Here is a 144,179-nt window from a genome sequence, read left to right as displayed (position 1 = left end):
CTTTGTTCACAAGCAGAGAAATAATTTGCAGTTTTAAAATTTAAAAAAGTCATGCAATTATAAAAGATGTTGAAACTGATTTAATTTCAGAAACATAGAAGTTTTAATTTTTAGATGAAGAATTTGAATTTTTGTACCGAATATTTCAGAGAATTAACTTGATAAACTTTTTCATCGAACTACTCACTTGTACGGCTCTCATGGTTGAGGTTAGGAAAACTTAAGCTCTTTACTAGTGACTGTAAGACCTGACGATCCCGTATGAAGCCATGTTGTCTCCCTGCTGTATATATACACTTGATCTCATATAGGTCATTGTAGAATATTTTTTGAGGAAGTGTCCACGGTAGAAAAAAAAAAGTAACACCATCCTTAAAGGGGTTTTCTGACGCAGCATAAAAATAACACAGCAAAAAAGAAGCTGGTTTGAAAGAAAAACCAGACCTACATTGACGTTGATAGCAGATCTAGATCGTCGTAGACTTGGGGAGGGGACGCTCGAGGGCAAAGAAGTTCTCCTAAAAGAATCACGCACGAAACAGGTGTGCGCAGACAATCTGACAATAAATATAAAAAAAGGGTTTTTCGGTTTCTCTCCAAACGATTCCTCCGGCTCATAAATCTCGTTTAATTTTTATTTTGAGGTTGTAGCGATTTCTGCTGGTGAAATTGAAATGAGAGAATTTCCCTTTCAAATGATAAATCGGAGCTTAGGTACTTGTTCTGAGAGGGGATTGGTATCCATCAAAGGGTTGACTGTCGTCCGGTTTTTCTCAGAAGAGAACAAATTGGCTGGAGAAAGGGATTTGCATACATTTAGTGCACAGAAGGAAATTGAAGATAGGAAAATATGCCGGTAATCGTCTGAACTGTATGATGGATGAGGACAGCATTTGTTTGTTGATTTTTGAAGATGAGATTGGTATTTGTTGAACTCAAAAACACGAATCTGTGTATATGTTGGTTTCAAGTGGTGTTTTAGAGTTTCCGGCTCAGTTAATTTCCCGGCGTATGGCGTAATTAAACGTGAGAGAACCTTAGTAGATTTTTCAATACAAGAACAAATTATATATATATATATATATATATATATATATATATATATATATATATATATATATATATATATATATATATATATATATTCTAAACCACTATAAAAAGTACATAATGTTTTATTATGCATTTGTTAAAACTTATTGCAGTTTAATAAATTAATGAATTTTTTAGCTTGACATGAAAAAGCCTTTTTTTTTAATGTTTCATTACTATAAAACATATACAGTGCACGTGTTATATATTTATTTTATATCCTATATAATTCTGCGTATGAGCTTTATGCAACTCATGTAGTCACTAATTTTGAATTGTTTGGAATAATGAAAAAAAAGAAAATAAAAAAAGCTTTTTAAATAATGGTATCAAAAACTCCTTATTTGTACATTTTCTCTTCAGGACAGCCCGAAGTTATTTTTTGGGAGGGCGGGCGGAAACTCTCAATTTTCCGAATGGAAATCCAAATTTTCCCGAATGATAATAATTTTTGCCGAATCGTCAGACAAATTTTGCCGATTGCCGAATCGTCAGACAAAATTTGCCGAATGGTAATAATTTTTTTCGAATCGTCAGACAAATTTTGCCGAATGATAATAATTTTTGCCGAATCGTCAGACAAATGTTGCTGAATGATAATAATTTTTGCCGAATCGTCAGACAAATTTGCCGAATGAAGAAATTTTTTGCCGCATGGAACTACAAATTTGTCCGAATGATGAAAATTTGTGCCTAATTGTCAGACATTTTTGCCGGATAAGGAACTTTTTGAGATGTCACAGTGGTTCTGTTTTAAGAGCCTTGTAAACTAAAGTTTGTTAGAAGCTGACCTTTGCACTTAAGAGGTTTTCCATATCCAGCTCAGTCACTTTCCTATGCCGGGCTGATGAGTGGTAATAAGCACGAAATAGCAGTCCTCGGCTGGAAATGACTGAGCTGGCGGTGTATTTCGCGTATTTCTGCTTTAGCCCTGGCTAATGGGCGGTAATTTACTGAAGATTTATATTGCTTTAAAACTTTTCTGTAGATGCCATTTCTAAGTTTTCAACTGTTCAAAACTGCTGAATTTCAAACAAGAATGTTGCGTGAGCCTTCAGAACTTATTTTATATATGATCAGAACCGTGGTTTACAATCGAACGAAAAAAATGTCAAACTAAAAAATGATAAACGGGGATGCACCGTTCTTGCTGAGGTCTTTTAAGCAAAAAATATTTTACTTAAATCGGACTGACCCCTCAAAAGCTATTGGGGGGGGGGGGGGATAGATCCGAACATTTCTCGGATGACTTTTCATCCTAAAGCCCATACTTCAGTGCATTGGAAAAAAAAGTTCATTGAAACCCCAAAACACTGCAAATTTGTGTATTAAAATGTTGTTGTATCTTGGTTTACTTTTCAAGCATTAAGATATTTGTGCAATTCTTAGTATTATGTTATTCAATTTTGACGCTATTTATCAAATTCAAACGATGTGTGGAACTTTCAAGTATAGTTTATTATTAAAATGATTGTATGCTGTGAATAATCTAGCCAAAAAGCCTTCTCTTACGGGATATTGCATCAATTTTTTTGTTGTAATATCCCTTTGATTTTTGATGAAATCGTTATAAATTATTCTAGTTTTAATGCAATGATGGCCAACTTCAAGGCTAGAGTGGACTCTCAAGATATTTTTTCTCTCGAAATCTTTATGTAACCAAACATCTCTTCAAAAGGCAACTTTTCCTGCACGATTACTTAGCGTTTATCAGAACCCTAGTATAGAAATGCCTTGATTTTTTTTGCGGGGCCAGGAGGAGGAGAGAGGGGCGTAAAAATGATCTGAAATATTTTTTTCGCTTTTTTGGACTTCCAAGATTTTTTGTCCAATATTTGTGGAATAACTTCAGTTATGGCTTGCTGCAGAGGTACCGTTACTTGTATAAAAAACATTTTTAAGAGCACAACACATTTTTAAGTTTTAGATATACTACCCTCAAAAATTTGTTAAATCTGCGAAATGGATCCCATAAATGCAGAACACATTCTTAAGTGCCCGGGATTAGAACCAGAGCCTCAGAGACTTAGTGAAATACCCAAGTTCTATTCGACTGCAAGATCTCTAATGTTCATTTATTGAACTCGACCCTTTTTTCTTTTCTTGTTTGTTGGTCTATGTGTTATGTTTTTTTTTTTTTTTTTTTGTTTAAGTATTGAGTTGCCAGATCTCCATGGATTGATTTCCGGTTGGTCATATGTAACAACAACAAGTGCAAAGCAAATGCCTCCAAATCTGAAATCGATTGAAATTTTTTTTCAAAATATACTATTCTGTCTTGTTTACATCAATTACTTTTGGTTCTAGTCTTTTTCACGAGTAAAGTTGATTTTAGTATTTTTTATCATAACCAACAGCCGAGAAATATTTTGCTAACAATGCAACTTTTTGTTTTGTAAGATTTTGCGATAAGTTAAAAGCATCGTGAATATTTTTTGTAATTTCATTTCATTCATTTTATCATTTCCTTTTCAAGCGCAGCATACCATGAGAAATGGATCTAGTTATCTGTAGTTTTTTCAAATTAAAGATAAATAAGAAAAATACCGATTTTTAGAAAAAAACTTCTAATTATGCATATTTACAAACACTGAGCAGACAGTGTATTCAACGGTTTCCCAATCGCAATGAAATTTCGAGTGTTTTCTTTACTAATAATAAAGCTGAAAGTCTCTCTGTCCGGAGGATGTCTGGATGTCTGTAGGATGTTTGTGACGCGCATAGCGCCTAAACCGTTCGGCCGATTTTCATGAAATTTGGCACAAAGTTAGTTTGTGGCATGGGGGTGTGCACCTCGAAGCGATTTTTCGAAAATTCAGTGTAGTTCTTTTTCTATTCCAATTTTAATAAAAAAACTATCATAAATTACGAAATTATCATAACGTGAAACTGTAACATGGGCACAAGCCAATTGGCGAGAAACGAAATTATCATAACGTGGAAACGTAACGTGGGTACAAGCCAATTGGAGAGAAAATTCACCATACTATATTTGTAAATATACAGGCGAACCAAAAGACCTTTTAATTTTTCTATTACGGGCAAAGCCGTGCGGGTGCCACTAGTTTATTATAAAGGTAAAGTGTTTTACTCTTCTACATTAACATTATTTCTTTATTTAATCAACTATTATTAGGCATTTATTGTTCGGCATTAATATGGAAAATTACTTTACTGTTTGACCACGGATTGTATGGAATTGGCAAACATCCAGTTAAGGCGACTCCATCTGATTGAGGGGAAAAGTAAAAATTTCATGCGCGTACTCCGCTCATTTGAATGAGACTCTGCTTAATTTAGAGGCTAACATACATCTGCAAAATCTGACATCCCCCAATACTAATAGATGCTTCCATTTCCGCGTGTAAACCGGAGGTTTGCTTTTCCATACAATCCGTGGTTAGACAGTAATGTTGTACATTGACTAGGCAATGGGTCGATTTGGATTAGTATGGAAAATGGTTTTATTTTACAACGATTAGGAATTCATTGTTTGGTATTGATATTGAGAACAGTTTAAATAAGCAGTGAGACAGTCGCTAGGGGTTGTATTGAGAAATTATTTTAATTTACATTTGCGAAAAATGGTTTTAGTTTACAACATTTGTGATTGTTTATTTGGTACAGTGTAGGTACATGTGTATATGTTTTTAGTATATATGTAAGTTGATCACTTGCAGAGTGGTCAACTTAGACAGGTGGTCAACTTACAGGGGTTGATTTGTATTGTATAGGACTAATTCTGTACCGAGCAAAAGCAGTCAACTTACAAGGGACTTCAGTCCCTTGTAAGTTCCCCAGCAAGTTCCTTGTAAACTCCCCATTTTTACAAGGGATTTCAGAGGGGGCAAGCAGTCAACAACTTTAGAGATTAGACTGTACTAGCCGCCTTCGCCGACTTGGTGGTTCGTCTCGTTGCACAATTTGCTTTCTTGTGCCATTCATCTATTACTGCACGAATGCCGCCTTCGGTGGATGCTTTAATAAATTTGGTTTGCAGTAAAATGTTTCTTCAATCAATATCTATATCTCTGTACATCTATCTATCTATATAAATATATGAAATTTACCTATCTCTGTATTGTGAACAATGATTCTTATTCTTTTTTTCTTTATTTATTATTTTTAAGGGAAAAAAACTTGCATTTGCGGATCGTTCAAAAATATGTCATTTTTTTAAAACCAGGCCGGTGAGGTCTTTACCCCATTCTGTCTTTGATTGTGCTTTTCTTTTTTGCAAAAAAAAAAACTTTCGACTGAGGAATCGTAAAATTAACTTGGTGCTAAAGAACCTCTACGAAAAATATTTAAATCACAAATAAGGTAAAAAATTGCAGTAATTATTATACATACACTGCTGAAAACTTATAGAAAACCAAGAAAAACAATAACGAAGTTGACGTAAAGAAGTATAAGATATTATTATCAGGAGTTCTCTTTTTTGGTTGGAAAAAATTTCAACGTAAAGAAGCAAACATTTCTGAGAAGGGATAAAAAAATTTCTGCGGAGCGGTGCCGGACCGCCGGTTAAGAATCGCTGGCGTAAACTATTAGCTCAAGCCAAATATTTTAACCATTTCCTTTTTAAGTAGTGGAAGACTCTTCATCGTTGTTATTACACAAAAAATAAATAAATAAAAAAAAATAAGTAAATGAAGAGTGTGAGAGAGATAGAGAGCTATAAGAAGAAAAAAGGATGAATGAAAAATTCTCACAAGCATTTGACCTTAAAATTATCTTTCCTTCTGCGATAAAAATCAAGCAAAGGATCTAGAAAGTGTAACATATGTGAAAAAAAAAAGAATATATACTCATCTTAATAAGGGTCAATATGCATGCTGTCTGTTTTGACTCAATGACCTGTTGATGACGCTATAATTCTTTCAAATTCTAATGTGAAAAGATCGTAAAACGTGAGCGCTTCTGTCTTCTATGGCAGCATAATTCATGCAGCGTGTTGTTTATCGCTCCTACTGCAAGCTCCCCTGCTAGCTTCTTTACACAAACAGACGCCAACTGATTACTAATTTAGTTAATAAATTCAGCGAAGCTAGAGAAATGAGCTTGGTTCATAAACGAAAGGAAGATGAGATTCTACTGGGTAACGGTTGAGCGAAAAAACATATTGGCACGGCCAGATCATACGTTCTGTACAGTGCCTAGAGCCAGATCATGCGTTCTGTACTGTACCTAGGGCCAGATTATGCGTTCTTTACTGTGCCTAGGGCCAGATCATGCGTTCTGTACTGTGCCTAGGGCCAGATCAGGGGTGCCCACAGGGGGGGATTATGACGCAAGTTGCGCCATCAAAATTTTTTTGGGGGGGGGGATTTTTTTTCCGGAGAGTTTTTTGTTTTAAACATGAAATTTTTAAATTTTGGACAGAAAAATTATTTGAACTAATTCAACAAGAAATAGATGCATTAATAGTGCTTTTTTCACGTACTCTTGAGGGCAGTCTCCGTACCCCCTCCCCCCCCCGCAGTTTTTCAGAAGTGAGGCCGCCAATTTCATTTTAGCGATGCAACTAACGAAGAAAAAGGGAAACTTCGTTGTTTTAAAAAAATAAAATAGTAACTTTAAATGAACAATTGAAATAATAGTGCCAAAAAGTCTTTTTTTTTTGTGAAATTTGAATAGAAAATGTAATCTTAAAATACAATTTAGGAACATCCATGATTCACTTTCATTAAGAATATCTAAGCAAGGGCCGCGGAAATGTACGCTTCAAACATTTTTATCAACGAAAAAAGAAGTATTCAGTATAATACACTTTTCACTAGGCCGCAGAGTGGGTATGTCTGCCTAGTCGAAAACAATGGGCTCGGCTCAAATTAAAGTATTGTGCATAGAGTAAAATTAGCATAAAGGAAGAGAGGACCGGCAACAAAACTAACATGGTGCACGCCTTGTCTCTCGGCGGCTCTGGTTATACAAAACCATGTTTCATGGTTCTTCAGTTAAAAGAAAAAAAAAACATAAATAAATAGGACAGCTTCATTGGGATATCCCATATGATAGGGGTAGCCGAAACATTCTTTTTTTTTAATGAAAAATGTTGTCCTGAAAATCTTTACTAAGTGGAGAAAAATGTATGGGTCGCCGAAATAAGTTTGAAATAGAGGGAGAGAGAAAAAAAACAGTCAAATGCAAAGAGAGATTCAAAGTATTGTAATGAATACTCACAACAAAAGTTCTAAATGTTTGAATGTAAAAATCGTAAGTAAATCAAAGTTTGATGAAGAGATGCAGGTGGCATATTTAAAATAAAATGAAGTGGAATAGAAATCTAAGGTATCGCAGAAAATTACCACATCCGTTCACAATGTTAAAAGTGCTTTTTCTAATGCCGCAAACGCTTGTATCGCAAGAAAACAAAAATATTAGGCGGAAAATTGAAAACGTTATTATGGAAAATCCAAGCAAATAATCGTGTTTGGCAAATGAAATTTGGAAAGAAATATTACCGCAATATGTTTATCAACTATTGAAATTTACAATGAAGATAGGAGAAATGTAGCCAAACTGAAAGGAAGAGTAAGGGAACTCCAAAACCCGTTTTTTACGTCCCCAAAGTTGATCTGGAAGAGAATTTTTAAAACTTAAGTTTTGAAAAAATCCCGGGAAAATGTTCTCGAACCCCATCCTTTACCCTAACGCCATTAAAGATGGCCTAGGATTTAGTCCTAAGTATTTAGGACTGCAATTTCGAAAAGCCGTGAGAGTGCTCCCAACGTAACCTCCGAGAAACACCCTCTCAATTAATCATTCATCATCATTCTAGGTCGAATCAATTTCGTCTTTTGGACTTTAATTTTAAAAAACTTCCTGAGGTGTCTCGAAACTGTCGTTCTCCAAATATTACCGAATATCTTTAAAAATTTCATTGTAAAAGACTTCCATTCATAAAATGTTTCAAGGGAGATCTTCAAAACCTTCTACCCCTCTAACATTATTTAAAATCGTCTACGATTGCGTTGACTGAATTTCAATTTTAAAAATATGCCAGGGGAGGACTTCCAATCTCCCCACCCATTAACATTACCAAAAATCTTCTAAAACTGCGGTTTCAACAGATCGAAATTTTTTCGAGAGAATGCTTCCCCCCTCCTCTTTCTTCTCTCTCTCTCCAACATCATCGAAAAATGTCTTAAATCTAGCTTTTAGTGCTTCAATTACGAAACGTTTCTGGTCTCGAGCTCCTTCAAAACTCCCCCCTCCCCCTTTTCATCAAAAGTTCGATTAAATTACGTTTTCGGAGCTTTAATTTCAAGAAACTGGCGGTATACTAAATTTTCAACAAAAAAAATCTACAATCGCGTTTTTAAGGCTTCAAAACTTCAAAAAAGTTCGGGGGTGGGGGCGCATCTCTTTTCCTTAATAAAACCATAGATGGTCTAAAACTGCATTTTTCGAACTACAATTTTCAAATTTTTCCCGGGGGAGAACCCCCGGACCCCTCCCCCTTTATACATGTCACAATAAGAAATAATTCACAATTGGGAATGCGTGCTTGGAGTTAGCATTTTGAAAAATTATAGAACGATGACCCCGAGTCTCTTCCTCCCTTAACATCACCACAGATCGTCTAAAACTATGTTTTTCAAATAACAATCTTGAAAATTTTCGGGGGAGATGCCCCAGATCCCCTTTTTTGAACATAATTAAATATAACGTACGATTGTGTTTTAAACTTAAATTTGGGGAAAATATCGGAAGATGCTATCCTGGACCTCATCTCCCCTTCCTCCCAAACTTAAAATATAGTCTAAAACTGTGTTTTTATGTCTTCAATTTCGAAATAATGCAGGAAAGTAGCCCCCCGACACCCCCTAATTCTGACTGAATATTATCATTACGATTAAACTTATATTACTAGTACTAAGGTCCAGTAATATGAATATCCCTGCCTGCTAAACCAGAAGCCAAATCTTCTCTCTCTCTGCACATTAAAACATGGATGCGTTTGAAACAATTAAGTGCCCACCAAATCGTACCCCCCCCCCCCTCCTCAGAAGTTTTTTCACCTAGCGACGGCCCTGGTACCCTTTCCAAACTTTAATGACCGTGTCTCTTTTTCAATGAAGGGAACACATCACAGACGACATGGAGTTGGTGCCCGTTTCAAAGCTGGATCCGACGATTTGACTTTTCAATTTTTTATGCATTTTCTGGAAGTAGCACAATTCTGCATGAATACGTGTGACAGTGATGAGAGTCATCTAAAATTGCGTTTCTAGTACTGCAATTTTGAAAAATTTATAGGAGAGAGCCCCTGATTCCCCCCTCTTTCTTTCACACGATCAAAGACAAGCCTAGAATTGCGTTTTTGCAGTATAAATTTGAAAAAACTGCTGGGTTAATGGCACCAAAATTCACCTTCCACTAACAATATAAAGATCTATCAAAACTGCGTTTTTAAAGCTAAAAGTTTGAAAATTTAAGTGGAACGACCCCCGCCCCTCTCGTCAACATTATTAAAAAATCGTCTTACATTTGGTTTTCAGATCTTCAATTTCGAGAAAATTTCAGGAGAGCTGCCGAAAACTCTTTTTCTTAACGTCACAAAGATCGACTGCAGTTGCGATTTTAGAGCTTCAATTTCAGAAAACTGCTTTTTCCCCCATCCAAATATAGCGTTTTTAAGACTTTAATTTTGAAAATTTTCCTGGTGCGAGCCCTAGGATCTCTTCTTTCTCTAACATTACCACAGATAGTCTAAGACTGCGTTTTTAGAACTACAATTTTGAAAACAAAGGAGAGCCCTCCTTAACACAACGTTAGAGTATCTACAATTGCGCTTTTAAAGTTTCAATATTGAAAAATTACCGGGAAGGGGCCCTCAAACCTTTTATCCCCCTAACAGTAAGATCCTCTAAAACAGGTTTTTAAACTACAATTTCGAAAATTTTCCAGGGGAGAAACCCACCGAACCCGCTATCTAAGTGACGATAAATTTCCTTTTCAAGATTCATATTGCATACATCTAGTAATGACTCCATTCTAAGCCAGAAAGTTGAATCCACTCTCCCTGTAATTATTCATACGCTCGAAAAAAAAAAGGTGTAGCAAAATTCAGGGGTACTCGAAACTTGTTTACTCAAGGTCCACGCTGTAAAATTTGGGAAGACAAGTCGGATCAACAATCCAACAATATTTCAGTTCAAATGGTATTTGTTAGCGCTCCCCCTCCTCTCCCGTAAATTTGATTGCAAATTTCACACTCTAAAAACTATTATGTTTAACCCGATTCGAAAGCGAGAAAATTTTTGGGAGGGGGGGGGGGAATTTGCGCCATTGAGCTTGGGGGGGATGGGCACCCCTGGGCCAGATCATGCATTCTGTACTTTGCCTAGGGCCAGATCATGCGTTCTGTACTGTGTCTAGGGTCAGATTAAGGCACGGGCACATGGGGCACAGGGCAGGGCACCAAGTTTGGAGGGCATCAAATCTGCACGACACTGCAACAAAATGTAAATATCAAATGTAAAAATCATCTCCTTAAATTATAAACTTTTATTGCAATATCCAAAACCCAAATATTTTATCTCTACACTATATGGTATAAGCATGAGCGGGTGCACCAAGTAACGTTAGTGTAATATGTCCACAAAAGTAATAGTCAGATTCAGACTGTGCCCCATGTAAACTGTCCCATGAGGCAAAGGCACAGGACATCAAATATTGAGGAACACCAAATCGTAGCTAAAGTTTAAAAAATATCGAGAAATTTCATATCGCACTAGCAAGATGTATATTTTGAAACTATGAAGAAAAAAAAAAGGCATCATTTTAAAGATTTTTTTCACCGCTCTAGGCAAAAAATGTAGAGACAATAGGGTCTGGTGAGGGAAAGTGGTCAATGGGTTAAAGTGGTCATAATTCAAATAAATGCCTATAGCTTGGAAATTAATGTTCAAATGAATGTGAAAGTTTTATTTTAGGGTAGTGCATTTAGGAACTATATTTTGAATACAAAATTTTACAACTGGCAAAATTTTATTTGGTAAAAAAAAATATTTTGTGTGAATATGAAAATTCTTAAAATCTAAACACCTTTTTTAACTTCTTTGGAAAATTTTGTTTGTTAGAATTATGAACAGATTGACTGCACAGGAAGCTTCCTACATGTCTCAAGAACTCTTACTCATTGGCAGTTAGCTGAATCTATTTTGGTTAATTTTTTAGAACAGTTTAAGTAAGATGGGGTAAAGTGGTCAAAATATTAGGCTTAACGAATATTGTCCTTCTAACGTCACTCAATCTTTAAGTATGAGGCAAACATAAATGAAATATTAATTTCACTTAATATGTATTGTTTTTACAATACACAGGGTTAAATATACGAGTATATGCGTGTGCATACGCATATACTCGTGTGGGCACGTATATATATTCACATAAATGCACCAATAAACACGTATTTGGGTATCTGCAAGTATTTTTTATCTATACAGATATACATTCGACTATACACGTATATTCCCGCTCATGCTCGTATATATACGAACAATTATATACTCAGGGAGACACGTATATACTCGTACGTACTCGAGTAGACATTTGCATACAAGCATATGATATACATGTATACAGGGTGAGTCTAAACTCTTGGGCAAATTATTAAAAGGTGTTTGATGGGAGGATAAGAAGTAAGAATCATAAGAAACATATGGAATCAAACTTAAGGCTGACGCACTACATGCACGCAAAGCCAGAAACTAATGGATGCAAAACAGGTCACAAATTTATTACACAAAGACAATTTTACGCAACATTTTAGGTTTTAAGAAAATTTTAATGTTATTGATGAAGTTTGCGGCCAGCAGCTGTAATACATGCATCGCAATCACTCTGTTGCAATTGCGAGACTTTCGAAAAACTTTCATTAGTATCTGCTCCTTTGTTGCGATGCGCTTATTAGAGCTACTACAGGCCGTAACTTTTAACAACTGCTCTAAATATTTCTTACAAACTAAAATGTCGGGTAAAATCATCTTTGTGAGACAAATTTGTGACCTGTTTTGCTAACGTCAGTTTCTGACCTTTTTTGCATGTAGCGCGTCAGCGACCATAAGTTCCTTATGATTCTTTGCTTTTTATCATCCCCTTTCACACCACTTAGATTTTGCAAAAGATCTTGGATTCATTCTGTAAGCATACATGCATATTAGCGGATATACTCGTGGATATACGTGGATACATGTACTGGTGTATACACGTAAATGCACGTATATACGTCTGACGGTTATATAATCGTGTTTACACGTAAACATAGATATATACTCGTGCTTCCATATATATTTACGTGAGTAGACACGTACCAAACACGCACTGGATATATCCACGAATTAACTCGTGTATACCCGTATAAGTATGTATGTACACTTATATGTGCGTATATACGTCGACTGTACACGTATATACTCAGGTATGTACGCATATACTCGAGATACAAGTGCAAAACATGCATATGATGTTCGTTTATACTCGTTTATGCACGCATATACTCGAGATACAAGTGCAAAATACGCATATGATGCTCGTTTATACGCGTATATACTCGAATATACACGTGATACGTATATACTTGTGTAGACACGTATGCACTCTAGGACTCGACCGATGCATCGGCGCCGATGGTTCAACAATTTAGCCATCGGCATCGGCATCGGCGGCCGATGCTAACTTGGGGGAAACATCGGCCCATCGGCCTTAAAAAACATCGAAAAGCCGATGGAATCGGCCGATGTTTTTGAAAAAAAAAAAATGACCTTAGCTGTTTTACTTTTTAATACAAAGTAAATGGAGTTGTTGTTTTTATATAAAATTATTTACTTAAATTTCAGTATGAATTTCTATTTTTAGTCATCCCTAGAAGAGTTTTTAAAACTACATTCAGGTACCAAACAAGTTAATTATTGCGTTGTTTCTTGCAGCAGGATATACGTATGTATCTGTCATAAGTCATAACTCAACTAGTATGTTGTGGCCATCACGAAACTTTCTTCTATATTTTTCCTTTTCTGATCCCTCCCCATGCTTGACGAGGAAGCAATATTCCTAACAAAAACAAAATTACACATGCAAAAATTTGACGACCATCCCACTGTCTGAATTTTGTAAAAGCAAAGCAAAGAGCGAAAATTGAAAGATATTTTAAAAGCCTTGCTTGAAATAATTACAAATATTTTATTTATTAACAAACATAAGATGGCAACAGTTAAAAATTTTAAATCATTGAGATAATATTTCCGATCATTTCCATACAATTAAAATCACGAGAAATACGCAGACGACAATCTATTACGATTTATCTTTCTTATTGTTGCATTAATAAAGCTATTTTTATTCGAAAAAAAAAATAAATAAATAAATAAAAAAATCAACACTTCTTGGAGCGATTGGCATCACAATTGAACCAAAGCCTGTATGGATTCACATATATTCCAAATTTCAACCAGAACATAGCATTACTTCTTGAGATAGGGCACTCACAATGGAAAAAAAGAACGGGCGATTGCGCTACCCCCTTTTCAGCTGTTGACACCAAAATAAAATCAGCTCTTATACCCACTAAGGGCTACTTATCAAAAAATTTTTGTTTGATTTCGTTCGTTATTTCTTGAGATACAGCAGTCACAATTGACGACAAAAAACGTTCTATAATTCAACCCCCGTTTGAGCTATTGACACCAAAATTGAATCAGTATCTGTTCCTGTTAGGGGCAACATGTGGACCACATTTTGTTTGATTCCGCCAGTTACTTCCTGAGGAATAGCAAGCACGCGTAACTCAAAAAACGTCCCATTGCTCCACCCCCCTTGGAGGAATTCGCGCCAAAAACCAATGGGCACAAGTTCACATAGGGGCACATATGTGTACCAAATTTCGTTCAATTTCATGCGGTAGTTTTTGCTGTAGAGCAGCCACAAAAAATTGGTCACACACAGACGTGACACACACACATACACATACACACACACATACACACAGACAGACAGACATTTTCCAAAAATAGTCGAAATGGACTCAGCACACCTCAAAACGTTCGAATCCGTCAAAATTCGAAATTCGAAAATTTGCACGAATCCAATACTTTCTTCTATATATTAGATATAGAAGAAAGTAAAAATGATAATCTGTAGAAGGTTAAAGTTTCGTATGTGGGGTCTGCGGACGTTCCAGTTGTGCACTTCCCTTTTTGTTTTCGATCGGGTGTTCTGAAAAGCCTGTTTACTCATTTTTTGTGGCTATTAATTACTTATTTCAATGAAAAACTAATATAGCGTCTCAGACTAACGATCATTTGGTGGTATATTGCCGAATTTGAGACTATGGAAACAAATATGAGATGGCGAAATCGATTTTTGTGTCATTTAATTAGATTCCCGTTGAACCGACGGTAATTTTTAATTTTTCGATATTTGTAATATGAATCACAGTAATGTAGTCTTTTCTGTATTGCTTCGGCGGAGTTACAAGCTTGGGGCCCGTCGAAATACATTTTGGGGATCACAGAAGTTGTAAAACATTTATCATTCGCATTTTTGTAACTCCTTCGGTGGCCCTATGGTTATGGGGACTCTCGCGCAATTGCAACATTTGCTATATTTTAAATCCGCCATTGCACCAAAACAAACTCGGGTGCAAGTTTTGAAAGGGTTTTCTGCTCAATGTTTATGATTATTTTGAACTCTATTTTTACGACTATTTTTTTCAATTTCCGAGAACTCTTGCGTGCCCCTCTTCCCACTCCCTCAATTTCTGAAATTAAACTCTAGTTGTACTTCGGAGTTGTTTAAAACTCACACTCCATTCATAAAATTGGAGATTTTTTTTTTCAAACTTTATCTATTGTTTAGAAAGAATTTAGGGTATTAATGTAAGAAATTGGTTAAAGACGTTTTGAATGGTGACATAATTCGGAAATCAAAGGGACTTTTGATTTTTTTTTTTTTTTTTCGGAATTGCTGAAGTAAATTCAGAAACTCTTCCGAGGCGTTGATGGTAGCTGTTCTGTACTAAAAAAATGAGGCAGAGGTTGGGGCCGAAGTGTGATTTACTCTAAAATCAGAGGGTGACCCCCCCCCCCTAACCCTACCTCGTCGTTTCAAGCATTTCTTAAATACTTAGCGATTATTTATTTTGGTCAAGAAATGTCATTTTGCGTACTTCTCATACTTGTTTCACCTATATTTCGTAAATTGCCATCTTTTTTGCATCATTAATAGCGATTGATTTTTTTTTCTGTTGTAAGTAACTATTTTTATGTATTTATATAAAATCAATGAATAAGTTATTTTCGTTTTTTATAGAAAAGTTTCAAGGATTTTCTATTATTCAATTTTTCAAATTTCAGAAAATTATTGTTAAATTGAAATATTTAATTTGAACTTGTTTGTAAAGCTTCATAAAAGATTAAACAATCAAATTGTTCAATACTATGTGTGCAAACATCAGATCAAGTAGTATATGTATTCAGTTATTAACTTGGTGTAAATATTGAGTTTGTTTATTGTACCCGCGTTTTGAGAACCTTGCTCTTTTCATGGCTATTTTTTTCAGAAAAATGTATGTCACTGTTATAGCTTTTATGAAAAATGCAAACTTTTCTGTTCATAAATTTTAAATAAGTATAAAAATATTGCTATTTTGATTTAATATTGTAATTTATCTGTTACCTTTTTTGTTTAATTTGATGACTAAAAAATGTCTACGCGCAATCTTTCCACTTTAATTGCGTAATTTGTTGACGGTTTCATAGTTCTATTCTTAATTTTTTTTTGAATGATTAAACAACGTAATTTAATTTTTTTTAACTATGTTTAGTGTACCTAAATCTATACATTATTACAACATTACTGAAATCTTAGCTATATGCTCAATTAAAAAAAAAAGAACAAATCAATTGGTTATTAAAGTCTCTTCGTTTTTCTTCCTTCTTTTTTTGGCTATTGTTCTTTCTCTTTCATCATACAGCAGTCAAAAAAGGAGAAGCATAACTACACCCTATACAGATTGTACGTAGTACGATGCAAAAGATCGGGGACAAGCTGTATAAAATCTTACCCAGAATAGTTCACATTACCGAAGCACATCCACCTTCAAAAGATCGCCTTAAGGGACTATGTACTTCTGCCAGTGTTCATATAACTTTTGGAAACACTCCTGGAAGCCATTTTTCGCTACCTTCTATGATGCAGCTTTATCTTCTCCTGACGGAAAAAAGCGGCGTCTATGAAATGTTTTTTTGCTGGGAACAGGTAAAAGTCACACGGAGATAAATCCGACGAAACGTTATGTTATTTGTTTGCCATATCAGAGTATTGACCAATCGAACCGTGCATCTTCAACATGAAAGTCGCCTTCTTCCCCACGATGAAGTTTAAGCAGCAGCGCAAGAGGCCTTACAGGAATTTGCAAAAAATGTCTTCCAGGAGTGCTTCTGAAAGCTATACGAACGTTGGCAGAAGTGCATAATCATTCAAGGTGACTATTTTGTAGATGGATATATGCTTCGGTAATGTGAACTATTCAGGGTAAGGTTTTATACAACTTGACCTCGAACTTTTAGATCATACTACGTACGTATGAGTTTTCAATTTACTATTTCATAACGTTTTTGAGTGACGCAAGTTTACGCGCATGAAGACATCACAAGAGAATTTGCGATAATTAACTGAGGAGGCGTTCATAATGGATATTTGGTTATCTATATGTTCTTAGGTACATATGTATGTACAGATGTGCCGAAAAAACTTGTGAAGTATAAATTTGGTGATAGTAAAATAGAAATTTAGGTCGAAATCTGATTTTTTTTTTTTTTTTTGTGATTACAATTCTTTATTCATAGAAAGGAAGTAAAGTGAAATGAATCAATGATCCTTTAAATTCCTGACAATCTTATCAATTTATTTCTGTTTGATTTTTTTTTTTTTTTTGCCATCGGCCATCGGCCATCGGCCATCGGCAATTGGCCATTCGGAGGAAAACAATCGGCCATCGGCCATCGGCCATCTTTGAACAATCGGCCAACAATCGGCATCGGCCCATCGGCCAAAAAATGCCATCGGTCGAGCCCTAATACACTCCTGTGGTAATCACGTATACATGCTTATATACTCGTGTATACATGTATATACTAGAGTAGGCACGTGCATGCATCTGATGTATACATGTATCTATTCATATATGAACATGTTTACTCATGTCTACACGAATGTATAGTATACTCGTGTATACCCGTATATACTCGTACATATACTTGTAACTATAAAAATAACCGAAATATACAAAAATTAGGGTTGTTTGTAACGGTTTTGCAGTTTTTTTTAAACTATGACCACTTTCCCCCATCTCATGGGGGAAAGTGGTCATAAATACAAAGGGAAATGAAAGTGTTATAAAACTACTTAAAGCAGTATTTTTTTTCCTGAAATGCAATGTACCGTGTTCTTTAGTAATGCAGTGTAAAATAACAACAAAAAAAGTTGAAGTGTTTAAAGAATTTATTGTATTTATTATCCACCTAAGTTGAAAACCTACGATTTTAAGACCACTTTACCCCACCAGACCCTACACATTTTGGTTGTTTCATCGGCAAAACAGATTCATTCTTTTTTTTTTTTTTATCATGCATTGCTTCAATGCACAGCGTCACAAAATTGAGCCTCATTGGTTCAATCAGTTAGTGCGTCGTGCTTATGAGGCGAAAATTGTCGATATTCAATCCAAATTTCCACGAATATACAATCTAAACTCAGAGCAGAATTTTGAGCAACACTTCTGTTGTGGTTGAAACCAAGAAAAAAGTCATTAATTTTAACATTGTGTAAATCGCACTATACTTTAAAAAAATATTTTAACTAAAAAAAGGCATCGATTTCAATTTATTTTGTTGCTTTATTACGCATTGCTCTAGTGCAGCGATTCGCAACCGGCGGTCTGGCAAACCAAAAAACAAACACCTTATAATAATAGGTATCTTGTACGACACCTTTTACCTGAACTTCGTGGCTGATTTTCGTAGTTTCTTATAAATTTTCAGCAATCCTAAGTACTTATGAATAATTATTACTGTAATTACTTACCTTATTCTTAACATTTGAATATTTTTTGCAGCAGTTCTTTAATTCCAAATAAAGTTGTGTTAAAATAATTTATTAATTCCTCTATTATTATTATTTGCGTAAAAGGAAAAAAAAAGGAAACCCTCAGCCGTTCGCAAAATTTTTTCACAAGTGCGTAACGGTCCTCGAGTTGAAAGTTTTTTTTTTTTTTTTGCAAAAAAGGAAAGGAACAAGAAAAGAAAGAAAAGCAAAAACACATTACAGGTCTGTTAAAAAAAAAAAAAAAAAAAAAAAAAAAAAAAAAAAAAAAAAACAGTCCGAAAACGCAAGGCCTTTTTTTTTTTCAAAAAGAAAAGAAAGAAAGAGTGAATGAATGAAAGAAAAGCAAAAAAGAAAAGAAAGGAAAAGGAAAGACGAAAAACCACTAGCCCGCAACTTTTTTTTCAAAAGCTCCTGCCCATCCGCGGTTCAAAAAAGTTGAGAAACGCTGCTTTAGTGTATAGTAGTCCGAGATGGAGACCCATTAGTTCAGTTGGGAAGAGCGTCCTACTAATAACACGAAGACCATGGGATCGATCTCTCATAGGCCAGAAAATATAGTTTGAATGATTAATTTTCCTGAAGTGAATAATGTTCGAAATTTCCACGAATATATTACCTTAACTCATAGGAGGTAGAATTCTAAAACACATTTGTGTCGCATTGAAATCAAGGGGAAAAAGTTAATTTTAACATGGTAAATCAAAGTGTCATCATTGTACATTAATACGCAAAAGAAAAACTTAGAAAACTTTTTTCTTCTCTGTTTGTCAACCGATTCACTTCATTGTTTGTTTGGTAAATATTGGCGAATTTTAGTGCTATCAAGAAATTTTTTTGAAAATATGAGTTTATTAACAATGGTGTTTAAACCTAGTTTTATCTACCTTCTAAACAGTATTTTCTACCTTAAAATTATTCCTATCTTTTCGAGTGTAGTGCGGTTGATGGAAAGCTGGTAAAAAGTGTTCCAAGCGAAGATTTTCACATAGTATCGAAACAATCCGATCGCCAAAATAAACTAGAAAAAATTATTAGCATTTTTAAGTTTTATGAAACTCATGATTTGAAATTTGATTGTTTTTCATTGTTTACACTAGCTATAAGGAGCGTGAAACATTCAGTTTTTATTGATTTTCTTTTGAAACCATAAATCACTCTTTTTACACGAAAAAGTAATTATGGTATTTCGAGTTTGGTATGGTTTGAAAGCCCATTAAAATTGTCCCCTAATACATTTTGATTATTTTTTTGCGACTTTAAATTTGATGCATTTGTTAACGCTCACAGCTGACGTAAAATAACAAAAGTTCAGAAGAACTGTAATTAGCAATGATTATAGAGGTACTCTTTCTCAAAAGAACCTCAGTACCGTTAAAACTTAATGTATTTAATAAAGTTTCGCTTGAATTTTAGCCGCTGCGCGATCACTAGTAAATATTCTTTATCAGAGGTACTTTTTTTTTGGAGGGGGGGGGGGGGTGCGCCATATTTTTCTCAATATTTCTTCGAACCTCAAAAGTAAGACATTATTTTAAAGATTTTTCGCACCGCTGTCAGCAAAAAATAAACAAACAAAACAAGCCTCATTGTGCTATTATTCGAAAAGGGGGGGGGGGGGAACTGGTTTTTTAATTCATTCTGTCGGGCGCAAATGCTTTGCACGGTAAACTAGTAATATTTTTTATTGTGATGTAAGACATCGGTACCATTAGTCTGATTGAGGTAATACGTAACATATTTTCTTTTACTTCACTATGTAGTGTGAGACGAGTGGAGGACTATGTTCCCGTGTCCTCAAAAGTCATAGTCGGGCCTTCCCTGCATGTTGGTAGTTTTCGGTTGAAGTCATCCAATGTGACAGTACCTGCTAATATGGAGTACCTGTGTTTTTATAATGCATCTGAAAATTGTGTAGAATGTTGGAATTAGTCGTCTAGAAGTCAATGCTTTGTGTTGTGACCGGAAACAGTGAACTTAGCTGCAGTTGTAGGTTTTAGAGGTTATATAAGCAACATTCAATCCGCATTGTTTTAAAACTTTTTTCGTGAAAATATCTTCAAGTTCTTGCAAATAAGTTATCATTGGAGCAAGGTAGACATGCATTTTATTTAGATTCGTTCCAAATAGAATCCTCGAATAAACTCCGCTCCGCTGCAAACTGTAACAGTATAATGACAGGATCATTTATAGTAACAAATAAATTCCATATTTGAATTCAGGTGGTGATCTTAAAATTTATAACTTTAAATCTCTCCACAAAAACTTCCCGTGTTGTGAACGGCTTCATCAGCTGCAGGCAACGTGCCCCAACTCAAAACTCTTGGACATGTTCTTTGCAACAGCTAATGCTAAACTTGAATATAAAATCGTGGAAAAAATCCCCTCTTGTCACTTTTCTAGAAGCACAAGCCACATCATAAGTAGTCCAGTCGCATAAAGATCGATGTGTTGTAGGTCACTGACATTTGAGTGGTTTGAAATCCTTAAGGCGCTTAAAAACCGCAAGGATTCCTTCAAATGGTTTCTCTTGAGCCGCACCTGCATCGCCTCAACTCTCGTCTTTTTAACTCGCGTGGGAAGTGAAATGAAGTATGTTATTAATGACTAAACGGTAATTACGGGATTATAGCGTGCGCTTTACTCAAGAAAGAAATTAAGTAAAAACCTTTTGGATAGGTAAGAAGTCTGAGTTGCTGACTGATGACAATTAGGGGAAAATCTTTTCATTACGGATAATGAAAAGCATCAGTTAAAGGTGAGGTCATTTAATTTATTTTAGTGACAAAAGCATGGGCGTTAGCCAGAGGGGGACATATAGAACAGAGTCTCTTGTCCCCATGCGTCTTATTTCCCACTTTAATATCACACAATATAATTCAAAAAGACATTTTTGCGACTTCAATTTCAAAAACATTCTGGCAGTGGAGAGCTGCATAACTGCTTTTCCCCCTCATCTGACCACAAGTAGCAAAAAAAAATTTATTCATTAATTTATTTATCTATTTTTTTTTTGGGGGGGGGGGACTTTAATTTCAAGCCATTTCCGCGATCCGGTAGTGGACGGGGAGGGGCACAACTAAAACCACTGTCTTCGTGTGTGCTTTGCTTCTCCCTAACGGGAATCCTGGCTACGCCGATGCACAGAAGCTCTGTTGTATACAAATGGAATTTGATTGCTGCTATCTCCATGAAAAAATTGATTTAAAAATATATCCTGTAATCAGAGGCGCCCCAATGGAAGGTCACTGTGACCTCCCAGAAATTTCATTGTTCGGTAAATTTTGTCTGACAAGTTGGCCAAATTATCATTCGGCGAAATCTGCAGTTAGATACAGCAAAATTATCTTATCATTTGGTAAAATTTGCAGTTCAATTCGGCAAATTTATCATCATTTGGTGAAATTTGGAGTTTTAGTCATCAAAATTATCATCGTTCGGCAAAATTTGGAGTTCCATTAGGCAAAAGTTGAAGTTCCAAACGGTAAATTTAACATCATACGGCGAAATTTGGAGTTCTATTCGGCAAATTGAGATTTTCGTTCCTCCCAAAATATTAAGTTTGGAACTCCCTTACCTGTGATCCATATGGCTGAAAAACCAGAAGTTTGCTGAAACAGAAGGTGATCACTGTTTAATTTCCGTTCAATGTTAAAAAGAGATTATTAACATAAAATCCTCTCGTAACGCTTTTAGCAATTTATCATGCCCTTTTTGCTAATGATCAAATACAGTCGAGTCCTGACTTATGCATTCCAAGACTTCTCGCGTAAGTCGAAATTTCGCGTTGTGGAAAAATATATGTGTACAATTTTTTTAGAAGCATACCAAATTCTTTTAAACACCCCTCAAATGGAAGTAAAGCCGGAACATTTTAATGAGTGTCTTATTTTTGTCTCTCACTTTATTAGTAAATAATTTACAACATATCTCCTAGTTTATGTATTGTTTTTCTATTTTCTTACAATTTCAAGCAAAAGACCTGCTATTTTAAAGTTGTTTAACCAAGTACAACGACAGTTCGTTTGCTTGTTATGCTCGGCAAACAGTATTTGATGCGGTATGCCGCTTCTTGGAAATGATAGTCGATGTCCGGAAAGTGTACAAAAATGAACAGCGAACATTTCAGTTAATCGTCAGGTCATCCAAAATTGAGTTCCATGAAATCCTTGGGTTTTCAGGAGAAAAGTCGTTCGTAAGATGGAAATTTGTGACCGATAAGTGCGACTAAGAACAAAAACAGCTCTAACAGAAGTTTTACGAGTTTCAAAACGTTCAGTCATTCGTATGACTCCAAGGATGCCGGAACGTTTGAGACGGGTCCCAAGTCGAGACCCACGCCCAAGTCCACGCTGGAAGAGATACCTTTCACTGCTTTACCGTTCAACCAGCCCATAAAACGCAGAACAATAGGATTTGGTCTGTAAACACTCTAAGCACCTTAGAAATGTTAAACATTGCCAAAATCCGAAGTCAGACATTGTCTGTGATGGAATCAGCACAAGCGACAAAAAAAAATCTTTTTTTTTTTTTTTGTTTTTGTGGATGAGGGCCATAAAATGAGTCAAAGTGCACCTACCAGAAGGACAGTTTAGAAGCTGTTGTATTTCTGTGGACCTAAGAGCACTTCAGCACAGCAATGTAGACCGGACATTTCAATTTGACTCTACACCAGCTCATACGGCCAAAAAGACATGAGTGGTGCAAGGCAATTGTTTTTGACATGATATCATCTTTAGAGTGGACGCTTTACTCGCTAGACTTCAATACTATTTATTGTATGGCCTGTTTTAGAGTCAAAAGTCTACCCTAAACTGCACATAAATTTGGACTCTCTAAACCAATTGCTTTATAGAGAATAGGATTGATTAAAGGACTTGCGGCCCGTGAATGAAAATTTCAATTAGCAGTTGCACCTCGGCCAGTTTGAAATCAATTAGTTTATTGATTACTAAAGGTCTTCTCATATTATTATTTTTTGTATTTTGTTAATTTATATATTTTTAACAAGGTTACATGGAAAATTGCTTGCCCGTGTTTTATTTGTCGCACCCAGGGCATTTGGTTCGCACAGTCAGCAGAAGCATAGTTCTGTGATTAAAGTTATGCATGTTTGTCTTATGAAGAAGGAAAATAAAATTCTCCACAAATAATATTGATTTATTCATTTTTTTTTTGTAAAAAGTATTAAATGCTTTTTGATCTATATGCAAATTATATTATCATACAACAACTTAACTACCAAAGTTAGACAGTATTTTAAGATGCAAAAAGAGAGTGGGGGGAGGAAATTGCTTAAGAATTTAAGTATGAAAAATTTCTAATCACTTTTTGCTGAAAATGTCAATTAAAACTTCTTAAAAAGTTGATAAAATTCATTTTTTCAATTTTTCCGGAGTAAAAATAAACCCCCTCGGAAAACAACTTTTTTTCCGAAATTTTCCGTTTTTTTTCCGATTGTTTTCATCTCTAGTTTCAGCAAACACAATAGTCAAAATATATCCCCTTCTCCATTAAATGATAGACATTATGAAAATCGAAGTTGAGATTATTATATGTTCTTTATAGCTTAGAAAAAGAAAAACCAAAGTTTTCCCAAAACATTTTGAGCGAGCAATCTCCTATCGCGGACCTTTTCAAAATTAATGCAAGGAAAAGGTGCCTAACTAAGGTTTTGTAATTTAAATTCTATATAAGTTAAGTTTTCAAAATTTTTGTACGTATTTATCTTAAATATTTTACTTCTGTATACTTTTGTTATTTATTGACATTATTCTAACTTATTACTACTAAAATTCGTTAATTCATTTAAATAGCTACTGATTTAGTATTAAGATTTTAGAAAAGTTTAATGTTTGGTAAGGTAAAGAATATTTCTCTCTATAAGGAAATACCCCTCTTTATCGAATATATGACAGTTTTATCAGTTTCATGTTTCTGTTACGGAAGGTTTTGTTATGGTAGGGCAGTTATACTTTAAATCTGATTTGAAAAATGTTTCATTTGAATTTGTATAAGTTGGGGAATTGGAAACTCATTTTTCTCAATCCTTCTCTGTAGGCTTTTTGAATGAAGACGAAATTTACATTCACTGCGCACTATAGGGAACCGGAAGTTGATTTCACTTTAGAAATGATATAATGTTGCTGAGAAAAAATTCAGCGGAGGTTGTAGCTTGACACGTTTTTCTTTATCAGGAAGACAATAACGGAAAAAAAGATTCATCATCGGGTACTAACGGAAAACTAGAGCAGTTTCTTCTGATGTCCTGTTTTATATTCACTGCTTGATGCTTAGGGTGTGGTACGCTCAATTATTTGTTTAAAATGTATCGGTCAAGATTAAAAACTTTTCAGTCAAATAACTTTTTGAAACCTTTTTATGACAAGTAGTTAGAGGAAAGTGGCTTAAAGTGAACCTGACGGGCAAAACGATCCATACATTGTTACCGTAAACTCAAATTTTTGGGAGGGAATTTTTAATTTGCCGAATGGAAATCCAAACTTTGCCGAATGATGATAATTTTCCTGAATCTAACTCCATATTTCGCCGAATGATGATAGTACTCACAGGTAATAATAATATTTCCAAAATTTAAATCAGGACTGCGAAGTCGCAGAAGAAATGGCCGACTCCGACTCCTCAAACACTAACATAGTTGTGGACTTACAGGGAAGATGACTGACTCTGATTGTTGGAACTTTAAACCTTTACGTATCCCGACTCCGGAACCCTGGTTTAAATGTCATCAAATGTGAACAATAAACAACTACTAGAAATAAATATGTAAGCCAATGGCGTCACTACGGGGGAGTGGGAAGGACCGCGCAGAGTGTCACCCTTGAGGAAGGTGACACCTGAGGTAGAATTGCAAGTTTGTGAAAAAATATGGAACTAAAATGCAATTTAAGACTACAAATTTGATCATTTTCCGGCTGAACCAAACACAATATAAAGTAAATACTATACTCAGAATTAGGTTTATATTGTCAATACTTAGACCTAGTAGTGACTTCTCTTATATCAAAAAAAAAAAAAAAACTGAACTCCCATTATCTTTCCCGGTGTTTGAGATACATTTGAAATAACTAAAAGGCCATCTATTTCATAAAATCCTTACTTTTTGACCTCTCGACGACCTGCACACATGCGTCTAGGGCAAGTTAAATGAAAACCATTCATTGTTTTTATTTGTATTTTGTACAAATTAGAGCCCACTTCTGACTGAATTCTGTTTCTGACATGGCGGGATGGAGAGATGAGATTGAGATGGTCTTGGCCTGCCCTAGGCTGTAGTGCCGAAAAAAGAAGAAGAGCCCACTTAAAATTTCGTTGTAATACAAATATGAAAATTGTATAAATTTCGTGTTTTTGTGTTAATTTTTTTTTAATGTTTGTGTGGTGGGGGCGGGGGTGACACCATACATTACCATTCCGGGTGTTACCCATGCTAGGTGTGCCACTACTTAAACGAATAAGTTATCGTTATATTTTGGCATAAATTACAACTGGATGTGTCTTAGCGAAAATGCGAAGCATGTCTATATATTACGTAGAAAATTACTGTATTTTCAGATTATAAAACTTCATGACAAACTAGACTCAGTGGCTCATGAGGCCGAGGTCTACTGTGCCCATCCCAGTTTTCGTATCCAAGGGATCTGGGGTGCGAATGAAAATTATTAAGGTTAAATGGTCAGCTGAACGCGGAACCCTAGGTGTTTAGTTCCCAATCTAGCTTAGTGTCCCCATTTTATCCACCCATTGAAGGAATAAAATGCTGAACTAATGAGTCATCACGTACTGATGGGTTGGAAAAATGAATTTCTTTTACAGCAAAATTTGATTACGAAAAAGGTTTCTTAAAAAAATCATTACTTTTGAGAAACACCACTTTAACTACGGTCTTCTCTTTGATCTTATTGTTTATTTTCATTTAAATATTATTTTAAATGTAAGCACAACAAAACATTACTTATCTCGAGCTAGAACGTCTTCAACTTAACTACTTTCTTGTTTTCAAAATAAGAAAGTTGGTCGCCAGGAATAAAAATATCTCCAAAAATACAAACAAATTTTGTTTTGACTAAAGATCTCTTTCTTGTTTGCTATTAATCTCTTGACGGTGGTTACAGCATCATGACCTTCAGAGTTCAAGAAATTCCTGTTCAAGTTCAACTGCGATCTCACCCCAGAAACTACGTGCAGCAAATTGGATGTTTAACATGATAGCTATCTAGTTCATGCTCTAATTTTTTTTAGTTAGGTTTTCTCACTCTCTTCAACTTTTTAATCGTGAGTCACGAAAGAAACTATTGTTGCATTTGTGTGGCGTATTTGTATGGAACTGCTTATGAGAACGGCTTAATTTTCTGCACATCAACCTGTAAGAATGGCAAAAAAAAAAAGAGCAGCTTTTTGAGTCAACGACAGAATTTTTCATTTTTTTTGAAAGACACCTATGGATGGATGAACTATTTTTTCCAGCATTTTCAATGGCATGGATTAATTTCGTTTTCCACAATCTTATTTACTTATTTTTTTTATTACTATCATTTTGGAAGACTTTCATGCAGACGAGCATTTGTTTTCAGGCTCGTCCTTTGCTGTCGGATCTTAGTTTCTAATCTGGCTTGAAATATTTTTGTTCAGATAACAGCTTTTTTTTCTCTCTTTTTCTTTTCTATCCATTCATCCAATTTTTTTTTTTTTTTTAATTTTCAAGAAATTCATACCTTGCTTCTCTGATCTGCTTTTCTTTTTCAATCGCACGCTTTAATTATGCTTGAAATCTCATTAATACTAAAAACACTTGAAAACCAAATCCAAATCCTGGCACGACAGCCCGTGAGGGCCAAGGCCTACTGTGCACTTCTCAGTTTTATTGAACAAAAACTCTAGGGTGCTAGGCAGATGTTCCAGTAAGATGGTTAGCCAATCGCGGGACCTCCAAGGTTTAGTTCCCAAGCACGCTCGGTACTCATTTTATCGACCCGCTGAAGGGATGAATAGCTGAGTCGACCATGTCCAACACGGGAATCGAACCCGGTACTGTGGTGTGGGAACACGATGCGCTACCACCGAGCCACTGGGCTTCACGTGGTTTATTCTAGTGATGTTCCGGATATCCGTATCCGTATCCGCTGATAGCCGAAAGAAAATAAGATCTGTATCCGTATCCGTTACTTTATTGGTGGATCTTAAACGGATCTTTTCTATTTTTAAAAATTCTTAAATATTTGAATTAAAAACTCTTAAATTTTGTTTTGATTAGGTTTTATTCCTTGTCTAAATTATAAGTTATAATTTCCGAAGTCAATTAACCCGCGCCGCGGTCTCAAAAAGGAAGGGATAATAAGTTTTAAAAGTATGCATCTGTGTGTCTATTTGTAACATCGTAGCTCCTAAGCAGATGAACCGATTTCGATAGTTATTTTTTTTCGTTCAAAGGTAACTTGATCAAAAGTGTTCTTATCTTGGCCTCGTTTTTGTAGAACTTTAGCTACCGGAGATATTAATTAAAAACTGACTTAATGTTTTTTATAATTATGGTAGTAAAAACTTACTCGTAGGTTAAAAATATTGGCCCTAACTGAAAAAACGAAGTTTTCTGTGTTTGATATTTATTTGGAACTTTTATATACAGGAGGAGCTATAATCTTGTTTAGCAAATTTTAATGATATTCTAAGGTTAAGCCTTTATACGCGTGATTAGTAGCGATTCCATAGTCGGAAGATAAAGAGAAAAAGCTTGACGATTTAAAATTTCTATCTCCTGTCGGTTCACCTTTGTTAACAATATGTATTCTGACCCGCGAAATTCATCTTAATATAAGGTCGGCTCTCTGGGGATTTTTTTTTTTTTTTTTTTTTTTAAATTTTTAATTTAATATTGGCTTTTGTTGGACCTGGGGTTTGTGTAATTTTTCATTTTGGTTTTTCTCGGCATCCTTCAAAAAAAGTGAGACCAAATATCTATTTACTAGTTGTAAAGGTGTTCCCGGCTCTGTTATTTCATCGGTCGGGGTAAGTTGGGTGGAATGGGCCAGCGCTGCATTTACATTGAAATAAAATGCGAAAAATTATTTCTTAGCCTTTCCAGAAACAGCTTTACACTCTTGCTCCTGTATCCTACATTTACCAGTCTATCTAGAAATAATTTTTCATATTCTATCTAAGCATTAATGTAGCGCTGACCCATTATTTCCAATTCCACTTCAATTTTAACGGACATTTAAAGAGTAAATAATTGAGTCTTGTTTTTTTTTTTCGCCGTAGATGACATTTTTTGAAGAAACAGCGCCATTACCCGAACGGGAAAACTTTCCGTAGCAAATTTTACACTTGGGTAGTTAATTTGGGTAAAAAAAAATTTGAGATCCGTATTCGTACCCGTATACGCGGATCTTGACACTAATGATCCGGGTCCGGATCCGTATCCGCGGATCTACTTTTTTAACGATCCGGCACATCATTAGTTTATTCACTTGCCAATAAAAGATTCTTTCCTCATTTCTCAAAATGCTTAAGCAGGACACTTATCCTGCTTGTGCTTCATTCACTTTCTAAGAAAGGTCAAGTACTTAGGATAATAGCTAAAAAAATTTGAAAGAACCAAACTTTTTGGGAGAAAAAAACTCTCGATTTACCGAATGAAAATCAGAATTTTACCGAATGATACAATATGGGTATGCACAGGGCACATTTATCAAACATTCATAACATCTAATGAGAAGGAGCATTAGGCCTCCTTGAAAAATAATTTTAAAATAAGTTGAAAGCACTCTATTTTCAACAAGTAGTAAACGAATTAAAACTATTTTTAACAAAATGTTTGAAAAAACTTGAAATTTTGAGAGAGAGAAAAGAAAGAGAGGAAAAAAAACTGTGACCCACTTTCCCCCAATCAACTCTTCTTTGATTTCTGGAACTTTGAATTCAAATTGTGTTTTCGCAATCACGAGTTGCGACAAGACCCTACTCATTGGAGTTATTGTTTCAAGAAACCGCTCCCCCCCTAAGAATATCCCTCCTCCTGGGTGGTTACGTGTGTATAGTTGTGTGTGTGTGTGTGTGTAGGCTTATTTATGTGCACGTAGGCGTGTGTATGTGTGATAAGGCGTGCGTGTGTGAGTGTGTGTGTGTGTGTGTGTAGGCTTACGTGTGTGCAAGTAGGCGTGTGTATGTGTGATAAGGCGTGCGTGTGTGAGTGTGTATGAGAATGCGTGTTGGGTATGGAAGCCGCCGCCCAGCAGAAGGGGATTATGCGGGACAGTGCTCAGGACCAGAGGAGCCGCGCCGATGGGCGGTGGTGCTGCAGAGGCCCCTGGTCCAAGCTGAAAAAGGAACCACAACATCAAGGACGGTCAAATGAGAACAATAAGCAATCGTGATTGCTCAAAAATAAGCAAATTGTCTACAAATTTGCCGAAAGGTCAGCAAAATGTGCTAAATGCGGGACATTTTCGGGAGGTCACAGCAATCTCTCAAGACCTCTCATCGCGAAGCCTCTGCTCTTTGACTGTCAGACCAACTCGACTGACCTCGCAGTCATGCCAGATTGTGGACTAGGAGGGAAATAACCGAGTCCGACTGTTGGAATTTTAAAGTTTTCGAACCTGACTCCGGTCATCAACTCCGTTTCCCGAAAACCAATTCATCTCCGACACCATAGCTCCGACTCCGCAGTCCTGTTAAAAAAGCCCAAAAATCGTGTTAAACTTACTTTTCCTAACACGTCGATTTCCCCCAACTTATTCGTAGCTCTAAAACGTGTTTCACATCATTAAAAAATGATACAGTGTAACTTTCTGCATCAGTGAAAACCAAGGCTTTCATTGGCTGTTCACAGTACCTCATTCCACGCACGACCATCATATCCATAAATCCTAATCTCAAGGTGCAATAAAAACGTCAGAAGCATAATCATGCGCTGTAGGTGAGTGAAGAAACTCATTTGGTCCGTTAATTTATCACCTACAGAGATGAAGAAGCCATTTAGATTGAACTTACAGCGTTACCAATGGAGTATAGTGTACAATGGCAAAAGCGGAGGTAAAGCCGCTTGAAGAAATGGTTTGTTTTTCGGTGCGTTCGGAATGGTAAGGGGCTTGTTCAGATAAGAAAAATGAGAAAATCAGAAGGCGAAACTTGAGAAAAATGAGCTATTAATGATCTTACTTTGATTGAGGAATATTTTATAAGGTCATTTCATTTGAAGGTACTTTATCTTATATCATACACTTTGACCACTGATAATATAGAACAGGCGGAGCAGTCCGATTTACAGGCGGAAATGGTCGCATCTATTAGTTTTCAGGGATGCAAGCTTTTGCAGATGTGATGTGTTAGCTTCTAAGTTAAGCAGATTCACATTGAAATTAAATGAACATGCGCATCCAATTTTTGCTTCCCCCTTATTCAGATAGACTCGTCTTAACTGGACGTTTGCCAATTCCATATCATTCGTCTGCAGACAGTACTTTAAAGAATGAAAGAAATAATTATATTTATAGTTGTGCCTCTTGTTTATCTATCTACATACACACACACACATGTGCAGAGACCGGTAAAAACTAAATTCTTAGGAAACTGCAATTTTTGGTGTTGTAATTAAGAAATCATATTACTTATTTTTTTTCATACTTTTTAGAGTGAACTAAGCTTCTAGAAAAATGTTTTAGATTTAAAAAGATTTTTTTCAATTAATTCTTACCTTTTGAATTAAAAATGGCGTAAGTAAATCAAACTGGGTTTTTTGACTAAACAAAAATTCGTCAAACATAGTATGTGCCCAAGAAAAAGTTGCACCCTTTCATTTCTTCTCAACTACAGCACTGATCCTAAGTATTATATTATTGAAAAACATATTAAAATCAAATGCAACTGAATTTTATTAGTATCCAAGATAAAATACTTGTACTCACACTCGTTATTGCAAAGTTTTCCGGGGAAAGGGGACAAAGTGTACGGACAGAAATTTGTTTATAGTTAACAGTAAACAAAATGTATACAAAAATGTATTTATTTGCAAAAAATATATGCAAAATTTTTGGATTATGCTTCCGAAATCCTGGAGCCGAGTCCCGACCCTGCGCCCGGTTCCCAAAATACCTGCCGTGCTTGTACTTAAACTAATCGGGACGCCACGCTAGAAAAGAAAAGTTTTGAATAATGTTTAGATGAAGTGAAAACAAATGGTTGACACTGTAGTAAAAAAGATCGTTGTGAATATTTTATTAATTTAAAAATTAAAATTTATCTATGCATAAAAAATCTAGTTCAACTTTTTGTAATTTGTATTTGTAGCTTCAGCTGGTTATTTGAACAACGACAACGCTTAAAAGAGAGCTTAATTCTTTGTTTTAACTCATTCTGCAGTGTAAAAATATATATAAAGCAACGTAACAACGGATAAATTTGCAAGAATTTGTCGGGTGTCTTTTCATCCAAAAACTCTTTTTTTTTTGCGTTGAAAAAGGGTTTCACTGTAACCCAGAAACACGTGTATGCAGTTTTCCTGCAAATTTTAGCACATCGTTTTATACTTATTCCTTTTTCAAGCACCAAAGCATTAATTAAATTCTTATTCATGAATTGTTTATGACAGGAAAAAATTCGATCATTCGTCACATTAAACTCGATATCAACGCCACCGCTTTTGAGTGAATTTCCGGGCATCAATTAACTTGATATGTGTGTCCTACAAACTCTTAAGTACCCCAGAATGATTTTAAATTAATTTTCAGTTCTTCCTTTCAATTTTTTTTCATCACGCTAATAAATACAGTCAAACAAATAGAGTGCAAAATACAGATATAAATACTCTCTTTCGTTAACCCGCTTTCACTTAGAAAAACACTCCCACTTTCTCTTAATTAAAATCACACAATATCTACGAAAATGCTTTCGTTTTAAAAGGCTAAACACATTGTAAACTTCATTATCTAGCGCAAAAGAATAATTAATTTAACTCTGAAAAAAAAAAATGTTTCGGAGAAACACTCTGCATATAATAGTTTTTAGAACACGTATTCCCCTCACTAATTCTTCTGTAGGTGTGAGATTTTGAAACTCATTAGGATGCTAACTTCCTTGGTAAATCGATGTTCAGTCAAAAGGTCGACACATTCTATATTAATACACGATTTTAACGAGGTAAATAATTAGCCTTAGTATAGTGCAACCAGCGTTAAGTGACAGTAAATTGCTTTACGTAGTAGAGAGTAATTTCCTAACGACTTGGCCTTATTTGACGAGGGAATTATGTGAATTTAAAATTAAAAGCGGCTGAAAAATTGGAGGGGGGGGGGTGTCTTTTGTTTGCAATAAATTTGTTGATTTATTTGGGGACTGTACCTAAACGATGTCTCATTTTTTACTTCCTTTTACAAAAAAGGAAATATTGTAGGCACGAAAAAATTTTCACTCAAAAATCGACCTTCATTTCCATTTTTCTCACCCCCGAATAAATGTTGAGCTTTTTTTTCGACCCGATCATACGTGGATATATGCCTAGGAACGTACAGACACCCGAAATATCCAGTTTGACGACCACCGAGTTAATTACAACGAATTTTCTCGTGACGTCCGTATGTACGTATGTACGTGCGTAGTGCGTATGTGTGTATCAGGGTTGCAAGACGTCCCGGATTGCAAGGGACATTCCCTTATTTTGAAAAATGTCCCGTGTCCCGGGGAACTTCCATACGGGACGGCTTAGGTCCCGTATTTTAGGTAATAAAAATATTTTATAATACGAGACAGTATTTTAAGGTAAAAAAATAAAGTAAAACGAAAAATGTGATTAAACTAATTAGCACCTGTTCCTATCAACGTCGATCTGTATGCTGAACTTCGTTCTATTGCTTGCTTTATTCTTTGAGTTAGAGTTTCTCCAAAAGTGTATTCACAAATAAACATACTGAGAGGAATCTTTCGAAAGCTATTGAAACATGATTGTTTAGCACCCCTTAAAAATACACCATAACCAGTAATTGCCCTCAACCACAAAAATATCCCCCCCCTTTTCACTCTTAAAAGCCTGTCCCGTATTTACTGTTCTTAAATCTGGCAACCCTGGTGTGTATGTGTGTATGTATCTCGCATAACTCAAAAACGGTATGTCCCAGAAATTTTAAATTTTGTAAGTAAACTCTTAGTGGTGTCTAGTTGTGCACCTCTCTTTTTGGTTGCATTCGAGTGTTTCTAAAGGGATCTTTTGTCCCTTTTTGGGGGGAAATCATTATTAATTTCGATGTAAACTCAAGTTGTGTTATAATTTGTCGGACACTTGGCGATATATCGCCAGTCTTTTGGTCGCAAAGTTTTGTCGCCAACTTCGCGACAAATTTGGCGATTTTTTTGTTTCTTTTTAAATCTAGTTTCAATTTGGCCTTTATTGGTGATACTTAGAGAGTAAACTATTGAATCACATTAAAATTGCCAATAATGGAGAAATGACATTAAATTGGAGCAAAAAGAAGTTATGTGATGCACACATCAGCTCGTTTTCATCATATTTGGCCCCCTATCGCATGTGGTTAATCGAACCACACCTAAACGGTACTCAAGCTCATACATATCATGTCCACAAACGATACACATTAAACTCTGGCAATGAAAGGCATTACTTTATGTTTCATGAAATGACTAGCTGCGTTGCACGGGCTACCTAAAAATGAAAGGTCTGTCCAGTTGATGTCTATATAGTACTCTAACACCAGTTTCTAACGCGTTAAGGAATAAATAAATGCGCGTAATTCAAGGTTCGCAAAATATCAGTAAAACATATTTTTTTGCAAAAATCTTATTAGTTACTAGTGGTACCCGCACGGCTTTACCCGTAGTAGAAAATTAAAAGGTCTTTGGGTTCGCCTGTACATTTACAAAAAAAAAAAAAAAATGGTGAATTTCTCGCCAATTGACTTGCCTTTGTTACGGTTCCACGTTATGATAACTTGGTAATTTACTCGTTCATCTTATGATAATTTTGCTCGGGAAAATTTTCTTAAAATTGGAATAGAAAAAGAACGAAATCGAATTTTCGAAAAATCGCTTCGAGGTGCACACCCCCATGCTACAAACTAACTTTGTGCCAAATTTCATGAAAATCGACCGAACGGTCTAGGCGCTATGCGCGTCACAGAGATCCGGACATCCTCCAGACAGAGAAACTTTCAGCTTTATTATTAGTAAAGATTAAACACCTCAAATGACGGTTTGTTTTCTGACTGTGACAATAAAGCGATTACCTAAAATTTCACTTTTTTTCTTCTTTTTTTCCCTTTTTTCCTTTTTTTGTACTATGTCATGAAAAATTCTTCAACCTGTGAAGTATTACGGCGCAAACCGCGTATTCATACGACAATTTGTTGTCATTCTATGAATTTCTAAAATGTGTCAATGACTTTTCGTACATTCTGTATTAGAAACACGACGGCATAGGGTTGTCTTAGCAAAATGGGCCCAATTATAGGGTTGTCGCAATTTGAAATTTCAATAATTGAGTCATTCTGCAGATTCTCTGCAACTGCTCGTAAAATTTTGTAGTAATCAGCTAATTTTCTGCGGATTTTCTAAATCAGAAGTAGATTTAAATTTCTCACAAATAAATCTTATTCGGCTAAAAACGTTTGACATTTTTGCCGGAAAGTGATTATGTGATGCCTTTACAAAATTCTGAAAAATATCGGCAGATATTTTGCAGGTTTCTTTAAAATGTCTTCTTTTATTTGAATATACCTGCAGAAAATCCGCCTCAATCGTTGAAATTTTAAATATCGAGATCTCTATAATTGGTTGAATCACTTTTAAAAAGATAATCCCACACCGTCATTTGAATCGATTATTTAGAAAGGGCCAAGTCCAGTGGATTCCCGTAGGACTTCCTTTCTGAAATAGTCGATTGATTTTTTTCGATCTAACTTATTAGGAAACTCGATGAGGGTAGTTAAACCTAAGTCAGATTTTATACTGTGTGCATAAAAGTGATTTAAGATCCCTTTATCGCACTTGCACTTGATTTCATTTGCATCTTGCACATTTCGTTTAACTTTGTGCCCCTTCATTTTTAAAAAAAAAATTTTTTTGAATTCAAAAGAAACTGTAGAAAGCACATTGGAAATCTCGAAATGCTACGAAATAATTGTGAATTTTTTAACATTTAGATTTTCTTTCTGGTTCGAAGTTGTGCTACTTTCAATGAAGTAATTCATTTTACGTCACATTTCTTACATGATCCACTGATAAATTTGAACCGTAATACATTTTAAATTTCTTTTATAGTTAATATTTCTTTTGATTTTCTCATAACTACAGAAAACTTTAGAAGCTTTTAATGTGCTACGAACAAAGTGCTAAAGATACAATAACACTGTTAAAATGTGAGTTAGGAAGTTAAAAATAGAGAAACAGTGGATTAAAGTTACCCTAAAGAGCTGTGCTAAATATGATAGAAAAATCAGCTAAATGCAACAAGTTGTCCCTTTGCGGTAGAAATTAATTCAAGCAAGAATGTAACAGTAGCGTTAATTTAAAAACAAAGGTAAAATTAGTTCTTCTAGATAAAGATGGAGTTGAAAGAATTCTACATGCTACATTACATCGCAGATATGCATACCTAAAAGAAATAGTTAAAATTTCATAAACAGTTAAGTGTTCATAAAGGAATAGGTAAGATGTAAAATTTAAAAAAAGAAAAAATGAAAGGAAAGTTTCGTTTACTAATTTTACAGGGACCAATTAAGATATGGGTTGGTCTTAGGCCAAACACTTTTTTGGGGACCATCCAGTTAAACATTACAATTTTAGTCATTGGCAAAAGCAATATCAACCATTTGGGGGCTGCCAAAAAAACGGGGTCACTTGTTCATGGCCTAGTTGGTCTATTCAGTGATCAGGCACTGCCAATTGAGGAACATTTAGAAACCTTTTCACGAATGTGAAAAAGTTACAAATAAGGTTTCGACTAGATCAAACATATTTAATATGTTTTCGGATTTTTTTAAAAATATTTAATCTGTCCCAAATTAGTTGTTACATTTGAATACTTTTGTACTGGCTATTATTGATGATGTTATGAGTTTGTTTGAAATTTTTTTAATGATTACAGGCTTTTAATACCATCGATAACCAACATTTACTTTGAAAGTATTTCTTCCTCCTTTACCAAATCAATTTCGAAAATTCGAGTTCTTAAATCAAGCCCCATTTTGTAAGAATTTTACCAATAGCTTAATTTTTCTTTCTAATGTGGCTGCGTTAGAGGCACAACTTTTTGCTGACCTAGTGCGATTCATCGATATGGCATCCATTCTTTCACGTGGCATCACTATCGGCGGATGCTTTTACCTCTAGAATTTTTGACGCTCTGTTTCCCCATCAGATGGATGCACCTGGGCTCTATTCAATGCGAAACTACACAAGGAATTTCAATTTTGCCACCAGAACTCCAAACCAAAAGAGTACTCTAGGGATATTTTACATGACGTATAATTATAGACTTGGACGTTGTCAATTTTCTGCATCTTGAAAATCCAGCGACTGGAGTCAGGTTCAAACCTGCGCCTTTGGGCGTAAGAGACCAGCGTCTAACCTCTATATCACTCTGTCGGTGCCACTAGCGTGTTAAAAAAATCAGTTTGCTCTCTTACGAACTCATGATCCATTAGCTAGAAGATAGCTTTATGCAATTACTAGCGGAAGAGTCCTCACAAAATGCGGCGTGGCTTAGAGTGAACAAACTATGAATTTTTGTAACTAATTTGGTACTGATTTAAGAAGGGCAGGAAATGTTGTTTATTAGCGCTCTGAAATCTCTGAAAATTTTCTGAATAAAACCATAAAATCATCGGTTTCAATATTTAGTACAAAAGTCTTTAAATGTAGCAACAAATTCCAGATAAAACATTCGGCCAAAACGCAACGATTAACTTGAGACCTTAGAGCAGAAATTAAAATGGAGGGAGCCAATCTTTGGCTTAGAAAAAGCTGACCCAAATATCCCAAGTCACGTGACTCAACAATGACGAATGATTAGCACGTTTTGCGTGAAACAAGCGAAAGAAACCGAATTTCTTCCACTGCTTTGCTTTAAAATCGATAACGTGTCTTGGTTCCATGAATGAAAGTCTTCACTCCCTCCATTTTATCTCTTCTCAATGCTTGAAACGGAGGGAATACACAATTTCAATGGCAACTAAAGTTTTTGTATATTACGTTTTTGAAATGGCAGAAGCTGTGACAGCAAAAGTAGCAAATGAAATCAAAACAAGGGCCGTGGTAGCCCGATCGGTAGAGTGTCGGATTTGGGGCCGGAGGGTCCTGAGTTCGAACCTCGATGGTCGAAGATCCACCGTCGTCATTAAAGGGGACTGGGCGATGTTAAATATGCTCGTGGTCTCAATGTCCTCCAAGTGAAACGATACCTCTGGGGGTGCTAGCACCAGGTAGCTATTAACTCCTGGTCTAGTTCTAAATTCTCATTAACTGTTCGATCCGGTGATGGTGCTGCCATCTATCGGTATAAAAAATAATGGAGGCAAGGCACGTAGTATGCAGTCCTCGACATAAATACAGTTGTAGTCAGTTGTGACTCGGAATCGAAATCGAAATCGAAATCAAAACAATACGTCCCACAATATCTGGACTAAATATGCGTATTGGAGAGTAGGGACTCTGTCACCCAGGCTCTCATCTGATGAGTATTGCGCCTGGGCGTCGAAAGAAAAATCAAAACAAACGTGTGTTAAGTTACAGAAAAATAGTTATGCACGTTTCTTTCAAATGTTCCAATCTTCTTTTCTTGCATAGATATGCCCACTTATTTGAAAATTCAGTTCTGAAAAGAAGTGTCATTAATAAGTGTCAGTTCTAAATAGAAGCGTGTGTGGACTGTTTAAAACAATATTCAAAATGCCGTTGATCATCTTCAGATTTGTAAGTACATTTGCGTTTAGTTAAAAATGTTGTGATAGTTGAAAATATATTTTAGGATACTACATGTGTGTATTATGCAACTCAGTTTCCAGTGAATAATTTTGTTTCTGAAAGCACTGTTGAAAAGTTAATGTGTAATATTTTTTTTTCTTTAGCGTTAATGTATTTTAACTAAATTGACTCAAAAGTATCAATTTACTTTTCCTACACTTTGAAACTCACTATTAGCATTACATTGCTAAATTTCTATCATTTATCAAAATATTTTGGAGATTTTTAATTTGGAACATTTTTTAGTTTTTCCGGATGCCACTACGAACATTAGCCAGAGTATTGTTTTACGTGGCACAAAATCGATAACCAAATGTGTTAAGAGCAATATTTAGACTGTGACCACTACTGACTGTGTTTAGTACTATATTAACCAGTGGCGTCAATGCGGAGGAGGGCGAGAGGGGGGGGGGCTGTCCCGGGTATCGCGCGTTTGGGGGTGACACCCATTATAGAATTGCAAGTTTTTGAAAAATATGAAGCTAAAATCGATTTTTAAGACTAGAAGTTTGAAATTTTTTTTTGGGGGGGGGGACTCCCAAACCCTCCTTCCCCCCCACATCATGAAGCGAATTTTATACTCAGGATAAGGTGCATTTTGTCAAAACTTAGTCCTATTAGTGACTTCCTCTTAAACAAAAAACTGAAACCCGTAATTTTCCCCTAAGTTTGAGATAGGTTTGAAATAATTAAGGGCCTATCAATTTCATACACCCCTTTACTTTTTAGGGTACAGATGTGATATACCCCCCCATTTGGCGACTTTCGATTTTTTTGCACAAAATTAAAATATTTTTCTCGCCAATGAGGCGATAATTTTTTATGCATGGCATCCCTGGCCAAACTAACCTGTGTTTAGCAACCCGAAGGCAATCTTACAGATCTGTTCAAACTTGTTTACTTGGGTTGTTTGTGTTTCACGCAGGAGAGATACGTGGTGTTGTTTCGTGCAATATACCTTACAGGAAAGCTTATTTTGTGTTAGTTTAAATTCAGTAGTTTTGTATTGAAGTAAAAACATTAGAAAATGCCAGTTTCTTCAAACTTGAAGGTCAATTAAAAGTTAACTCCAACGTGGTGTGTATCTGTAACGTGCCATTGTCATATGATGTATTGTTTTAGACTGAGTGTGAATATTTATACCATATAAAAAGGTAAGTTCTTTATTTTAGAATTCAAAAAAAACCTCTCACTTCCAAAATTCTTTGTTTTTACAAATCCTTGAGGGGTTCTTGTAGTTTTTAACTTTATTTTTACTGTATGTAAATTAATTTTATAGAAATAGTACGGTTATTTTGTTCTGAAAGTTAATTCTTATCGATGCCACGAATTATTTAGACATTAACGTGCCTCCTTTAGGTACTGAATTTTATGTTAACAATTGAAAGTTCTTTCGGTTGTACTCTTAAAAATGCTGAATTTTATTAATAAATCTGCACAATAATGGTGCATATTTCACACTTAAAACTGTGTCATTATTGTACACTGAACGGAAGGAGCCACCCTTGGGTGTACATACACATGAATATGCATAATATACATAAATATACATAATTGTGACCATACTCCGACTGTAATGTATATTAACAGTCGGAGGGATAACGGACCGAGCGGAGCGAGGTCCTGGCGAGCCAGAGGTCTCATAGTACTTTCGTAATGAGACCGAGGCAGGGCCGGCGATCCGAGGTCTCATTACGAAAGTACTATGAGACCGAGGGCTCGTATCCCGGGGAAATGATGAAAAAAAAATTAATGCATTAATTTCGACTTGTAATTAATACAATAATTATTTCATTGTATTTTAATATGTTTACAAAAAACCCCGGCCCTGTACATTTTTGAAGCATATATTCGTGATGTTTTTTTGTTGTGCTTTTATGTTGTTTTTATATATATTGTGTTCTGAAGTGCTTTGATCATGTTTTTTTATCTGATTTTTTCCTGTTGGCGCTAAAAAAGCATCGCTAAGAACGATGTATGACATACGTCGTCATACATCGTTTTCTTGGCGACGCTTTCTTGGCGCCAACAGGAAAAAGTCGCCAAGGGTAGGGTATATCACATCAGTTCCCTTTTTAGTCCTTGCAAGCTTGCACCGGCTGTACGAATATGCATCTAGGGAAAGTTATATAAAAATCGTTTATAGTTTTCATTTGTCTTTTGCACATTAACATACTTAAAATTTCGTAACAACACAAATGAAGTTGTTGCTGAAAACTATATGAGTTTCATGTTTTCACGGATTTTTCCTTTTTTTAAGCGTTTGTAAAGGGGGGGGGGGGCGGGAGTGACACCACAAATTAACGCGCCGGGTGTCACCCATCCTAGGTATGCCACTTTATAAACCATACATTTTGTTATGAAGAAGACTAGTCTCTTGCGGTAGGTATAGCAATTATTGTGTAACGTTTCATTGTGTACATAATTTGATTGTGGCATAAAATTACTTTTGAAGTTTTTTGCTCGTGAAATTTAAACCTTCGCTACCGCAGGTTACCAAGAGTGCGATGACGAACCTTTCATTAGTATTTCGTGATATCGAATCGATTAGTTATACAGTAAACTCCTGATTATCGGCGGTCGGATTATCCGCGATTCGGATTATCCGCGGGGCTTTTAACAATTTTTTTTTCTTCAACGGTGGTGACTTACGATTATGTTATTGCATGTTAGTATATATTTTTATAATCAATGTTATTGTTTTTCCTATAACTTTTCTGTATGTGTGAGTTTTATTCCTATTTTTTAGCTATAGTATACATCAGTATTGTTTTTTACCTATAATTCGGATTATCCACGGTTTCGCTTATCCGCGGTTACATTGTCATCCTAATCCACGGATAATCGGGAGTTTACTGTACATGACGTCTGTTCCTTTCGAATATTAGGGAGCTGTTCAGGCTGTTGTTATTGCCTTTACTGCCCATTTACTCAATCAGGGAGCTTCAAATATACAGGGCAAAATATATTTGATGTGGCTGTAACTTATTTTCTTGTTTTCTGTTTTATTCTATGTGAAATGAATTTCTGTTAAATAACTGTCACTGAAATGAATTGAATTAATAGTTAAAAATTCAACGGACCTTGCAAAGTACAACTCTACTTCCAACTCTGTTACAAAAAAAAATCGAGTGTTGAATTACCTTATTGTTGACCATTTTGAGGTAGTCAGACCAGTGAATGAAAACTTAAAGAAAACTTTTTCAGAAATTCATAACGTCTTTGAAAATTCTTGAAAGAATTTCAGGGGAGGGGGAGGGGCGTCAATGTATAAAAAAATAGAATAAAACTAAAATGAACTATAATTTAATCAATTTTTGCTCTCACATATACATGATTTTAACGTCTTAAAAAAGATTAAAATGAAAATAAAAACGTTTTTGGTGCGATTTTTATTCGCATATCTCTACGAATCCGGATTTTCAGCATTAGCGTACATAAAATCAAAATATTTAGTGAAGTTAGACTTGGAAAGTGAGCTAAGATGTGCTTTGTAACAGTTACGGACTAATACTGTAAAAGCACTTATTTTCGCCAGACGTAATTTTCGCGAAAATGAAGATATCGGCGATTTCACGAGCTGAAAATTTTGCTAATTTTATATGAAAGTTGAAAAGAATATTTCGTGGGGTATGACAAAGTCATACATTTTTGTAAAGCAAGGTTTTGACAAATTAAAAAAAAAAAATAAATGCTAATTTTTATATACGGTGGAAAAAAAATGCTAGTGGGAAGAGGGAAAGATCCAAACAGCCCTTACTTGCATATCTATAGTTCATCGGCGAGAATAGTGACAGATCTCAAAAAAAAAAAAAAAAAAGTACTGGAGAAAATTAAAGTTTAACTAAAGCATTCAACTTATTTTTTTTTAAACACAAGAGCAGGGGTTCTCAAACTTTTTCGACTCGCGGCACCCTTTCAAGAATTAGAATTTTCTCACGGCACCCTAGTCCATCTCTATTATAAAGATGTTTTTATCTAACAACGAATAAGTCGTTATTTCCAGAGTCTTTTTTCTCACACCTGTGCACAGTTCGTGCACATATGTGCAGCATATGACGCACAAGATCATATCCTCTTCCCAAATACTCTGGAGTTATATAATAAGGACAATGAGGCGAACCATGTTCCTGTCGTATTGCAATCTACTTTTCTAGGTTATCAAACCTTGGGAAAAAATGACGGCACGCATTGACATTTTTCTTTTTGAGTTAGTTCTTCAACCACGAAATTTAGTTTTCAAGAACAGTATGCCATTTTTTTTTTTCATTCTAGTTAAACTTCAGGGAACTAATTTGAAAAATAATTACCGTAGAATAAGATCACTTGGTCTTGACATCACGCTTCTGCAACAACTTTTGCTACACTGTTGCACTGTTGCCCGGTAGCTAAAAATGGCTTGTTGATAACGCTTTATCATCAGTTAGGCTTTTTGATGACGATGAAAGAGGATACAGTCCTACTGTATCAAAAAATGGAGGTTTTCCTTCCTGGCCTACCAGGCATTATTTGGCGCACTCACCTTACATATACAGGGTGTTCCGTTTTAACCTGCAACATCTTTATTTTTGCAACCGTTAGTCCTAGATGTATACTTCCAGTTGCAAAAATGCTCAAAGTCAGATATGGAGTAAAGATATTGAAAATTTGAAGTGAAAATAAAAATAAGTCAAAAAATACAAAATGTAATTTTTTATACGAGCCCCCTAAGTTGTATTTAAGGAAATATTCTCCATAAAAAAATATTACTGACGCAAAAAAAACTTGACATTTGTGCGACCAAAATTCAAGGTGATATTCCATTTTAAAGTTTCAAGGGACCATACAGAAGATGAAATAGGAACTTATCGCCCTTTCAGAGGAATGACAGGTCGTCAAAAAAAAAAAAAAAATTTAAATTTTTGCTATTAAAAAATAAATGCCAATGTTATGCCGTGATCCGTAAAAACACGCCACTACGCCTCGAACAATTTGAAAAATCACAATCTATGCACACATATAATTTTAAACACTTGTTAACCGCTATATTTCCCAACAAAAGGTGTTATTGACGGCGAGTGTAAAGTGGTGTAAGTCACAAAACGCTGCGTTTCATATCTCGGAGAATATTGGTCGTACTAATTTCAAGCTTTTTGTGTTGGATTTATTTTTCAATGGAAAATATTTCTCTAAATATAACGTAGGGGACCTGGGGTCCGTATAAAAAGTTAAGTTTTGTACTTTTTGACTCATTTTTATTTTTGCTTCAAACTTTCAATACCTTAACCCTGCATCTGATTTTGAACATTTTTGCAATTGGAAGTAAGCATCTAGGACTAACGGTTGAGAAAATAAAGGTCTTGCAGGTTAAAACGGAACACCTTGTATATTGATACCATGAACGCATCGCGGCACCCCTCACCTCTTACGTCACCCCAGGGTGACGCGGCACCCAGTTTGAGAACCACTGCACTACAGTATTCGCAAAAGATCCATGGTCTATTGTCTGCTGGTTTACTTCTGTAGTTTAAATTAAATTATAGTTTAAGTAATGAAAACTAGCTTTGTGGCAGTACTGTAGTAGGAAAAAGTGCTAACTACAGATTTTAAATTCATAATTAGTAACAGGTTTTGTTTTTAATTCAAATCTTTAAGATATGTTACTATTGTTGCTGGTGAGTGATGTATAAACACATTAAGATTGGAAATTTGTGTTATAAGCTAAGACTTTTTAACGTTAACCCTCAACCCCCCTGGATGTGTCCCTGTTTGCATAAACTGGTATTAGGGTCTACATTGTGATTCACATTTTAACTTTAATTAATCTTGTTAACATAATTCAACAAATTTTTCCTTTGTTGCAACTGACAAAAAAAAAAGACTGTTTTTTTCGACAAAAATAGAAACATCTTTTCAAGATGAAAAAGACAAAGTGAAATGCATCATGGTATGTATTGAATATTCTATCATTTTTTTAGGACATTTTGAAATAATGTAACTAGAAAAACAGTGCGACATGTGACTCGAATTCATGAATAAAATTTCCATTCTTTTTATTTCCTTGTAGAAATATTTGTTTTTATGGTTTACGTGCTCTCAGTTCTTGGTGTGTTTTTGTTTTCCAAGTGATCTCATTTTAGAGGTTCATCTTTTATTTAAAATTTATGTACACCCTAGTTTTATAAAGGAAAGTTTCAAAAAGGAGCTACGCAATTATCTAAAAAGATATGCATATATTAAAATATATATATATATTATTTTCACATTTTGCAGCACCAACTGAAAACATAGCGGGTATCGAAGAAAATTATAATTTTAGTTTTATGTTTCCTGATTTGACCATTTTCGAGGTCTAGATTATGAAATTTGACAAAAATCATTAAATATGTAAATGACGGGGGGGGGGGGGGGGAGAGGTACTAATGGGGTCATTTATTTTTGAACAATTCTTCCATTAAAATGCATCTTAAACTTTTTAAAGCAATATGAAGATGACTTCCATATGCATACTAGATGGTGAAAAATAACATTAAAAAAAAAAAAAAAACTTTGCTTATCAGGGTCTGTCATTTAGGGAGACAGAAAGAGGACAGATGCTCCCCTGGCTTTGAGTAATTAATGTATTTATACATTTACAGTCATGGATTTTAATATTTTTTGATATAATAGAGATTGAGAGATGACATTGAGAATGTGCGTGCAGTTTTATAATACCGTATTTAAATTCATACAATTATGTAACCTAGCCAAACACGTATCCAGAAAAATTACAAATCTAAAGATACCCGGTTTGATAGTCAGTCAACTGTCGTTCATGAGGAGTATCGATGACATAGATACATACATACATAGATGTAAACATAGATACCATGACTTTTAATAATATTAGACTTGATGAAAAGAGAACACTTCCACATGCTGTCATGTTTATCCACCTGTTTGAAGATTCGAGACCGACGCTAATCAGTAAAACTAGTCGACCCGTGCGGAACTCCGCACTGTGCTTCGAATCGTTTCATAAGGCATTTCACTCTTTAAAAATTTCAAAGAAAGAACATTGTGAAGAAGAACCGAAAAAAGTAAACGGAAAGAAGTAAGCGCACAAGAGAAGGGACGTAATTTGAAGACATCAGTAACAAAACCTCGCTAAATACAACGTTGTGATAGTTTGATCATCGCTCACCATTTAGTTGTACGTATTTTCAATGCAAATATAAATATCATTAAAAGTGTGGCTGAGTGACTCGAGAAAAAGCAGTAATTTTGCATGTGAAAAAACAGGTTGTGGCTAATACAGTCCTGTCCATGTGAGCATCTGACGGAAAAAAAAGAAACATTAAAGAGATGTTTATTGGCACGAATTCGAACTGGCGCCATTCTGATTAATAGCACGACACTCCAACAAACCTAGCAATTGCGCCTTCCTTTTCGAATGCTATTCATTGAAGGAATGCGTAATAAAAAACAGCAGAAAAGCTTTTTGCGGGAAAAAAAATCATGCGTCTATGTTTTGTCATTAGCCAGCATGATACGATTTAAAATTATTCGTAAAACATGGAATTTGATTACAGATTGAGGAAGATCTCACGTAGCGATTAAAACAAACATTCTAGAGAAGTAATAAATTCGATTGAAAAAGAGTGTTTTTATTTTTGAATATTGAACAATTTCACAGAGTAGGCTGCTTTAACCGTTACGGCTTAAATGCCTGCACATGTTTTTCTTTTAATCGAACACTTAAAATTCAATACCAAAATCAGTTGAACTGAGTCCGTTTTTTAAGTGTAATTTTTCGAACGTAGACAAAATGTATTTTTTTTCAGCCGAAAGCAAAGGAGTAGAAAATGATTTCTTACTAATGAAGTTGATTATAATTTTAATGTTTTATATCGTATTCGCGCGCGAATAAATAACTAAAGGTTTACTGGGTCAAACCGTTACCGTCGCAACAGAAAGCCCAAGAACTGAATTGGTTGCTAAGGGGTACGTCATCAAGTTTTGGCAACTTGATTTTCACTAACATGCATATTCCAGCTTATTTCATGATGAAGTTCGATAGCATATGCCGAAGAAAGTTATTTCCGAATGATTTGGAGTATATTTAAAACATTAAAGGTAAGTTGTGATATTTTTTGTCATATAACATTCTGTCATAATAATGAAAGTAACTTTTCTTAAGCACTAACTGAGAATCCAGGTAGTTGCCGGTTTAGTTGACTATGAAACATAGCGGTATAATGCTTTGACAGCACAACAAGTTGAAATTTACTGGATAGTACAATTCAGATTTTCTTAGCGAAATTAAAATATTCGCCGACAATTAATCTCGCCAAAAAACTTGCAACGGGCGATTTAGGAAAATCCGCTTGTAGACTTATTTTCTTTCCTTTTCTCTCTCTGTGTGTATATGTGTTTTTCTTCAAAAGTTACACTTTTATTTTATCCAAGCCTTTTTGCAAACAAAATATTTTGCCGTGATTTCAAATTTGCTGAACTTGCTCTAGTAATTTAAAGCACAATTTTCGACATGATTTTAAATGCCGAAAAACAATGTTAAAACATTTATTTATGTAAAATAATCTGTCAACTAAATAAATGCAGCCTTACATAAATTTTAAATGTGCATAATTCAGCGTGTTTTGGTATAATTTTAAAACCCACCAAATTTGCGATACTCATTTTGGAAAACTTTGAGATAAAGATTTTTGGCGCAATTTAATGATCGCGAACATTTTCTCGGCTTTCGACGACAATTTTGGTTTTGATGAAATTTTAACTGCGCCTTGACATTTTTTTGACTCTTAAAGGCTTTTGAAGGTATGATTTGTAAAAAAGAAAAAATTCACATTTCAACAATTTCCAAGAAACTTGGTAAAGTTTTAAACTGCGCCAACAATCAATGTTATCGGAAATCTGCCATTTTTACTGTAATGGTTGGTTGGTAATTGAGTTGTCTTAATAGGCTATGCTGCGCTAAACAATTGTTAATTAGTTGAAAGTTGTGTAAGCAAGGACTTGGGTTATTGAGAATGGCAACGATGGGGATTGGAATTACGATTTTTGTAAGACGTTGGATGTTTTTCGGAATTATCGGGTTTGAGAAAGAGATTTACGTTTGATGATTAAGTGATGTAACGTTTTTGATGTTTACGTTGTTATTGAATAAAAGCTCTTAAGTTTTACCCTTTTTTACTGGACATTTTGGAGTAGATAAAGTTGTCTCTTTAATATCTCAACGGTTTTGGTTTCCCCGGATGATCAGCTACATTAGACAACATATACGACAATGCGTAACATGTGCCTTTGCGAAAATTCTATCAGGAAAAGTTCAAGAAAAACTAAACCCTATCCCACCAGGAAAACGACCATTTGACATAATTCATTTAGTTTTTCTGGGTCCTTTTGTTCTAAGTTCAAATCGCAATAACGAACTCTTGGTATTTGTTGATAACTTGACAAAATTTGTACGTTTACTTCCTTGTTCCAGCTGCTCATCTAAATGTGTTTTAAAACACTTTGAAGAATTTATAAATGATTTTGGAAGTCCTAATCGTGTGGTAACAGATCGTGCACAATGTTTCAAGTCAGATAGTTTTGAAGAGTTTTGTTCAAAGTATGGTATAAAACATACATTGAATTGCAGTCAAAGACCACAAGCAAACGGTCAAGTCGAGAGAATAAATCGTGTTCTTATCCCAATGATATCGTCAGCTGTTCGAAAGGATTCTCACAAAGATTGGGATAAAACGCTATCTGATGTTCAACGGTGTATAAATTGGACCCCAAGCAAATCGACAGGTAAACCACCCTTTGAACTGTTATACGGTTTTAAACCAGCGAAGCTTGGAGATTTTCCAAAAGATTTGTTGCCTGATTCCGATGAATACTCATGACCTGAATCACTCCGAGAAGAAGCCCGGGAAAACATTTTGAAAGCTCAGAAGAAAATGAAACATGGTTTTGACAAACGTCATTGCGAAGCCTATAAGTATTCAGTTGGCGATGTGGTTGAGATAAAACGAGCGCCAGAATGTACTGGAAGTAGCACTAAAACTCAAGTCAAGTACCGAGGTCCTTTTGCAATAATTAAAGTCCTACCATCAGATGTGTATCAAGTTGCGGACTTCCGAACACAAGGGCAAGGGCGCAAAAGGCGGCCACATACGACTACTGCACACGCTTCACAAATCAAACTATTTCACATTGTGAACGAAGAAGATAGCACACTAGACAATGTGACGTGCAGCTATTCAGATGATGAATTACAAGCTAGCGAACCGTTTCCGTCGAGCGAACTCATCTCCCCGTTTCCCGAGACTGATGAGACTACACAGCATATGAACGACGAAGTATATACATTCCGTAAGCAAAGAGCCAAGAAGTTGCCTATTCACTTGCAAGACTATATACTCTAGGTCGTGGACGACTAGACTGTAGGATGGCCGATTGTAAGCAAGAACTTGGGTTATTGAGAATGGCAACGATGGGGATTGGAATTACGATTTTTGTAAGACGTTGGATGTTTTTCGGAATTATCGGGTTTGAGAAAGAGATTTACGTTTGATGATTAAGTGATGTAACGTTTTTGATGTTTACGTTGTTATTGAATAAAAGCTCTTAAGTTTTACAGTTGTGCATTGTACCATTAGGTTTTCATACCTTGCGAACGCGAGTAAAGCACATGTCAGTACTCTCACCAAATAGAGAGAGCGCGCTCATCTCGTGGAGATCAATGAAATGCGACTCCCAACTCTACGGACATCAGATATCTAGCTTCTCGTTACGTTGACGGGTCCCGTACAATACGGCTAGCTGTCATGGCAATGCCGACCAAAACCTGGTTTTAGGCAGAAAAAAGCGGAGCTCACGTGCCGTACGGACGACGTGTGAATGTCGCTTAACATAGCTTCTGAGAGATTCTTGTTCCGAAAGAAGTAGTCACTAAGGGGTTTTTTAGCCCCCAGGCGACCTGGTGCCCGGGACTTGACATACCCAAAATGTAACATTATAAACCTTATCTTTTCTTTCTTCTTTTTTACTTCCTTTTACGAAGTATAGGAAGTATTGCGAAACAATTTTGACCCAAAAATTGGCCTTAATTTCCATTTTGCTCGTCCCCGAATGAAAGTTGAGTTTTTTTTCCAACCTGACCACACGTGGATATATGCCTAAGAATGTACATATACCCGAAATATCCATTTTGACGATCCCCGAATTAGTTAAACGAGTTTTCTCGTGACGTATGTATGTGCGTATGTATCTCCCATAACTAAAAAACGGTATGGTCTAGAAAGCTGAAATTTGGTGCGTATACTCCTAGTGGGGTCTAGTTGTGCACCTCTCCTTTGGTTGTAATCGGATGTTCTAAAGAATGTCTTTTACACCTTTTTGAGGGAAAATCGTTGTTAATATCAATGCAAGCTCAAGTGGTGTTATAATTTGGTAAACACTTGGCGAGATATCGCCAAGCTTTTAGTCGGCAAGTTTTTTCGCCATCTTGGCGATTTTTTTTTAATTTGGCTACTTATGGCGATATTTAGAGAGTTAACCATTGAATCACATTAAAATGTCCAATATTGGGAAAATTAATCTGTATAAAACGTTTTTTTGCTTTAGTTCACAACAAACTTGGGGCAAAAATATTTAAAGTGTTTCTTTGCTTACTCGAAGGCAATACTATTATCATTAAATTGGCATAAAAGGAAGTCATTGGATACGCACATCAGCTCGTTTTTTTTTTTTTTTTTTTTTTTTTTTTTGTATACCTTGTAGTACTGAGGATTGAATCCATTAAAAGTAGTTTTACTCGAAATTTTGATCTTCTCCCTCTATCTCTCTCTGTTTTTGTTAATACCATTCTTTTATTAACTTGGCTTGGTTCTTGTCTGTTCGGGTGGAATCCTGAAACTCAATGTTCACCTGCTTCCTTTGATCGGATTCTTTTGAAATTTTTTATGCGACTCCAGATCCAATGACAATGCAGTATTCTATATTCAAATAATTAACCATTAATTATAAGTTTATTCCGACTTTAATCAACATTTTTGCGTAATCCCATTAATGTGAGGACGAAAAATGCTCGCACTAATTAAAATTAAATGTTCATTGAAACTCCTGATTTTTCAGCATCGGATAAATTATTTTTTCTAATATTCCAAAGTAATAAGAACGTAAATTATAATTTTTTAAAAATGATTTCATGCTGTAATGTACGTAAGCCTTCAATTGAAAATTCATTTCTGGTCATAATCATTGTCAAACTGTACTTTAATTAAAATGTGCCTAATTTTTTTTAAAGCGATACACATAATGGGATTGTTTCCTTCAGTCAAAAGTACTACTTTTAGTCACTGAAATTGATAGAATAAGCAAAAATAATAATATGGAACCAGAAAATACTTTCATTTTCCCAATAGTTATTTTTTAATAAATTGTTTTAAATGTCCGATTTTTCAAACAAGGCGTGGTCTTAATGACGTCACAAATGATGAACTTTGGCGCATCTTTCTACCGCGTTTCCATGTTATGATAATCAAGAAGCGAATTAAATATTGCGCTCTACGCTTGCTATCAACCGTATCGTTGCCAATACACGTGAGTCAAGATGCGAATTAAATATTTTGCTCTGTGAATGGCAACAGTGAATGTCATTTCATTATTTGTGATGTCATCGGCAGAAGCGCAAACAATGAAAGCGCACCGATTAAAGTAATTTTTAAAAATATTCAACTTGGTCAAATTATTTAGAAAAAGGTCAGATCCTATGTTTTAAAGCATGCCCTTTCAGAAAAAAATACTTTTAAAATTTTGGAAACGACCCCAGTGTAGCAATTAGAACTTTCAATGCAAATGCAGAAAAAAATCCCGTTCATTCGCAGAGAAATAATACGCTTTAGTTCATTTTAACAATATGGTACATTAAAATTTTTTTACTTCATTAATTATTTTCTTTTTGAGACATGGCACTATTGTTGCTGGTGAGCAGTATAGAGCTTTTACTAACTTAATACTTTGGGATGAATGCTGTAATAGGTAACTACAATTCAGCAGTTTCGAAGAAAACTCAACAAATTCATGCTTTTTCACGTTTTTTGGAGAATACATGAAGACTTGATTAAATATTATTTTTTCTACATTTTTTAAATTTTATTTCATTTGAAGTACTTAGCCTTTTTCTAAAAAAAAATTGTTTCCAACAAAACTGAAAAACCCACCAGAAATTTGTGGTTATCAAGTTGTAGTTCTCGCCCCGAGATATTACAACAAGGAAACAGTTTATTGACAAATTGATGCGACAAGTATAATCAAGTTCGCTTCATTGATCCTTCAGGGACATCCGAGTAGAGTAGGGGGCATTCCTCTACGTGTTAATCCAAAGACGATACTTTTCAGAAGGGGGTTTTTGACGCGACAGCAGTCCCCGGCAAAATCGTCAGAGATTCCGTCGATGAGAGCTAGTCCGCCGTATCCTTTCTTGTCCGCAAAACTTGCTAATTTCATAGCAAAAGCTGGATCCGTATAACCAATCCAGACATAATGTTTGTGCATGTAAGGCCCAATGTCTGGTTCCCGATTCACTTTCCAATCTTGATGTTTATTGAGAAGTTTGCAAATCTGTAAAGAGCAAAAATTTTAAGTAAAAAATGTCTGTATTTTTGTTTTGTTCCCAAGTGTACAACTTTAGAATATGACAGCTTAACATATTTCTAAATGTAAAAAAAGAAAACGGACAAAGTTCGCTATTTATTACCGATTTGGTTGGTGTAGTGTTCAGTACATGGGAACAAAACTTGCTTTTAACGAGCAAAAACCCGCTTAAAGTGAGCAATATTTTTGTGATTACAGATTACAGTATTTTTTTCAATGAACTGAAAAAAACCACCTAATAAGTAAATTTCTACTTATTGCTATTATGTATTTTTTTTATTTTAAAATTACATATTTATATTCTTAGAAACAAAAGAACAAATTAAGCTGCATACAGAAATATGCAAAAGGACTTAAATACGGACTGGGGCGTCCCGAATTCAAATTTTTGAGAGGGCGGAAATTCTCATTTTGCCGAATAGAACTTCAAACTTTGCAGAATGATGATAATTTTGCCTAATAGAAATCCAAATTTCAGAGAATGGAACTCGAAATTTTGCCAAATAAGACTCCAAGTTTTGCCGAACAATAATTGTGCCAAATGGAGCTCCAAATATTGCCGAATTATGATAATCTTGCCGAATCATCAGACAAAATTGCCGAATCAGGAAATTTTTTAGAAGGTCTTTGTATACGGACACATTGTTCTCTGCAAACACTCACACATACACAACAGTTCACAGGAGTTCTTTAGAAAATTATACTTGTTTATACCTCATGATATTGGAGATCTACTGGTGCTGGGTCGGTTTCGATTTCAGCATAAATATGTGCTTTTTCTTCGTTCTTCAACTGATAGCTTCTACCGTCTGCCCGAATGCCTAAAACAAGCTTATTTTCAGGGGCCACCCGCTTCCAAAATTCCATCATAGACAGCTGCAAGATAAAAATATTTAGAAAAAGTAGTCAGTGCGACTCATTTTCTTGCTTTTTTGAACAATTAATTTAATGTTCGTATTTTGTAATTAGGTTTTGTACTATTTAATGTAATATTCATTATTTTGTTACATATTTTTTTCTTTTTATTGCTCAAAATTAAACTTTTATTATGAAATTAAAGTTATTCTCTACTGCTAACAAGGAAGTAAAATTAAAAAAAAAAAAAAAAAAAACCGACTGAGTCTCAAATGTAGAAATAAGATGGAAAATTGAAAATACTTTCAAAAGCCTTATACAGTGACTCCCAAAAGTGTTCGTACACCTACGACTTTCAATGAAATAGGCCCCTACGCATTGGTTAGAATTAATATTTCGGAATTGGTACTTAATTATAAGATTTTTGATCTATTTTTAACAAAACTACACGAAAATTTTTAATAAAACATTAAAACTTATTTTTTTAAAAACCAAAATGTGCCGGAAATTTTATCTCACAAAAGTCTTCGTACACTTTGAAAAAATGTCCAAACATTAGTAAATAATCTAATTTTTACTAAGTTGTTATTTAGTAGAATATCATGCAGTAACAACAACAGCTTTTAAACGTCTGGGAATAGATTTCATTGTTTTTTCTTTCTTTTTTTTATGCAATTTCTGAGTAAGTGTTCAGCCGCACTTCCAGTCTTACTGTTTCTAGTTTGCTTTTCGTTTCAATGGTGCATTTTCGTAATCTAGCCTCCAGATATCTCCAAATATGTTCCATTAAGTTTAAATCTGGCGATTGAGGAGATATTTCTCAGTTTAAGGACAATTTTTGAGGCACCAAACGCAAACGTGTACTTCTTATCGTTATCTTGATAAAAAACAAAGTTGTTTCCGTTTGCCAAATTTTGGGCTAATAGTTTAAAATTGTTTTTTGAAATATTTAAGTGAACAGCATGATTCATTATTTCATCAAAAAATTCTAAATTTCCAAGACCTGGTGCTGTTATGCACCCTCACACAAAAACAACTTCACCGTCCTGATTAACTGATCCAGCTCAGTTCTTAAGATTAAATTCCTCATTTTTTCTTCTAGAGACAATTATACAACAATTTAACCCAAAATATTAAATTAATTTTTATCTATAAGTAAGACGTTGTTCCAAAACGTTCTGAGTTTATTTATCATTGATTTTACGGTGCTTTTTGTTTTTCGCACGAACAAGAAAATTTCTGCGGGAAGAGGCCCTCTTTAATCCAGCTAATCAGAAAACTTGGCGAACAATTTTAGGTGAAAATTAAACGTAAAATGTTTCATTCAATTCTGTAGAAACTTTTTCAGCGCTCAAATGTGTACTTTTCAGAATTTTTTTAACTGTAAACCTCCGATCTCGCTTTGTTAACTTTGCCAGTTGACCTTTTCTTACCTTGTTTGCGATCCTATTCTTGTCTTTAAACCATTTTATCTAGCAATTCACTATAGAATGGTATAAATTAACTAATTTAGAGACATTTCAAACCAATTTATGGCTATAGTGAGGGAAAAAATTCAAATTTCGAATCGTGTTTGTTGTTTTCTACGCATACCTGCCATTTAAAAATAATAAGCAGAATATTAGGGAATAAATAAACAAAAAATTAAAGGCAAATTACTTTATAGTGTCTTTACAATGCAAAAATAATAAAAAAAAAAACACATATGATACTTGTAATCATGAATTAATTCAAGAATATTTCAGTGTACGATGACTTTTGTGGCGTATTTTTTCTCTGTCTCATCGTTTTTTGACAAATTTCAAAAATAAAATCTGGCAATATTTTGAAAAAAACTACTGGGTTTTATTCAGAATGGCATAGGAATGGTGTGAAAAAAAAATTGGATTTCATATTCGAATTCAGTTTTGCGTTATTTTGGTTTTACTACAAAATTTCAAGGTGTACGAACATTTTTGGGAGCCACTGTACTATGAAAAATCAATTACATCAATTACATGTATTTTATTTATTAACAAAAAGAAACTTTCAACAGATAAAATTTTAGATCATTACATTTTCTTTCCTTGTCGGCCAACAATGAATTCGGTTACCAATCGCGTGAATAAAGGCTTAGCCGTATTTAAAATCTGCTTTAAAAAACGTTATAATTCGAATTCTATACATTATGGAAGTTTCAAAACACATTCTATCAGACGCAAAAAAAAAGAAAAAAAAAGTTATACTTTATTTCGGTACTATGTTTTTAAATATAATTTCACTGCAAAAATCGTAAAAAATATTTTAAATCCAAAGACGCAACCCAGCTAAAAACACAATCGTTTCAACTCTCCTTTCGAACAAAAAAAAAAAAAAAAAAATCAAAATCAGTCCTTCCGTTTAGGCGCAAACTTGGCATAACATTTTTTTTATTATTATTATTTAATCAATTTTATGCATGTTGTATGACTGTCTGTGAGAAATTAGAATTTCATTCGGATTGCTTTTATTTACGATTCAAATCAACAAGATTTTCTTTCTTAGACTAAACAGCCCCCATGGGGAATTTCTTCCTACGTCTCTGATATCAGAAAGATGTTCTTTTTTAATGCAAATTAGGCAGCTTTCTTATCATGCAGAAGATCGTTTCATCCCAAACCAATCCTTTGAATTTATCTATTTCCGGGTTTCTTAATAATTAGTTTTTTTGTTTTCCTTAAACCTTTAAATAAATTATCTGAACCGTAAGATTGGAATCATGATTAACTATTTTTTTCTTGTTATGAAAAAGGGCTAAAATTATCTCTAGGAAAGTCGTTTTAGTCTATTGAAAAAATAAAGTGTATTTTGGTGGAAATAAATGATTATACGTGCCAACTTTCTTCGCTTTTCAATTGAAAATGCAGATAATTAGTTTTTTTTAATGCAATTAAACCAAACTAGTAGGTTGTCATGATTTTTTTTCCTTCACTTCATTCGTGATCATAAGAGATTCATTAGGGTAGCCTGATCAGTAGATGAGCAGTTAAGCACAATTTCATTCTCAGACAGTCATAACATCATTAAAAACTAACATTTGGTACATGACATTAAAAACATTTCCATTGATGTGTGCAATTATTTATTTTTAAGTGGGAGATCTTTTATAGTTATACTTTTGTTGTTTTTGTGAGTTAAATGACACCTCCAAACAGTGGGGAAACATAAAAATTTCTAATCTTTAGTGCTGTCAATTTATCTCAGGAAAAAAAAAATTGAAATTTCTTTTATTTATTTATATTGTTTCATTATAAGTTATGGTTACATTCACTAGTTGGTCTACCCCATATCAGTTTCAAATGATATTTTTTACAAAAATTAGCTTACATTTTCGCTGAGAAAAAATTGTTACTTCTTAATAGAAAAGATGATGCTACAAGAAATGAAGTTTTGGAATGTGGAGCAAAGTGAAATAGTTAAGAAAACTTATGAACAAACTGGAAACTTATTTTGAAAATCTCAGTATAAAAAGAAAAATAATATATAACCTAATAAAACTTGCACTGAAACATAACTTTAATTTTTGGAATTAAATTGCATCATCAAACTAAAAAAAAAAGTCGAAAATGTTCACTTTACATGGGACTAAGTGTAATGCAAAATATTTTTCTGGTGAAATATATCCTATTTTTCTGTTAAGTTTATTGTCATCAAATGAATGAGTAAATAAAAACATAATGAAACAATGAACTACTAAATTATTTATTTAATTAATAAGTGAGAAAAATGAATGTGCAAAAAGAATAGTGAATAAGGAAGTAAGTGAATTACTAATTGAAGAAATGTAAATGAATTATGTTATTGACCTATGTAATTTAATAAATCAATTAATATGTAAACGAAATTAACTATTTCACTTTGCGTTACTCTTTTTACTTCGCATGCATTTGACAAATTGTATCAAACATTTAAAATCAAAACATGACTAATATCAACTAAATAGGTACTGCAATGGATATCAGCAGATCTAAACCCATTTTTAAAATTTTGTTGAAAAACGTTTATGAGTTCATAATAACAAAAACTATTTTTTTGATGAACCGCAAAATCTCACTAAGTATATCAAATTTTGAATTTTTTTTGTTACTATATACATTGATCTTTAAAGCTATTCATTTCTTGACTGGAATCAACTATATGTTAGAGAACAGAGTTAAACTGTTGCTAGAGATAAGTGGCGCTGCAAGCCGGGAAAATATTTCACCATTTCTCTTTGTCCTGCTATTACACTTTAGTGCCATTCATAAATTACGTAAGGTTCCCGAGGGGGAGTGGAGGTTGGAAAAACCTCTACATACCCTTATTGGGGGGAGGGGGAATTCAAACCCATTCTTATGTACTATTGTTCAAGTTGATATGTTATATTAGAAATCGCGCGGTCAAATGGTTTTGCAGTCATCATATTTCATTTGCGTCTGGAAGGTAAAAAACGTATTAGGATGAGCTGTTTTTTTAACAATTTCTACAAAGAATGAATAGTGTAAAATATAATAAAAGAATTGCCCTACTTTCAGCCCCGTTTAATCGGGTAACGGATAAACAAATACCCCGCTTATACAAATAAAACCCTCTGGAGCCTAATATTTCCTCCTGGACGCAATGTTAAACATCTCCGCTTAAACGAATAATTTCTCCGGGCAATCGAATAACAGTGATCAGCTATCGCAAATGTTTTTGCTGAGAAAACTTTTGAATAAATTAGAAATAAATTAAACTAGAACAAAAATTGACGTAAATAGTTTTCGCCGACAACGGGCAAGAAAAACAACATTCATATTCCATCAAAACATTTCCATCATTCATTGAATATTCATTTGTCTTTACCATCACAAGAAAAAAAAAGAAAAGAAAAAACAATAGATAGAAGATAATAAATTTATGAATATTAAATGTGAAACACTGTAGACGAGGAAGGGGAAGAGGGAGTCAGAAAATGTGTTTCCAAAAGACCTTGAGCAAGCAGTTCACTATTATGGAATTTTTCAAAAAAAATAATGCGCTCAAAAAAAAGTGCTAAAACAAAGATTTCATACGTCAAGTTGTACGTTACTTTTTATAATTTTCATACGTACTTGTAATATATATATACTAATTATTAAACTATTTTTAAGTTTATTTATATATTTTCAAAAACTTTTTCGCCAATAACATTGATTATTCCGTTTTAAGACAAATGTAGTCAATTTAGAGACCGTTCGGCCGATTTTCATGAAATTTGGCACAAAGTTAGTATGTAGCATGGGGGTGTGCACCTCGAAGCGATTTTTCGAAAATTCGATTTTGTTCTTTTTATATTCTAATTTTAAGAAACTTTTTCCGAGCAAATGATCACAACGTGGAATAGCAAATTACGAAATCATCATAACGTGGAACCGTTATAAGCCATGGGTGAGCCATTTAACATAGCCAATTGGCGAGAAATTCATCCTCCATTATTTGTTAATATGCAGGCGAACCAATGACCTTTTAATTTTCTACTACGGGCAAAGCCGTGCGGGTGCCACTATTTACTAATAATAAAGCTGAAAGTCTCTCTGTCTGGATGTCTGTAGGATATCTGTGATGTGCTTAGCGCCTAGACCGTTTGGCCTATTTTCATGAAATTTGGCACAAAGTTAGTTTGTAGCATGTTGACGTGCACCTCGAAGAGATTTTTTTAAAATTCGATTTTTTTCTTTTTCTATACCAATTTTAAGAAAGTTTTTCCGAGCAAATTATCACAACGTGGAATAGTAAATTACGATACCATCATAACGTGGAACCGTAATGTGGGCGAGCTATTTAACATAGCCAATTGGCGAGAAATTCATCATCCATTGTTTGTTAATATACAGGCGAACCAAATGACCTTTTAATTTTCCTCTACGGGCAAAGCCGTGCGGGTGCCACTAGTAAAAAAGTAAAATAAGAAACAACAACGGCATATAGCACAAATTGCAGACGTCCGACAAGTCGGACGTCTTTTCATCCATAAGCACATTTCTTTTGCACTGAAAAAGGCGTTCTTTGTAACGGCGAAACACGTGTTTGCAGTAATTTGCAATTTGTGCTATATGACGTTGTTATTTCTTATTTTACTTCAATAACATTCTGATTCCACCACAATAAGCTGTGATTGTTTTGCACAAGAATATTTTTCTTGTAGAAAAGGAAGAGTGTATATTTTGCATTTTAGCCTAAAAGTACTTTTTACGATTATAAACAGATTTCTTTTAAACTGGAGTATTTAAAACTACATTCGAAACCAATGTTTTCATGCGTTTGCTTCAAGTTGGTTCAAGAAAATCCTCGCAAAAATATTTAGTTAAAATAGTCTTCGCAATCATAATCGCAAACTTGTAAGAGAAAGACTTCCTCGTACAATTTTTTTTTTTTTTTTTAACTGCGGAAACTATGATTTACACGTTTTACACGAACTAATACTGATAAAGATAAAGTAATGAAATTTGCAGCATATCTTTTTCAAACAGTTTACTTTAATTTTTATTCGGCAAATTTTACGGGGGAAAAAAGTTTACTTCAAAAAATATGATTTTAAAAAAAAAAAGTATCTTCGAATTTTTTGAAATATTTCTTCAAATATTTTCTATTTATTATTGAATTAATATTTTTCAAATCGCTTAAAATAATTAAAACTTAGATATTTGTGCATAATTTTTTTTTTTAAATTTGAAAGTTGACCAAGGATATTTTGAGTTTTAAAAATTTAAAGCAACCCCATTTAAAGAAAAAATAATAATAAAATTCAAATTTAAAAAAAAATTTTGATCTTTATATTGCGTTTTTGCTTATTAAATAAATGGTGAATCAATGCAAAAAATTTCAAAACTCCAAAGCGTTTAATTTTTTTTTTTCAAAATGTGTCCCTGACCCCCTTAATAAATTTATTAAAGCGGCATATGTTAAGTATATTTTGAAAAATATTGATGGGGACTTCAAAGCAGACTTAAATGCTATTTGATTGTTCCAATAAATTAAAAATACTTCTAGACGTAACAAATTTTCATTTTTTTAAAAAGAAAATCTGTTAAAAGCTAAAAAAAAAAAACAATGTGTGTCATGAAAACTAAATATTAACTTAACATTATGACTGACTTTAAAGTTGTAAACTTACCGCATCTTCATATTTGTGGTTCACATCTCTACTGGGATAAAGTCTTGAAGGATGTGTTGCAAGTGTTTGATTTTCTGCGTTAGTCATATAGGCCATGACTACAATGTAGTCTACTGACCTGGAAAATTAATGAACTTTGTAATGTTTCTGAACATAAAATAGTTGGAAAATGTTCAAATTCATCTATCTGTATTTCTTCGAGAGTATCAACACAAAATAACTCCTCCCTTTATTACTGCTACTAATACGCTGCTGTACAAAAATTCAGGGCGTATGTTATTTTCGAGGATTCTTATTTAGACGTAAAAATCACAGTAATGTATGCGAGAATGCATGAGAGTTCGATGTTATTTGTTTTTTGAAATTGATGAAAGTTTTTCTTTTCTCTAAATCATCGTGACGTAAAAACCAAGGCTTTGGAGTCGGAGAGAAAGGGATCGACTCCGACTCCAACTCTGGGAATTTTAGAGACGTCGACACCTTTACCCCGAAATCAGCCCGACTCCGCAGTCCTGGTAAAAATATAAATAAGGAGCTTGTAGGTAATTGAATACATAATAAAGTGAGTTCTCGTTAAATGTAAAAAATGAAAGAGGAGGGGATAAATTGAAATAGATTTTCATGAAGTACAGAGTCTTCCCTTATTTGTTTGAAATCTGTCTAATAAAACGAAAGCTTTTCATGACTTAAACTATTCTTAACTACTTCTAACTTAAAGCTCTACGCGCAATAAAGTGTAGTGCTCTTCGGGATTGTTGCCATTCTTTCTTTGGACAAGTACCCCAAAAACGCTGTGGAAAACAAAAGCAGCGATGGTTGCCACAATGAACCTTCGTTGACGAAACACTTTTTGCATTAATTAAAGCCTGTACGTGACCTCTGTTGCTTTGATTATACCTTATCTGTTATGCGTTGGCAAAACAGTTTCTATTTTTTGTGAAGCGTCTTTGCTTGTTAAAAATAAGCAATAAATTTCAACTGAAAACTCACTTCAAACTCAAAGTCAATGAGCGCATTATGAAAGTCTTGATATGATGATCACGTTTATCTGTATTTCCCGCGTATTAGCTGTTTTTTACAATTTTTCTCAGTGAAAACATCGTTGAATAAGTGATCTATTTTCTTATTTAATAATACACAACTTACGTATTAAACTTTTTGAATTAGTGCAAACACCTTCAAATGTAAAAACATGGTCCCACTAGATGGCACTGGCACTTAACGGGCCTTGACAATTAATGACTTTTCTGTGTTTAACCGATGCAGCTCATACATCCACCAATCAATTTCAACGTTTCAAAATTTGTTCATTTTTGATTGGACATCGCCCATTTTGACCGCAAGAGGCGCTGATAGGAACCCCTGCATGTATCCATCAACAGCAACGTAATGGAAATAGGGGTTCTCTGTAAAGCCCTCTTTGTTGCCATGAGTTTCAGCGATTGTAACGGCCTATAAGAATTAAGTGGGGCCATGGTAAAAAATTCAATAAAAATGAAAGGAAAACAATGTAATTATCTCAAAGTAAGAAAATGAAATAACATACAATTCTCCTGTTTATGCTTTTTTTCATTTGATAAAATGTTTCAGAAATCTCATTAGTGTTAGCGTGTGCTTTACAGTTCAAAACGTTGAAAAAAAAATGCTTACTCTATTATAACAGCTTGCTCGTAGGCAAAATTTATAATTTCTGGCGATCCTGATGCTTTAATTGTTAATAATAAAGGTTCCGGTTCACTGGAAAATAATGACTGTACAAACTAGGAAGAAAGAGAAGAAAATTAGTATCATTAATAACTTCATAAGAAATTTAAAATTTTTTTATATGTGTTCTGGCCTGAGAGTATCATTTTAGTGTGAGTTGCGGCCCTCGGATGAAAAAGGGTTGGGCACTATTGTCTTAAAATGTATTTATCTATACTAATAATATAAAGCTGAAGAGTTTGTTTGTTTGAACGCGCTAATCTCAGGAACTACTGGTTAGAATTAAAAAAATCTTTTTGTATTGAATAGTTCATTTATTGAGAAAGGCTGTAGGCTATTTTAAAAAAAAAACAGATTAACCGTAATATTTGTAATTGCGAATTAAATATTTAATTAATTGTTTAGTTATGTGAATTCCTAAAGGAAGGCAGGGTAAGTTTAGTTCTACAAATTCCTTATAGATGGCGGGGTAAGTTAACTCTACGAGAGGGCGCTGGCCGACAGAGTTGATAGCTGCAAGGAACTATCTCGCGCGGCTCCAGCTTCCCTGTTGTGGTCAGCGAACTGGTTTTTGAATGCGTTTTTTTTTTTTTTTTCGGTATTCAGGTATATAATTTGATTTTGTGGGATTTTCTGTTGGGTTTTGTTTTCCTTATTTCTTCAACGTTTGTTTTTGTTCTTATAACTGAAGATAAATAGCTATCTATAAGTAAATAATTTGATTTGTCGTATTATTCAATTGTGAGTGTTCTTTATAACGTTCTATCAGTGTTATTGTGCTTTCTATTCTAGTGTTATTTATTTGTCGAAACAGTTTAAATTGCAGAATGAAAACCGCTGCGCTCGCTAAAGGGCCGAGTTACGGTAGCGTGGTTGTTTGGCACACGATGAACTATACAGTTAAAGGATTATTTTGAGTTTTAAAGCTACTGCTAATCTTTGTATGTGTTTTGGCGATTAGTTTTAAATTCCAAAGAGACTTTAATAGGTTTTTTGAAAAGATGTGTACGCATTTTAGTTGAAGAAAAATGATCATTTCACATCAGAAGGGGAGGGGGGGGGGTAGATTGTTTTATTCAGTGGACAAATTCTTAGCACGGGCATCGCCGTTCGTGTACTGCGAGTTGAACATAATGGATTCTTACGTCCAAAAAGGATGCGAAATCTTGCTTGTCTTGACTATTCACGCTGTTAAACTTGCAGTTCTCCGTTCGGCAGACAGGAAATTCCCAATCTATCTCAAGTCCGTCGAAGTCGTGCTGGCGTAGAAAAGAAACCGCATGGTTTGCAAATCGTTCCCAGTTCTCCGGATCTTCTACGAGGCGAGAATACTTCCCCATGTCGCTGCTATCTCTCCATCCACCTAGACTCAGAAGGACCTTCAGCTTTGGATTCAGTTTTTTCAGTTTTGTAACTCTCTATGAAGAAAGAAAAAATTAGGGTAAACTGGGACACGTTTACCTGGATTTTTTTCAATGAATTTTCAAATTTTTTTTGTTTTAACTTAGGAAATTTTAGACATGGCGATTTTATGAAGCAGTTAATGGAGTCAAAAGTGATATATTCAGTTGTTGCTCAATTTGTGTTTTTAATCGTTGAAAAAATTATTTTTCAGTCCAAGTCGGTTGCGCAAACTTGCCCCCCGGACACGGGGCACGTTTACGTATGTTTATTTTGACGCCTAACGTGTTACTGTTTCGAACATAATGTCTTACCATCGTTAAAATAAAGCAAATGTATTACAGGCTGAATAGTGTATTAAGTAAAAGCTGAATGGGCATGAAGACAGCACTACATGATTGTAACCTATGAGATACGAATTTATAAATCAATTTAAAAATAAATAGTGATTTTCAAAACTAAATAGCCTGAAAATACTAAAAAGGTTTGAGACAGTTTGGAGCGTAAAAAGTTCAAGGCACGTTTAGAAGTAAGACACAGTAAGAACGTGCGTAAAGGTGCTCCGACGTCAACGCGAAAACTTGCCCCGTTGCCAATTTTGGATTTATTTTTAAAGTGAAAAAAAATTAATAACATTTCAACTCATACAAGTACAATTCTCAAAAAAGGATAAAATTCTGCTTATTTTATATAATTATTCGTTCTTTTTTAACTAAGTATTATTTATTCCCAATAAGCTTCAAAACGTTCAACACAAAACTTACTCAACTTGGTGGAAAACAGATTCTTATTTCTGCTTCCTAGACCGAAGCTCGACTATTTTGACTGTTGGCTTTCCAGTTATAACTCGTTTTGAAAAAAGGGCACCGCGTAAACATGTCCTATGCGTAAACGTGCCCCGGTCTACCTTATAGTGTTGCATCGTATGTTCTAATCGGGAACATAGCTTTAAAAATGCTTACACTCAACTTAGTTTAAAAATATTGAAAAAAAAAATATTTATAACCGTTTTTATGAGACATTACGTCAAATTAGTTAGCACAGAAGTTTGGCTCATATTGGTACGATGTATACAAACAAATAATAAATGCATACTTTTTCGAAGCTTAACACAAAAAGCTGCTGATAAAGCTAAAAAAATAAAAGAAAAAAATAATAACTTTAAAAAAGGGAAGCTTTTGTGGAAAATCGTTTAACTATTACAGACGCTTCAAGTACTGCAAGATAAACAAAAAATTTTTTGAAACTTAACAAGGTTAGCAAAATGACTTCTAAGAAAACTGAAATTACGCTCACTCATTTGCTGTAAATCGCCGGGAAAACAGCTCATAGCGTACTACAAGGGGAAAAAATGAATTTTGAAAGAAACGAAGCATCTATATCTTCAAATTGCTGTCATAAATTTCAAATTTCTTCCGACCACAAAGGAAATTGAAAAAGAAAAAGCAAAACTTTGAAAAAAAAAAAAAAAGATTAAAGCAGGATTTGACTATCTTCAGATTGCACTCGTAAAACTGTTGAAATCTTAACAGCGTTTATTGAAACTAATGCTCAAGTGCATTATTTATGACGTGCATTATTTATCAAATTTGCATTATTTATCACATGTACGACGTATGGCAAATGTCATTCGTGGTTGAAAGTGTACATAATTAACTATCACCCTACCCGAAATCTTGACTCAATTAGGATAAGAGTTATCGTCAGAAGATGAATTAATGTTTTTTGAAGCACTGAAACACCGAAAGTGTCCCCCCCCCCCCATCCAAGTGAAAAACCGCATGATAGCAAGTGTGATGGATTTCAGCTTCGTGAAAAACTGAAAACGGTAAGACATTAGAAGTAATAACTATGAAATATTGCTTGAAATGATTACGTTAGCTTGATTTTAAGAAATTTGAACTATGTATAATGTTTGCAGAATAAATGAACATAATTGAAGAAAAATGAAAATGGAATAGCTTGAGTAAACTTAAAAAGCTAATGCAGAAGCAAAAACCAAACACCATTCATTAAGTTCAACAACAAATAAAGGAGCAACTAAAATAAATTTAGGATGATTTTAAGAATAACAACATTTCTTTAGAGAAATTTTTGAAGAATTTTCCAACCAAAGTCGAAAATGCAGGTTGAGATGGAGAACATTCAAGTAATGTTGGTTAAGAAATTATTAATTGAACAAAGAAAATGCTGTTAATGTACTATAATTTTCACTTTTTAAATTTCAACCAGAATGGGAATGTAGCAAGTGTTCTAAAGATAATTATAGTTGTAGGTAAAAGTTAATTAAATATTCACGAAGTTTAGCTTTTTGAGAGATTTTTGGTCAAATTTATTAAGTCGATCTTTTTGTCAAATTTATTAAGTTTTTCATGTCTATGGGATGTGGGAAAACTAAGCAAGAGAGTAAGAGAAATTAAATGAATCTTACATTGGCCACCATTGGATGTTCGACCATTGGATGATTCGACCTGTGTAAGTTCACCACTTGCGGTTCAGCACTTTGGTCAGCTCAGACAAGGGGTCAACTTATAAAGATTGAGATATGACACAGGACTCATTCTGTACCTGACAAAAGTGGTCAACTTAAACAGGAGGTTAATTTGACATGTTTTACTGCATTAGGGACATCTGAAACAGAGATGAGAGGTTGATTAACAGGAACATTTTAAAGCGATGAAGATCCATGATTGGAGGGCTAAACCAAGATAAAGAGTTTCCAGGATCGAAAAATTATGTGGCAAGCTTTACTGGTACTAGTAATGACGAAGAAAAAGTGTTTAAGATTTTTAAACGCTTAGAAGAGGGTGGCCCATAGCGGGTAGGTCGCCCACAGCGGGTAGACATTCGTATGCCTCCACCCCATGGTATGTAAGCGGCGATGCATACATATGTCCTGTTTACATAAACACCCCCGAGTTTTAATCAGTCCCAGCGAAGCAGCAGTGAAGCGGCATTTCGCAATCGGGCACAAAATTAAAAAATGATACATTTCTTTAAAAAAAATGAAGTTTGATTCGTGATTAGTTGAAAATCAGCTTATTTTTTTGATTGTCAATAATTTTACGTTATTCAGACACCATCCACTTACAAACTACGGTAGTCCTTTTTTTTAAGGTTATAATTATTGACAGAGTTATAATTATTGACAACAATACAAAAATCACTTTTTATTTTGAAGTTCGTGAACCCTGCTAGGAAATAAAACCGAAATTGTTGGGATGAAAATCTGAACTACAATGTTCGAGCGTTTTTCGAAAATTGACCCGCTTTGGGCCACCCTCCCCTATTATATCTCTTGTTATAAAGCATCCACACGAGAGACAAAATTTTCAACCAACTTGAAGATTCATTCATATAGTAGAAGAAAATAACATTTTACCTCGTAATACCTCATGAAAATATCTCTCTTTTTCACTGATGGCACTATCTTTAAAGTGTTGGAATCCAAATTCGCATGAGCGTAGTGGATATGCGTGCACAGATACGGATCCATGTCTTCTGGTTTCTGTTGGCGGGACTGCTGGGGTTCGTTTTCGAAGTAGCAGATCACTTTCTTATTTGTGTTATAAGGAGCTGAAACAAAAAAGCATACATTCTTGATTACTTAGTTCTTTTTAACGAATCGTATGACGAAGATTATTCTGAAATCACAAGTAGTTTAACTTGAATCAAAAGTCTAATCTATATTCATCAGTTTCCACAACACTAAAAATGATTTGAATGATTGGAAATGTTCAATCAGATTCAAAAGATAGTCCCCAGCTTGATCGAGATATGAGAACCTGGATCATTCCTCCCTGAATTATCTTCAAGAATGCCTTGTCGTAAAGTTCGAAATATTTCTAAACGGCTCTGCTCGTATTCCTCCATTTTCGGAATTCTTCAACAAGATAATTCTGATCTCAATACCTCTGCAGGGAAAGGATTGGTTTGAACTTATTACGACCTTGCTCAAAAGAAAAAGAAACCAAAAATTCTTAAAACACAAAGGCCTTCCAATCATTGAAAAGCTCTCCCAAGGTAACTGGGTATACACTGGAGGAACCACCAGTGTAACATACACTGGTGGTTCCTCAAATAAACTCTTCAATAAAGGAGGTTTAGGCATCTTCTTTCTTTTTTCGGATGGAAATGAATACCATTACAAAATAAAAGCAGACGCCAAAGCTTCAAATTTATTTGCGAACTCTTTACAATTAATGAAGTTATCACTCAGTACGTAAATGACTCGAATGTTTCAAGCCTAACAGACCTCAGAGGTGCCTTATGGAAGGTCACAGGAGGTTAATCTCACCTCCAAAAATTTCCATGCTCGACAAATTTTTTCTGATGATCCGGCAAAATTTGGAGTTTTGTTTAGCAAAATTATCATCATTCGGCGAAATTTGGAGTGCCATTTGGCAAAATTTGGACTTCCATTCGGCAAAAATTATTATCATTCGGTGAAATTTGGAGTGCCATTTAGCAAAATTTGGAGTTCTATTCGGAAAAATTTAGAGCTCCATTCGGCAAATTGAGAATTTCTGCACGCACAAAAATTTAAGTTCGGGGTCGCCCTGGCAGACCGGTTGGTAAAAAATTCTGACTGTAAATCGTGCTGAGAAACAATTGCAAATTTAAACACAAACATTACTTCTTCGATAAGTGAACTGCTTCAGAGTCTGCACAAAAGGGGAAAGCATGTCATCTGCAATGGATCCCTGAACACGTCAACATCGAAGTCAACGAGTGTGCAGATTTATTGGCCAAAGAAGCTCGCGAAGACGATCAACCGGGTAACACTACTTGCAGAGGCAAACGCAGCGGCCAAAAACAGACGTTTACTGCACATCAAGCCACTTATCACCGATTTCAACTGCCCTAAAACTTTGGCATCATCCGTTATAGCAAAACTGAGACCCGATCATGTAAGAGAGATGAAGATTCTCCCGGACAAGACTAGGACATACGTTCCCTTCAGAAACGATCCGGATGTCAGGGTAATATTGAGACACATTTCGGGTGCCCAGCACTTACGCCGCATATTTTGAAACTGAGAATGGGTCTACTTGAAGTTATCTTTCACATAAAGAAACACCATATTGTCTCACTTTTAATATGATCTAAAATACCATGGATACGAAAACAACAACCCTAAACTGAATATTTTTTTATGGGTTGACTGACCCAGTTTTACGGATAAGTTCAAGAAAGATCATCGAGGCCGCTCTGGAACGAACTAGAATGTAGATAGATTTAATTAACTGTCTAATTAAACGGCACAAAACTAATCGAGATGCGAAACAAAAAAAAAAAGAAAAAAAAGAAAGCAAGAAAGATATCGCTCGTTTGGAAAAAGAGTGCCACAATACGAAATTTTTAATTTTCCTTTTTGTTTCGCTTAAAGACCTTCAAATGACTTTAACTTTTTTGGAAAATGACAGATTTTCTGTTCTAATGTTAACCACTGGAGAGCACAGCAAAATTTACTTTTCTTACAGCAAATTTCCTGAAAAATTATACTTCAAACGCTTCTCCTGTAAATTTTTTTTTTTCATCGTATTGTGGCACTCATCCTCCAAATTCCAAATGAGCGACATGTTCTGTAACCATTATTTATTTGAATGATGCTGAAATTGATAGTTAGGGAAACAGTTTTTTTATTAGTTATAAAAAAAGCCCAAACTCACAGAGAGAAACTAAAAATTGATATATATATATATATATATATATATATATATATATATATATATATATATATATATATATATATATATATATATTACTTCTTAACGCGCTTGCATTGAGAACACGTTCTCTCTCTCCCTTTTTTTGCCAATAGAGTAACAAGCGCATAAGGAAGTGTTGTGGTTTCCACATTAGAATTTTCTCAGTGCGAATTATGTTAGTAACAGTGATTTTTTTTTCGTTCACGAATGTGGCTAAAAAATAAACTCACGACAAGTAACATTGCTGGGGCTGTCGCACTTTCCAGTGTCAGAGTTGTAGAGCATTTCGCCGCACGTTTTCACTGTTGGTACTAGGTATTCACAGTCAAAGTACTTCCCGCAGTCATCCACCATTGGATATTGGCCATGTTTTGTGGGGCATTTGAAAAGGCGACCTGAAAAGAACAAAGTGGAAAAATTCATTTCGTCTTAAAAGGAAACCACGTATATGTATAAACTTTTTAAAATATTTTTCTCGCATTCAACAACGTCTTATCTGGCGTTTGATTGCCTCTGCATCCTTTGAATCAGTTCTATTTTTACTTGTTCAATTTCGAAAAAACGTTCTACCTCCCAGTAACGGACACCGAAAATCTGATGATGCCCAGGAACAGACAGGCTAAAAGGATGGGTAACAGAATGGATGATGAAAGGAGAATTAGTTGACAAAATGCCCCTTTTCTCTTCAAAATGTGCGAAAGTTCTTTTTTTTTAGAGCAATCACGGTTGCTTATTGTTCTCACTTGACAGTTTTAAATTCCTATGATTTTATTTCCCCCCCCCCTCCGCCTCCCTTTGCAGCACCACCGTCGACCGGCCGCCTCACGATGCTGCTCCTCTAGCGAAAGCCGTCTCCAGGTTGCGTCCACATCCTACACTTACACATACCTACATACACAAACAAACATATACACACGCGCATACATACAGACACCTACACACACACAAACACAAACACACAACTACCCACACATACACATACCCCCACACACAAACACACAACTACCCACACCCACATGTCTACACACACATACCCCCACACACACAAACAAACATACCCCCCTCCCACACACACACTCGTGATTGCGGAAAACATAATTTGAATTCAAGATGTCAAAGTTCAAATTAATTTTTTTTAACTAAAGCCTTTTTAAATTTAAATGAACATGAAACACCCCCTGATTACGTGGTGGCTGTTCATAACTTCCCACCACTGCCTTATAAATACCAACTGGATCATGAAATTCACTCTGATAACATTAGATGGCTTCACCGTATTAATGGGCTGCAGCATCTGTTATACTCACCTAAAAGGCCTACTACTTAAAACCAAACTTATGACTGTTTGTTACTGGAACCTTGGGTGTTACTGGTGAGCTTACCCTATGTACGGAGACAACGGGACAGCCTACTTGAAAACAGGATTGTCTCTCATAACGGTACGCATGGGCACCTTAAGTATAAGGTAAACAATGAACTAGTTAATAAACAAATCTATGTCTACTTTAAAGTCACAATTTTAAAATCGTTTGCGAATTTTGAAATTTGTGGTGATTTCCGAAAAAATCCTGACGTGAGTGTAAAAAATGATGGCCATTGAATTCATTTTTGAATCATTTATCAAAACTTAAAGCACGCAGGAACACGGAGTTATGTAAATAGATTCGTTCCGTATTAAAATTGGAACAAAAAAAAAAGATGTTACCTTTGCTAATTTCTGGATTGGAAATACTTCTATCATGAAACCTTTTCGTCAAGTTTATTTCACCTGAAAAAGAAATTCAAATAATGCAGTTCAAAAATTATATACGATTATGTTTGCTGACAGTATGGTAGATAAATTCCACATAATGGTGAGAGAACGGTAACAGACGTGCAGGTAGTTATCAAAATAATGGAAACACCTGTGAATAAAAGTGACATTTTTGAATGTGCTTCGTATGTAATAAAAAATAAAACTAGATATCTGGTTTTTTTTATAAATAGCAATGTACATATTCTGGTAGCATATGGTGGATTAACTGAAGTTCTGGACATCTTGGATTTTTTTTCAAGCACGTGAAATATCGGACCTCTCAAATTTTAAAAGAGAGCAAATTGTTGGAGCGCGTCTAGCTGAAGCAAGTGTAACTGAAACATTTTGGTGTTTCTAGAGGTACAGTATCTAAAGTCATGACAGCATACACGCAGCGCGTAAGACAAGCTCGGTAAAGCAGAATAGTGTGCTCAAAGAGAAGCTTATTAAAAGAAACCGACGGTATTGAAGAGGATTGTAATGTCTAAAACGCGAACAATATCAGCAAAAATGATCAGAGAACTCAATCACCATCTGGATTCACCAGTGTGAGTGATTAGAGACAGAAGGCACCTTTATCAACAGATTATTTATGGCAGAGTAGCGATTCCTAACACTTGTCACAGAGTGTTTCCATTATTTTGATAACTACTTGTATCTATCTATTGTTGGACAGAACAGCCTCCAAACACTCCAATTATGCCAGATTCTTGTTTCATTGTCTTTACTTCTGTATAATGCAATTAAATTTTGAAAATTTCCCAAAACACTTAAATGTGTGTTTTCTCTGTAACGGACGTATTTTATGAGATACGTTTGTCATAGGTATATCATAAAAATTTGAATGTTGTTTTTGGAAATCTTCACAATTTAATTGCATTATACAGAAGTAGAGTCTATACTCTTCTACGTCATCCTAACGGACGTTTCTTGTGAGATACGTCCGTTACTGATCCAAAAAAAAGGTTTTTAAATATTGTTTCCAGAAAATTGTAAAATTAATTTGCATTACACAGAAGTACAGTCTATCTATATATATAAAAATGGAGTTTGGTAAATTTGTTCCCTAAGATCTCAGAAACTACCCGGCAGATTTGACTGAGACTTTCACCGTTTGTTCAGTTTGGTACTGGGAAGGTTTATAGACCAGTTCGAAAAAAATCCGATTGATAGTTCCCTTTTTATTCCAATTTTAGGCCCAATTTTCGCATAAATGCCCCAATATGGGGGTGGAAAAAAACGTGCACATATTAACATTATATGTCCATCGAAAGCGCCAATTTTTCTGCTGAAGATAGCATCTGTTCGAAGTTTCTAAGTTGTATAAAAAACGAGTTATGAACTTTTTTGTTCCCTGTTAGAAGGCTTTCATCAACCCAAGTCATTATTTAGTGTGTCATCTCAACTCCCAAGAATTGTTGTATTGTTGAATATTTTTGAGTTTCGTCTGACTTTTTGAGGCTTTTCTCAAGTCAAATCTTAAAGTAACGTTTTTCCACAAGATTGGCTAAAAATGAATGGATTTGGCTGATCATTTTACTTTTAAACGGAACTTATGTAATTAATGGTTTATTATTATTATTTATGCTGATTGGACACTTGCTCACTATATCCAATCAACCAGCAGAAATATCGCCAGAATTTTTTCAGAAAGATTTCAGTTGCTGATGCATTTGGCAGTTTTTTCCACTGTCGCTGTTTTTGAGCCCAAAGACTACGTAATAATGTTTCTCAGCTTTCACCATGTAAACAAAATATCGCCAATCAAAGATACTTTTAAAAATAAAATAATAGTTTAAAAAACTAAAAAAACACGCTTTCGTAGCAAAATGAACTAAAAAGTGAAAAATAATCTTTGGATGATAGTAGTTGACCAATCACTTAATTTTAATGTAATACAAAAAAGCGTGGGGTGCTGTCTATTTACATTTTTGCTTGGAAAACAAATGGAAGAAATTCAAGACAACTGATAAGAAGCCCCCCACGCTTTTTTGTATTACATTAAAATTAAGTGATTGGTCAACTACTATCATCCAAAGATTATTTTTCACTTTTTAGTTCATTTTGCTACGAAAGCGTGTTTTTTTAGTTTTTTAAACTATTATTTTATTTTTCTGCTTTTTAGTCTTATGTTGGAGAATTATCAAGCGACGAAATTATTTATAAAACGAGTGCGAGGTAATATCATAAAGTTAAGACAAGGGCACCCCGATGGGAAGCTACTGTGAGTCATCGATGTATGTTTGCAGAAATCTTATTTATATTACTTTGAAAATTTGAGATGCATTTGAATAAAAGTTTTGTTCAACAATGGTCTGATCAGCAATGAATTTCCAATTGAAGGCTCACCTAAATTTTGGCATGAAATTAGTTAAAAACAATTATATTTCATGTTCTAATTACCTTGGAACATTGGAACAAATTTTGTCTGATGCAGAAAAATTAAAGGTTTTTGTAGATATTTTGAAATAATTTTGCGAGCATTTTTTGATGTATTTTTTAAAATTTTTCCTTTTTTACATTGTTGGATTTATGCCAAAATATTGATTAAAATTGGAGGAAACTAACAATTAAAAGGGTTAATTAATTAATTTGATTATAGAATATTGCATTGTCATCTGGTTTGAGATCGCGTGCCAAATTTCAAAAGAATCCAATCGCAGGAAGTGGGCGAAATTTGAGCTGCAAGATTCCATTACAAGATACATACATACATACATACATACATACATACATACATACATACAGGTGAAACTAATAAAAGCGTGTTAAAAACAAATACTGTGTAAAAATAATTCAACAACTAAATTAGGCAAATCCATAAACCGCACAAAAACTTCCATTAAATTTTCTTTTTGCACGATTTCAAACAATCGCCAAATTTTTCTACTTATTTTTGGAAACATTTCGGATGAAACCGTTTAGCGACATTTTTTTAATTTTTATTTTTATTTATTTATTTATTTATTTATTTATTTATTTATTTTTTTTTTTTTTTGACCAAAAGTATCTCAGCATCTTGCGACAATATTTCTATAATAAAAATTAGTAAGGAGGGGGAGTATTATCGAAAGTGTCCCAAAATGATTCCCGCAAATTTGGTAAGATTTTAAACCGCACCAAGTGCCCACAAAAATTGAAATTTCCCAAAATAACTAAAGCAAGTGTACGGGGAACACGGGCGGCTACAGTTTTTAAAACAGTTCGCGCATCAATAGTGATACAGAGAAGGTTTTAGATTAAAAAAAAAAAGTACTAACAGATAAATCTTTTTAAACATGTAAAGTTTAATTTCATGTTTCGGTAATTCTTCAAATTTGTATATGCTTAAATGTCGTGCTTTCGTTTCTAATTGAATACTATTCCGTTCTTTATACTTATTGCTATTTTAGTTTAATGAGTAAGGAAGAAGCTCGATTTTTAATCACGTCAAAAAAGGTTTGTTTTAAATTCTTTCGCTTAAAACAGAAAACAAGGGCAAGTAACGATTGTTTCTCATAATTATTACTGACCCAGGCAACGCCGGGTATTTTTGCTAGTATTAATTAAAAGTTCATGCAGTAAAACACGAATCTAACGTACTTAGTGTTTTGCACAACACTTGATGCGTCTATTAAAATGTAATTTCCCACAAGGGGCACAAATTTGCTGTAAAAATTGCACGCATTTTCCTTTTACTCCCAAATACTAACTTACAGGTAATTCAGAATGAAATTGCGTGGATTTTAAAAATGTAAAATTCTTCAGCCGTGTTGGGCGATTTTTGGTAGAATAACATCTTATGAGTTAGTGTCACCGACAAACTGATCCTATCAGTAAATCTGTATTCAAATATGTAATCGTTGCCAAAATCAAGGGTGAATAATAGTATTTTTTTACGGAAATAATTTGTTAAATTTACTAACCGTTTCCTTTATAATTACTATTATTAATTTTTAGTTTTCGCAACGATAAAAGAGTTTGTCAAGTTTCAGAAGTCCATCCTCAACAATTCTATACTTGCTTGAGTTCCGAGATGAAAGTACTGTTTGACCACGGATTGTATGTAATTTGGCAATTGGCCAAGTTAAGACGATTCCATATGAATGAATCCAGCAGGGAGAAGCAAAAATTGGATTGGTGAGATTTTAATTCACACGTTTTAAAATATCACTAGTTCCTAATTAATTTATTACATTCTCTAAGTTGAAAAATCGTGGAAACAAACAGTTTCTACGGAAACGCAAAAAGAAAATACAGTGTTTTCATTTCGTCAGGAAAAGTAGAATCAAAATGGTAAGCGTAAAATTATGTTGTTAAAAATATACCAATCAATTTTTGTAGTAAGAATATATATTGAATATAACTTAGATTTATGAAATGATTCGGTGAACGAACTGTCATTTGCTCAAAACTGCGTCTAAATAGACAAAAGCGCATATCTGTGACGAACAAACTACGACCCTGCAAACTAATGGATGCATCCATTTCCGCCTATAAACCGGGTATTAACCTTTCCATGTAATTGATGGTCAGACAGTAATGTGTTTAATATATTAAATCAGTTAACACGTTCGAATTCAAACATGCGTAGAACTGTGGATGATGGACTTTTGAAACTCAACAAGCTCTTTAATCGTTCCAAAAAGCAAAATTGAATAACAGAAATTTTAAAGTTAATTGTTAATAAAGATTTTTACGCTTTAGTAATCCTTTATAACAAAGATGAAATCATTTATATGAATAAGAGTGCTACCTATGTACCACATCATGCTACCTATATACCATAAGCTTTTGTGCGTAAAGTGTTAGAAAATTTTGTCGTACAGTTTTTTTTTAATATTGTTTCGTATAAATGTCTCCAAAACCAAATTTTACCTCAACTGAAATTCCAGAAAACGAAGCGGCAAAATTTACAAACATGAATCTTACTACTATTATATATGCGAAAGTTTGTCTGCATGGATGTATGGATGTTTGTTACTCTTTCACGCAAAAACTACTGAACGGATTTTAATAAAACTTTACAATAATATAGCTTATGCATCAGAATAACACATAGGGTAGTTTTCGTCGCATTATGGGGGGCAAAACCCCCTTAGGGGGGCAATAAAACACAATTTTTGTATAAATTCTCTAATATTGGGATGAAAAAATACTTACACATATTTACATTATATGTCCATCGAAAGCTCTGATTTTTCTGCTGAAGATGGCACCTGTTCGAAATTTCTAAGTAGAATAAAAAACGAGTTATGAGCTTTTTAGTTCCATGTTCGAAGGCTTTCCTCAACTCAATACAGTATTTAGTGTATCATCTTAACTCCCTGTCGATAGCGACAATTGTTGTATTGTTGACTATCTTTGCTTTTCGTGACTGTTCAAGGCTTTTCTCAAGTCAAATCTTGTAGTAAGATTTTTGCACAAGATTCGCAAATAATACATGATTTGGCTGATCATTTTCCACTTAAACGGAACTTTAATGTAATTAATGGTTTTTATTATTATTTATGCTGATTGAACACTTACTCATTATCCAATCAACCAGCAGATCGCCAAAATTTTTGCAGAAAGATTTCTGTAGCTGATGCATTTGGCAGTTTTTTTAACGTCGCTGTTTTTGAAGTCGAAGACTACGTCATAATGTTTCTCAGCTTTCACCATGTAAACAAAATATCGCCAATCAAAGAATTTTCAAAAGACTTTTTTTACTGTGTTGAATAATCCAGCAACTAAATTAGGCAAATCCATAAACAGCACAAAAACTTCCATTAATTTTCCTTTTTGCACAATTTCAAACAATCACCAGATTTTACTACTTATTTTGGAAACATTTCGGATGAAACTGTTTAGCGCCATTTTATGGTGACCAAAAGTATCTCAGCATCTGGCGACGATATCTCTGTAACGAAAATTAATATCATATCGTTTTACAAAGTAAGGAAAGAAGGGGGAGCATCATCGAAGGTACTCCAAAATGACTCGCGCAAATTCGATAAAATCGCACCAAGAACCCACAATGATTGAAATTTCCCAAAATAACTAAAGCAAGTATAAGGTGATTACGAGCGCAGCTACTTTTTTTTAATCACTTCGTACTTCATTAGCCATACAGAGAAGGTTTTAGACTCCATGTTAAAAAAAAAGTATCAACAGATTAATCTTTTTAAACATGAGAAGATTAATTTCATGTTTTGGAAATTTGTATATGCTTAAATATAGTGCTTTCGTTTTTTGTTCTTTATAATTATTGCTATTTTAGTTTTATGGGTAAGGAAGAAACTCGATTTTTAATCACGTCAAAAAAGATGTGTTTTAAATTCTTTCACTTAAAACAGAAAACAAAAGCAAGTAACGATTTTTTTTCATAATAATTACTGTTTGGTTCTATTTTTATTTTAATTACTTCTACTTTAATTCATAACTTCTACTTTAATTTATAGACGGCGCAGTTTTTGTTTTGTTCCATGGAACGATAAATAAAAATGGCAGTTTTGGCTGAAAACTCAATGATGTTGTGTGGCTTGTTTTTACACACATAAAATTACGGGTTTTTTTTGTGTACGTGGAAATTTTTCCTCTGGCGCAACGTACATAAAATTGGAGGCACCGGCGAGATATCTGAAAAAAAAATTGGAAAGATAAGTATAATATTTTCTCTAATTTTTATGGAATTAGAAAAAGCCGCTGACTTTGGTATGGAAGATACAGAAGCAAAAAAGCTCCGTGAGCGAGCTAAAGCCTCATTAACCAGAATTTGCAATTCATTGCAATCTGTGTTATCTAAAAATGATATTCTTATTAGATTGGAAAAAGTAGAAGAAGCGTTTAAAGATTTTGATAAATATAATGGGCTTTTGCTAGAAAAAGATTCGGAAATTGAAGAATTTACGGAACTGTATTTCGATACCAGAGTCAAATTGCAAAATTTGTTGGATGAAATTGTAATTAATGAAAATGTTATTTCTACGAATATTAATCCAGTGCATTCTATTAAAGGTGATTTTAAATTGCCACGGCTTAACATTCCATCGTTTAATGGTAATTATACAGACTGGCTCAATTTCAAAGATTTATATGTTTCCACAGTACATGGTAATGAATCTTTAAGCAAAGTACAGAAATTTCAGTATTTGAAAGGTTTATTGTTAGAAGAGGCAGCTGCTATAATTAAGCATATTCCGGTATGTGAAAATGGTTATGATGAAGCGTGGCAAAAATTGCTTAATAGATATGATAAAAAGAAACAGATTGTTAATTCTTTATTGAAAACATTTATTGAGCAGCCTAATATTATTAAAGTAAATGGTTGTAATTTACGACAATTGGCAGATACCTCTGATGAGGTAATTAAGGGTTTGAAATCATTGCATAATGAAGCAACGTTACGCGATCCATGGCTTATATACTTGCTTTTGCAAAAGTTGGATTGTGAAACGCGTCAAATTTGGTCGCAAAAGACTTGTGATAAGGAATTCCCTAAGTTTGAAGAATTTATTCAGCTTTTGAGTGAAAGATGTTCATCATTAGAAGTATGTGATGAAGAAAATAATAAGAAATGGGTTTCAAAACCGGATAAAGTTGTCAAAGCAAATTTAATTAGTAATTTAAAGCAAAGGTGTCCTAAATGTAATGGGGGGCATGGTCTACACAATTGTATGAAATTTAAACTGATGGATAATGAACCTAGAAGAAGTTTTGTGTATAAAAGTGGATTATGCTTCGTGTGTTTTAAGCAGCATAATGCTAAAAGTTGCACTAGTAATTTTCTATGTCGTATTTGTAAACAAAAACACAATACATTATTACATGAGAGTTCTAAAAATTCGTTGCAAATTTCCTCAAGCAGTAATAAAGTCTCTGTAGAGGAAACTGAGAATTCAAACCTTTCGGTCAACATAAATGAACATTCGGGTAGTGCTTTGCTGCCTACGGCAGTTGTAAAAATTAATGATTCGTCAGGACAGGCTCAAGACTGTCGTATTTTGCTCGACTCTGGATCTATGGCCTCTTTTATTTCGGAAAGTTGTTTACAAAGATTGAATTTAAAAAGAAAAAATGCTAGAATTTTAATAAACGGCATAGGAGGAAGCAAAGCGGACACCACTCGAGGAGTAGTAAATTTAACTATCCATTCGAAAACACAAGAAAAGGCCCCTAAATTGAACGGTCAGGCATTTGTTCTAAATAAATTGACAGATAATTTACCGTCGGAACAATTAGATACTAGTAACTTAAGTTATTTAAAAAGTATTGATTTAGCAGATCCTCGGTTCCAACAGCCTGGACCTATTGATGTAATGATCGGAGCAGATTATGTGTTTCAGACACTACGTCCTGGGCAAATTATAGGAGCTAAAAATGAACCAATAGCTCAAAATACAGTTTTTGGATGGGTTATTTCGGGTAAACTAAAATCGCAAGCAGGTGATTCAAGAGAGATAAATTTAATCAACATGCATTCGGAAATAAATACTGACAAAACATTGCAGGTGTTTTGGAAAACAGAAGATATAAACCATAAAGAAAAGGTTTTGACGGATGAAGAACAGTTTTGTGAAAGTAATTTTGAAAATACTCATAAAATTTTGGAAGACGGGAAATTTGAAGTTAAACTTCCGTTCTATAAATCAAAAGATATGTTGGGTGAATCAAAAGTTGCCGCAATTTCACGCTTATTTGCTATGGAACGCAAATTTAAAAAGGATGAAATGCTAGAACAAGAATATAAAGAGTTTATGGGGGAATATGAAGGCATGGGTCACATGGTTCTTGCAAGTTTAACAGATCCAGGAAAACATTATTTTTTACCCCATCATGCAGTTTTAAAGCCTGATAGTGTAACTACGCAGCTAAGGGTGGTTTTCGATGCATCAAGTAAAACTTCGACATCGGTCTCATTAAATTCTGTTTTGGGTGTTGGTCCAATCGTTCAGAGAGACTTATTTTCAATTTTGTTGAACTTTCACATGTATGAATTTGCTTTTACTGCAGACATTGCTAAAATGTATAGACAGGTGTGGGTATCTGAGGAAGATCAAAACTATCAGCTCATACTATGGAGAACCAATTCAAAGTCTGAAATGCAGGAATTTAGATTGCGTACTTTAACATACGGAACTGCATCGGCCCCATTTTTGGCAACCAGAGTGCTGCAACAAATAGGAATGAACTGCGAAACAGAAAATCCACTTCTTTCGAAAGTTATTTTAAATGACTTTTACATGGATGATTTTTTATCGGGTGTAAATAATATAAGTGAAGGTATTAAAATTTGTTCTGAGTTGTCTGAAAAACTAGGTTCACATAGTTTTCATCTCAGAAAATGGAGATCAAATGCTTAAGAAATTTTGAATCACATTGAGTCTGATTCGAGAAATTTAGCTGAGGTTCAAATTCTTCCAAGTAAGGAATCAAAAGTTTTAGGACTTTATTGGGACTCGAATTCGGATTGCTTTACGTTTAAAATTGCCTTTCGTGAAGAGCATTTAGTAACAAAAAGACACATTCTCTCAGAATCTGCAAAGATATTTGATCCATTAGGACTTTTATCTCATTGTACTGTAATAGTTAAAATATTTTATCAAAAATTGTGGTTACATAAATTAGATTGGGATACAGCTCTGCCAAATGAGTTACAAAAAGATTGGAAAAAATTTCAAGAAAATCTATTATCTGTTAATTTAATAAAGATTCCAAGGTGGTTAAATACGCATAAGTTAATTCTAATTCATGGGTTTTCCGATGCGTCGGAATTAGCGTATGCTGCTGCAATATATACGGTGCAAACCACAGCAGACGGTTCAAGAAAATCCAGTTTGATGGTTGCAAAAACAAAAGTTTGTCCTATTAAACAAATTTCAATCCCACGTTTGGAATTGAATGCTGCAAGATTATTAGCGCGTCTTCTGCAGTCTGTTCAAGTTGCATTGAAAGATTTTGAAATAGAAATTTTTGCTTGGACTGATTCTACAGTAGTTCTAGCGTGGTTAGCTAGCCATCCCCGTAAATGGAAACAGTTCGTAGCTAATAGAACATCTGAAATTTTGAAAATAATTCCATTCAAAAGTTGGGGCTACGTGAAATCAAAAGAGAACCCGGCAGATATTGCCTCACGCGGGCTAAATGCTAATTTGTTAATTGATTGCAATTTGTGGTGGAACGGCCACCTTGGCTACTCAAAGATTCAAAGGATTGGCCTGAAGCCATTCAGGTGCAAGAAAACAAAAACACACTAGCGGAAAAAAAGCTTAAAGTATTAAATTGCAATTTAACAGAAAGCAAAGACAATTTCTTTGAAAAATTGTTTGATAGTTTTTCTTCTTTATCTAAAATAGTTGGTATTGTAGCTTACTGTTTGAGATTTATTAATAGGTGTAAGAAAAATAACTTAAGATTGAAGGCTGCAACTTCTATTCCCATAACTTCTGTTGAAAGAAATATGGCTATGTTAAAAAATATTTTGTTTGTTCAAAGTTCATCATTTTCTAAGGAACTGCACTTATTAAGAAATAACAAAGCTATTTCAACTAAAAGCCCACTACTCCCACTGAATCCTTTCATTGATGAAAATGATGCATTACGGGTGGGCGGAAGATTGCAAAAGTCATTGCTGCCGTTTGGTGCAAAGCATCCTTGGACATTACCAGCGAATCACAAAATTAGTAGCCTTCTACTTCGGCAATATCATTTGATTTACCTTCATGCTGGACAAACACTGCTAACAAATATTCTCAGACAAAGATTTTGGATCATCAATTGTAAAAAACTCGTTAAGAAAATTATTAACAATTGCATCACTTGTACACGGTATAGGCAAGCAAAAACTACTCAAATAATGGGTGATCTGCCCGAAGTAAGGGTTACACATGCGCGTCCTTTCTTAAACACGGGAATCGACTACGCAGGTCCTTTTGTTTTGAAATTTAATAAAGGAAGAGGATCAAAAACTACAAAGGGATATGTTGCAATTTTTGCGTGTTTTGCAACAAAAGCCGTTCATTTAGAAGCAGCAAGAGATTTGTCTGCAGATAATTTTCTAGCGGCATTACGAAGATTTAGTTCCCGTCGTGGAGCACCGCGTCATATATTTTGTGACAATGGTCGAAATTTTGTTGTGGAGCTGAACGGAAGCTCAACGACATTCAGAAGTTTTTATTATCTGTGAATGAAAATGAGGACATTAAAACGAACTTTGAACTGTTCAGGCGATTCATCTCGAAACTAGTACTGTTACCAGTTGACTGTCAAGAATGACTCTTGACAGGGCGGGGAGAATGTTTGGTTCTATTTTTATTTTAATTACTTCTACTTTAATTTATAGAGGGCGCAATTTTTGTTTTGTTCCATGGAACGATAAATAAAAATGGCAGTTTTGGCTGAAAATTCAATGATGTTGTGTGGCTTGTTTTTACACACATAAAATTACGGTGTTTTTTTTGTGTACGTGGAAATTTTTCCTCTGGCTCAACGTACAATTACTGACCCAGGCAACGCCGGGTATTTTTGCTAGTTGTGTAATAATGAAATAAATAAATCGGTAGCAATATCAGGAGCATAGTGAAACTTTTTTTAAAAATTTAACTCAACAATAAATATTTTTTATCGGATTATTTTTGTTTCATACTTTTTACACTAGTCTTACCTCTGGATTGAAATTTTTTTCACATTAGTCAAACCTGTTTATCTCGAACTTGTTTATTCGCAAACCTTCCTATGTCGAAGGTTTTTCAACTTCCCTGCATTTTTAGCATACATTCAACTTTTTTACTTCCTTTTACAAAAAAGCAAGTATTGTATTCGCGAAAAAAAATTTTTTTTTCGACCCCGAACACACGTGAATACATGCCTAGGAACGTACAGACACCCGAAACATCCATTTTGATGACCCCCGAGTTAATTACAACGAATTTTCTCGTGACGTCCGTATGTACGTATGTATGTGGGTATGCGTGTATGTACCTCGCATAACTCAATAACGGTATGTCCTAGAAAGTTGGAATTTGGTACGTTGACTCCTAGTGGGGTCTAGTTGTGCACCTTCCCTTTTGATTGCATTTGGATGTTCCTAAGGGGGTCTTTTGCTTCCTTTTGGGGAGAAATCAATGTTAATTTCGATGTAAACTCAAGTGGTGCTATAATTTAGCGGACACTTGGCGATATATCGCCAGTTTTTGGTCGCCAAGTTTTGTCGTCAAATTGGCAACAAATTTGGTGATTTTTTTTTTTTTTTTTTGAGCAATCACGATTGCTTATTGTTCTCACTTGACCGTTCTTAGCGTTGAGGCTCCTTTTTCAGCTTGGACCAGGGGGCTCTGCAGCACACCGCCCACCAGCCTCTGCTGGCGCGTCGGAATCCGCTTTTCCTGGTCGGAGGCGTCTATGTCCTGTACACACACATGCTCACACACATACACACTCACATATACACACACGCCTACGTGCATACACACAGGTCTCCGCACACACACAAGCCTACATATGCATGCACGCGTGCCTACGCACGCACACACACAACTATACACACGTAACCGCCCTGGAGGAGGGGTTAGCTTGTGGGGACAGGAGCCGTTTCTAGAAACAATAACTCCAATGAGTAGGTCGCAACTAGTGATTGCGAAATACATAATTTAAATTCAAAATGTCAGAATTCAAACTAATTTAATTTTTTTAATTTGGTTTCAGTTTGGCCACTGTTGGTGTTATTTAGAGAGAAAACTATTGAATCACATTAAAATTGCCAATAATGGGGAAATGACATTAAATTGGAGTAAAAAGGAAGTCATGTGATGCACACATCAGCTCATTTCCATATTTATCTTGAATACATATCTGTGAAAGCCTATATATCTCGAATTCCGGTTACAATGTCAGTTTCAGTTTTGATCCTAACGATCTTCATTAACAGCTGAAATTAGAGGCAAACAGCAGCAGCTATGAGGTGTTTCAAGTCTCTGTGGACGTTTTTTCCAAAGAAAGTCTGCATATGGAGCTAGTTTTCTTGAAATTCCATTCATTCAGAAACTGTTGGAAGAGGGTATTGATAAGAAGAGTGATGGCGATTCCTGAATTTTCGAGTAATCAAAAACATCCATTTTGCTATGTCCTCAGTGTTCATTGCATTTCCAGTGTTTAGATTGGCCCGATTAACGAGCAAGTTAAAACCATAATATTTTTGAATGATAATCCTTGAAAGGTCCTACTAATCCCCTAAGTTCATAGAGGTGAACCTACACTCATTATCGATGTAATTCTAAAAAATAGTTTAACTTGTTATCACAATGAATCAGCCTTGTTAATAAAAAGAATATATTAGTATTTTGACTTTTATCAATTGAATTTTTGTAAGTTTATCAAATCCTTTGTAACTCGAAACCATTTTATCTTGAACTTTGATTCTATCTCGTGAAATTCGAGGTAGGCATATTTCGGCTATGTTTTCTCCTACATTTTAAGTCTGTTTAAGTCTAGATTTTTTTTTTTTTTTTTTTGGATAATTTGTATTTTATTTTTATCACGAAATTTGTCTCTGAAATATACTTTTTTTCACATTATTTCCTCCTACACTTTTATCCTAAATTTATCTCTGGATTTTTATTTATTTATTGTATTTATTTATTTTTTACTTATATTTATTTTTACTTACTTATTTTTTACTTACTTATTTTTTACTTATTTATTCATTTTATTAATTTTTTGCCCATTATTTCTTCCTGCACTTTTTTACCCTATATTTAACTCTTGCATAAGTGTTTTTTCTCTTGCTATTTACAGTTTTCATATTCTTAAACTAAATTCATAAATAGACTGAATGTTTTTTTTAATCACAGCTTTTATGTTTTACTTTTACACAAGATTTTTAATTAGAGCTTAAGGAGGGGAATGTGGAGCAAAGTGACAGGGTGAAGTATTTACTCGGTTTATAGCGCAACATATTTGGTAATATTCTAACTATGTAACACATTTAGTATATTCCAGTCAGGAAAAAGTTACCTCTAAAGATCAAAAACATATGATAATATAAAAAGTTTTTAAAAATTGCTACTCATCCTCTTATATATAACTAGCAAAAATACCCGGCGTTGCCTGGGTCAGTAATAATTATTAGAAAAAATCGTTACTTGCTTTTGTTTTCTGTTTTAAGTGAAAGAATTTAAAACACATCTTTTTGACGTGATTAAAAATCGAGTTTCTTCCTTACCCATAAAACTAAAATAGCAATAAGTATAAAGAACAAAGTAGTATTGATTTAGAAACGAAAGCACTATATTTAAGCATATACACAAATTTAAAAAACATTAAATTAATTTTCTCATGTTTAAAAAGATTAATCTGTTGATACTTTTTTTTTAACATGGAGTCTAAAACCTTCTCTGTATGGCTAATGAAGTACGAAGTGATTAAAAAAAAGTAGCTGCGCTCGTAATCCCCTTATACTTGCTTTAGTTATTTCGGGAAATTTCAATCATTGTGGCTCTTGGTGCGATTTTACCGAATTTGCGAAAGTCGTTTCGGGATACCTTCGATGATGCTCCCCCATTCTTTCCTTACTTTGTAAAACGATATATTAATTTTCGTTACAGAGATATCGTCGCCAGATGCTGAGATATTTTTGGTCACCATAAAATGGCGCTAAACAGTTTCATCCGAAATGTTACCGAAATAAGTAATAAAATTTGGTGATTTTGAAATTGTGCAAAAAGGAAAATTAATGGAAGTTTTTGTGCTGTTTATGGATTTACCTAATTTAGTTGCTGGATTATTTAACACAGTAAAAAAAGTCTTATGAAAATTCTTTGATTGGCGATATTTTGTTTACATGGTGAAAGCTGAGAAACATTATGACGTAGTCTTCGGCTTCAAAAACAGCAACGTTGAAAAAACTGCCAAATGCATCAGCTACGGAAATCTTTCTGCAAATATTTTGGCGATCTGCTGGTTGTTTGGATAATGAGTAAGTGTTCAATCAGCATAAATAATAATAAAAACCATTAATTACATTAAAGTTCCGTTTAAATGGAAAATCATCAGCCAAATCATGTATTATTTGCCAATCTTGTGCAAAAATCTTACTTCAAGATTTGACTTGAGAAAAGCCTTGAACAATCACGAAAAGCAAAGAAAGTCAACAATACAACAATTGTCGCTATCGACAGGGAGTTGAGATGATACACTAAATACTGTATTGAGTTGAGGAAAGCCTTCGAACATGGATCTAAAAAGCTCATAACTCGTTTTTTATTCTACTTAGAAATTTCGAACAGGTGCCATCTTCAGCAGAAAAATCAGAGCTTTCGATGGACATATAATGTAAATATGTGCAAGTATTTTTTCATCCCAATATTAGAGAATTTATACAAAAATTGTGTTTTATTGCCCCCCTAAGGGGGTTTTGCCCCCCATAACGGGACGAAAACTACCCTATGTGTTATTCTGATGCATAAGCTATATTATTGTAAAGTTTCATCAAAATCCGTTCAGTAGTTTTTGCGTGAAAGAGTAACAAACATCCATACATCCATCCATACATCCATACATCCATACAGACAAACTTTCGCATATATAATATTAGTAAGATTAGTAAGATAGCAGATGATCCAGTAACCCGCGTGTTTCAACATGAAACTCGTGCCACAGCATGATCATTTGATAATATGTTTTGGTAATGTTTAACATGCAGGGAAAGGCTTTATTGTGACAAGGCTGAACTTGATCCGGTAACTTAACTGTTTTACTGGTAAGACTGTCATTTCAGGGGAATGAAGAAACGAAAAAATGGTCAACAATGAACGCTACCTACTGGAGTTTAGGGTTCATCCACTGGAGTTAGGGTTACCATTTCAACTATTAAAATATTACCAAACAGGCAATGGCTTCGTTCAAATGTAGAAGAAATTTTCACCTGTCATACCTTGACGGGCGACTTTCTAGTATTGTAATATTTTGTTTGAAAGTCAAAAATTCTTTTTGTTATTATAACATTTTAAATTTCTTGTTATCAAAATATTGAGACCTGTTAACATTCCTCTCAGTATTTATTTATATAATACTAGAGTAGCAGTAAGTAAAAAGAGCAAAATAGTATTCATTTAGAAACGAAAACACGAAGTGTATACAAATTTGAAGAATTTCCAAAATATGAAATTAAACTTTACATGTTTAAGAAGATTTATCCGTTAGTACTTTTTTTAAAATCTAAAACTTTCTCTCTATAGTTATTGATGTACGAACTGTTTTAAAAAATGTAGCCGCCCGTGTTCCCCTTACACTTGCTTTAGTTATTTTGGGAAATTTCAATTTTTATGGGCACTTGGTGCGGTTAAAAATCTTACCAAATTTGCGAGAATCATTTTGGGACACTTTCGATAATACTCCCCCTCTTTACTAATTTTTATTATAGAAATATTGTTGCCAGATGCTGAGATACTTTTGGTCAAAATAAAATGGCGCTAAACGGTTTCATCCGAAATGTTTCCAAAATAAGTAGTAAAATTTGGCGATTGTTTGAAATCGTGCAAAAAGAAAAATTAATGGAAGTTTTAGTGCGGTTTATGGGTTTGCCTAATTTAGTTGTTGAATTATTTTACATAGTATTTTTTTTTTTTTTTAAGTATCTTTGATTGGCGATATTTTGTTTATATGGTGAAAGCTGAGAAACATTATTACGTAGTCTTTGGGCTCAAAAACAGCGACAGTGGAAAAAAACTGCCAAATGCATCAGCTACTGAAATCTTTTTGAAAAAATTCTGGCGATATTTCTGCTGGTTGGTTGGATATAGTGAGCAAGTGTCCAATCAGCATAAATAATAATAATAAACCATTAATTACATAAGTTCCGTTTAAAAGTAAAATGATCAGCCAAATCCATTTATTTTTAGCCAATCTTGTGGGAAAACGTTACTTTAAGATTTGACTTGAGAAAAGCCTCAAAAAGTCAGACGAAACGCAAAAATATTCAACAATACAACAATTCTTGGGAGTTGAGATGACACACTAAATAATGACTTGGGTTGATGAAAGCCTTCGAACAGGGAACAAAAAAACTCATAACTCGTTTTTTATACAACTTAGAAACTTCGAACAGATGCTATCTTCAGCAGAAAAATTGGCGCTTTCGATGGACATATAATGTTAATATGTGCACGTTTTTTTCCACCCCCATGTTGGGGCATTTATGCGAAAATTGGGACTAAAATTGGAATAAAAAGGGAACTATCAATCGGATTTTTTTCGAACTGGTCTATAAACCTTCCCAGTACCAAACTGAACAAACAGTGAAAGTTTCAGTCAAATCTGCCGGGTAGTTTCTGAGATCTTAGGGAACAAATTTACCAAACTCCATTTTTATATATTAAGATTTAGCTTATTTTTGTTTAAAATATTTTTACAGTCAGACAGCGCACGTGAGGCAAAGTGAAATAGTTCATTTTCATTTACTTATTCAATCAATTATCAAAACACATAAGTATTTATTTATTAATTAATTCACTTGCATTCCTGCCTTTAATAATTAACTTGTTTATTCTGAATGAATTTACTTATTTTCTCATACATTTACTTTTTTTTTCTCATATATTTTTTTCGTACGTTATTTTACTCATTCATTAATTTATTTTTTATACTGTTTCATTATCTATTTATTCATTCATTTTTTTATTTTCTCATTCATTTGATCAAAAAAAAAAAATGAAAATTTTTCATCTTTCTTCTTTTTTTTTTTTTTTTTGAAAGTACAAATTTACTGCAACATGTAAAATTTAAGCAAGTTTTATTTTACATGCATGTTTTATTATAAAATTCATTGTTTTTTCTCTTTTAACTGTAATGTTCAGAACAAATTTCCAATTTGTTCATTTTGAATAAGGTAAGTTATCTTAACTATTTCCCTTTTCTCCACATTCCCCTACTTCTACTTAATGTGGTTTATTTCATAAGCTCAGCAAATATTTCAAAGCAAGTTTACTTAATAATCTTACCATTTAGTCCAAGCAGCGTAGATAAAAAGCTCTTAATATCTCCAAATGAAAATCCTTGAGTAAATGAAATTCCAGAAGTAAAAGCAACAAAAATTAAAATGTATCTCATTTTGAAAAATGTTAACATAACTGTGTGTACATTCTATCAGTAATAGTTGGAGTCGATTGAAACAATGAAGACTTTCGGACATTTCTCCTTGCGAATCATCATCTTTTGATTTACTATCTCGAAATCTGCTTTTCTTTGCTTTGATGTCTGAGAAGTGTAACAAAATTCTAAAAAGCGGAATTTTTGCTTCGTAAGAATGTTTTCGAAATATACTATCTTACACAATTTATTTTTTCGAAAGTCGTTTGTTTTTTATTAATGTGTTCGACATTCTATTGACCAAACTTCACCTTAAATAAGAAAAAAAAAACATGCAACATTAATTTTAATTTTGACGTCTTGAATTCAAATTATGTTTTTCGCAATCACGAACGGCGATAGGACACTAATCTTCGGGTATCTTGTTTCAACAAACGGAATAGAATGGAAATGACTAAAAAATTTGCTCACCGTGTCATATTATGACTGGTGATTTTCTGGAATATGATATCCAAGGCATATCCATAGAAAAAGAAATGGTGATTAGGAAGCGGAAATAACGATTTTATGTCTGATATCCACCAGTACACTTATTATGAAGATTATTTATAGCGTATAACGTTTGTAATTTTATTTCTTACTAGTAATATCCGCACGGCTTTGCTCGTAGTTAAAAATTAAAAGGTCATTCGGTTCGCCTGTATATTTACAAATAATGGATGACGAATTTCTCACCAATTGGCTATGTTCATTCACTCTACCATTCCACGTCATGATAATTTCGTAATTTACTCGTCCATCTTATGATAATTTTGCTCCGGAAAATGTTCTTGAAATTGAAATAGAAAAAGAACAAAATCGAATTCTCGAAAAATCGCTTCGATGTTTACACCCCCATGCTACAAACTAACTTTGTGCCAAATTTAATGAAAATCGGTCGAACGGTCTGGGCGATATGCGCGTCACAGAGATCCAAACATCCTACAGACATCCAGACATCCTCCAGACATCCAGACAGAGAGATTTTCAGCTTTATTATTAGTAAAGATCCATCTTCAATGATGGGAGTTACTAATCTGGAAATTTGGTATTGAGATAAAGTTTTGCTGTTTAAGTTCATCTATACAGGTGTTTTGGAGAAATAACGTAATTCTAAACCAAAAAAAGAAAAAAGTTGCTTTTTAAATGTAAAGTCTGCTAAATAAAACATGAATAAAATCAAACCATAGACTATTTACCAGAAAATTTCGCTCTCTAAAGAAATATTAAAAACAACCGCTGTCTTTTGGTAATCTGAAAAATCAGAGCAACATCAACTTTGGTCAAGTGAGGATAATAAGCAATTCGTGATTGCTCAGGGAAAAAAACCCTAAGCAGCTCCTATCAGTACTCATTTTCAGTCACAAACTCCCGGGATGTGCAAATAGTTTCACTAGGATCACTGCGTTTGCTCACTAGATATTATATCAATTCAGTCAAAATGGTGTGGGTTCAACAATGTACTTAGTGATTGCAATACCGGACCCAAAATGCAATACCAGTATTTTTTTTAAATGTGGTACCAGAATAACGATATTGATACCTGCATTAGAAATTTCTCAAAAAAGGATTAAAAACGTGGATTGCCTTTGGTCTTAGTTAATCGGGACAAGCAAGTTTGTATTAAACTCATTTCGTTGCCATATTTTAAAATTTCATGCAAAAAGGGCTTTTATCATGAAAATTATTCTGAACAAATATAAAATGAAAGAAAACAAGTGATAATAAAAAAAAGGGTAAGAAGCATGTGTTGAATTTTTACCAAGCCGAGAATTCATTTTAGCGCACAAATTTCCTGCAGTTGAAAGTACTCTTCCTGGATTCATGCTGATCGGTGCACTGCGACTTCTTTCACGATAGTTCCTGCAATAACAAACTTGGGAAATTTTTAGGTTGAAGTTAATAGAAATTGATCAAATTATCAAATTTTAACTGTTTATTGAACATTCAGGAATTTTTTATTATCCTCACTTGAGCAAAGTTGATGTTGCTCTGATTTTTCAGATTAGCATGACAACGGTTGTTTTTAATATTTATTTAGAGAGCAAAATAGCTACAAATCTTCTGCGGGTCGATTTTATTCATATTTTTACAGAGCTTATCTCTAGTAGACTTTACATTAATAACAGAATTTTAAAAAAAATCTAATCACTTTTCATAATGCACTCAAAAGGATAAAATAACTTTTTTCGGTCAAAAATGACAATTTCAGTGTATTCCTGTAGTTTTCAATTATTCCAAGAAAATGACTCCGCAAACGAAGAAAAGTGTGGCTCATGTAGAGAATTTCTTATCATTATCTGGATTTCATAAATTGGAGTGTTGAAACATGCAATATTTTTCTGGGAAAGTTTGGTTTGAAATGATTTGAGCCGCACTTTTTTTCGTTTGTGGTGTCATTTTCTTGGAATAATTGAAAACTGCAGGAATACTGAAACTGTACTTTCTGACGGAGAAAAGTTGTTTTATCCTTTTGAGTGCATTATGAAAATTGCTTAGTATTTTCTTTTTTTAATTCCATTATTTTATTCTGTTTAGTGCAAATGTATTTCGGAAGTAGAAAAATGTTACCATCACGAAACGTCACCGTAAGTTTTCATATAAATGCTGCATACTAAAAGAAAACGAATTCTACGTACGTGTCTAAAACTTTAAGCAATTGGGTCTAAAAATTTATCCTTGTTCCTCTCTAAGATATATTTGTGTGCTAAATTATTAGAGACATTTATATTTTGAAAAGGTTTCCTAAACTATTTTATGTTTCACAGCATACAAGTTACTCGCGATGAAGATCTTAATATGACTGCTTCCTTAGCATCGTCATCGTTATCGATTATGGGCATAGATGAAGATAAAAATCCTAAGAAAGCAATGATATTGAATACATTTCATGCTTGCTTCAGAGAAGCCTTGATTCAAAATTTTCATTATGATTGCTATTAACATTACTGTTGCAAGGCAACAAAATTTGTAACAATGGGTTTAATATTTAAACATTTAATGGGGAAATTACATGAAATTTGCTGTTTTGCATCCTAAACGAAATAATAATTTTATTTTAGAATTTTAATTTTTCAGTGTTAAATTGTAGCTTAGGATTAAGCAAATCATTTAGTGAGATCCCGAAGTTTCTTAGTGATCTAGATGTTGAGATAAAAGCAAAATCAAGCCTCAGATTACTCCATGACAATCAGGCCAAATATAATAAAAGTAATTAAACGGGTTTTTTTGCGTAAAATTACATTCTTTTCAGGAAAAATAAAACACCTATATAGATGAACTTCAACAGCAAAACTTCATCTCAATACAAAATTTCCAGATTACTAACTCCCATCTTTTAAAATTGATAAGAAATAAAAATAGGCAACGTTATACGATGTAAATAATCTTTATAATAAATGTACTTTTCTCCTCACACACCCCACTACTTAGCTGTAAGCCTTAGGTTCCACCGTCCGGGGGGTCCGCGTAGCGGGCCCCCCGCACGGCTGGGTGCGACGGTCGATAGTCGTCTGGGCCACGGACAGGTCTTGGTGCTTATTGCGCCGGGGAAGGTCCCCGTGCTGGGCGTCAACCCAGCTGGGAGTTTACCCCTTAATGTGCGAACCTTGCTCACCATGAGATACGGGATATCTCCCCGTACCTCTCTGGCGTGACATGGCTCCCTGTAAGGGAAGGGGGTTAGATATAAATATGCACTAATACATTTATGAACTACTGCATTTTAAATACTACGGCAGAAACATACACTAGGACACTCCTTCCATATGGGGAACAGATACTGATATGTCCCGATTTCCGGAGTGTCCTATCTGAAATGGAAGAAATAGATCAATTGCTGAAAAATAAAGGAATGTTAAATACTGTCGTATAAGTGTTTCTCGCCGATCCCCTGTCGGTCTCGGCTAAAAATGAGAAAACACTTTTTTCCTGCAATGAAAATTAAATAAGTTAATTGGGGAGTTCGAGGGGGGTCCATGGGGGTGGAACTTGCTTCCTTGAAGACCTGTAATAAATGTACTGGTGGATATATCGGCCACAAAACCCTTATTACTGCATCTTAATCACCATTTCTTTTTTCGCGGATATACCTCGTATTACCTATTCTAAAGTAAAATAAACAGTCACAATTTGACAGGCGTAAATCTCTTTTCTATTTCCATTACATTTCATTCGTAGAAACAAGAAACCTAGCCAGTAGGGTCCTATCGCAATTCGTGATTGCGTAAAACATAATTGAACTCAATACGTCAAAATTCAAATGATTTTACTGATTTTCTGTAAAACTTGACTCTTGTCTCAAAACACAGAGCAAAAACGTTTCATAGCGTTAGTCCGATTATGTAAAAGTTAGGAGTAGTCCAGGCTAGAAGGCTTTATACCTTTTTTTCGAACATATGACTGTTTCTATAATATTTCGACCTGCTAACTCCAAATCTGTTGAGTGCCAGACGCTAAACCTTGAGCATTTTTGTCGAAATGGCAAAATTCAAGATCGCGGCTATAAAAGGTAAAAAGCAAAAATAGGAAACACAGGTGCGATGAAATATATTAAAAATTAAAAATCATAGTAATTTTTAGCCAGGATAAAATATGTAGTAAACCCCGATTCCTCCGAACCTTTTTAAACCAGACTTCCCTTTATCCAGACAGCCATTTAGATATAAAGATTGTATAAATAAAAGACGAATCGGCGCGCTAATATTTTTTTTAGGCCTGTGTTTTGCTCGAGGCACGGCAATAGAAGTTACTGCCATGCCGGTGTCGTCGAACGGCGTCAATAGCAGCAAGCTGGCGTGCTCTTGAGAATTTTTACTGCATACTGTAGTTTAGGATCCTTTGATCAATTTATAGGTTATTTTGTTTGCTTCTTACTTTTATTAATTCGGACAACCTGGGTCATAAATCTGGATGAATGAGGCTTTACTGTTATTAGAAAGAAATATTTATAAAAGGGATACGGGGAATAAAATCACTCCGTCCACATACAGACTCTAATAGAACAATTTGTTGCTGAAACGAAGAATAGTTTGCAAAAGAAAAATGATATATTCAGATGACTTTGCACAAATTGTGTTTTCCTCTTTCTTAAAAGTAATTTTTTAATTGTTGCTATCATTATCGTTATCACTATTGTCCTTTAATGGTTTTGAAAGATCCTTGCAGTCAAATCCATAACAAAAGCTAAATTCTGTACATGGCATAGAGAATTTTCGTATACTCTGTATCCAGTAGCGTACCTGCAGATGTTTAAGTTGAGCATTTCTCTTAGAACTGACAAATGTCATGATCATAATTCATCTAGGTGTTCCAATGGTGGCAATAGATTCTGTGATACATTCGGGATCGAAATTTATTTCAGGTATATATGTGGCTACAAGCAGGATAGACTGCCTCTAAAAAATTTGTGGTAAATTATTTTTCAAGGGGAGATCTGAGCGGTAAGAGACATTTTTGGAGTTCAAAACTTAGCGACTTGCCTTCTTCTGAAGCTGGTTTTTATCCACCCTGCCTACTTGAACACTACCAAAAAAATTTTATAGAAATCAGCTGGTTCACCCTCCACTGGCTCTCAATGCTTTTGATTATGGCTGGGAAAAATTAGCAGTTCATTACAGTCAGTGAAAGCATGCGCTGTTAGGAGATTTGGCAAGATTTTTTTTTTTCCGGTGAGCTCCCGTTCTTATATAAAAGTGATGAACTAAGCTGCAAAGACCCTGTGTCATCAAAAATGACTCTTACATGTGACTTTCCGTTTGCTTATTCGCGGTTCTTTTATTTGCAATGTTCGCATAATTACATAATAACCACAAATTATGTAATTATGTGGTTTGATATAATCACATCAGCCTTTTCATGAAAACAGGAGTCCTACACCAATTTTAATGGTAAAAAGATCGGTACCAATAACTTATACTAACCTAAGGCTAAAAGCTAAGAGGTGGGGTGTTGTGGAGAAAATTAACAATTACACTTCGACGTAGAGGATTATTCATTAAATTCAGTCTCCTCACAACCAAACTTAATTACTTTCGTCTTAATTACTTTCAATCTGATGTCTCTTTTTGCAAGTGATGATTCTTTGTTAAGTTGAAAATCACGACAGAAACATTCTTCTCGACATTGTGACTTGGTGCTAAAGTTATTGTATTTGTCAAACACAAAGTGGGCCTTGAAATATTTTGTCTGCGGTGCTTAATAGGGTTTTCTACAGCATTAATACAATAATCCACCATTGCTAGCGTTGCGGGCCAAGATACTGCTTCTGCGTCCAGAAGGATAGCTTCTAGGGGACTCCTACATCCTACCTGTAATCTACTTTCAGTTTTGACTTCAATGCAGATTTATTTAAATCTCTTATATTTCCATCATCATCACATTAAGCAGCAGGATGAGGAACCAGTTCATTACTAAATCATTTCTGCAAGGAGACTGTTCTCTCGATGGTGCCATTAAATGAATTATTTTAGCATATATAAATCTTGTATTCAGCGTATAATGTTAATCACTGACTTTCCTCTTCTTTTTGGTAAGTATAGCTATTGTTTTAACCTCCTTTCTTAATGTCTAGTGGAATTTTTGAGACTGCTGTTTCTCATATGCATGCCACTGTGACTTGTCAATTTTCAGTCTTCTACATTTAAATTTGTATTATTGATAATTACACCAGAGTAAATGATAACCACTCCCATCCCTGGGTGACCAGAGTTATTTAATGTATCAATGTAAGAGGAAATTTTTTCATGAATTAGTTGTCTGCCATTCGTGTCTGGAGCAATGTGGGTGTGACGCTCTTTGGCATGAAAAATGACTGCATTTTGTACCTCACCGTTCTTCGATTCCAAATTGTTTTTCTATCTACTAAATATTCCTAGTAATAATGCCAAAGTAGCAGTTGTTGTTTCATTTAGTGTTTTCCCAATAATACCCGATGAACCATGACCATAGCACATATAGGTATTACTTTAGTTTTCTGATATGTTTTAAGTCTTTTTCCTCCTTTAGAGTTTATTGTTACGCTAAAACAAAACTTCTATGCTTTGCATATATCATTGTAATGATTATCTTTGGTAAAACATTCTATTTTATTGCTCTTTATATTTTAAAAAGACTCTTCATTCCTAGAAATCGAATCTTACAATTTTTATGACTGACATCTTGAATTTTACCATTTTGGTAAAAATGCTCAAGGTTTAGCGTCTGGCACTCATCGGATTTGAAATCAGCAAGTCGAATTCTTATACAAAACACCAAAAATCTTATATATATACAAAAAGGAGGTTTCATGACATTTCAACGGACACTAGCCTGGACTAGAGTGATTTTACGTCTTATAATAAAGCAAAACTTTAAAGTACTTTTTCTCAGTAATATTATTTTTTGGTTGGGTTATGGTGTGTTTACATGATTTTTAACAAAGTTTTAGAATTTTTTTCTATTCAAGAGGAGGGGCGTACCTAGGGGCTAGAGAGATTAGCTCTCGCTGGGGGCGTAACAGCGAGAAGGGCGTCAATGTGACTAGATTATTTTTTTTTTTTAATGTTTTTTTAGAAAATGATTTTAATTATTTTTTGTAGATAAATGAAGAATAAAGCTAAAAAGGGAAAAATAAATTCCTGCTGCTTACATAATCTTAAAGTTCATTTCATAGAAAAACTGTTTCTACATGTTAAAAAAAATCCATATGTAGCGAAATTATTTTTGGACATAGAGGGGCATTTCATTCGACTTAAGACCGTTTGCTTCACAAAAATTAAAGTTAGGAGAAACAGAGAGCTCAATGGTTGTCACTATGAACCCCACGAGCCAGTTACATTTGAGGCTAAAGGGTAAAAAAACAGCTGGAGAAACTTATGAATTTTAAAACAAAACAACCAAGTCGTTTTTGATTTTATGTTGCGACTTGTCCTGTAAAACCGATTTCTAGCTATTCCTTTTTTAGTTTACTTCCCCAGTAAAAGTTAGAGAAAGAAGGAAAATGTATGGAAGAAGGCTTAATGCCGCTTAAAAATATCGCTAAAAACTTTAAAAACTCAAAAATAAAAAATATATATTAAATAAATATCGAAAAATAAAAAATTGGAAAGTAAGATATTGAGGTGGGGAAAATGTTTCTGCCGGTCTGTATGTCTATCTGCCTCTCCACCTAATAACTTTTAGTGAGTAGTACGATTTGAACACCCTTTTTTTTTGTTCGATCTCGGTAACGACACCTCATTCCCATATTTCATTTTGTGATTCAAACGATTTCTCGTTTCATTTTGAACAGTTCAAAAAAAAAAAAAAAAAAAAAAAAAAAACACTTAACATTAGCGCCTACGGAGAAAATATAGTCAAGGCAGATATAAATCCCAAATTTAGAGGCGAATTTGCTTCAAAGAAACTTTGTAGGAAACAGCTTTTAATGAAGAATATTTATAGAAAATATCTTTTTGATTTGAACGATTTTCCGTTCCATTTTGAACGGTTCAAATCCCTTAATCCCCTTCTTTTAGCCAACTTTCCTGTAAAAGTAAAACATAGAAGAGAAAAGAGAATTAATTTGAATTTTGACGTATTGAATTCAAATTATGTTTTCCGCAATCGCGGATTGCGATAGGACTTTCTTGTTTCTACAAATGGACTGGACTGGAAATTGAGAAGAGATTCGCGCCCATCATATTATAACTGGCGATTTTGTAGATTAGGTAATACGAGGTGTATGCATAAAAAAAAGGTCATTAGGATGCGGTAATAAAGATCTGTTTACTATGGCAAATTTGCACCCATATACTCATCATAAAGATCAAATTTATAGTGTATACTTTTATGGTATTTTTGTTTCTTATCAATCTTCAATGATAGGGATTAGTAACCTCGAAATTTTGTATTAAGATGAAGTTTTACTTTTCAAATTCATCTAGGTAGATGTTTTTCCTGAAAAAACGTAATTTAATAAACGGAAACGATTTGTAAACTAGCGGTGTAAATTTTTCTTCCTAATAAATATTAAAATAACTAGCTGGTCTCATACTTTTATTGTCATGGTAATCAGAAAAATCAGATCAACTTCAACTTCGGTCAAGTGAGGATAGTAAGCAATTTGAGATTGCTCAAAAACAATGAAAGAAGGCTTAATGCATCCTGAAAAAAATTGCAAAGAAGTCAAGAATAATTATAATATTTAAATGAGTGTCGAAAAAGTAAATATTAGAAGGTAGGGTTTTGATGTAAGGAAAATGTGTGTTTGTCGATATGTAGGTCTGTTTATCTGCCCCAACTCTCCCCCCCCCCAAAAAAAAAAACTTTTATGTAAAAGACGAATTCGATCAAACTTTGTTTTTGTTTGAAAGATCTCGGCGAGTAGGCCTCATCTCTACATTTAACTTTATGATTTGAACAATTTTTCGTTCAGTTTTGAACAGTTTAAAAATTTTTAATATAAGCGCCTACGGGGAAACTAAAGGAAAAAATAGATCCAGAAATTATAAAGACGGATTTGCATCAAACGAACTTTACTGAAAAAAACTTTTTATGAAAAACATCTATAGATTTTTGTTTTTTTGGATTTAGCTATTTTAAGGGAATTTTTTGTACAGTTCAAAATATTTCAGAAAAACTGTGCAACACGAAATATTATTATTATTATTATTATTTTGTCACCAGAAAACTGAAAAAAATGTGCAGATTCAAAATACATTCTGAATTTTTGGTTTTATGAAATAGAAAAAAAAAGTTATGAATAGAAATTGAAATATTATATTTCTCGCAGGCTTAACTTTGACGCAAGTTAGAGATAAATATGACTGAATCAAAATAAAAAGAGCTCTAAGCACAAGGGGTGTTTTTACTAGTGCTGCAGAGTCTAAGAGAAAATAACCAACTACCGACCCCCGACTCCTAGAATTTTAGGATCATAGACTCCGACTTCAACTGCTGTACCCCAAAATCAGTTGGACTCCGCAGCCTTGGCAGAAATACAGACACGGAGGGTCTATGTAGGAGGTGGTGCTTCGACTCTGATTGTTGATATAATTTTTTATTTTCCATCGAAAGTATCAATTTATTCTATTTTTGTCAACGGGAAATACGGATTCTTTATATTTTTACAGAAAAAGCTGTGCAAACTATTCTTTTTTTTTACTCGACTGCACGTACGCGAAGCAAAGGAGGGTAATGTGTTTGCATGTTTGTCCCTATTTGGCGTTGTAGAGGCTAAACAGCTTGGCCAATTTTGATAATTCTTACGTTAATCGATTTTTCTTAACCTTGGGAGTGAAACTAAGCACATGACAGCAATCAAAATTCACCATATCACCAACCAGTCGCCATATTGTCAGTTCAGGATACGACGTGCGTCAAATGCAGGTAGCGTTTTCTCCTGCCTGAATTTTTGTTTACTAAGTCTACTAATTCGATTTTCATCTCTAACATGTTGCATTTGTTTGTGATTTAGGAGATTGAGTTTTGCGACGTGTACTTTCTTGACGAGCTTTTTTAGTTTTGCGAGAAGGATTTGACTGACGGACGTTTCCGAGCTCGCGTCATCATGAGTTATACAGACAGTTTATGAACTGTATTATGTGGTTGACTTAAGCTCCGGCAGTTTTGCTAAAGGTCAAGCATATGTAGCTTTAAGCCGAGTTAGGTCCCTAGAGGTACCAATAATCCGTAGTTTAAGCCACCGCAAGTTACTTAATAATCCTCACGATAATAAACTCTGTCAATGAAATGACAAGATTGCGAAATTTACCGTCTTGCAATCATGATAACTAAGTCAATGAAAAAATGAAAATTAACTAAAAAGTGTGAAAGTGTGCTTTTTATTACGTAGTCGAGTTTTTTGTTTTTATTTAATAATTATTTTCTTTTAGAATATGTATTACTATGTTTTTTAATTTTTGGCTAAGGGGAAAATTAAATCTGAGGCTCGTCATTTTTACCCGGAAGAAAGAGCTTAACAAGTGATTTTTTACTTAACTGTTTGATAAAATGAACCTATTTTGATGAGCTTTATATTTGTAATTTTTTTTTCTTTTTGAAAGATGTTACGCAATTTTTTTATGGGAAAACAATTTATTGGCTGCATTGTTTGAAAGGTGCTACCTTGTTTATTTATTTATTTTACGTTTCTATTTCACCAAATGAGAGAGGCATATTTCGTTTCCAGAAATCAGCTTAAAATGATAAAAAGATAAAATTCAGTCTTAGCTAATTAATGGAACATTGGATCACATAGTTTAAAGTTGATGTTGGTATACGGGAAAGTAAGCTTGTTTATTTTTGGGCGGAACTTCTGTTTTTAATTGAAAAAGTAATTAAAAAACCACCTAAGGGGTTTTAAACCACTTGAAGCATTTACAACGAACCAGTTGTAATCATTTAAAACCACTGATTGAAACCACGTTGATTAAAACCATTCCAACCCAGATTTGTTTTCATTAAGTAATGTATCCTTTATGAACCGGGAGCATAAAACTGTTGGAATTTACTAAAGAAAAACCTCTAAAAGTTTGGAAGAATGAATTTTGTACTGTTTCTGTACTGTACGGTTTTTTTTTCTCGCATCTAATTTGTTTTACAACATGTTTTTTCCAATTTATTTCTGTTGCTCTATTCTTTAATTTTTTTCAATGATTTAATTTGAAACGAATTTTTAAATAATTTAGTTTTTAACTTCTGTTTGTTTCCCATCTAAGTTAAAACTAAACATAATTCGTTTACAGTGAGGAATATTTCTAAACTAAATCCAACGAATACTGAAATAACTGTTATTTTGTTTGACTTTTGTGTTAGGGCTCAAAAGCGTCAACGACCTATACCGCAATGGATTTTCATTTCCGTACTAACCAACCTGAAGGAAGGCTACCATGTTGAAGGCTTCCAAGGGTAGTTGCCCTATGTTTGGTAACTTTATATATTTGGTAATTATTTATTACATATATTTGTTGCTCTATATTATAAATTAAAGGGGAAAAAAATAGTAAAGCTTCAATCAGACAGCGTATCCCAATTACTACCTTGACTTTTTATTTTTCAAACTAGTAACTACAGTTCTAGAATCAGATATTGATGGAAAGTATACGTCCCGATAAGAAATCTAAGGGCAACTGGGTCACTTTAGTACTAACTAGCAGGAAGATTTCTATCAAGCAAAATTATGACTACGTGTAACGATAGCTACCTCAACTTTTGCATTCTAAAGGCAGAAACCAGAGCGTTGGAATCAGGAACGTTGCTGAAAGGTTCCAAAAGTGACTTGCTCAACATTAATTTGTGCATTTAATGAAAGAATAGACTTCTGTCTGGCAACTCCATGAGCGTCATACAATTTCTCATTTCTGAAAGGAGCAATTACAATTCAATGCGCAAATCAGGACGGTAAGACCTCGATGGGAAGCTACCGTCATGATTTGCGCATTGAATGAAAGAATATTATGGAAACTCCACGAGCGTTGTACAACTTCTCATTTCTAAAAGGAGCGATTTCAGAGCTATTATAAGCCCTTAATTGGAAGCTACCTTCCTGAAGCATGGTTGCCCCGCATTCGCGCCATTGAATGAAAGAATATCATGAAAACTCCTAACAGGCAACTCTATGAGCGTTATACAGCTTCTCATTTCTGAAAGGAGCGATTACAAAACTATGATCCGCCCTTAATTGGAAGCTACCTTCCTGAAGTATGGTTTCCCCACATTTGCGCATTGAATGAAAGAACATAATTGTAGGTTGGAGCAATGCTAATTACATGATTCATGTAAAAAAATTAAATTTCGGTGAAATATAAAAGTCACATTTAAGCAAATAAATATTTATTGAGAAGACACATTTCATAATATTTCTACATGTATAAAATTACAAATATGACAAACAGCTAAAGCAGAAATATATATGTACTTTTCGTAAATGATATTTTACATTCAGAAAACATTCGGTAAATTTGTTAATGTATAAGCAAAGCAATTATGATTTTTTAAAGTTCTCAAGGGCAACCGAACTCACTAGGTGTCATTCCTCTCCTGCTGAAACCAACTGTTAAGCCCTTGAGCAAGGGGTTCTTGACGTGACAGCAGCTACCTTTGAAGTCATCTGCTAAGTTACTAATGAGTGCCACACCTCCGTAAGAATGCCTCATTACGTGCTCTGCAAATTTGCGCATGTTCTCTGGGCTCTGGTAACCGATCCATGTAACATCTTGATAGATGAAGTCAGCTACTTGAGGACTGCTTCCTTTCTTCCAATCATGAGATTTCAGGTGGGAGCAAACCTAGAAAAGAAAAAAAAATCATTGAATACAACCAGTTATCTAGTGTAAAGCTTTACCAGGGAGATATGTTGGATGACCTTGAAGCGGAATTATCCTTTGTATCATTTGTAATTGGTACAATCTGCCAGAAAGCACCGAGTAGTGAGAGGCACGTTTTCGCTGATCCTATCTACTCGTATTACAGCATAATAACAAAAAACCTATTACAGATGACACAAATGATGTTTCCGCGCCACCATCTCTCCGCGGTCAAGCTTTAGAGAAAGAATAGTAAAGCTTGGCCGCAGAGAGACAAACAAAATAGAAAATTTATGATGGTGCCGTATTGAAACTTATATGCAGAGAAATAGCAAAGGATGGGTTTTAAATGCAAGTGATATGTTTACTTTTCAACTTTACGTGTAATTTCTTTTTTAACTGAATAGCTCCTGCGGGGTACAACGGAACTCTCTCAAAGATTGAAAGTAGTATAATAAACTGTAACGGAGAATAACAACAAAGTTTATTTTATCTGAGAATGAATGTAAGTTAACACCACAGGTGTTAATAGACGAACCTTTGGTGGTCCAGTAGACATGAATATTCCGAAACCAAATCTTATCAAACTTGCCTCAACGTGTCACGCAGCAGTGAATCAATGCAACAGCGACCATGTCGTATTTCTGTTAAGTCGTGTAATCCTCTTAAATGGGGTAGTGACGATTCTTTCTTTTGATGGCCATTACACTCTCTTAACTTAACACCATGTGATTTTTTTTATTAATAAATGTTTCAACAACCTCAAAGCAATAACTTTTTGCAGTTAAAGTTACTTTAATAAACCCCTCGCATTTGTTTCGATTTGAAATTTCAAGTGCGGCGAGAAAGTTTTTAAGACTTTCTCCTTTATATGCAACCATTTTGAAATTGGAATTTTACACCGTAAAGTTATCTGTGTGTGAGTCTCAAATCAACAAAATAACCAAGTCAATTAGGCAATAAATGAATACCTTTGTGCCGAGGAATAACAGGAAATATCCAACGTTGTTTAGCACAACTAAACAGATTTCAGAATACACGTGTTTCGAGGTTTCAAGGAACCCCTTTTTCAATTCAAAGGTGTGAGCTTAGGGGTTCCTTGAAACCTCGAAACACGTGTATTCTGTAAATCTGTTAATTTGTGCTAAACAACGTTGGATATTTCCTGTTAACCAAGTCAATGTTCTATTTCTGGCAAAAAAGCACCCATGATAGATAAAAATGAAAATTCCCTGTTTGTAACTTACTGTACGATAGGATAGGTCCTGTGGTGCTATTCCATGAGCTGGGATTGGCGAGTAAACGTCTGTTTTCTTGGTGTCACTCAGTTGGTAGGCGCGGGCATTTCCACGTACACCAAGAATAAGTTTGCTCGAGTTTTGTACTTTGTGTTTCCAAAGAGCCATTATTGTCGACTGAAAAGAAAGAAAACAGATATTAAAATGTAGTTTCTAATAAGATTTATTTCATATAATTACTAGCTACTCGCCTTATATAATCTTCTCAGTTCGAAAAATTCACAACCGTTTCTTGCAGAAGTAGATTTCTCCTAATTTATCGCAGATTTAGCAAATCTTACAACCAAAGATAATTTTAACGCCCCTACATGGTGTTTTGGTATTTTTTAAGGGCAAAAAGTTAACCATTCAAACTCAAAAATAACAATTATACGTATCTCTTCTTTCTTAATCGTTTTCCATCTATTCTTTAAAAAAAATTAAAAAAAAAATTTTAATAGATTTCATCATGGTTACGAAATTTAGTTTTCGTTTATTTCATTCCTCCGAAATGAATTGGAAGAGTAATACAAATTTTATCATAAAACAACAAAATGTCTTTGTTGCTAGATATACCTAATATATTCACAGTTTGAACCACCGAATATATAAATTCCTTTGATTGTCAACAGATTTCTCTGATTATCGATGTTTCTGCCTATTGTAGATTAAACCAGGGATTCATCTCATAAGTTCTCATGCTGAGTAATATATTCTGAACTGGCCAGATCTGGAAGCAATACTTATTAACCAGTTCTTATTTATTCCGAGTGCTTGAATAAATTAGCGCCAGCGAATAAATAAGTACATGGCATTGAAGAAAATATTAACGGGATTATTTTGAAATTATAATTGTTAGAATTGCACTTATATCCAGGATTAAGAAGTGCAAAAGTAAATAGCAGGAAATATCGAACGATGTTTAACGCAAATAAGCAGATTACAGAATACACGTGTTTCGGGGTTTCAAGAAACCCCTTTTTCAATTCAAAGATGTCAGCTTCTAGATGTAAAGACATCTAGTAAGCTCTACTGGAGCTTGCCCGCTGACTCTGAGCAATAGTAATATTTTTGAGTTTCATAAGTAGCTCTTACTGGATGTCTTTACATTTAGAAACTCACATCTTTGAAGGGGTTGTTTAATTCAATCAAAAGTAGTACTTTTAGTCACTGAAATTGATAGAATAAGCAAATAATAATAATAACATGAACCCAGAAAATATTTTATTTTCCCAACAGTTATTTTTTAATTGATTTTTCAAACTCTCCGATTTTTCAAACAAGGCGTGGTCTTGATGACGTCACAAATAATGCTCATTGGCGCATCTTTGTACAGAGTTTCCACGTTATAATCATCAAGAAGCGAATTAAAATTGCGCTCTATGCTTGCTATCAACCATATCGTTGCCAATACAAGTGAGTAAAGATGCGAATCAAATATTTTACTCTGTGAATGGCAACACAGAATGACATTTCATCATTTGTAATGTCCTCGGCCAGAAATGTAAGCAATGAAAACTCACCGATTTAAGTAATTTTTTAAAAAATATTAAACTTAAACAAATTATTTAAAAAATGGTTAGATCCTAAGTTTTTAAGCATGTTCTTTCAGAAAAAATACTTTTAAAATTTTGGAAACGACCCCATTGAAAAAGGGGTTTTTTGAAACCCTACACACGTATTCCGCAATCTGCTTATTTATGCTAAACAGCGTTGGATGTTTCCTGTTATACGTGGGCACAAAGATATTTATTTATTGCAAAAGTAAATGTTTCAAAACTGTGAAAAAAGCTTACCGCATCTTCGTTTGTGTGTTTTTTGTTCTTTCCAGCGTTTAGGACAGAAGGTGGAACAGTGTCGAATTGCGATTCACCAGGAGGTAGGTATGCCATAACAACAATGTAATCAGTGACACTAGGGTAAACAGAAATGAAACATGTAATGTTTGAAAAAAACCATTAAAAGAAACAAGTAACAATTAAATTTCTTTTTAAAAAATGTTTAAATACAAATGGAAATTGGATTTCTTTTTTTAGTATCCCATAAGTCGTGCATTATTATTCTTTTCCTACTTAGCAACGTAATTAAAAGTGTGGCTTAGCTCACAATGAATGTGGAGCTGTCCATGGCACTTAGTTCTCTCAAAATGCTAGAAATTTGAATTTTACCAGAACAAAACCAGATGTTGAAAAAAATAATAATAATAATATTTCACGAGGCTTAAATTTTTTTCAATTCCAACGGCCTCGCGAAAATTAAAGCCTTGGGCGAAAATTAAAATAAGTGCTTTAGAAGTAGGGTGCGAAATGAGCAAATCAGCTGTGGCTGACATGTCACAGATTTCAATGAAAATTTTTATTTAGGTAAACCATGCATATCTATGAGGGAATGCAAAGTATGGAAGTTTAAAAACTGTTTGTTGCTTTGTTATTGACATTAGAAGTTGATGCTTATGCTAAGCCTAAATTTTCAGAGTTCATTGCTGCCAGTTTGTGACTCAATAACTCCATAAGTTATAAACGTACACTTAAAAAATAAATATTTCCGCATTCTATAAACAAATCTCTATTGGGAAAAAGCAAAGTAAAATTTATTCGGATCTTTTTTTGAATCTGAGATATTAACAAATATTGAAATTTTGCCAATTTATTTCAGATTTCAAACCACTCTTCTAGCTCTTTTAATGAAAATATAAGAGTAAAAATGATTCAGATTTAAAAACTATCTATAAATAACTATCTGATCTAATTTAGTTATTGTTTATGAATTTCTTGATGACGAAATCGTACTTTAAAAAATCGAAAATTTCATTTTTTCCTCTATTTCAGATGTTTTTTTTTTTTTTTTGAAGATGGGGGAATGCTCTAAATTTACTCAAGTTTTTTTATGTAATATATTGAAGTGTCTTTTAGATGCTATTAAATTTTAATCAGTGGTATCAGCGTATTTTTGTTACTAGAGTAACTTGAAGTTAGGCAAAATTTCATTAGTTGGTTCTTTTTATTGTAAGTTTAGCAAAACTAACCATTTCTTTCGTGTTTCATTTTCTCAAAAGCATGTTTATGAAGTATTTGATAAGTGCACATTTTTTAAAAATCGAAATAAATGTTAGATATACTTGCTTTTGCAGCATTGAGCCTTTTATCTAGTGTTTTGAATTCTCGTAATTTCACATAAGGGTCAATCCATACAGGTTCCATATAGTATAAACTACTCATTCATGTTCAAATATACAAATACAAATACAAATACAAATGTGACGACCAGCAACAGGCTCTGGGCCCAGCTAGGCTGGTCCTAGTCAATTAATTAGTCCCCAATGAAGATCAATGGCCCTCTTAAAGCTATCCACTCCCTTGCACATTACCGCCTCTTCCGGTAAGCTATTCCAAGTGCCCACGACCCTGCTAAAGTAGTAGTTTTTCCTGATTTCCAAGTTAGCCTGAGATTTAAATAGCTTAAAACAATGACCCCTTGTCCTGCTTTCCCCGCAAAAATTTAATCCATTTTTATCTTTCATTTTGATAAATTTAAATAACTGAATCATGTCCCCTCTGACTCTCCTTTGCTCCAGGCTATACATGTTAAGCCTATTAGGTCTGGTATCATAATCTAAATCTGAGAGTCCCCTTACTAATTTAGTTACCCTTCTTTGAACCCTTTCCAATACAAAAATATCTTTCTTCAGATAAGGCGGCCAAAACTGAGCAGCATACTCCAAATGAGGTCTTACTAAACTCCTATATAAAGGCAGAAGAACTTTCTTAGATTTGTTCTCGAATACGATGTTAGCTATTTCCAAGTTATAAAATTAAAATAATTATTTTGAAAATTACAATATGTTTTTTCAGTATAATGTATTATATAGGGCACAATATATGTAATTTAAGAAGGTGCAATGAAGTTATCCCTTTTTAGTTCTGTTTTAGTGTGTGAATTGACTAGCAAAATTGCTCAATTTCAAAGACCTGTATCTTTTTTACAAACCAAACACAATATATATATATATATATATATATATATATATATATATATATATATATATATATATATATATATATATATATATATATATATATATATATATATATAACATGCATAGTACTTGAATGGAATATTCAAAATTGTTCAATTTCAAAGACCTGTATCTTTTTTACAAACCACATACAAAAAACAATATGTATAACATGTATAGTACTTGAATGGAATATTCAATTGGCCAAGAAATTTTATTTTTAATTCCATCCCCTTTTGGTTTACAGGGGTCTAAAAATGTCATTTTTTTCATTTTTCCGATTTTTGAGGAGCTGTAATCTATAAAGAATGCACAAACACACAGCAACAGTTACATATTCTTTTTAGCATGGTTCCAGTGATTAGTTTTTGCCGTATTTCATTTTGTGTTTCCGTTCCTTACGCGAGTTATCTCCCTTTGAAATGAGTAAAAGTTTTACATTTGACCCTGAACTTTAACCTGTTACCGTTATTTTAATTATTAACTTACAGCTACGTAACTCACAATGTAAGACTCTCAATTTATGCACTACAACATCAAAGCGTTAAAGTAATTGTCATAAATGTAATTCAAATAGATTTTGGCCAAAATGCAAAGATCTAAGAATACCATTTTTGACAACGAAAATCACTTTTGATGACCTCTAAAAAATCAAAGGTCCAGTTGAGAGAAAAAATAAAAGGGGTTTTAAACATCTTTCATATCCAGCTTTTAGGGATATGAATTTCAAAAAAATTAAAAATGGTCGAGCCCACCCATCCATCGAACTTGTATGGATTGACCCATAAAACACAAAGAAAATGCTGTTTTTCTGAATTCTATTTTACGTTTGGAAATCAAAAACCAATTTCGAGTTTCTTCAAGCAAATAGTAGAAACACAGCTCTATATTCTTGTAAAATTTTGAAGTTGTCTGATTTTCCCTCATTTGAATTTTTGTGTCTATGTGAAGGGGAAAATCATTATTTCATAAAATGTCACTAAATTTAAAACTGATTTTGAAGACAAAGGAGTTAAAATACAACTTTGAAAGTAAGGTATTTCTTTTATGATACTTAGCACATTATTGGGTATTAATTTCAGCCAAGCTAATGCATTCCTTAAAGATTGAGATCAAAAAATAAAAATGCTTAATTATGAGAAAATTGAAATATGTTCAGTTTTTGAAACTCGGTTAAAAGTTAACTATAATAACTTTGAAAATTTTACTGACATCAGATTAATTTCCCTACTCTATAGATTGCAACAACATATAACTTTTATGTCTCCATTAAATAGTTAATAAGATACAGTTAATAATGCCTTCAAAAATGCAACATTTCGCATTTATGAGAATGCTGTTCAATTTGACTAATTTTCAATCGCATGTAACTATTCAAATAAAAAATTTTAAGCAAAAATATTCTAGATATTTTTATATAGGCATAAAAGGAACCTGTATACCAAATTTCATAAAAATCTGTTACCATGCGGCCACCACTTTTTTGCGAATTTTGCTCATTTCGCATGGAATGACCCAGTACTAACATTTTTGAACGTGTAAGATGTGTGAGAAAATTTTCACGGTTAATATATTAGACTAGCATACTCGTACCCGGCATTGCTCGGGTAATGGAATTAGCAAGGGTTAACAGTGCTTGGTGCATCTAGTTTCGAAAATCCCCTATAATAATTACTTATTACCTATAACTTTTTCAAATTTGGGAAGATTCCGAAACCCCTGGACTCTTATATATATATATGCAGTTGTCCTTAACTGATCTTTAACTGTTATTAACGATCCTTTTAAAGTATTGATCATCTTTGCAAACACAGGTCATCCACATTTTATTGTTATACCTGTATTTAAGCTAGAACTTCTTTGTAAACAACATTTTTAGTTTTTTTTCTGGTGCTAAAATTATTAAACTGCTTGATGAACTGGCTTTGGAGCAAGCTACATAACATTGGTCGTGTGAAAAAAAGTCTTCTCTTAAATCGATCCCTGCTACTTTTAATATCTGTCCTTGTGACTTATTAATGGTTATTGCAAAGCAAACTTTAACAGGAAACTGCACTCTTCTAAATTCAAAAGGATAGTCCGCCCGTGATGATGTTCTTAAAAACTTCGTTTCTAGTTTTGAAAAAATAAAAGCAAAAGACAGAAACATTATTAATTGACTTGAGAAAAGCCTCGAAGAATCACGCGAGAAACAAAAACAATATCAAATTTATAGTTCGCTATCGACCAAAAGTTGAGATGAAGTACTGAATAATGATTTGAATGGAGGAAAGCCTTCGAAAATAAGGGATTTGAATTTCAATGACAGGTTTTTAATTTCGCAGAAATTAAGGGGTTTTAATTAATTTCTCCCGAACTAATTGAGATTTCGAAAAATCCTTTCTTAGTGGTTACTTTTGTAATCATGCGGACATGCCTGCCAAATTTCAAGTCTGAAGCTTCAGCGGTTTCGGCTGTACGTTGATATATATATATATATATGTATGTATATATATATGTTATCTCAGGATATTGATTTTTATATATTAAGATTAGGGCTTCTTAATAACATGCTTGCTGAGGGGCGCCATTAGTGGCGCATCCAAATTCATTTTCTTACCTGTTTTCGCTTCCTCTTACAAAAAAGAAAGTGTTGTATTCGCGAAATAATTTTCACTCAAAAATCGACCTTAATTTCCATTTTTCTCACCCCCGAATGAATGTTGAGTTTTTTTTTTTTTTTCGACTCGACCACACGTGGATAAGTGTCTAAGAACGCATAGACACGCGAAATATCCATTTTGACCGTTCCAGAGTTAATTACAACGAGTTTTCTCGTGACGTTTGTGTGTACGTATGTGCGGATCTATGTCGCATAACTCAAGAACGGTATATCCTAGAAAGTTGAAATTTGGTCACAGACTCCTGGTGGGGTCTAGTTGTGCACCTCCCCTTTTGGTTGCATTCGGGTGCTTCTAAAGGGGTCTTTTCCCCCCTTTTTGGGGGGAAATCATTGTTAATTTCGATGTAAACTCAAGTGGTGTTATAATTTGGCGGACACTTGGCGATATTTCGCCAGTATTTTGGTTGCCAAGTTTTTTTTGCCAACTTGGCGACAAATTTCAAATTTGGCGTTTTTTTTATTTTTAAATCTGGTTTCAATTTGGCCATTGTTGGTGATAATTAGAGAGTAAACTATTGAATCACATTAAAAATGCCAATAATGGGGAAATGACATTGAATTGGAGTAAAAGGAAGTCATGCGATGCACACATAGGTTCGTTTGTTCTCAAAATACCTCATGTTTGAATATATATACTAAGTACAATATACTAAACACGAGATCATAAGTTCAGATTAGCCGCCTAGACCTCACCTCTATAGTTGCTCCTTCAAACTTCAGTCACTCAGCCATGGGGTGTAATTCACGGTAAGATGGTTTTAAAAAAACTAAAAGAAAAAAAGCTCCATAATCGCTAACTTACTTTCCTATTTTTTCCATTTTGTAAGAGTTTTCAAACACGGGTTTCTCACCAGAAACTTTTACAGAGAGAAGGAGTTTTTCATCTGAAAGTCTTGAATACAGCATCTGTGAAAAATAAATCGGTCTTCACTATTTCAGTATGGTGAGTTGACAACTGGAGCGTTAATTCGCAATTCCAATAAACTATAGAGGGCGCTGCAGCCACTGTCTAATGGCGGATGAAAAAGGTAAAACAAACAAATACCGTAACTTATAACTTGCTTTGACGCTTAGTGAATGACAGTAATTTTTCACCGTGTTTGTGGGAAGCTTTCTTTTCTATTTTTCTGAAATAACATTGCACCACAAACTGTTTGAAGCCTGTAATTTACCCCAAAGAAAACGCGTGGAATGGAATGTTTTACCTTTTTCTTTAGTACTGCAAGGTAGCGTATTCGAACTCTGGAGTTGCGAATAAAAGAATAACTCTCACAGATTCAAACTGAAATATTAAAATAAAATACAGTCGAACCCCGCTGTAATGAATCCGGAATATAACAAGCTCCCGGTTGTAGCGACGTTTAATTAGTTCCGACTGAAGACCTATGTTTCTAATGTATTTTCAAACGATTGTAACGAACCCTAAACGCTGTTGAATCGGCATAGCGATCCAAAAATTTCTAAAATGTTGTTCCTCGGATAATATTGCATTGGGAACTTCACACTGACTACAGCTAAATAAATTAGGCAAGCGAGAAAAAAAACGGATAAGTTAAATTTATTCTGAAATTGGAAAGCAGCGAATGTCGATTTTCAACTTCAAGCAATTTTCTTTTCTAAGTTTACTGTAGCCACTTTTTGGCAGAATTGTAATTATCAGGCTGCTCTGAGTGTTTTGAAAAAAGAATTACGACAGAAACCAGATAAACAAGTTGTAAATTTGTTTGCAATAGTTAAGAAAAAAATCAACGAAACGTACATAAAAGCTTACAACCAAAAATAACATTTCCCTTCCCATATTACGGATAAATGAAAAGATACATTTTACATTACATACATTAAGAAAAAATCAACGAAACGTACATAAAAGCTTACAACCAAAAATAACATTTCCCTTCCCATATTACGGATAAATGAAAAGATACATTTTACATTACATACATTAAGAAAAAAATCAACGAAACGTACATAAAAGCTTACAACCAAAAATAACATTTCCCTTCCCATATTACGGATAAATGAAAAGATACATTTTACATTACATACATTAAGAAAAAAATCAACGAAACGTACATAAAAGCTTACAACCAAAAATAACATTTCCCTTCCCATATTACGGATAAATGAAAAGATACATTTTACATTACATACATTAAGAAAAAAAATCAACGAAACGTACATAAAAGCTTACAACTAAAAATAACATTTCCCTTCCCATATTACGGATAAATGAAAAGATACATTTCTAAAAAATTTGTTAATTGATGAATACAAAAGTTAAGAGTAATATTTCACTTAATGCTATTTTTCCACTAATACAATTCGTGTGATAGAGACATTCATTGTAAAAGTACTATCTTGGAAAGTAAGGACTTTTTCTTTTCTTCCAAAAATCGGATGTAGCGAACCCTCGATTATAGCGATTTCCTAAGCCAGGGCGCTGAGGGGTCGTTATTGTGGCGTTTGACTGTATGTTATCCCCTTTTGCCTCCACTGTGTCACCTTACCTCCAAGAATGATTGAAACCGTTCCTTTTGAGCAACAACTGGTGGTCTTCCGTTGCAGTCTTTGGTTCTGCAAACTGGGAATTCCCAGTCGAACTCCAGACCATCGAAGTTGTACAACCTCAGGTATTGAATCACAGCCTGGATGAAGGAGGGCCACTTGTTGACGTCGGAGACGAGTTGCGAGTACTTTGCAGATTCGCTGTCTTTCCATCCGCCCAGAGTCAGCATCACTTTCAATTTTTGGTTCAGTTTCTTCAAATCAACCACTCTCTAAGGAGAAAATTGAGTGTAAACTTTTTTTTTTTTTAAATAAGTCATAACAAATGTTTGGAGAAATGAGTTAGCATAACGGAGAAACATATGCTGCAATTCTAAAAAAGTACTGTCCCCCTTAGCATTGCTGGCATTCGTCATTGGACGAGTCCACTTCAAAACCGGTAGAAAATGAGAGAATAAGAGAGGGTTGCTCTAATCAAGCGTTGGCAAAACAAAATTTTTCGACAAGCCTCGTTGCTTGTTTACAATGAGAAATAAATTTCAACAGAAACCTCTCGCCAAACTCGACGTAAGTAAGCACAATGTGGAAGCCTCGACGCATATCACAATTACAGCTCACCCCATTTAACATGAATTTATTATTTTTGACTTTTGAACTGAGTGCCAACAGTGCTGAAGGGGACTATAAAACGTGAAGCACCACACAAAGTTTCAGTTTAAATAGTCAGTCTCCCAGTAATATTTATAAGAGAAAATGAAAAATAAGTCAATGTCTTAGGAAGGACGATTAAAGGCATAACCGCATTTGACTAAATAGTTAGGATGAAATTCAACGATCAAGTTAAAAGTAGCTTTAATTTCTAGTCATGAATAAAATATGTTACTGCGAAGAACACGATCCCATTACATATTTAGAAATGTAGTTTTAACTAATTCAATGCCCTGAAAGTTTTAAAAAATCAACGGTTTCAGCCACTTTTCTGTAATTACGTAGGTTAGAAAAGAGGTTGGTTGTCAACGGAGCATCCATAAATAACGCATTTCAAATATTTTTTTAGCGCTCTCGTTGTATATAATCCTTTTTCTTCATTTAAATATACAATTTTGTTGTGAATATGCCTAAGAGGTCTTGGCCGGGACTCGATCCTGGGTCTAATGGATTCGAAGCTTAGCGCTCTGCCGATCGAGCACCTCTGCCTATCAGTCCAATTGTGCTGTGCAGCAATGTTAGTATGTGTAGGAAAACGATAATTTCTCTTCTTAAGAACGAAGATGATGCACAGTGACACATATGTATATAATTTTCTGTAAATAAATGAATGATAAACTGTCTATGTTATTTAGATAAATAATTAAAATGTTTTGCTGTAATACACAAGTTTCACTTCTATCTTGTGCCGTTACGACACACCCAATTTTATTTATTTATTTATTTTCATTTTATTTTTTTTCTTTATTTATTTATTTATTATCATTATTATTATTATTATTTTTTTTTTTTTTGTAATGTTCGAGCCAATTAGTGAAATGGTCTTTGCCTTGAACAAATAGTTTATTTTTGTGCGACACTTTGTGTATAACCACGCCAGTTTTTCTTTTTATTTGATTTTTCCAAAGACTTTTTGATCTAGAACAGTGGTGCTTAAGCTACGGCCAGCGAATATGATCCGTATAGTCCGTAGTTTTGTTTATTGTTGCAAGTCGAAATCCACGATCAATGAAAATGTTAAATTTGAAGCCAAATATCCAGAAATTAACGCAACTGTGATGGTTTTTTACACGAATCCTCAATCATGAAAGTCCAAAATTTTACCTTGTAGTATCCAAGGACAATGTCGTTCTCCCTTTTGGTAGAGGAAATCGTGTAGGAGTCTCCGGAGTGCTCCAGCATAGCATTATTGTAGTGGATGTGTGTGCAAAGATAAGGAGAAAGTTCTTCGGGCAAAATGCTCTCGCCTTCAGGTGGGTCGTTGTCGAAGTAGCAAATCACCTTCTTTCCGATTTCATAAGCAGCTACGAAAGAAATCACTATTTGTTTTATTTATTTACTAGTGGTACCAGCACGGCTTTGCCCGTTATAGAAAATTAAAAGGTCTTTTGGTTCGCCTGTATATTTACAAATAATGTATGGTGAATTTTCTCGCCAATTGGCTTGTGGCCATATTACGGTTCCATGTTATGATAATTTCGTAATTTGTCTATCTTATGATAATTTTGTTCTTGAAATTGGAATCGAAAGAGAACCACATCAAATTTTCGAAAAATCGCTTCAAGGTGCGCACCCCCATGCTACAAACTAACTTTGTGCCAAATTTCATGAAAATCGGCCGAACGGTCTAGGCGCAATGCGCGTCACAGAGATCCAGACAGACAGAGAGACGTTCAGCTTTATTATTAGTAAATATTTATTTAAACCCCTCCAATCACCACCGTATCAACCCTGGTGAGGGTTTAACCGGATGTGGTGAACAGAACAGTTCACTAGCGACACTCGCTAGAACAGTTTTGATACATACAGAAACCAATATAAAATCATAAACAATAAAATGAACAAAGTATACAAGTAAAGAAGCTAAATAAGACCGGGATGGCTGGTAAATACAATGTAAACTGCAATTTTGAAAGTTTTTAGGCTGGATATTTGAAGTCATCTGCTTGAGATAGTGACATTATTTTATGGATATTCTTGCGTGTAACTGGATGAGAGATAGAGTATGTGTAATAATTTTGGAAAAGGAAAAGTTGGAATTGTAAGTGCAATGGAAGGAGCTGGTTAGAGGACAGTTGAATATGTAATGTTCAGGAGTTCCAGAGAGATCATTTAGCTAAGTGAAGAGATAAACTGAAAACTAAGAAAATTATCACAGCAAAAATGTAACACGATTGACGACAAATTTGAGCGTGTGTACGCGTGCGTTCTTATCTGGGAGGAAAAGGCACAACGCCACAAAAATAAATCGAACCTTTAGTGCTACGTAAAATTACATCCTTTAGATAGCGTCTTCCTGTACAGATTTTACAAAAGTACAGGAGAACGCCAACTAAAGGACGTAATTTTTGAAAAGTGATATTTTCATCAATGTTGCTTAAATGGCAAGTTTTAAGGTTTCAATTACAGTAGAACCCCGATAAACCGAAGTTTCTGTTAACCGAGTCGATAATTTTTCAAAGAAAGGTAACAGACGTTTTTAAAAAACAATGTAAATTAAATAAAAGGATACATTTCCAATTTGAAAATGAAAACATTTGCTGGAAATCTGTGTTTTTTAAAATGCATGTTTCAATATTTAACTAGGCATTGCTAGAAAATTCAATAGACTTTTTAAAACTTATACAAATTATTTTCCTACTTTAATTTTTAACTCCAAAACAGTACTTCTTATATGCTATTTTTCATTTTTTAAAAATATTCTGATATATTTTTAATTAATACATTTTAAAAATTTTAGAACTTGACTAGTTTTTGTACAAAGTTTATATTAACCGAGATATCTAAATTCCGAGGCACTAACGGTCCCAATTATCTCGGATTATCGAGTTTCTACTGTAGTATGAATAAAATGTTTATTTTGGTTTTGCTGGATTTTTAAAAAATTCTCGTATTTTTGTGTCACTCTGTATATGATGGTTGACATTCTGATTTAAACATCATAGGTCGATAAAGAATATTTGCAGATGCTATCGACGTTCTATATGTAGTTTTTAGAAAATGGCAATATCGGTAGAGAATCAATTAGTGCCGAAAAGATAAGTATGAGCCATAATTAAATAAAATATTTATGAGCCCAAATTTAAGTCACAAAATAATAATGTCATAGATTTTGTGAAATTTTATAATGATCAATAAGTTGATTTGTTTTTGATCACGGTTTTAAAAAGCAACTTACGACAAGAGACGTTTCCCTGTTCGTCACACTCCAAGGTCTCAGGGTTGAAGAATTTGTCTTCACAATCTTGTTCATTGGCGATACCGTGTGCACAGCTCCAGTATTTGGCGCAGTCATCAACTTTTGGGTAGTTTCCGCTTGGAGTTGGACATCTGTAATCCTTGCTATCTGTCAGTTCAACTGAAAGGATAACACATCAAATTATGGAATAACTCTCAAGCCTAACTAAGTAAATGCTAGAGCTTCTAGCTTTTAGGGCAGTGTTTTCTACTGAAGGATGCATGCCTCAATTGGCAGCTTTTCGACTTTTACGCGAGGAATTCCATCAATAAATTTTTAACTGTCTTTAGTTTGCTTTCTTTAGAGTTTGGAGGATTTTCTTTTTTGTATAATTAACTTATTTTTTAGTTGCGATCATTTAGTTGCGATCGCCAATCAGAATCAAAGGCAGTAAAATTCCCAAAATTGGTCATTTTGTCACCCTGCTTTTAGCCCCGATGGAGACCGAAAAGATGGAAAACAAAGCTTTTTCCTACAACTGGAAAAGGTTAGAAAGATTGCCTATGACGGAAGTTACAACAAACACAGTAAACTAACCTTGAGCAAAGAAAAGCCCTAATTCTTGTGTCTAAACTTTTTAGCTTCAATCGGATTACTTAAAACCCGATACTCACACTTTTAGGCAAAGAATGTATCCATTCAGAGATGTGCACAGAAATTTTGGGGCCCATCACAAATGACTTTTCTGCCCCCCTCCGTCCATATTGTTTGCACCCTAAATTTCACCCTAGTTTTAAAATTATTGGACCCCTTTCAGGCTTAAGCCGGGCCAACAGCTGTCCCTTCTCTCTCCCTCCCCCCTGTGCACGCCTCTGGATTCATGTAAACCTTTGTCACTTGTAAGAGATTTGTTTGAATATTAAACTTTTGATATACAAATATGTAGAGTCAAACTCGCTTACTACGACTTCAGGTTTAATGAGAACTCGGATTTAGCAAGGAAATCAGAAAGATTTGGTTTGTACAATCTTACATCTGTAGGAGAATCACTTGCTTAAAACGAGCAAAAAAGGCTAAAAGCTAGCAATATTTTTCTGATTCATAAAAATTTATTGACTTTCGGCTTTAATTATTCCTCCTTGGAAAAATTCCTTTATCAAGATGCTGAGAAGAAGGAATGACTGCCCTTACTTTTTTTTGACCATTTTAAAATTACAGTAGAACTCCAACTATCCGATCTCCAACTATCCGAATCGCTAATACTTGTAGTCTAAATCGTTTTCAGAATTTCAAAAAAAAATAAAATAAATAAATAAAGAGAAAGAATGCCGAAATTCGCAAAATATTGATTATTTCCACGTGTGGAATATGCTTCTCTCCGCGAAGCTAGTCAAACAGCGAACTTACCGGGATGTTCAGCGAGCAATGACGTTCATTTAACATACTGTTCTAATGTTCAGCCCTGGTAAGTGCGCTTAGCATAAAAGAAGTCACCTTTTAATATAGGTCTTGCCTTTAATGTAAAGGTAACCTTTTAGGTTACCTTTATATTAACCCTTTTATAGTTTAACCCTTTGTTAATTAACCCTTTTATTGCTTGATGTCTTTTTCTTTAAAAATAGCTTTTTTTTCTCTCATTTCCACCATGCATACATTAGTAGATTAAAATAGAATCCTTTTTCAGAAAAATTCGACTCTCCGAAATTTTGATTTTTCGATTGAGGTCTGGTTCCAATTGCTTCGGATAGTTGGATTTCTACTGTATACATATTCACTCTTATCACGTGTGTGTTCCGGAACTATTCCACAGTGACCTTTTTTTTTTAATTTATGGGAGAGAGGAGCATTTTAAAATTATATGTGTGCTCACCCTTAACACTCGTTTGATCCGGAACTACTCCGCAGTTGACTTCTGACTGTGGTACGCAGCGTCCCTCTAATTTGTGGAAGGCTTGACCACTTGGACATCTGACCACGGTTGGTTTTCCTTGGGAGCACTTGACGTATTTCTGGCAATCTGGCAAGTAGCTGTACATACCCTCAGGTTGACGACATTTGTAGACTAAAATTAAAATCGTGTATTTATTAATCAGTGCAGTTGGATTCTTCAGAGTGGAATAAACAGAAACTACAATGGGGTTGTTTCCTTTAGTCAAAAGTACTACTTTTAGTCATTAAAATGGATAGAATGAGCAAAAAAAAATAACGTGGACCCAGAAAATACTTTCATTTTCCCAACAGTTTTTTTTAAATTAAATTTTGTTTAAATGTCCGATTTTTCAAACAAGGCGTGATCTTGATGATGTCACAAATGATGCACTTTGCCGCATCTTTCTACCACGTTTCCACGTTATGATAATCAAGCAGCGAATTAAAATTGCGCAAAACGATTGCTATCAACCCTATCGTTGCCAATACACGTGACTAAAGATGCGAATGAAATATTTTGCACTGTGAATGGCAACACTGAATGGCATTTCATCATTTGTGATGTCATCAGCAGAAGCCGTGAACAATGAAAGCGCTCCGATTTAAGTATTGTTTTAAAAATATTTAACTCAAACAAATAATTTGAAAAATGGTCAGATCTTATGTTTTTAAACATGCTCTTTCAGAAAAATATACTTTTAAAATTTTGGAAACGACCCCATTCCACACCTCATTTTCTACGTTTGTTCACTAATCTTTATACTTAATGGACGGGACACGCAAATTTACGATCTCACGTAGTGATCACGTAGTTCATTTCGGAGTCGAAGTCAAAGAGTCAAAATTGGACTGGTTTTTGTGTAAAGAAATCTGGATAATACTTGGGAGTCGAAAGTTTCAAAATATCAAGAGTTAAAGTCGGTCATTTTACCTCAAAGCCCGCAACTTTGCCAGTACTGTCGGAGTCTGAGCTGATCAGTTTTCCTCCGACTCCGCGCAGCCCTGTCAGTAACTTCCTGTACAGGCGAGCATTAGATTTGTATCTTTGAATTTTTCTTACGCAGCGTTGGTTTTCCCTTTTATTCACATTGTGAGTCTTGTTGCTACCATTAATAAAAGTATTATTTGGCATAAACCAACCTGGTTAGTAAACATCTTTAAAAATATGATATGAAGTACATGGCTAAGAAATGGATACTTAAAAGTGCAGCTATGACAATAGCTTGACCACGGAGAGATGGCGGATAAACTGGAAGCGGAAACGAACCTCTTCATTGTGTAATGGGTACGATCAGCGAGAACGTACAAGAAGTAAAGTTTATACTGCTCCAGCGATCTCACTGATCCTACCTATTGCAGAAAGGATTGGTTCGTTTCCACTTCCAGTTCATCCGACATCCCTCCGTGGTCAAGCTATAGCATTATTCGTGTGTATGTGTTTAGTGCGTTAGTGTTTTTTCTTTTTCTTGCCATAATTCAAATTTCTTACAAAATTCATGATTTTAAAAACCTGCCCCCTAACCGCCCGTAGATAACTCTCGAGATCACCCGCAGTGATGGGAGGAGTCAGAGCCGTGTCCAAGGGGAGAGTTTTAGGGGTTAAACCCCTACCATTGAAAGAAAAAAAATCAATGAATCATTAAACAATTTTCCAAAACGTCTTTTAAGCTTTAATTAATTTTAGAGTTAAACTCTGATACAGTATTCACCCTCTTTGATATTTCCCCATATTTAACAATTAGTATTTTCTTCGATTGTAGGATTCCTAAGCCCCTTCGCTTCTAAGTGCTTGAAAAAATTAACGACGGAGGAATGGCTGAAGAGTCCGGCAATGCTGTAAGCATGCAGGGGAAAATTATTTAAAAGAATATTAGACAATGACGTAGCCCCCCCCCCTCCCAAAAAAAAAACTTAGGGGCAGGGAAAATGGTTACTTTGCTTACTGTTAGGTTTTTTTATGGTACGCCTTTAGTGTTGGATGAATTAGTCGTTTCACACATTAGAAAAATGTTTCTGTGCGAAACAGCATTTTTTTTTAAATAAAATTTTATTTTCATTAAATTCCTGTTCAAATGTTATTTGATGGAAAAACAAAAGGAAAAAAAAAAGAAAGAAAGAAACTAGCATTAGGTGGCACAAAAGAAATATGTGTGCTTTTACAAAATGTTCAACTGTACAAATAAGATTTCATTTAAAAAAAAAACACACAAAACGTATTTAAAAAAAAAAAAAGCCTAGTTATCGAACTAAAATGAACTATTCAACACGCGTAGTTAGTTTTTCTTTGAAAACGTAAGTTACAAAGGTAAAAAGTTTCAACACCTCCCTTTATGCAATCCTGGACACGGGCCTGGGAGGAGTGAACATTTGACTCTTATGTCTTTTACAGTTCTTATATGATTTGTGGTGCTATAAGGCTGAGCCATATTTTTACAGTGTGATATTATAGATAGTGTACGAGAAAATATTTTGTGGGAAAATGAATGATTAAAATAGGAAATGCCTATTAAGTCCTTCATCGATTTCGAAATTTGAATCGATCATGCTCCTGAATGACCTTATGCAAAATATGAAAACATTTAAAATTTGGTTCTTACAGCATGAAGCACTGTCATCAGAAGTGCAAGCTCTTCTCCTGTAGTCAAACCACTGTCCTCGTGGACATCTTTTCACTTTGGATTCTCCATCTTGGCATTGGAAGTAGGTTGTGCAGTCATAGATGTCTGCGAATCGGCCATTTGGACGGGGGCAGTAGAAAGCTGCAGAAAAAAAGCCTTGTTAAAGAAAGACAGTACTCGGAATGACAATGGGGTTGTTTCCTTCAGTCAAAAGTAGTACTTTTTGTCACTGAAATTGATAGAATAAGCAAAAAAAAAAAAAAAAAATAATAATAATAATATGGACCCAGAAAATTCTTTCATTTTCCCAACTGTTATTTTTTAATTAATTTTTTTAAATTTCCAATTTTTAAACAAGGCGTGGTCTTAATGACGTTACAAATGATGCTTTTTGGCGCATCTTTCTACCACGTTTCCACATAATGATAATCAAGAAGCGAATTAAAATTGCGCTCTACGCTTGCTATCGACTATACCGTTGCCAGTACACGTGAGCAAAGATGCGAATTAAATATTTTGCTCTGTGAATGGCAACAAAGAATGGCATTTCATTATTTGTGATGTCATCGGCAAGAAATGTAAACAATGAAAGATCACCGATTTGAGTATTTTTTTTTAAAAATATTAAACTTAAACAAATTATTTAAAAATGGTTAGATCCTATGTTTTTAAACAAGCTCTTTCAGAAAAAAATGCTTTAAAAAATTTTGGAAAAAACCTTATAGGTAATATTTTTTGAGATATTTACAACTTTTTTTTAAAGTTCATAATAAAATTAGTTAATAAAAGCATAATAATTTTAGTTTCACACAAAGTTACAAATTGCAAAAAATTTTAAACCATTTAATTCAATATTATTTTTTCGCTTTTTTTTACAAAGAGAGTCTTAGTATTTATCGAGTTGGTTATTTTCAAATATGACCCAAAGTTCGATAAAGAAATATCGAAGTAGGAAAAGCATTCTTTGCTTAGAAAAGCAAAGTCACGTGAATCAAAATTCTAACTTCGTAAACATATTGACCTAGAAAACAAATGGTACTTTTTCGTTACAAGTACGTCACTAGGCACATTTTAAGTCTTGGTGATTATTTTTGTTTTCATTCATGGCCCCAATATTTGGTCAAAGTCGCATCGAAACTACTTGTTTGCTGATATCATGCGTTATTTTCTCTTTAAAGCCTTTTTGAACGAAAAAACTATAAAACAAGACAAAAGGGTACTCGGCCAAAAAAAAAAAAACCTTAGAGTCAAAATGTTCCGCTAAAATAAACTACTAACTAAATAAAACAACATTAATAGTTCGATTAAAATGTTAAACAATTCGTCGAATAAATGAAGCGAGTCATTAACAAACATTCAAATGTAAAATCAGGAAAAAGAGGAGAAAAAATGGCGACGACGTAAACGATCTTTTCTATCTTCACCAGAGTAGAGAGTAAACTAGTCGCGAAGCCACTGGACATACCTGTGACGTCAAAGTAAAAAACTTGTTTACTGAGGCATGCGCCATTGTTTCAATATTTTCCCCTGAATTACAAACAAATCATCTGAATTGCTTTAATCAAAATGTTCAGATTCTAATGTTCTGGCTACCGAACCAGTAAAGCATACGATCGTGTAATGATGAAATTTTTTAAAAAAAAGTAACAGTTGAAAGAACACAGTAAAACATCTTTAAATGCAAAAATCATTTGCCCTCGTCTCCCTGTTATCCAAACATGAGTTCTTAAAGCGCCAAAACTTTGAGAAAAGTAGCCAAATTTAGCGAGTTTCGGTGAGAAATGGTAAACACCTTTTCACACACTCTGCAAATGGTTGTCCTGTCATAGAGAAACGGAAAAGTCACTGAGTACCTTCAATCTCTCGCCAAGTCTTTAGGTTTATCTGCTTTTCTTAAAATTTTGGCAACATTTAAGACTTCATATCTCGTTAAAAGACAAATAATTCGTGCGTCAAAAAAAAATTCTTTCACTATGCTTTTTCGATCATTTCCTATTTAACTTCTTTTCATTATTACTCAAATAGTGTGGATCCCTGGTAAAAGTGGAACTGAAGTACAGGGTGTAGGGGAGAAAAAGTACCTCTCCCGAAAAAAAGAAAAAAAAGAAAACTTACGTTCACTTCTAGTTAGAGAAGATCCACAAGTTTCCTCACATTCCTCCTGTGTTCTGAAGTTGTTGGTGTTTCCTCGGCATCCTCCATAGAAAAATCGTCTGCACCGACTCGAATCACTGTCATAGTAGTACCTTGGCGTGAGGGAGTCACATGGTCCTTTGTCTGGGGAAGCAGTGCAATCGATTTCCCTGGTGGCATGAGCTGAACAAATAATAATAATCTATATAAATAAAACAGATAATATATGTTTGTGCATGTTCCCTATACAAGTCCACAGTTTAAGTTGGATCTCAACCTAATTTGGCAGGAAGGTACTTGGGCATCGTAGGGAGGAAGGGGGGGGGGGCGAACGCCAAAAAAGAACTGAACCGTTTGAATTTTAATTTTAGGATCGAAAAAAAGGCATTAAATGAGTCTTTCTACCGATTTTTTCCCTATTTTCTTGATTTAGGTCTCATTCGAAAGTCCGCAAAAAATGCCCCTCATACCCCTGAAGTAGATGCACTTCCTTCGAATTAAAAAAAAAAAAAAATAAGGCAGTAAAATCGCCGGGAAAAAGTTATAAGCATTTTTAAGCCTAATTGAACATCCATTTTAAATGGGAAATTTATCGTTTGCCAACGAGCTCAGTTTAAATTAACGTGAAAAAATTATTTTTGATCTGATACCATTATTTTTCTCGACTGTGAACATCGTGGGACGTCACAAGTGAAGAAAGCCACCTTGAATGGGAGTGTGTGGTTGGTTGTCTTTTCTGGCAAGATATTAACTTTTGGTGATTGATCAGGCATTGTCAGTTAAACTTAATATTTATTTGGCCAAGTTTGGCATTGTGTTGAAACTTAATTTTGGTAACTCTAGCGACTTCCTCACTCGTGATGTCAGCAACAAAAATGAAATCGACGATTGAACGTCTTTTAAGATTATTTTTTAAGAAAAAAAAATAAGTCCGAAAAAAATGGGTTAAAAAAATAATTCATCCCATTTTGTGGACCATGCTCTTTCAGAAAAAATATTTTTGAAAAATTAAAAAAAAAACGACAAACCCCCAATTCCTGAAATGTTTTGTCAAGTATTTCAATAACTGACATTAAAAATCATCCTAAAGTGCCCCTCTCCAATAAAAGCTGCACTTACTACATAGTTATATAATCAGACAAAACTAACTTTTTTCCCTATTTCTAAACTTAATTATAGGTGACCTCTTGCCTGCAAATCTAGCTTTTTAAAATAAGCAAAGGGACCACCTGCTGTGGGACGAATGCAAAACAGAAGCTGATTGCACCATATGATCTCATCGCAATATCAAAAACTAATTGCTGATATCTGCGGCTAGTATCTGGCTAATCAATCTTCATTTTCATCTATCGAAGGATCGTTCGATGAATATTAAGAGCATTTTTTTTTCTTTTTTTTTAATATCATGCTACACGTTTTCAATCGGGAGTTTCCTTGTGATAATTATGGCAGTTTAATCGGCTTTTATCCGGTGCAGTGGCTTATCCTGTCTATTGAAGATGGGGATTCAAATCCCATTACTCACCGCGTTTAGACTTCAGGGATGTGGCTCAGCCAGGTTCGAAATCATTACTAATAGTAAAGCTGAAAGTCTGTGTCTCTGTCTCTCTAGATGTCTGTTACCCGCATAGCGCCTAGACCGTTCGGCTGATTTTCATGAAATTTGGCACAAAATTAGTTCGTAGCATAGGAGTGAGCACCTCGAAACAATTTTTGAAAATTCGATTTTATTCTTTTTCTATTCCAACTTTAAGAACATTTTACCTAGCAAATTATCATATCGTGGACAAGCAAATTACCATAACAAGGGTGAGCAAATTAACATACCAAATTGGCGAGAAATTCGACATCCATTATTTGTAAATATACAGGCGAACCAAATGGCCTTTTAATTTTCTACTACGGGCAAAGCCGTGCGGGTACCACTAGTTCATATTAAAACCCCACTTTAAAAACTCAAAAAGGTGGAATCTGACGACTAAGAGCATGAAATTGGAATACTATAAACAACTCCAATGTGTAGGCAAATCAATTCCCTGCCCTTTTTCTTGATTGTAAAATTGAAGATTGCATGGTTTGTAAAGTTATTGTGGACGACATTAAACACAAGGAAAATAAACCTAATGACATTAAACTGACACCATCACTAAATGTCAGCGACGATTCAGTTACATGCAATTCAATGACAGCCTGTAATTATTTAGGACTAAAATCGGGGTAATTGAATCATTCTAAATCGATTTCGTATCTATTATTTAGTTCAAGAAAGGTTTTTACCGGAGAAATATTATTTAGTGTTGTTAAAAAAGTTCAAATATTTATTCCGGAAGAATTGTTTCAGACAATACAGTTGTGTTTTATTTTATCTTTATAAACTAATAATATTTCTGAAAAATGAGAATTTTTTAGCCCTTACTTAAATAATTGAAGACATTGTAAATAAATTAAAGCAAAAACGGAGCGATTATAACTTTGTTTTGCAATTTACGTATTTATGTAAAATGGAACATTTATGAATATTTTGCAATGTTTACTACTTTTCCGTTAAAGGTACGTCACCTAGGGCATTTTTTTTTTAATTTCTGGCTTTTTAAATTTATTTTTCGCTGTAATACAAACTAAAATTTCGTTGTTGGTGACATTTCAACAACTTCCATTTCTGAATTCTAGTGTTGCCGTATATTTGTAGACATCTCCAATCTCGTCGCCAAACCAGTGACGTACCTTTCACGGAAAAGTATTCAATATTTTATCTAGAAAATAAAAATGGTACTAACGAGCAGAATCCCATCCGCATTCGTCACCTAAAAAGAAAAAAAAAGTTTTAATTTGAGACAATTTTATTCATTTGTTTAGAGAAATATTATTTTTAAATTTCATACAAAATCAGGTCTATATTTTCAGTTTTTTCAGTCAAGCCACATAGATGATTGACGTTGCCAAATGGCGTGTTTCTTTGTTTTCGTCTGATAGATATTTTTCTTGAACGCAGTAGGGTAACAGCACCAGTAGCAGACAAAGGTCCAGTAACACACAGTCGTAAGTTAGGATTTAAATAATAAAAAATTTAGGCGGGTAAAACTGATGTTGCGGCGCCCATGGATACGGGGCATCCATCTAGTGTTATCAAAGTGAATTTTATGAGCCAGTTGATATTTACAAGGCAGTGGTGGGAGGTTATGAGCAGCTATCACGAGATCTGCCGGTATTTCATGTTCATTTGAATTTATTAAGGTTTTTAAATCCAAAAATAAAGAACTTTTCACATTTTGAAGATAAAAGGGAAATTCTGTCCATTACTCATCCTATTCTCATCCTATTTGTTACTGGGTATCATTAGAATTGTTGGTGTCGGTTACTGGAGTTCGGACTTTTTTTCGAAATTGAGCAAATAAAAATAGAATTATCTCATTCAGAGGATCTGGAAGCAGCCAAACGTTAGATAAAATGTAGTTGCATGAGAGAAAAATAGTCTTTAAAGTCTAAATACATTAAAGTGCCCAGAAAATTGAGACAACCTGAGAAAGATGTCTTAAGCAAGTTGGTTACTGATGCCGTTTCTCTATAGGACGGTAGCTCATTATCTAAAAGAGAGCTTTGAACACACTCGGCTCGTATTCTTAAGGCATTAAAAATGCTTAAGAACCACTGAAATAAATCAATTTGCAGTAAATGTATTGGAATGGAACTTTTCTTACTTAAAGTTGGGTCGCAGAAGGCATCGCAGGGAGCTTGGCAAGTCAAGCTTGATAGACTGAAGTGAAGACCGCTTGGGCAGGTTTGCTCATAGGGTCTACCGTTTGAGCATTGAATGAATTTCTCGCATGTCTCGGGGTGTTTGAAATAGCCATCTCGCCTGCATTTGAATCCAGAAGGAATACCTTGAATTAAAAAAATAATAATAAATTAAACTTTTGGAAAAGGTGTACCATTTTTATGTACAGGAAAACATACACCAATACGTAATTTGATTCTGTGTTATGGTCATATCCAAATACATAGTGAGTTCCTTAAAAGAGTCCCAATACGAGGTGAAAGAGAGTTAAAAGTTAAATACAATGGGGTGCAGGACAAAATATGACTTATCACTCACTAGAAGCGACAGCGGAAAACGTTGCTTTTGCACAGGGGTGTACATATTAGGGGGTGAGGGGTTAAGGGGGGTCATGGCGTAAGTCAAGCCGATGTCGGGTCCCTCAAAGGAGATTTAGATCTTTGAAATTTTTAGGGGGGAGGGTATTTTTAAGGGGTATTTTTAACTTTTTTGGTGACTCTTGCTTTTGGGAGGGTTTTGTGATATTTAGGGGGGGGGGCGGCAACCCTGTGTTGATGACCAACGTTTGCCACATTTAGTTTCCTCACTAAATGGGTGCTTGTATTGAACGATAGTTAAGGGCAGATTTTTGTGTTGCTTTAACATTTGCTTGTCCTTCAGCCAAAGCGTCCCCTGACATGAAATTTATACAAAATAAACTCAGATAAATTGACGAACGGAATGGAGTCTACATTGCTTCAACTCAATAAAAAACTCAAAAACAGTCATTTTACTATTTCGTCAGCTGAAAGATATTAGAAATCCTTTTTTTTTACGCCGAATTCATTCTGAAAATCAAGTACTATCAGACATCAAAATGATGTAATTTATTCTTCATAATTCGCAACTCCAGAGTTGGAATACGCTACCTAGCGGTGATTAACACTACTACCGAAAAAGTGAAACATTCCATTTCACGTGTTTTCTTAGGGGTAAATTATAATCTTCAGACAGTTTGTGGTGTAAAGAAATTTCAGAAGAATAGAAAAGAAAGTTTCCCACAAACACAATGAAAAATTACTGTCATTCACTAAGTGTCAAAGCAAGTTATAAGTTACATTTGTTTGTTTTACCTTTTTCATCCGCCATTAGACAGTAGCTGCAGCGCTCCCTATAGTTTACTGGAGTTGCGAATAATAATAAACATCAACTAACTTCATTAAGCAAGCGATACATTAAAAATTAAATGTAAAAGTTAAAGAAATTTACTGCAACAATTAAAATAAAGTATAGCGGAATGAAAAACAAGTAATGCAGGCGACAGCTAAAATTTAGTTCCTCTTTTATAAAATTTGTTTAAAAATATTTATATCGCCAAATCATTGGTAAACTCGTAAATATGGTAAAAGTCTTTGCATCCCACTGCTGATTTTAAGGTAATGGACTTGTTTCTACCTACGTCACACATGATTGACAGATGCCAACTCGTGATGGATGCACTGTAACTAACATTGCTTCGATCTGCGCAATACTCCATTCATATTCTAATGCTCTGAGCTATATAAATTAACTAACTTACAGTATTGAGTTAAAAAAGTATTTTAAAAAAACTCACTTGTAGATCTTCCTCCGCAAGTGCTTTCGCACATCTCCCTGGTCTTGAATCGGTTCTGGTTGCCTTCGCATCCACTCCATACGAAGACTTTGCAGGATTGTGTTTCTGAGTCGTAATAATAACGCGTCTTCCTTGAGTCGCAAGAGCCGCGCTCAGGCCTCTGGTAACAGCTGGCTGGTTTTCTTGAAGATGCAACTAAAAAGAGTGGTCAAAACTTAAATATTAACGATTTAAATCGAAGTTATAAATAATTATTAAATGAAAACAAAAAACCCGACTGCGTAAAAACCAAAGAAACTCAAAAGAAAAAATATATAAGCCCAGTAGTTTAGAATTTTATTAAGTATTACTGAATAACAACTCCATTGAATTAGTTTTAAAATCGATACACACATAAGACAAATCATAAATTCAAAAGCAGAATAGAAGGATCAACAGTCAGGGCCCATTTCTTGTTGACCAAGTCAAGGAACCCCGTAAAATTTGAATGGGTCTCGACTGTTGATCCTTCTATTCTGATTTTGAATTTATGATTTGTCTTATGTGTGTATCGATTATAAAACTATTTCAATGGAGTAGTTATTCAGTAATACTTAATAAAATTCTAAACTACTGGGCTTATATTTTTTCTTTTCGGTTTTTACGCAGTCGGGGTTTTTTGTTATTATTTAATAATTATTTTTTATTTTACCCTTTTTAGTTAATTTTCATTGACTTAGTTATTGTGATCACAAGACGGCAAATTTCGCAAATTTTCATTTTATTGAGAAAGTTTATATCGTGAGGATTATTAAGTAACTTTGCGGTGGTCTAAACTAATGATTATTAGTCCTTCCAGGGGCCTTACTCGGCATAAAGTTACATATGCTTGACCTTTAGCAAAAATGCGCGAACTTAAGTCAACCACAGCTATATTAACAGCGCGGAAAAGTCGTCAGCCAAATCTTTCTTCCAAAACTAAAAAAGCCCGTCAAGAGAGTATACGTCGCGAAACTCAGTCCCCTGAATCACGACAAAAACAAATGCAACATGTTAAAGATAAAAATCGAATTAGTAGACTTAGTAAACAAAAAATTCAGGCAGTGAAAACGCTACCTGCACTTGTAGCATGCTGTGTAGCACGCAGATAGTGTGCGACACGATTCCGAACTGACAATATGGCAACTGGTTGTTGCTATGGTGAATTTTGATTAATGTCATGTGTTTAGTGACACTCCAAGGTTAAGCCAAATCAATTGACGTAAGATTTATCAAAATCGGCCAAGGGGTTTAGCCAGTTCAACGCCACATAGGAACAAACATACATACATACATTGACTCATAAACACATTACCCTCCTTTGCGTCGCGCACGCGCAGTCGGGTAAAAAATAAACATTCATGGCTAAATTGAAATCTCATTTTGTGTTAAATCGGCATCGATGTATATTCTGATATTTTTGTCATTTGAATAAAGACTACTACCTATTTATTCTCTCAAACTTTTAATTTAAATTTTATTGGCTGCTTTAGAATCAACTGAAATGTAACGACATTAAGATTAACTGCAAATTTGAGTGTTATAATAAAGTTTTATTTCATACTATTTAGTGCAAACCACAAGCATATAGATAAAGTTTTTAGATTTCCAACACGTTTTTTATATTTTATTTAAAAAATTTTTCGTTTTAAATTTTATTTGAAGTGAAACTTTTTGAAATTTAAGACATACTTGTCCGTTACCTATCTTAGTTAAAAGAGCCTTTCTCGAAAAAATGTCCCGTGCATAACGCTAAGTTTTTAATTTTTTAAAGCTGACCAAAGCCTGGAGAAAATAATTCTGTTGGGCAATAATACATGCTTTAATATACCATCAAAGCAAAAGAGTTAATCCCATATTTAATTAATAGTTACTTGAATAAAATAAAAAACTTAGCGTTGCGCACGGGATATTTTTTTGAGAATCGCCCAAAAACAACAGGAAAAAAAGATAGAAAACAAGCAAAGGAAATGTATTCACTGTCGTTGCAAAATAAATGTATTGCGCATAAGGAGAGAACAGCTTTATTTACCGCTAATCTGATCTAAATATTGCGAGCTTGTATGCTAGAATTTAAAACAATTTTGAAGAAATATAAGTGAAAAAAGGAGCATTTAAAACAATTTTGAAGAAATATAAGTGAAAGAAAAGCTTTTAAAAATGCTTTTAAACTGATCATTTGACTTGAGTTAAAGCAATCTACAAAAACCTGTATTACTTGAAAAGTTCAACTGCCCAAATCCAATTCTATACTTAAATTCAGCTTTGAAATTAACTTGTCAACTTGATCAACAAAATTAACTTTATAATTACTATTATTTTTCATTATTTTTGACATTAGCTAAAAAGCAGAATCGGCAAGCATTATGACAGAGAAAGTAACTTTAGAAACAGTCTCTGAAAAAAGATACTCCAACTTTAAAAAAAATTGGCTCAAGTGTCGATGAAATTATTTACAAGGGGAGATTAACAAAAGAATAACTAAAAAATATATAATACCTTCAGATGCTGTTTCGTAGTCTTCTGTCATATCTGGTGGTGTAGGGTCGGAAGGAAGTTCCGTCCATGAGTCATCATCCCAGGGGTTCTGAGCCTCTGGTGACATTTCGTTCGAAAAGTGATGTACATTCATCCAACTGTCTCGTGAATTTGGTAGTTGATGTGGCCAAGATTCTTCTTGTTTCTTCAGCTCAGTCCAAGAGTTTGATTCCTCGGTTTCTGGTTCACTCCAAGGATCTTCAGTTGTGGAATATTGGTCCCATGAACTGCTGTCTCTTGATGGCAGAGTTCTTCTTGAGTCACGTCGGAATGGGCTAACTCTACGTTTACCTGCAGAAGACAAAGAATTTTAAAGATCGCTCGATAGTGATGAAATACTGCGGCGGTACCTGTTGCTCATAAATTTTGCTCTAACTAGGGAATGGTCCCTTTCACAGACATGCTTAAGACACCGCTCTCAGGTTAACTCAATTTTTTGAGCCTTTTAATGTATTTAGACTTTTTATGCTCAGTTAAAGTCTGCAGGCATGAGGCAAAGTCAGACTTCAACCTATGGCGCCTCAAGGTATTTACCTCCTGAAGCTGCAACTTCCCCCTTCAACATGACTTGTTTTGGGGGGACTTTTTTCGCACGGCTTCATGGACTTGGTATGATGTTTCTGTCTGTCAAGTGGAACAAGCAACAACAACAGACTTTTTCAACTATTTTTCTCTCATGCAACTGCATCTCATCTAACGTTTGACTGCTTCTGGATCCTCTGAATGAGTTAATTGTATTTTTATATGCTCAATTCCGAAAAAAAGGTCACCCCTTAGTAACAGACACCGAAAAACCAGACGGTGATCAGACACCGATCTGATGATACTTAGTAAGAGACAGGATGAGGAAAGGATGAGTAATGTACAAAATTCCCTTTTTCTCTTTAAAATGTGCACAAGTTCTTTATTTTTAGAAATAAAGACTTAATGTATTCAAATGAACATAAAACACCGGCTGACCACGTGGAGGCTGTTTATAATCTTCCTCCACTGTCTTGTAAATACCAACTGGCTCATAAAATTCACTGTGATAACACAAGATGTCTGCACCGTTTTCATGGGCCACAACAACATCAGTTATACCCGCCGAAAAGGCTTATTATTTAAATCCAAACTTATGACGGTCTGTTACTGGACTCTTGCCTGTTACTGATGACCTTGCCCTAATGGTTTCGGGATTGAACAAAAAAAAAGTTACTGTCTATTCTTGTTGGGTTAGAATGACATTCAGTAAACTCAAAGCTGAAGTAAACTGTAATGTAGTGACAAATCACCGGATTTGTCACATTTTACCGCACCTTAAATACTATTGAAATTAAAATCCTACGTAGATGGTCAATCCATGTGCAGACGCAAACAAGTGTACCCACATAGACAGGGACGAAAAAGCTGTGAATTGTAGTCGCGAAGAGATACTATATAATATTCGTCATGGGGTCAAGTCAAAAGACCGTCAAAAGCCAAGTAGCTGCGCAAACTGAACTAATTTTGGCGAAGTAGTCGACTTTTATTACATTCCCAGTTAGGAGTCAGTCATTAAATTAACCGGTAACTATGAGGAATATTGCTAAATATTCAATCATTACTCACTTTTACCAATTTTAGTGTTGACTGTGAATAATCACCGGGGATTATAAAAAATCATCGTTTTTTTTACATTTATAGTAACATATATATATATATATATATATATATATATATATATATATATATATATATATATATATATATATATATAAATATATATATATATATATATATATATATAAATATATATATATATAAATATATATATATATAAATATATATATATATATATATATATATATATATAAATATATATATATATATATATATATATATATATATATATATATATATATATATATATAATATATATATATATATAAATATATATATATATATATATATATATATATATATATATATAAATATATATATATATATATATATATATATATATATATATATATATATATATATATATATATATATATATATATATATATATATATATATATATATATATATATATATATTCCATTTCTTTCTAGGCTAATTATGGTGGTGAATAGCTTGATGGTGTAAACATAGCCTATCATGGCAACTTTGAGTTACATTCTGGGAAATAAGGAAGAGGTAAGTAATTATTTTAACGCTTAATACATTGATGAAGGTATCGATATTGTTGGGAAAATTACCGAGCTATATGATGAAAATAAAAAATTTCAAAAACTTATGCGTTCGAAAATTTTTATGTAGAGGTTAATAGTAACTAAACATATTATGATTTAGTGCAAGACCTCATTTGAACCGAAAAGTGGCCGAGTTTGTGAAAATTCCAAGTTATCGGAGCTGAGCATGCAACAGGTTCAAGTCGTAATCGGACTGTTATTGAACCAATAGTTAGCCTTGATAATAGCTACATGTTTAGAAACGATGAATTTCGACATTTTCATCAAAAATTGAATAACAGTAAAGAATATACTCAAAATAATGATGATGATAATAACAAAAAAGAATCTCAACTTGCCCCGAATTCCATTACTTAATTTTAATTGAACATCGTTACGGTTTAAAAGTCACCAACAATTATTTTTTTTTTCATACGTGCGATTTATTTCCCTACTTACGAATGGTACAAAAAGCACGTATCATCCCCAGTTTTTTGCAATTGTAAGTGTAATGAATTTTATATATATATATATATATATATATATATATATATATATATATATATATATCTCTCCCTTCCACACCACCCCCACATGGAAAAATCTTTGCATCTTATGGAGATCTCCCCATCCCGCCAGGAGAAAATTCTGGGTATGCTAGTACACTTACCATAGGTTTGCTTGAAACTTTTGTGGGATGGTTCATTCCATGAATTTGAATCTTCAGTTTCTGGTTCGGTCCAAGAGTTCTCCGTTGTAGTATCTTGGTCCCATGTGTCATCTCGTCTTGAGGGATAGGTGCGTCTAGAGTCACTTCGGAATGAACTTCGAGATTCTGTGAAAAACAGGAAGATTTGAGAATTGTTCTGCAGTGATGAGTACTTCAAAACAACTGCAAACTTTACACACAAGTAAATGAGCAGCGGGTATGAAGTAAACCGATGTATAACGAGTATAATGCCGATCTTTTAACTCGGATTTTTTCCTTCATTTGAAAATAACAAGCAGTTCCATCACGAGCTAAACGAGCCTACTTTACCGTTTACCAAAAACCGTTTCCTAGCATCAGATCATAATTCTCTCAGTTGGATAATATTGCAAAATATGTCAACATACCTTTTTAACATTGAAAGCTGATTTCTAAAAACGAACTGTTTCTTTCTCACGGAAAAAAGCCTGCTTGATGGTATGACGTCAGCATAAGTGAAAATAAATGACAACGAATGAACAAATAGGATCTGTTCATGAGGATTTGTGGTGATTTCTAAAAACGAACTGTTTCTTTCTCACGGAAAAAAGCCTGCTTGATGGTATGACGTTAGCATAAGTGAAAATAAATGACAACGAATGAACAAATAGGATCTGTTCATGAGGATTTGTGGTAACTACCTTTCAAACTGTGGACAAAATTTATGCTGTGTGTGTATTTACATGTAAAAAAATAACTGTTTCCAAATAAAAGTTAATCATTTCGTTTTGCTATATGTTAAAACCAAAAGGACGTAAGTCCTTCAGCTTTGTTCCAAAAGGGGTGAAATCATTTTTACTTTTTTATGTCTAAATAACTATACTGTGAGGATTTTTTTAACCATATACTTGAACATTATTTTCATCAGGGTTGCGGAGTCGGTGTGTAAAAGTCGGAGTCGGAATGATTTTGGAGTAAAGGAGTCGGAGTCGGGATTCGAAGGTTTAAAGTTTCAAGAGTCTGGGTCAAAGGCGGTCATTTTCCCAAAGTCCGCAGCCCTGCCAGTGTTTGCGGTGTCGGAGTCAAACTGATTTTGAGGTAAAAGAGTCGGAGTTAGAGTCCAAGGCTCTGAAATTCCCGGAATCGGAGTCAATTTCGTTCCGACTCTGCAGCCCTGATTTTCACATATAGATTACTAGGTGGAATAATTTCTTAATTAAATTCATTAATAAATTTTACACAACGAAATGACGTTTTTTTTAAGAATGGAAAAAATTGACATTACGCCATTTGAAAACAAGCTCCAATTTTAGATGTTGTTCTAATTTTCCGAACATGCCAACCACTTACTTTGGTACTGTTTGGAGCTATCACGGGAAAGCTTATTCCACGAATTCGAATCTTCGGATTCTGGTTCAGTCCAGAATGGCTCCTCAGTCGTAGTCCACTCTGGGTCTTGCAAGTCCTCTCTTCTGGGTTGACTCCATGATTCACGTTGGTTCACCATTTGGTCACCTAAAAATTAAACCGAATGTTGAGAATGGGGCTGTTTCCGAAGTTTTAAAAGTAATTTTATTTATTCTTTTATGAAAGAGCATGCTTAAAACTATAGAATTTAGCCATTTTTTAAATAATTTGACAAAGTTAATATTTTTTAACAATTATTTTAATTAGTGCGCAGATTGAAATTCATTTTTTACGCTTCTGCATATAACATCACGAATTAGGAAATGCCATTCACTGATGCCATTAGTGCACAGGCGAATTATCATAACCTGGCAACGCGGTTGATAGCAAAGCGTAAACATTTAGCGCGACAATGGAGTAGCGCGCCGAAGTACATTACTCGTGACGTCATAAAAACTGTGCCTTATTTCCAAAACCGAACATTTAAGAAAATTAAATAAAAATAACTGTTGGAAAAATAAAAGTTTTTTCTGGCCCTATGTGTTTTGCTTATTCTATCAATTGTAGTGACTAAAAGTAGTAACCCCATTAAAACGTTAACAGAAAAAAATAATTGAAACACAAAACTTTTTTTTTAAATACGTCATAAATTACATTCTCTAAGTTATTAAATCATGATAATAATTATAATCGAATTTTTCGTTGACCCTCGTATTAGTAGTACATGTTAAGCAGTGTTTTTACATACATTTCAATATTGCTTGCTACGTTAGGCTATTTATCACCAAAGAAAAGTTGCTTTAGACTAACTAAACATTAAATACAATCTTTTAAAAAGCTTTTAAGAATGCTATTTCAATACTTTTAATTTTGTTTTGATGTGCTTTTATCAGAAATTATATTCTTGCATTCAGATGCTTAAATTAGGAAGTTAAAGTGTAAGTGTATATATATATATATATATATATATATATATATATATATATATATATATATATATATATATATATACATACATACATGTATATATATATATATATATATATGTATATATATATATTAATTTTATTGTTTTTTATATCATACATTTTTATAACCTAGTACAGAATGTAAACATTTAAGTTAAAGTTAAAGTTAGGAATGTAGCGATCGACAAATTATATTATCACTAAAGTAAACATTGAAATTAACACTGCCTTACCCCCAAAAGGCGCAAAAGAACCATTTTGGAACATTTGAAAGCAACCAAAAGCAGGGGTGCGCAGCTAGATCCCACTCAGAGTCTAAATACAAATTTTCAATCTTCTACGGCGTACCACTTTTGAGTTATGCGAGACACATAATTACATACATTATACGTTACGTACGTATATAGGCACATACGCACATACAGACGTCACGAGAAAACTCGTAATAACTAACTCGATAATCGTCAAACTTAATGATTCGTAGGTACATATGGTTAAGTTAAAATTACTCAACATTCATTCGGATTTGACTGAAATGGATATTTAGACCGAAGGTTGAAGGGGTTAATTTTTTGCGACTACAGAACTTCCTTCACCATGTAAAATGAAGTTGAAACATCTACGTTCAATACACTCCCTCGCGCTCAAATTTATCGCTACATGTAAGTCGAAAATTTTGCCCAAATTGTAGTTGGGGCAAACCTAACCTGAAAGTGTAGTAAGGAAGCAATTAGTCTGTCTTTCGCAATACTGCCATGTTAGATTTGCCTCAACTATAGTTGCTTTATTTGAATGCTTTTATACTAATTACCGAAACTGAAGATTTTGGGATTTTATTTAAACATGTTCCAGGGTGATATGAAATCAATCCACAACATTAGTTACCCAGCTCCTTAAATCAGTACCGAATTACTTTAAGAAATCTATGGTTGGTACCTCTTTAGCCAGATTTTTTACAAGAAATTTTTCACCAGTAATCGCATAAAGCTCTCTACCAGCTAAGGATCCTGAATTCATTAGAAAGCAAACTGGTCTTACCGGTCTACTGGCGGTAATTGAAAAATGAGGCTTCGCTTAAGAGTGTGAGAATCCTTGATTTTTGAAACTAATTTGGTACGGATTCAAGAATATAAGGACAGAATGCATGGCAAAACAACGAAACCTGCCGTATAAGAATCAATGCAAAAGTTTTTAAATGTAGCGACTAATTTAGAACGGAGGAAGAAGTCACTTCGTAATCTTCTACCACGTTATAAATGACTCCTATTTTTGCTAGAACTTTTCTACCTGTAATCGCATAAAACTCTCTACCAGCTAATGGATCGGGAATTCCTTTTAGAAAGCAAACTGATCTTTCTGGTATACTGGTAATCCTTAAAAATGGGGCGTGGCTTTAAAGTGTGCGAATCCTCGATTTTTGAAGCTATTAGATTCTGATTCAAGGATAGAAGAACGGGTCGTATGCTAAGCAAATTTTGTTGATTAAGAACAAAATATCCTAGCATTTCTGAAAAATGTTCCAGCAAAATCACAAAATCACCCGTATAAATAATCAATACAAAAGTTTTTTTTTAAATGTAGCAACTAATTTAGAACGGAGGGAGTAGTCACTTAGTAAATTTCTACCACGTTGTAAATGATCCCATTTTTTGTAAAACCTTTTCCACCAGTATTCGCATAAAACTCTCTGCTAGCTAATGGATCGGGAATTCATTAGAAAGCAAACTGATCTTTCTGGTATGCTGCTAGTCCTTAAAAATGGGGCGTGGCTTTAGAGTGTGCGAACCTTCGATTTTTGAAACTAATTAAATACTGATTCAAGGAGAGATGAATGGAATGCAGGAATTTGTAAATGCTGATTGAGAGCAAAACACCAAAAGGCTCTAGGAAATGTTCAAGCAAAATGAAAAAAACCATCCGTATGAATAATCATTGCAAAAGTTTTTCAATTTAGCAACTAATTTGGAACGGTAGTAGAATTTTACCACAGTTGTAAATGAACACATTTTTTTTCTCCTCGAATTCGAACATGAACCTTTGAACTTTCTTGAAAACTTACCTTCTTTTCTGAAGAACAGTGACATTCTCTGTTGATGAGCTTCATCACTTGCTTGTACAAGTAACACCACACAAGACAAGAACCCGACGAACGCAGCTAACTTCGCCATTTTGCTAACTGCCCCACGATTCCGTCTTCCTAGCTTTTTATCCTTTCGAATGCTGGAAATTTGATCATGCCGATGCTGCGTCCACAAAAATTTCAGCTGATTTCTTACCGAATCTCTGAATATCTGTGTTGGCTTTTTTCGCATGTAAGACTATATTGTTTCGTCTATTAAAACGAGCATCTGCTGAATCAACCGTCTTGAAGTTAAGATGCGCGTATGCATAGATTGCGTTTCGATAGCAGGGGAATTATTTAAAGCAGCAGGTGAAAAAGATCCCGTTTCAGAAACCATTAATACACACTCAAGTTGATAAATTACACTTGTAAAAAAGGAGTGTATTTGTTACCAGGAAAAACAGAAACTTGTTTACGTTCGTCGGTGAATGTCAACACTCTCATAGTAAAGACTGGTGAACCAGGCCAGTCATTTAGGGGATTGCTCTCCTCCCTGGCTTTGAAAAAATTATCTTTTTACGCATAACTGGATTTTTTTTTAAATAAAATTACATTTATATAATATCTACCCTTTGCTCCCCTTCCCCGGGAAAACTTGAAATTGCAGACCCGTGAGGCATCCTCGGTAAATGTTAGCATTCGCCAATTTTGGTGTTTTACACTAATATAATATGAAAAAAAGAATAAAATTCCAAATGATGGCAATAAAAAGCTGCATTTTTTCTTGTTTCTCCACTCCCCCCACACGCATAAACTCCATTCATTTAACTGAAATGAGTTTACAACATCGTAAAGCTATCAGAAAATTATTTGTAATTAATATTTTAACATGATTTTTTTTTCGACACTCCTTTGTACGGTCTTTGCCTGAGGAAGTTCATAAAATATTTTTTAAGAGAAAATATATAAAATTATCTTGTTTTGAAAAATATGTATTGATTGTACAGTATTTTATTATTATTAAATACTTAAAGAAAAGGCAACAAATCACGAAAAACTGATCTCAAGTGTAAGAAATTCAAAAATGTTACATTTTATTTCTTTCCATATTTAAGGGGTCACGGTACCTCAAAAATGATCAAACGATCAAAAAACATTTTATTGCTTATTTCAAAACTACAAGTTATTCCAAACACAGGGAAAAAGTTTCATCGCTTTATTTTGAATATTTAAAAAGTTATGAGTAGTTTTAGGTCATGCTATGTGTTCTTATGCAAAAGAAAAACTTTAAATTGCTTTTTCTCGGTGATTGTTTTTTTGTGTTTTCATGTCATGAGAATCCCTTTTTTCTATTAAAGATACCACTTTAAAGTAATACTTTTTGCAGTCAGGATAATATATTTAACAAAACTGTGCATTGGATAAGCATTTTATAAATTACTCAAATGTTTAGAGCATGTTAAACTTTTAAAAACAAAATTTAAAAAAAAAATTACGGTTTTTTACATAATTAATCACAGAAAATGTTCTCATACATATATAAACAAATGAATGCACAGATTTTTATTGATGAATATTGTGATTGCTTAGCAAAAATCTTTTTTTAAATATGTGCAAAAACAAAAAAAAGCCTTAGGGATTTAAAAAAAATTGAAATTTCCCTAAATTTTTTTGAGTTTTTAAAACATGTACGCAATATTTAAAGATTTTGAAAATAAATTATTGGTTGCGAAATGAGTGTGTATGTTATGGTTTCAAAGAAAAACACAATATTCATAAATTAAAACAAATGGTCAAAAAGTACTGTGACCCCTTAAAAAATTCCAATTGCTGCTGTAGCTGTTTGACATAATTTCTGGCAAGAGCGCTTCAAATTTTCACCTGTCAAACACTATTACATGAAAAATTACGGAAACTATATGCATTGTTGACAAATTTCTGACTGGAAAGACGTACAGAAAACAGATGTAAGTAGTTATTCTGATTTAAAATTACAAAAGTCGGAGTCCGAGCCGGAATCTGTTATTTTCTCTCCGACTCCGCAAAAAGTCCTCCCTAGTGAAGAGTGGTTTATATCAATGAATCAGATTGAGGTGAATACTGCAATTTTATAGAATTTGAATAGGTGGTACTTGTTTTATTTCATATAATTTTTAAATTAATAGTCGTTCACCAGGGGCAGATACAGACTACGATTTTGGGGGGGGGGGGGAATTCATGCTAGGAAATGACCCCCCCCCCTCCACCCCATGAACGAACTTTTGAATTTAGTGCTAAAAATTTCTGAAATTGCTTGGAGTCGTCAATAAAAACATCAAATCGGTCATTAGTAATAGGCCAGTGCCAATACCTTTGAAAATGGTAAAAAGTTTAAAAAAAATTAGAACAGGATGAAACCAGTTAGAAAGGTAAGAAAATATAATAAAATTAATAGAAAAAATAGTTTACGGCGATCTGAGTTCGGGAAGGCGGGGAGTAGGGGGGTTTAAGGGGGAAAAACGGTTTATCACGATTTTCGGCAAAACTACAAGTCCTATTGAAAAAAAGTAAATAACAAAGTTGTTGGTAATAAAAAGATATACAACTTTTGTAGTTGCACTTTTTTTACATAACCTCAAAATTTATGCGAAAACTCCAAAAAACCACCTTTTGTTTTTTATTTTTATTTCCCACAAAAAAAAAATGATTTTTTTCACGAAACTTGGTGAAAATTACCTTTTTATGTCTTAAATACACTGCAATTATTTTTATTTAAAATATTTATTTTTCCTTCTTTTTTTTTATTAACTAATAAAAAAGCATCATAGTTTTCACTCAAAATATCTGATTTTTTAAAACAAATCGGCGCGTATGATTTTCGTTGAAATATCTACTTTTTGATAATATAAAAAAAATATATACAAAAGTATGGGAAAATTTCGCAGAAAATGGAAAAAAAAAAGTTCGAATTTGAAAATAAAAATTTTTTTATTACGTACAATTTTAAGCTATTTAATTAAATTTACACTTTTATTTTTAAAAAATTTAAGTTTCCGTGTTAAATTCCTAAATTGAAAAATTGAAAATTCATAGAACACAGGGATTGCAAAGAACACGCGAAAATAGTTTTAAAAAGTCGACATAAAAGCAGTATGATAACGCGCATTTACTGCAACTAAATCTGGCACGTCACAAACGAGCTGTAATTTTTTATCGAAGTTATTCTGTGTGCTTTGTTTTTGAATTTGTATTTTTAACCGATCGTATTTTTCTTTTGAAATATTACCAAAATAACCCACCGCAAATGAGATTGGAAATTTAAAGTGAGAGCGTCTTTATTTATTTATTTTCCTTTCTTTGATTTTATCTGTCTTGAAGTACGAAATGTATAGCTATATCAGTCTCATCATTATATTGTCGTTAGCAACTTCGATGAATAAAAGCTGGTGTTTAAATTCTCAAATTTTTTGTATAGTCGACTCTTTTCTTGCGAGACACCAACAAACGGTTTAAAGCTGCTTTTTTTATTTCATGCATTTGCTTCTCATCTACCTTATTGCAGAATATGCAAAGAGATTCATCAATACTGATAAGCTGAAAAGACGAAATTATATTAATTATATTCGTACAGTTTTATCATAAGTTAAATTAAATTTGTTTGTGCAAAAGAAATGAAATTATAATTTTTTAACGTTTTATAAAAATATTTTCCGACAGAAGGCTAAAAAATTTCAAATCTATTTATAAACACGCAATCCATAATGTCCGATTGTTACGTAAATCGTTTTTTCAATTGAATTTCCTAATTAAACTTAACAATTAAAAAAGTGTAGCATGAATATAACTTTAGCTTCACATATTCAATGTTCGGGTATATTAAAGAGAAAAGTATGAAAGAAATTTTTGATTAAAAAACAACCATTTATCTGTATCATTCATTTTTTTAATTAGGTTTTGTCACGTTAAGCATACTATTTATGAAAGAGAAAATAATAATAATTTTATTTATGGCTGATTGATTCAAATTAAAAATACACGTAGTATTTACCTTACTATGTGTATTCCAAAAGATTATTTTAAACAAGTAAATTCGTCATGATTTTTTTAAAGTAACTTAGCCTGCACGTGTATGTTTATAAATGATGTTGTTCATTGCTCGAACGATCTTAGCAGCTGCTACGAAAAAAAAAAAAATCAGCTGGTAGTAAGGCTCAGACCTTTTTTGACCATTTCCCACTTCTGTGCAAAATATTTTATGAATGCTACAATGTTCTATAGATCATTCAAGGATATAAGTTATCCTCACATATAGAATAGCGAATATCGCTGATTGAATAATTCTCTGACGTCATTATGAGGAAAAGTGTCAGTAGTAAACACAAAAAAATTGAGAATTTAACATCAGCTTTAATTCATCGAACTTGTCAAGGTCAATACAATGATGAAACTGCAGTAACTACGTTTCATATTTCAAGACAGAGAAAATCAAAGGAAGGAAAAGAAATAAATGAAGATGCTCTCACATTTAAATTCCAATCTCAATGTGTTTTTTTTTTTTTTTTGGTAATATTTCAAAAGAAAAAATACGATCGGTTAAAAATAAAAATAGAAGAGATAATATATTATAGCATATTTAAAAACAAAACTCACAGAATACAGAATGATTTCGATAAAAGCATTATATCTCGTTTGAAAATGTGCCTGATTTAGATGCAGTAAAAGCGCATTAAGTAAATTTTAATAAATAGCGTAAAATTTTGCGTAATGATAATTTTTTATTTTCAAATTCAAACTTTTTCGTTTTCATTTTGTGCGAAATTTTTCCATACTATTGTCTACATTTTTTTATACCATCAAAAGGTAGCTATTTCAACGAAAGTCATACGCACCGATTTTTTTAAGAAATCAGATATTTTGACGTGAGATTTTTCGATTGAATATTATGATGCTTTTTTATTAGTAAATCAAAAAAAAGAAGAAATAATAAATATTTTTAATTAAAAAAATTGCAATGTATTTGAGACATGAAAAGGTAACTTTTCACCAAGTTTCGTGAAAAAAACGTTTTTTTTTTTTTTTTGTGGGAGATAAAAAATAAAAACCAAAAAGTGGAAAAAGTGGGTTTTTTGGATTTTTCACATAAATTTTGAGGTTGTGTGAAAAAAAAAAGCAAATACAAAAGTTGTAGATCTTTTTATCACCAACAACTTTGTCATTTAGGTTTTTTCGATAGGACTCGTAGTTTTGCCGGAAATCGTTATAAATCGTTTTCCTATTAATTTTATCATATTTTCTTACTTTTTCAATGGGTTTCATTCTGTTCTAAATTTTTTTGGTCTCAAACATTATTGGCACTGGCCTATAAGGCACTTAGTACAGCATAAACGTTACTAATTAATTTCATAAGCAATGAAAAGAAACAATATTTGAGATAGTTACTTAAAAAAATTAATGAATTGAAAACAAAACTAAAATCGTTTACGTTTTGTTCATCAAGTGCTTGAACACAATGTGAACGGATAATAATGTCGGCGGTTTAAAGGGGGGGGGGTCATGACCCCCATGATCCTCCCCTTGTATCCGCTACTGTCGTTCACTCAATTTATGCGCCAATCGGTTTTATTCTGTTGAATTTTGGAATTTCTGGTACGTAAACCAATATTAGGAACCCTTCTCACTGATGCAAGACGTAAACACGAAAAGGTAAGATTGGCGTAAAGAGAAAATAAAAAGAGACAGTTTCAATTACTGCCAGTTATCAACTTAAGCTATCAGGTAGCTAATGCTTGCTTTTTCTACTTCAGGTGGTGTTTTCTCTAACCGATTGACTTTCGTTCTTTTCTCTTAAACAGTCTATTCATCCTCTTGTTGAAGAATTTATAAAATTAATTGCAACTTTTCTTTTTTGTATATCGGACAAACTTTGTGAGTTTTGAAATTTCGCCTAAAAAAGCAAAAAACAAAAAGAAAGAAAGAAAAAGCAACAATTATATAAGTTGAGCATTGCTCAACGATGTTAGGATTCGAACCGCTTCTTTTGATGCTAATTCTTAGAAAATGATCGAAAATTACCCCATTTCGTCAAATTTTTTTTTTTTTGTGGATTTTTCTATATTCTGAGGAATTGCTCTAGTTTAGTTCAATTCCAAATTTTTCTAGTTTGACTT

General features: G+C 34.0%; 2 protein-coding genes across 4 annotated transcripts; both read right to left on the bottom strand.

Annotated features, from left to right (window-relative positions):
• Positions 1 to 51,427: 51,427 nt before the first annotated feature.
• Positions 51,428 to 88,568, bottom strand: LOC129225164 (probable chitinase 10). 2 transcript variants are annotated; one of them, XM_054859729.1, is made up of 9 exons: positions 88,372 to 88,568; positions 70,328 to 70,390; positions 68,853 to 69,017; positions 66,294 to 66,487; positions 62,656 to 62,928; positions 61,457 to 61,566; positions 59,807 to 59,924; positions 52,534 to 52,695; positions 51,428 to 51,786 (listed from the first exon to the last, which is right to left on the bottom strand). In XM_054859729.1, exons 1-9 carry the CDS (start codon positions 88,496 to 88,498, stop codon positions 51,499 to 51,501), a joined length of 1,500 nt encoding a protein of 499 aa, XP_054715704.1. In that variant the 5' UTR covers positions 88,499 to 88,568; the 3' UTR covers positions 51,428 to 51,498. The 2 variants fall into 2 exon arrangements, with proteins under 2 accessions (XP_054715704.1, XP_054715705.1); XM_054859730.1 differs by lacking the exon at positions 88,372 to 88,568 and adding an exon at positions 75,560 to 75,578.
• A 12,705-nt stretch (positions 88,569 to 101,273) lies between these two features.
• Positions 101,274 to 138,148, bottom strand: LOC129225163 (probable chitinase 10). Of its 2 annotated transcripts, XM_054859727.1 has the most exons (17): positions 138,031 to 138,148; positions 134,947 to 135,111; positions 133,579 to 133,743; positions 130,675 to 131,004; positions 128,158 to 128,352; positions 126,487 to 126,669; positions 125,566 to 125,592; positions 122,771 to 122,971; positions 120,635 to 120,796; positions 117,979 to 118,170; positions 116,109 to 116,288; positions 114,035 to 114,234; positions 112,225 to 112,494; positions 110,520 to 110,623; positions 104,837 to 104,954; positions 103,011 to 103,178; positions 101,274 to 101,745 (listed from the first exon to the last, which is right to left on the bottom strand). In XM_054859727.1, the coding sequence occupies exons 1-17, from the start codon at positions 138,137 to 138,139 to the stop codon at positions 101,461 to 101,463; spliced, it is 3,054 nt and encodes a 1,017-aa protein (XP_054715702.1). In that variant the 5' UTR covers positions 138,140 to 138,148; the 3' UTR covers positions 101,274 to 101,460. The 2 variants fall into 2 exon arrangements, with proteins under 2 accessions (XP_054715702.1, XP_054715703.1); XM_054859728.1 differs by lacking the exons at positions 125,566 to 125,592; positions 126,487 to 126,669; positions 128,158 to 128,352.
• Between the last annotated feature and the right edge of the window lie 6,031 nt (positions 138,149 to 144,179).

The sequence above is a fragment of the Uloborus diversus genome, chromosome 6, assembly GCF_026930045.1.
Source record: "Uloborus diversus isolate 005 chromosome 6, Udiv.v.3.1, whole genome shotgun sequence".
In the NCBI taxonomy this organism is placed as follows: domain Eukaryota; kingdom Metazoa; phylum Arthropoda; class Arachnida; order Araneae; family Uloboridae; genus Uloborus; species Uloborus diversus.
Note: the sequence above shows the minus strand (reverse complement) of the source record. Positions and strands in the feature narration are given on the sequence as shown.

Excerpts from the sequence above, each read along its gene's own strand:
- LOC129225164 (XM_054859729.1), bottom strand. The coding sequence starts at position 88,498 with ATGTTAACATTTTTCAAAATGAGATACATTTTAATTTTTGTTGCTTTT. Across the intron at positions 70,391-88,371 it reads TACGCTGCTTGGACTAAATG|GTGAAATAAACTTGACGAAA; the intron begins GTAAGATTATTA and ends TTTCTTTTTCAG. Across the intron at positions 66,488-68,852 it reads CCCCAGCAATGTTACTTGTC|CTCCTTATAACACAAATAAG; the intron begins GTGAGTTTATTT and ends TTTTTGTTTCAG.
- LOC129225163 (XM_054859727.1), bottom strand. The coding sequence starts at position 138,139 with ATGGCGAAGTTAGCTGCGTTCGTCGGGTTCTTGTCTTGTGTGGTGTTA. Across the intron at positions 135,112-138,030 it reads ACTGTTCTTCAGAAAAGAAG|GTGACCAAATGGTGAACCAA; the intron begins GTAAGTTTTCAA and ends TTTAATTTTTAG. Across the intron at positions 131,005-133,578 it reads AAGTTTCAAGCAAACCTATG|GTAAACGTAGAGTTAGCCCA; the intron begins GTAAGTGTACTA and ends TGTCTTCTGCAG.